At 43.8% G+C, this 144,179-nt stretch overlaps 1 pseudogene across 1 annotated transcript; it reads right to left on the reverse strand.

Annotated features, from left to right (window-relative positions):
- Nucleotides 1-8,145: 8,145 nt before the first annotated feature.
- LOC147684744 (uncharacterized) lies at nt 8,146-87,669 on the reverse strand (annotated as a pseudogene). The gene is made up of 10 exons (XR_015300657.1): nt 87,634-87,669; nt 69,355-69,477; nt 64,374-64,518; nt 58,321-58,490; nt 56,998-57,149; nt 54,838-54,997; nt 43,159-43,261; nt 27,194-27,269; nt 10,420-10,490; nt 8,146-10,325 (listed from the first exon to the last, which is right to left on the reverse strand). The product of XR_015300657.1 is annotated as an uncharacterized LOC147684744 (transcript).
- Between the last annotated feature and the right edge of the window lie 56,510 nt (nt 87,670-144,179).

A 144,179-nucleotide genomic window follows, 5' to 3' on the forward strand; every position in this document is an offset into this window, starting at 1 on the left:
CACACATAAAAGAAGCAGCAGCACTGTGGCACACATCACTCATACACACATCAGAGCAGCAGTGCACATGCTTTACCTACACATAAAAGAAGCAGCAGCACTGTGGCACACATCACTCATACACACATCAGAGCAGCAGCGCACATGCATCACCCACACATAAAAGAAGCAGCAGCACTGCGGCACACACCCCTCATACACACATCAGAGCAGCAGTGCACATGCTTTACCCACACATAAAAGAAGCAGCAGCACTGTGGCACACATCACTCATACACACATCAGAGCAGCAGCGCACATGCATCCTACACATAAAAGAAGAAGCAGCACCGTGGCACACATCCCTCATACACACATCAGAGCAGCAGCACACATGCATCACCCACACATAAAAGAAGCAGTAGCACTGTGGCACACACCCCTCATACACACATCAGAGCAGCAGTGCACATGCATCACCCACACATAAAAGAAGCAGCAGCAGTGTGGCACACATCCCTCCTACACACGACAGACTGCAGAACACCCCCCATCTCTTTACGTGAGAACAACCATATTCAGCACACATCCCTCAACCACATCAGAGCAGCAGTGCACATGCTTTACAAACACATAAAAGAAGCAGCAGCACTGTGGCACACATCACTCATACACACATCAGAGCAGCAGTGCACATGCTTTACCCACACATAAAAGAAGCAGCAGCACTGTGGCACACATCACTCATACACACATCAGAGCAGCAGCGCACATGTATCACCCACACATAAAAGAAGCAGCAACACTGCCGCACACACCCCTCATACACACATCAGAGCAGCAGTGCACATGCTTTACCCACACATAAAAGAAGCAGCAGCACTGTGGCACACACCACTCATACACACATCAGAGCAGCAGTGCACATGATTTACCCACACATAAAAGAAGCAGCAGCACTGTGGCACACACCCCTCATACACACATAAGAGCAGCAGTGCACATGCATCACTCACACATAAAAGAAGCAGCAGCACTGTGGCACACATCACTCATACACACATCAGAGCAGCAGTGCACATGCTTTACCCACACATAAAAGAAGCAGCAGCACTGTGGCACACATCACTCATACACACATCAGAGCAGCAGCGCACATGCATCACCCACACATAAAAGAAGAAGCAGCACTGTGGCACTCACCCCCTCATACACACATCAGAGCAGCAGTGCACATGCATCGCCCACACATATAAGAAGCAGCAGCACTGTGGCACACATCCCTCATACACACAACAGACTGCAGAACACACCCCTTCTCTTTACGTGAGAACAACCATATTCAGCACACATCCCTCAACCACATCAGAGCAGCAGTGCACATGCTTTACCCACTCATAAAATGAAGCAGCAGCACTGTGGCACACATCACTCATACACACATCAGAGCAGTAGCGCACATGCATCACCCACACATAAAAGAAGCAGCAGCACTGTGGCACACAACCCTCATACACACAACAGACTGCAGAACACACCCCTCCTCTTTACGTGAGAACAACCATATTCAGCACACATCCGTCAACCACATCAGAGCAGCAGTGCACATGCTTTACTCACACATAAAAGAAGCAGCAGCACTGTGGCACACATCACTCAAACACATCAGAGCAGCAGTGCACATGCATCACCAACACATAAAAGAAGCAGCAGCACCGTGGCACACACACCCCTCATACACACATCAGAGCAGCAGTGCACATGCATCACCCACACATAAAAGAAACAGCAGCACTGTGGCACACATCCCTCATACACAACTTCAGAGTAGCCGCAACCCAGGGTTAAAAAAATTTCAGATGTGCAATTTTGGGTGACAAGATATTTGTGGCAATTAGTAATTTTAATGATGCGTATGACAATTACGTGTGAAATTATGTTTGATTAGTAAAGTAGTATAGTTCTGCCACATTTAAATACAAGACGCCCTTTAATTAAAATGAATGCAGTTTTCCCGTGTGCTGCTTATCTTGCTCCTGATCGCCCCCCCCCCCCCCCCCCCCCACCAGCATTCAGCAATCTGCTGCAGGTTTTCTCTCCCCACAGTCTCAGTTGAACATGGAGAGCAGTGACGTCAATAGGTTGAAGTAATAGAAAGCATGTATTGTGAATTTAACATTTCAATGTATTTTATATGTATACTTTTGAAGGATTTCGGTTTAAAGGTCCGATGTAGGCAGGCAAATGAAAGTGGTTTTGTGGGACATTGTTAAAAATGTTTCATATTGCATTTTATATCTCTGCAGTGCAGTTGCTGAGGAAGCAAGCAGAAGATTTCTCCTACTTTAGGAAACGATTTAGTGTGAATAATCTTTGTATCCGGCAGCCAGAGGAGGCAGTACCAGCACTATTGGGTGTATTGCATTCCTTTGGGTATCGTCGGGCGTTCGTGTATATCATTGTAAGTCTGTTATCTTCCCACTAGCCCCTATAACATAAGTGGCTTTCCAGGATATCCCTCCCACGGAGTTTAGCTTGGAAATTTATCACTTTAGATATTTGGGTATTCAAGTGGCACATGGACACGAGGCTCAATATGCTCTGAATATGGGGACGGTAGTTAAGAATTTGATAGAGTCAATCCAGTTCTGGAACAAGCTCCCTCTCTCCATCATGGAGCGAGTGACGTTGGCTAGAATGGTCATGTTACCTAGGTGCTTGTATGCACTACAGAATACTCTCTGCCCTATTTTGGATACTACGATTGTCACATTGAACAAGTTGCTGGTCTCGCTGGTATGGGCTGGGGGTCGCACAAGGGTGATATACTCAAATTGAATGTTGAGCTAGGTGGGCTGGGCCTCACTGACCTTAGATTATACTATTTTGCTGGGATGCTTCAGTATGCTGCACAATGGTGCATGGAGGGACATAACATGGAAAAAGCACTACTAGCGAGTCGTAATAATAGTTCTGACTTGCTCAAATACTTGATGATGGGCACTCGAGTCCCCAGCTTGTGCCCGTACACAATCCGGCAGGTAACGATAGCCTGGGAAAAGGCAGTCAGCCAGGTAATCCATAAGGCGCCCTACACGCCCTCACTCCCCTTGCAAAGGCACCAGGGGTTCAGTCGAATTCAGGCGGTTATGGATATCTCTAAATGGTATGAAGGAGGGTGCTTGTCAGTTGGGGATCTATTTGCCAATGGGACCTTTTTTAACATATGGGGAAGCTATGGAATGGTATCAAATACTGGAAGGGCACTTTCTACACTACACTAAGATAGTCCACGCAGTCAGAGAAATGTGGCCCTCTTTTCCAGAAGAGCCGCTGGAGTCCCATACGCTAGCTCTCCTGCTAAACCTGGGCTCCACCAGAGGTCAAATATCCTGTATATATAAGGCCCTTAAAGAAGAACGTGTTATTGAGACGACGCAGATAAAGGAAAGGTGGGCGGTAGATTTGACAGACTCCCTTATGGAAAGGGAATGGAAAAGGGCGTTTGCACAAGTCCAAGAGATGGCAAGCAATGCTCGGTTCAAACTCACCCAGTTCCACTACCTACATCGCATGTATATGACCCCTAAGAGAACGCGCTTTGACCCAGTGCGCCCCTCACACTGCCCCAGGTGCGGCACAGACCCTGCCACTTTCCTGCACATGACTTGGTCATTCATCAGGCTACAGAGGTCTTGGCAGCAAGTTGTCCAGATATTACGGACCACCACAGCAATCTGGATAGGGCAGTCACTTAAACATTGCCTACTGGGAGTACTCTCTACGCCAAAACGGGGAACACGCACCAGCCACAATTTTGCACTTCTAGGATTGGTATTGGCCAAACGGCGCATAGCCATACACTGGACCCAAGCACCCCCTCCAAAAATTGCTAAATGGCTATCCGATATAAGGGAATGGGGGGTGGGGGAAGAAAGTCGCCTAAAAATTGTACGAAGAGATGAGCACGCAGAGCATGATTTAGAGTACTGGAGACACATGTTGCAAAGGTTGAAATGCCAGAATTGTTGCAGGACCCGGAATCAGGTGGTACCCAGGGGGAACAACCAAACGCATCTCTGCCACACACAGAGGCATAGGATAGCCCGGATCCCCAAATGCAAAGACAATAGATATAATTAAGTAGCAGGGCCCCCTCCCGCACTGCTCACACAGTCTCTAAAATGATAAGTGGCCGACCAGCCCCATACTAGGGATATCTAACGAGATTGAATCCTCAACCCTTGTGATTGTGGCATACGGACTGTAAAGATATATGAAGGGTGGGTTTGAGATCCTGGAGTAACATACACATTGTAATGCAATTTGAGTTATTAGCACCGGAGTAAACTATGTAAAAAATAAAAATAAAAAAAGGAAAACATTGGAATGCAATTATGTTTGTGATTAACAATGCAGCATTATAATAAAAATAAGTTACAAAAAATAAGAATATCTTCAACTGGGTCATACAGGTGTGGCAACTAAAACACAAACATACACTCTAACAGTACTCACAATTGTCACTGATTTGTGTATATATATATGACTGTACACACACAAACACAAACACACAACTCTACATTGGTACACACACAAACACTGGCAAGTACATCTGAAATCTCAGACGCATTCAGTCAGAAACACACTGGCACACACACACTCTATCTCTCTCTCTATATCTCAAGGAAAACACATGGAACCAATGCTTATTTTCTTTTTATTTTGAATTCCTAAATTTCATGAAGTCACACCGCATAACTCAGTGAAAGTAGTCATTAAAATGAAATCTTCAGAAATTTGTGACAAAAACGAAAAAACACAAATAACAAAAACTGTACATAATATATACAAAAACAAAAGAGGAAAAATATTAACATTACATTTTTTCTAATTTAAAAATGCCACTAGTTTGGTAAATGCTGTTTCCCGTTTAACACACATAAACCATAGTTACAGAGTTGAACAAAATGAGAGAACACATTATCAATCAAAGTCAGTATCTACACTTTATGAGTACTTACATAGCTTAGAAAATAAATAGGCATGTTAAAAATGTAAACTTAGTTATAAGGATGACATCTCAACTTGATGTCTTAAAGTGGTTAAAAAGTGCATGGCGAAATGTCTTCATGAAATATTTAACCTAGTGACTAAAGGAAAAACATACATATGTGCAGTTTATGTAAAAACCTGACTATCAAAAGTACCATAACTGACAAAAAGATAAAACACAATATTGTTAGGAATGCGACCCCCCAGTTTCAATGTGGTGGGATCTTTACCAGCCCTTCAATTATTCATTCATCATTAGTAAAATATTCAAGGTCGAAAAATAATAGCAGTGTCTCAATAACTTCATTACACAGAACCAAATCGATATTGGAAAAGTGCTCTTAAGTTATTTGCCTATCCTATTTATTGGCAGAGGGTTCAAATGAGTGCTTGCCACATATCAGTGTAACAGCTGTAATAGAAAAGTCTTGTATAATTTTTCCACACATCACTGGTGCCTACATTGACGGACCTAATATACTCTATAAAAGATCATGAAGATGTAGTAAATTTGTTAATCCGATTGGGATTGCAGAGAATCAAAAACAAAATCTGAGTGAATCCAGCTCAGTGGTGATGGTACAAGATGACTAATGTTATTCAGCTGTTTTCTTGATTTTGAAGCAACATGCAACATCCTAGTAAATTTCATATTCCACGAAATCACAGAAAGCAATAGAAAAATGTATGTGCTACTTGTACTGAACTCGAGCCAACACTGCCATGGGATCATTGTAGCCACAACAGTAATAATATGCTAAAGTCCCCACGGTCATATACATGGTAGAAAATGGGTCAGGGAACCACATTGCACACAAATACCTAAAAAGCTTACAAATCTTATGAGTCAACAAAAATACTTAAATAGCTTAAAACGCTTATGAGTCTGCAAATGTTTGTGTAAACTGGTAAAAAAGCTCCCAAAGGTTTAGAGTAAAATATCAATATATCAAAGTTTAATAGCACAAATGTAGAATTTCTAAGGGCCATACAAAGGTACTTGTGGAAAAGAAGTTCCTCAGATTTTTTCTTTTTTTTAAATTCAGGGATAAATGCATCAATAGAAATGCAAGTGTCCTAGTACAGTGCAAGCCATAGGAGGACATAATGGTATGCAATGATGTTAGAGAATTAAATCTTCAGATCCCTTGTGGTCTAAGGTTTTTCCTCTCTTGAAGGGAAATATGGGATGCTCCAGCCTTGGGCCGCTACCAGAATAGAAATAACATTTATCAGGGATTAGTGTTTGTTATTTTTACATTTAAATGGGATTTTAGACAAACTACAAGAATGTGGTAACACATAGCTTTTGAGGGCACTGTACATTTAAAAATATGTAGAGTTGCCTCTGGTTGGGGCAATGCCACTCCAATAATATACAGACAGGAAAGGCAAGCCTCAACATGTGATGACGTCACTAGCATGGACATGACTGATACACTAGAGTGTATTCGCACATACAGACACACACAAACAATTTAAGAATAGTATTTGGTTATTACATGAGCCTGTTTTCTAAAAAAAAGAACAAGCTATTTTTTGTATTAAATCACTGCATATCAGAAAATATTAAACTGATATTTGCGTATTATTTGTGTATATGGTACATTTCACGGAAACAAGCTGTTTGGCTCACAAACAGTTTATTTGTTGAAAACCGAGAGTTTATATTTTTTGTGAAAAATGAATGCTGTTCTGAAATACTTCGAGATAATATTTGGATTACTATTCAAACTTATTTGGGGATATGTACTGCTAATGGTTTTTGATGGTTTACTTCATAATAAAGGCCAATTTCTTTCTGATGTGGTGGTTATTTCAACATCGACATGGAGGTATCGCTTGATGTGTACCGATAGCTATTTATAAAGTTAAAATCATTGGGCCTAATTCACATAGGGCCTTGTCACTCGTGATGGGACACCCGCAGTCATGGGGAAGTCTTTGCTCTCTGCGCAGAACATCCACATTGAGAATTCTCATTGTGGAGATTCCGCCCAGAGTGCGGAGACTCACCCCACAGATGCGGGGTCTCCGCCACAGGTGCAAAGTTCTTTAGTGAATCAGGTCCACAGTTTATACATTTCTACACATTCTGCCCATTCCAAGTAGATTCTCAGTCATAACATGACTGGGAATCTTCTTTAAAGTGGCAAACTAAGGATAAAAAAGAAAGTAAAAGAGGTAGTGAACAGCAATGCTATAAAAGTTCAGAAAAATAACAGGATGCCATGTCAATGTTCTATTTATTTGAACTGTCTGTAAAATCTACAGCTCTTCAGTTCATTGATTTGGATAATTTTGCTGTAAAAGTCCCCATCTGGTCCTGTTATTTTTCAAACTTGTCTTGTGGATACAAGCCCCAAGCATCAAAAGCCTCCTCAGTAGACTATGCAGTATTACAATATTAATTACTGAATTTTGAAAATTGTATGGTAAAATCTAATATTTCTCTCTATTTTTCCTTTGGTATGTGGTCAGCTTCACTCTCTTCAATTGCTTTGAGTAATTCAGGCAGGGTACTTACAACTTACTTGATTAAAGTTCACCAGACTCCACAAACTTGGCTGGAACAGGGACAACCTAACATTGTGTTAAAACAGGAGCACATGATTTGCCCCAGTTTTGAGGCTGAGAAAATATATTCAAGGGTGGCTTCTTTCTGGGTAAAAAGGTCATTTGCATTGCCTGCCCTAAGACTATCTAGATGCAAGAACAATTTGACTTATTAAAATGTGTTATCTTACAGTTGCATCTTTGTCTCAACCACTTTGTATCTAGTCACATTTACTGCATATGGCACACATGTATAAAAACTTACATGTGCCCTTCTTGTTATTTTTTGTCAAGCATATGGTTTCTGCACATTAAACTTTGTTAATCAACCACTCTTGTTTATACCCCAGTTTCTTTAAGAACTTTGATATCTGAGCTTTTCTGATGAATACACAAGTTGGAATGTAGGGTTTTACCATCCTCTGCTAATCTTCCTTTAAAAACTTTCAAACTTCGGCTGTATATCTATCCTGAAGGAATATGTATTGTAAGAAAAAACTCATAATTAATTCAATCAAAAAATTACATTACACAATACGAGAGGGGAACGGAAAGTGCAAAACAATTTTGAACTGTATTTCTTTTCAAGATTTGTCCATGTTCAAATTTGCGTAATGAATTTCCCACAAGGGAATAGGACAGAGTCTAATATTTACACATTTTCAAGAATCTTTCTCCATTTTATTCACTGTGGGTTTTATACACGGTCTTCTTGAGTGTTCAATTCAGTGACAGTCATGTATGAATTTCCATCAACATCTAAAGCTTCATTCAATTTCACAATTTTATTTTTTATTTCTTTCTTTTCAGCTGGTGTAATGAGGTGGTTTTTCTTTCAGGAAAGGCATTGTTTTGGGATCTTTGACTTTTATGAAAGACGTTGGATTTTTATATTTTAACAGTGTACCTTTCAATGAAGCAGAGGCAAAAGAGAAATTATCTTCTGCTGGCTTGTGGCACGTTGATATTTCCTGAATGAATGCTGGTGTTATTGATCTCTTTACACTTTCTTTCGGAAGAATTCTGACAAAATCAACGTTTTGAGGTAGCACATCTTCAGTGTCCTTACTCAAATTGTTTATGAAACTGATTTGACCATTGGATGGGCATTCAAGCAAATATGCCTTGCTTGTAATGCCTGAAGAATTGGAATGTTCACCTGTGTTATTTTCTGTCAAAGTATCACAAGTACCGTTACTGTTCAAATTCATTATTCTCTGATCTGAATTGCTTGTTGTGCCTGTGTCGAAACTCTGACAGAACACATTATTGGGCCTAATCCTGTTTTTTGGTCTCGCGCGTTAGCTAAACACTGCTCCTTAATGGATGTTTTGTCAAAGATGAAGGGAAACACACAGTCAGAAAGCTCACCATCCTTTTCTTTTCCTGGATCTTGGCTGTAGCAATCACTCCCATGGACTGTGTTGTCACCGACCTCTATATTCAAATGCACTAAACTAGTTTGCAAACTGTGGCCGAAGGGTTCTTCTGCTTGTAATTCTTTGTCCCAAAACAGCATCTCTTTGGGTATTTTCTCTTTGTTTTCTCCTACAGTGTGGTCATTTGAGGAATAATCCAAAGGAAAATGGTTTTCGTTTCTTCCCTCAGGTACCTTCTCATGTCTAATGGCGTTCTCAAAACTCTGATAACCAGGGATGTTAAATGAAGCAGTTGAATCGATGCCTGCTGTGCTAATGTCCATCTCTGTCAGGCAGCTGTCACAGTTTGCCATGAAAAATGAATCCTCAGCAAATTTAAGAGATGGAAATACATGATGGTTGTCATTTTGATGAGACAGGCAACTGAAATCTAATCCTACTTCATTGCAAAAAAATTGCTGACTTGTGCTTGATCCTTGAGTCTGCACTGTATCACAGATAAGTGGACAATTGACTGATGATGGCGAGTCATGATATGCAAAATCGTCTTCAAGATTATTTGCACTTTGTAATATGGCGCTATTGAAGCTGCGATATTGGTGGTCAAAATTCAGCTCAGACGTATCCACACATTCTTCCAGTAGCGCACTGCTGAACTCACTGGCACCTTTGTTTTGAACATTTTCATTCGATGTTAAGAAATTCGCCTGGGTTTCTGAACAGCCAGAAGAACAGAGGAGATGATCCAACTGAGGATGTGGGTCTGGATCAAAATTACCAACTTCAATTTCAAAACTACGATATCCAGAATCACTCGATGTTGGTGTTTGTGCCATTGTGAGTAATTTTCTTTCACAGCTTCCCTCATCACTTGTCTCAGTGAAAAAAGAGAAACTGCCAATACAATCTGAGGATGTTTTGCTCTGCAGTGAATTTTCAGTTCTCAAATTATCACATGGTTTATACTCATCAACAACAATTACTGAGTTTTCTAGCGGACACATGGGTATGTTGAGCATGTCAAAAAACATTGCATTCAACGAGGGATCTAGAAATACGTTGTTGCTGTCTGTAATTTCTTTTCTGTCCTCATCGTGCAGATTCATTTCTTCGGCTGTAATTTTGTCGATATCAGTTGGTCTACTTAGTATTACACAAGTCTCCAAAAGGACCTTTTCTGGTACTAAGATGGTTGGTGGTATTAAGGCAGCTGATTCAGTTAGAGTGTTTACATAAATGGGTTTAGACTCTCTGAGAGAGTTATCTGAAGATGGTTTTCTTGTAGTTTGCGATGCCGGGGTTTGCACAACATCTTGGTTAACGAGTCTAGGTGCAAATCTGCCAAGCCAACTCCAGCTGTTTAGGACAAAGAGGAGATAACATTTGAGTCTGTTTGAAGGCGGACAACCTTAACTTTGCAAAGCAGCATTGACAAAACAGCCATACTTACCAGGTAACCTTGAGATGACACCATTTTTGCCTGTCTGAAGAGCTATTATACTCAAGTGGGGTTTCTGAAACCTAAAAGTGCAGAACATTCTTTTTTAATGTAGGCAATAAATATTTCGATCAAACATAAGAATTAATCATCATTTTTATCACAAAAAAGACACTTAAAGTGCCAACTCCTTGCTTTTCATGTAGTATTGCTTACTCTTTAATGATTCTCAAAATATTCACTTTAGCCAGCAATGAAGAGCAACTTTTTTCATCTCAGGCTAGCGATGAGGAATACAAACATGGATCCCATCCCAATTTACAAAATTAGTTGTACAAAAATAGTTGCATCTGCATTTCTTTGTGTGTGTGTGTATATATATATATATATATATATATATATATATATATATTGCACACATCTCTTCCAGCTAGAAGAATTAAATACGCACTCACAAAGTTCCTTGCGTATTCCCTCGGTTTATTTTATGTTAGCATCCAGTATTTCAGCACATAAAACCGACGCGTTTCGCTGTACACACACAGCTTGCTCACGGTTAATACGTATTAACCGAGGGAATACGCAAGGAACTTTGTGAGTGCGTATTTTATTCTTCTTGCTGGAAGAGATGTGTGCAATAAATTAAGGCTGGGCTCGGCTGAGAAATATCGCACAGGAGAAAGAAGCGCCAGGGGTCTCGCTAAACTTGGAGCCAGACTGGATAATATATATATATATATATATATATATATATATATATATATATATATATATATATATATATACACACACACACACATATATATATATATATACATACATATATATGTGATCAAGGCTCAGGTGAGCCGAAACGTTATGGCAGTAGCGGAATAAAGAAATCTGCATCCCATAAGCTCTGGTCCGTTTCTGCTTCCTGAGCTTGGCGTGGGAGGACGAGCGAGCGAGGAGGGCAGAGGTGGCTTCATATATATATATATACACAAATATACACACACACACACACATATACATATATATATATATATATATATATATATATATATATATTACCTACTAGCGGTCGCCAGTAGGTAGTTAAAGTTATGACCTAGTTTCCATAGGAAAAGCGTTTTCCCAATAGATATATATATATATATATATATATAAAATATATATCTGTTGGAGTTATTCACAAAGCGTACTGAGGCCATAACAGTATTAAGTTGAAATTACCATAGAAATAGTTATGCCACATTGGTATTCACAAATAAAAACACACCCATTTCCTTATCCGTATTTCAGCACTGGTTAGATTGGAAAACTGCCTTTCCAGAATAAGTGTTGCAAGCTGTGACTGACTACACCCCATCCTAAATAAACAGATAGACTAACTGAGGCAAACAAGCTTCAAAGAACACCAGCCTGGTTTGGCCTGAGCAGCACCTCACCATTCAGAGAAATAAACTGCAAAAGGTGTTCATAACAATCAATTAAACAACTGAACAGTGGAAGAAACAAATCACTTACAATGTCCATACAAAATGCAAGTGACAAATACAATTCATAGGAAAAATAAACGAAGAATGAAGATAAATGAAAAATGCTGCATTAGAATTAAGTGGAGCTGTAAAAATAATGCCAAACTATAGGTGTCTACCTATGCATTAAAAACAAAATGGGCAGGAAGCTGGTAAGCAGGACCACCCTGGAGGTTGAACTCAAAGCAGGGCTTCAGGAGGTCATGTGTGTATTGCAAGAATCTACACTGAAGTCCAGGCATCTGGGTAAAAAAACAGAGTGTGTGCCAATTGGCAAGTATCCAGCACGTGCTCCACAAGACCTTCACAATAGACCTCAGTCAACATGTGTGTGGACTTAAAAGCCCTGGTAGGGCAGGCCAGTGTGGCTACCTTCTAAAACGGTGTGGCCATTGCCTGATAGGCTACCTCCGGTAGATTATCTTGGTTTACTCAGTCCTCAAGAACACACAAATATAAAGCCTCTGTCATACGAAATAGGTAGAATATCCATCAGAACAATCAGAACAATGTTTAAGGCAAATTAATTATTCCCATATAGTTCTTGGGATGGTGTCGGCATGGAATTAGCTGAACGGCTCCACTGGAGTAAAGGCTTCCTGCATTTCTGGGACATCTCGATTTCCAGGCATTGAGATATTACAGACCTTAGGACATTGGTAACGCAACAGACTACATGACCCCATAACACAGGGAAAAAAACACTCAGAAATTCCCAGTACACCTAGTCAACTGAAAATTCCACACTGCCTTACAGCACCCTTTAAAGCGAGCATTCCCAGGCTGTCCAGTGAAGGCGCACGCCCATGGCCCGACTGACTTGAGTCTGTATCTCTCTTAAATCAGAAGGTTGATTAATTACAACACTGCATCCATGTCTTTTCAGCTGGAGAATTTAGTGGAACCTTTGGCCATCTTCCCTGATTTGCCCCCATTTAGCCAACAGGGTTGTCGCTCATCTCCACTTCTTCGCCCCCCGCCCCTAACAAAGCAGGCAGTGGCATTTTACTCCCCTCACCTTGAAATCCAACATGTAAGAACTCCCTCTGATCACTGGATATAGTCTGGTTTTGATTGCTACCCTATGGAAGGAAACAGGGCAAAGCACTCTTTAACATATTCCTAGCAGCGACAGAGGAGTCCCTCACCACAATAGGCCTTCATCCTGTTCTCAATGCAAAGAATCCTTTGAGCATTGTCACTTGCAAATATCACAGGGGCTCTCGCCCTGAGCTTCTTTGGTTTATTCCAGCCCATGAGATATATTTGTCCCAGAATTATATCCCGGGCTGAATAGAATATTTAAACTTCACAATTCCATATTACATGAAGTAAAGCAGGTATTAAAGAGCCATGTTTTATCTATATTGCTCAGGTAAAACTACCAAAATGTTGCAAATGTCTTATTATTATTCATTGCCAATCAAAACTAGGTATGAATGTAGCCTGCATACATGGAGGAACACTGTTGCTGGATGACAGTCTGTAGTCTCAAAGAAACATATTTTGGAATGTAGAGATTACAATCTCGTTCACAAACACCGCAGCCTGCATTTCAATAGGCACATTGTAGTAGGTTAGGTATCAATAAATTACATATGCGAAGGGTGTTACTGTAGTAGGTGGCTGCTCTGTAAACTAAGAAAAATGTCATATTAGGCGTAACAGAGAGGCGGATTCCCTTTTAGCCAAAGTGTAAGGCCTCAGGGTACAAGAGAAAAACAAAATTCTCAAGTCAATATATTTTCCTAGTTTTTTTTCTTCGTACACTGTATGTATGAACTCTGACATTAATGCTGCTCTTTACAATTGGATCTTTCATGTTTCATATACACGTGCCAACATGCATTTGCAAATGTTTGTGAATAGCCCTTAGTTACACCTGTTACCTGATGTTTGCACAGGTGTTCTCCGATCATCAATTCCAAACGGGAAACATCCTTAACAATGCGGTCAGTACACCGCAATGCTGTTACATCGCGGTCGTTACAACGACCACATGTAACAACGCTATGCCATTACAACACAAGTCTTTACATCGACTTGCGCTAGATGGCGTGCTAACATTAAAAATGGTGTAGTTTACTATCCCAACACCTTCCCTACTGATAAGTGGACTGGAGTTGGAATAGTAAATTACACTTTTTTAATGTTAGCACGCCACCTAGCGCAAGTCGATGTAAAGAATTGCGTTGTAAAGGCATAGCGTGGTAACATGCAGTCGTTGTAACAACTGCGATGTAACAGCACACGTTGTAATAACACACGTTGTTACATCGTACATCCATTTCAAACATCCTTCGGAAGGCCACAAGTGAAAGTTACATATGTGGCTATTTCAAAGATTAACTATCATAATCCACAGCAAATCAGAATCAGCCTACACACACATACTTCATTGTAGATTAACACCAAAATTATCTTGAATGACAGGTAGTAGTTAGGTTTATGCTACCACTATCAAAAACTTGAGGACGAAGTATGTCTATAAACTGAATGACAACAAAGGCACAGAACCTGCTAGTGAAAATAGATGTCAGCAGCCTACAATTAAAAGAATTCAGCCAATTAAATGACATGAATTCCGTGTTTCAACTATCATAGAGGTACCAGCAATCACTACCTTTTGGTTACACCGAGATAATGCCTCTAATGGCATGGATGGCCACTTTTCTAATAAAAATATGTAAACACACTTTAACTGGATGTACGACGTTACGACGCGTACTATAACAACGCGTGCTTTCACAACGCGTCCCTTACACCGCAAGTCGTTACCACGACTTGCGTTGGGGGCGCGGATTGAGAATAGTATGATTTACTATTCTAACACCAGTCCCCGTGGACACTAGGGAAGGTGTTGGAATAGTAAATATACTATTCTTAATCCTCTAGCGCCCTCCAGCGCAAGTCGTGGTTACGACTTGCGTTGTAACGGACGCGTTGTGAAAGCCTTGCGGAGTAAAATCCGCGTTGTAAAGGATGTTCCCCCTTTAACTAAAGCAGTAAATAAACATGTGATTGGCTGGCTCACAATGAATAGCAGTGCACTAATCCAATGGTTAAATGCTTTTGCACAAGACAGACACTTTTGGTAGCCAAAGCAAAGTGTCAAAGGTGGACTGGTGCATATCAAAGCAGTACACCCACCATGTGTCCTTCAGAGCTCATTTTGTGGACTGCATACGTTACGTGTCATTGTAAGTTTGCCAATGTAATTCTGCTAGGTGCCTCAATGGTTCAGGTGGGACTGGGTGGTGTTTTACTAATTTAAAAGATGTAAAACCTCACATGAAACTGAAGACATTTACATCGATTTGTTGCCTAACATGATTGTGTTGTACTAAGCCAACGCTTAATGACCAGGCCACAATACAGAGATGTGATTGGGCGAAACAGAGCTGCTGCCTTGTGAAACATCACTTGGAATCATTCTTCTTCAAAAGTCAACAGGTGGATCGCTTTTCCCTCTTTCACAGTTTCTACCAGTTGTCTCACCAAACCTGCAGTTCCCACCTCATCCGGGCTGAGTTCCTTCAGAGATATTCCTAGATCTCATATCTGAAGAATTAATTTTTTGTTATGTACTAGGTAGTTCATGGTGCTGGCGTTTACGCACTTTCAGACTGGTTTGAAACACCAGATACTCTAGACAGTGGCGCAGCTCCCAGCAGTGCAGCAGGTGCAGTGGCACGGACGCACTAGGTTTTAGGGACCCAAATTATGGCGGTTTCTACTGTCCCGCCATTGGGTTAGGGTTTGGGGGAAATTTAATTTGCTTGCACCAGGGCCCACTGCACGATTGTCATGGACCTCAGCCAAGGTTCAACACCGCAAACCCCAATGGAGGGCCCATTCCCCGGGTCTTGCAGACGTGTATTATGGCTGTGAGGCCCATGGGAAGTAGCCCTTCTCAGGGACTTAGTTATCAATACTGCTGGACGTGTAATGGTGCTAGGATCCAAGGGATCTAGGGGCTTTATTATACCTTCAAACCAGTGTGTGTGTGGGGGGGGGGGGGATGTGGCACTTTCCCTTTCTTCCAGCAGGTCTATGGCGCTACTGCACCATTGTTATGTCTTGGCCTCTTTGCCTGGCTTGCACCAGGAACATGGCTTTATTTTCACTCGACCAGACTTAGGGCTAGATTTAGGGGCTGGCGGACAGTGTACTCGATTGCAACGTCGTTGATGGAGTTCCCTCTCTACCAAACTCTCAGTCCACCCACTCAATTTCAAGTCAGTAAAATTTACTCTGTCGACATAAACCTTCCTCCGATGGCTCAATAGGGCACCGGCTGTTGGATTTAAGCCACCTGACCGTCCGTCCTCTTTAGAGTCAGTGGTCGGATGGCTTTTTTTTCTTAGGGACAGTAAAAATGGCTCCCACACTATGGAAGAAAACTACTATGGTGTTGTGGCCATTAGTTCTCACTTTCTAAAAAAACAACTCTTGCTTTGGGATTTTGGTTTGAAACAGAAAATCTTTTAAACCTTTGGTGTAAGCGTCGGTTTCCAAGAACTGACACACACCAACCTTTAAAGGGTTTTGTATGAACCTCTGTTACTGTGGTTCATACAAACCCAGAGAGTTCACCAGAGGGCCAGCGGTGAAGTGTAAATCCGGGAGGTGGATTAAAATCAGTGTGGCAGACAAAGTCCTCCAACACCCCGGCGGCCTTTAAGCCGTCCACCAAACTCTAAATTAAGCCCTTAGGGCCATATGTATCATCATGCCAATTTGCGATTTCTAAATAGCGATTTTTAAGGAATCGCTATTTAGAAATCGCAAAATGGTATGTATGTAGGAAATCGCTTCTTTTTAGCGATTCCTTAGCATTCCTAAATTGCGATTAGCAAATTGCTAATCGCAAATTTCCCATTCATTTCTATGGGCCAGGAGGCCCATAGGAATGAAGGGGAAATTTGCGATTAGCAATTTGCTAATCGCAATTTAGGAATATTTTCAAGGGTGCAGGGGTGTCACAAGAACACCTTGTTGCACCCCTGAAAATGACATGTGTGGGCATATGGTGCACATACATGCCCTAAGGGCATGTATGAGCGTCATATGGCACCTTTGGATTTTTAATAAATTGTTTTTTTAAAAGAATTCGCAACTTACCACCAACTAGAAGTTGGTGGTAATTTGCGTATCCTTATGGGCATTTTTGAATTAATTTTCCTTTGATACACTGCATTTAAGGAATAGCACAATTTGCGATTCCTTAAGTGCAATCGCAAAATAAGGAATGGCAAATTTTGCGATTCCTTATTTTGCTGCCAAAATGTTTCATACATTCCATTTAGCAAATTAGCATTCGCAAAGGCCGAAATTCTGCGAATTTCGGCCTTTGCGAATGCTAATTTGCTTGATACATATGGCCCTTAGTCTGGGAGGCAGGACCTTCTCGCACAGACATCGCTTTTGAAGAATCCATCCCGGAGTGGAAATTTGCAAGGCTAAAGGGGTGTAGCTGCACTCATAGAAAGAAGAAACAGACTCTATCCAGCTCCAGAACGTAATGGGCAAATGCTCTGTGCATTACAAAGTGAGCATAAAATCATACTGAACAAGCAAAGAGGCTATAACTAGGCATCATTAATCAGGAAGACGGCTGGGCCATCATTCTAGTACGATATGAAGCCCTGAATAACGGGATTGTCAAAGAAGAGCGTGGCCGGACTGGCAGTAGCAGGCACAGGGCGTTTCCCCGGAGGTTGGAAGGGTGGGAGCCGGTTTCCAGTAGTGGGGGACGGTTTCCTGATGAGGGCCGGTTTTGTTACCGGGGGCCGGTTTTGCAGTGGCATTGCAATATCTGCCCCAAGCAGCAGGGCTACCCCTATCACCCCCCCCCCCCCAACCCCCCACTGGGCCCTGGGGGGCAGGGCCAGCAAAATTGCCAGGGCTGCTTTGGGTTCCCAGTCCGGCCCTGAAGAGGAGGAGGAGGAGGATGATGCTGAGCCTCATTTAGCAGACTGAGATGGCGGGCTGCCGGATATGTAAAGAGCGCATGTGTCACAGGAAACCTGCCTCACACCCGTTTCTGAGCGTCATTGTCCATCAGGCAGTCAGCAACAGTGTGATTGAAGACGAGAGAAGGCGCTGGTGCAAGGCATCCACATTTCTTTTAGAATGCTAAGTATCGCCACTGGCGCCAATGCAGGTAATTGCGGTTTACAAATACCATCTACACACATAAAAAGAGGATGGGCGGTTATTTTTGACATTTCTTTAATTTCAAATGCTAGGGATAGCAATCTTAGATCTTCCAGACCTGGACTTTTGGCAAGGGAGCAAAGAACTGAGTGATCAGAGCCACTCACCCTCTGAATCCTATACATTAATGCTATATGCAATGGTGACATCATGGCCTATACTGCACTGATGACCCCCCTGTTTTTAAAGGTCCTAAAATTAAAATAGAACACTCCAATTGAAATGCCTGTCTACCACTGCTTGTTGGAAGCTACCCTAGAGCACAATCACTGAAGGAGTCCTTTCCCTAATGTCAAAACATATACCACAGGTATATAGTTGGAAAGTTGTTACACAACACAACAACCCAACAAAAATTTGGAAACATACCAAAATATAGGTAAGGGTTTCAGTGAATGAGAACTGAATTCAAAGTATGGAACTATTATTTGCATTCAGAAACAAAACTTGGTGGCTGTGACCATTTGTCAGTCTATTTGGAGCTAATATAATAAACAATGCAACTGAAAATCCAGTTTAACTTTCTGTTAATAATAAAAAGTGTGTGCCCATATACATACGAATAACTGAACACCCTAATCAATTTGTGCAGGTTATGCATTTATATTGGGTAAAAGTACGTAAGCTGAGAAAACACATACACTTTACTTCTATCACAAGTAAAACAGGCAACCAACGTTGCAAACTGAGTTATAATACTTAATGCAATAAAGAGACCCAAGCAATGAGATAACAATGTTGAAAGGGTTTATTACTAGACTATCAAAATGTTAATATTTTACTGCCAAAGTATCATAACAAATACATGGACTACCAGAATAGTGTATCTGTATATCTAGGCGTGCAATGCCCAACTCATAACGTAACTTGACAATACATACATTGTCAAGGAATGTAGATTAGTTAAGTAGAGTAAACATCTACTTAACTATATATGCTAGTAGTCAATATTAAGGCCACAATATTTTGGGATGGTGCTATTTAAAAAAAATAAACATTCTCACACACAACTGTTTAAAGTGAAGAAAGTACTGTTTGATAGAGTAAGATACAGAAACACATACATAATAAACTTGCAAATTCCTAACTGAGAAACAAGTTACTTACCTGTAACAATGATTTTGCAGTCTGAAGTTCTTCTAGGGGCACATGCTGTGCATTTTCCGCCATCTAGTGGTTGGGGGCTTTTTTTCTACTCTTGGAGATGGGTGTGTTTGGTGAAACCAGATCCCTGGAGAGTAGGCTATTAAACCCACTCCCCTTCAGACAGGCATAACTCTAGATCGTAAAGTTAGAAAGAATGAGGAAATTCCACGCCCAAGCTCTAAATTCTGTGAGTCAAAGTATGCACTATCCATTAAAGATGTAGGTAAACTGGTAAAACTGGTTGAGGGTGTCACAGCGGATTTTTAACAGTTTTCAACTAAGTTAATATTCCACCTGCCTCCATAAATCTCTTACTGGAGGCACTGGAAATCTGTTGGAGAAAAGCTAAAGAAACCTATATGTGGTATTTATAGTCATACCAGTTCTGCCTTTTTACTAGAAATTGCTCCTAATTAAGAAACTAGACTGTCAAATATCACCTACATCTTTTTATGTTTCTGTACCTATTTATATTTTTGGCTTTTACTGTTATATTGCACAGTGTAAAAGGATCCCATGTGTTTATGGTGTGATGATGTGTTGTTTTTGGTGCTACAGAAAATGGTATAATCAATTAGTTTATAAATAAAAGTAGAACGCTCAATATAAAATGTATGACATTTACTTCTTTTTCGAGAGCCTTCACAGGGTGGAGTGGCAAGAAAATACCATGGTGACATTTACGAAGGAATGTGATAAGAAAACTGTCATGTAAATACATTTGGTAACAGCCACGTTTCTGGCTTTGAAACATTTAGGGCCCGATTATGACTTTGGGGGACTTTCAGCAGTGGAATCAAAGCGCCTATCCGCTGTAGGACCGCCGAAGCCGTGGTGCGCCCGCCTGCTAGATTAGGTGTTAAATCCTGGTCTGGCGGGTGGCGCTGCAGCGGTCTGACAGCGGTGGTCTGTTAGGCTCATTGAAGACCCTAACATGCAGACCGCCATTGTCAGAGCACCAACTGCACCTTCCTGCATGGTGTGGCATATAAGCCACACCATGCAGGAACTGTGGGTGCAAATCCAGGGGTCAGTACATGTGCCTCCCCACATGCACCTCCAGACCCAGAGGCCCCCTCAGTTGCCTCACTGCCACTCTTTTCATGGCAGGTCCACTTCCATGGAAAGGCTGGTGATTAGGCAACTCTGGATATGTTCTGTGGTGCACCTGCGGCACCACTAGCATATTCCTGCCTCAGACTACCATGCCGCAGGATCCTGGCGGACGCGGGTGTCCTGTGGCTGTCTGACTGCCATACTCGTGATTTAACCCCTTGCACGCTGATGACGGAACCGCTCCGTCATCAGCTGCGGGTGGGCTGTGCTGATGACGGAGCGGTTCCGTCATGACCCGCTCGCCGCTCATGCACGGCGCGAATTTCGCGCCTGCGCTGAACGTTCTATTGAGCGGGGCGGGCCATGACGGAACCGCTCCGTCATCAGCACAGCTCAACTGAGGCTGGTGACGGAGCGGCTCCGTCACCAGCATGCGGCCGCCCCGCCCACTTAGCGCTGCGGCGGAATAGCCGCCGCAGCGAAGGGGTTAAAAATGGAGTTCCAAAGAAAATCCACTTCAACAGAGAAGGCTTTGCCCACAACTCTGGTGAGCATGCATTTCAGAAATAACTGTTTGAGTTCATCTTGAGAGAGCCAATGGTGACTGGGCTCATTCTTAAGTAGTCTTTGGATATAAACAGTAGCCCACAGGAATAGGTCATATAAAGGACTGAACACAGAACTTGATCATATTCTTGCCGGGTGACCAAAGCCAATGGAGTGACCAAAAAGCTGAAGAAACATGATAACGTTTTCTGAATCCACTAGGAGTCTGAGTGATGCTTTCTGGAGTCTGGCCTAAGAGTTCTCCAGGAGCCTTGTAAGATTCTCTTTTAAAAGTTGGCACAGGGACATGAGACTAGGGACCAAACTGACCTCATGAGCAGGAAAACAAAATTGATAATTGTCTTCAAAGGTCTTGAAGAACTCAAGATTGAAAGCTAGAAATTTGCATGCCAGGATACAAGGAGGAAAGTTCCCAAAGAGACACAAAATGGGAAAACTTTCTAGTTTTGGATTGTGCCGAAGGTGGAAAGAATGTCTGCTGATAAGTCCAGAGTCTCCTCTTTAAGACTGGCCAACATTTGGGCTTCATCGCATGCAAATATAACCTTGCCTGTAGGCATGAAAAGGGACCACTGGAGGTTGCGGCGACAATGCCGAGCCTTGGGGATCCCTATATTTCACTGTTTTGGATCAACTGATATGGGGGTTAGGCCACCACTTAGAAATGCACAAACAGCAAGGTGACAGGATGAATGCCTGAATTAATCTCAGCCACTTGCAATAACTAGGGCCGCATTCCAGACCATCCTTTTTTATCCACTGTGTCTCTCTAGACAGAGAACCATTTTATGCAAATCAGTCTTGGTCCTGCACCAATAGGAAAAAATACAGCCCGAACGGACACTGTAATGAAGCTGCACCTGACTGAAGAGGCCCAACGAGGCTGAAACCAGTCTTGGATTCCTTGTGTTTCGGTTCAGACAGAACCTACCTTGGCAGTTGGTGCTGGACTGTACCTATTGGTGCAAGGCCAAGGCTTATTTTGATATAGCTGCTTCAGACCTGAGATGTTATGGAGGGCAAAAAAAGTGGAATGGCCATAGTAATTACCAGAGGCTGAGGGAGAGGATGTGGCCTAATGGGTAAAGCAGTCGACTTTGGAGCTGCGGAACTGGGTTAGAGTCTCGGCAAGGACGCTCACATCCTGTGATTCTGGGTAAATCACGTAATCTCCCCATGCCTATCAAAATAAATGTGTCCGTCTGTAACGCAACTGGTGTTCATGTAAAGCGCTCTGATACCTTTGGTGGAGTTCGCGCTATGTAAAAATCCCTAAAAAACAAAACATAAAAATAAAAAATTCAACTGTTCCAGCCATCACTTTTTTGAATCCTTCATTACCACTTGAAAAGGTGGAACAGTGGGGAAGGGTTCGACACAAGTGATTACAGCTACTCCCATTCTACTTTCTAAGACAAAGCTGACAGTGTTAAATGCATCTGAAAGATACAGGAAGACGATTGAAACCCTGCTGCAATCAAAACCTCACCCCAGTACATCTAAAATGGATAAGGCCACTGTCAAAGTGAACCAGCTTGGGAAAAAGCTGGCCTGAAGTTTATCGAAATATTTAGCTCAGAGAAGGACTGTAACAGTTTCCACCCACCCTACCATCCTAGCTAGAAATGGACTTTAATAGGGGACCTGAAATTTGCTGGGTCAAGAGAACCAAGTGACTCCAAGTGATTCATTAAAGGTGTTATTATGACAAATGTTAGTTACAGAGGGGCAATTCCTGAAATTACAGAACATTTTACTGTATTTTGTAGATGAGGGATACAATTAAAGTCCTTAGATAGTCTTTCATAAACATCGACTGAAAATCACCCTTAGGGGAGCAAGAGTAAAGACGAGCTAAGTAATACTTCAATAATCTGAGTAATCGTTTTTTCCAGACAATTAACAAAATGCAATATCTACCATACCTGGGAGAGGCATTTAGGTTTAGTATCTGCCAGGTTCTTCATTCTTTTAAATGAGTTCCTGAACTTAGTTAGATAGCTCCTCCAAATAATTTATTGACCAAAGATTTGTTCTATCATGTTAGCTTTCTTCCGGATGAATCATCTTTGTATAGATACAGCCCATAAGCCTATACTGAGCCCTGCCTTTGGAAGGGAGTACATTCTCTAAGCTTTCTATAGTTGCCATAGCTTAAATTTGGCCTTTTACAACTCTGAGGGGTGTGATTAGTTGTTGTGTTTATGACTGCCAGAAGAGCACTTCAATTTTGGCCAGATTGATTACTTTCAGATCACACTGAGACAGAAGAATGGAATTTGAATTTGAATTTTAAAATATTTGTAGAGCGCTCTTATACCGAAATCGGTTTCATGGCGCTAGAGGCAGAAGACCAGTGGGTACAGAGGAAAGGGTTATACGACTACAGATCTGGAGAACAAGAGGGTTTTCAAATGTCTGCGAAATTCCAGGTAGGAGGATGACGACCTAAGAGAAAAAGGAAGTGAGTTCCAGAAGGAAGGAGCCAGCACTGCAAATCTGGCCCCACCAGACTTCTGTTTCCTAAAACGAGGGACTGACAAAAGGGCCAAGTGAGTGGAACGGAGTTCTCGGGAAGGAAGGTAAGGGGAAATGGCTTCACACAGGAAAAGTGGGGCGGTCCCCGATCTAGCTTGGTAGGTGATACATCCAAGCTTAAAAAGGGCCCTCTCCCTCACTGGGAGCCAATGGAGTGACTGCAACAGAGGGGTCGTGTGGTTGAACCTGGGGAGTCCGTAGATCAGGCGAGCCGCCTGATTCTGAATTTGTTGGAGCCGGCGGAGCAGATAAGCCGGCGCACCATTGTAGATGACGTTCCCATAGTCAAGGCGCGAAAGCACCATGGCCATGATGATGAGCTTGAGTGCAGCAGTTGAGAAGAAGCGGGCGACCTTTCGGATGATCCGCAGGGAAAGAAAACAGGCAGATACAACTGCATTGATCTGCGTATGAAGGGTAAGCATGGAATTGATGAAAATACCCAAGGTTTTAACCTTGGGAACAGGAATAGGGGGAGGGCCAAGGGCAGAGGGCCAGAAGGAAGGGGACCAGGGACTGCAACCACCCCCCGTCAGGACCAATTCGGTCTTGTCCGGATTCAGTTTGAGGTGGTTGCAGTTCATCCACCCTTGGATAAAAAGCATAACCTTCTGGAAATTAGAAGCTGAGGAAGGAGAAGAGGAAAGATTGAAAACAAGTTGGAGGTCGTCGGCGTAGTTAAACACCGAGACCTCCATCTGCTGTAAAGTAAAAATGAGGGGTGAAATGTATAGATTGAAAAGCAAGGGGGACAGGGAAGAGCCTTGGGGGACTCCACAAGTCACCCTCCTAGGAGGAGCAGTGAAGTTGGCAAGATGGACAGCCTGTTCCCTGTCCGTCAAAAAGGAACGGAGCCAAGCATAGGCCGAGCCCCCAATGCCTGCCGCTTCGACACGGGTCAACAAGATGTCATGGTCCACCGTGTCGAACGCGGCGGACAGATCTAACAGGACTAGGGCCTGTGGCCGGCCAATGTCGATGCCCTCTCTTAATTGATCCATCACCGACACAACTACCTTCTCGGTAGAGTGCAGCGGGCGAAAGCCCGCTTGGCGGGCGGCCAAGCAGCCTGTGGATTCCACAAAGGTACTCAGGGACCTGGTGATATGAGCCTCTGAGACCTTAGCGAGGTAGGGGAGAAGAGAGATCGGGCGGTAATTGGCGGGCGCAGAGGGGTCGATGCCAGGCTTTTTCAAAATGGGGATGATGACTGCTGATTTGTGGGCAAGGGGGACAATACCAGAGTTAAGGGAGTGATTGATAAAAGTAAGTGGTGGGGAATAGCAGTTAGAAAAAAACTCTTTTAGAGCAAAAGCAGGACCAATGTCCCGAGGGGAGCCTGATTTGATCCGAGCTAAAAGAGGGAGCAGAGAGTCTCGGGTGAGGGGAGGGAACTCAGTAAAGGAGGGGGGCGGGGGGGGTGGAGGAACAGCAGAAGGTACCATGGGTGGGGGAGGGATGTTGGCCCTAATGAGGGAAATCTTCTCAAAGAAAAAAGAATTAAGGGAGTTACAGAGTGTCTGGGACGGAGGGATTTTTGAGACCACCCTGTCAGAGGCCGCCAATTCATGAATAGTATTGAATATCTCCTTCGGTTGGTTTTCTGCTGCCAAGATTCTGCCAGAGAAGTACTCCGTTTTTGCTTTTAGAATGTCTCGTTTGTACTCTTTTAGGGACAGGCAGTAACTAGCCTTAAGGAGGGGGCAGTAGGTGCGCCGCCAGGCGCGTTCCGCTCTACGGGTCGCAATTTTTTTCCCCCTGAGGGCGGGAGTAAACCATCGGTTGGCCCCGTGGGCGCGTTTAACAGTCACTCTCTTAAGGGGGACGGTGGAATTACATGCCTTTAGCAGCCAGTTGTTAATGGCTGAGAGCTGGGAGGAAGGGGATAAATCGTTAAGCTCCGGGCTGGTAGCCTCCAAGGAGGAGCAAACCGCCGGGAGGGCCGCCTTATCCCACTTTCTGGCCCAGATGTTTTTGGGCAGAGGAGGTTTAGGTGGCCGTCCGAGGCTAGCTGTGAAAGAGATGAGGGAATGGTCAGACCAGGAACAAGGGGAAATGGTTGAAGGGCCCATGGGGATGTTAAGGGACCAAATTTGGTCAAGTTGATGACCTTTGATGTGGGTGGCCGAACTCAGCTGAGGGGAGAAGTTAAGGCTGGTGAGCAGAGCCGTAAACTCCTTAGATCTTATATCTTCAGCTGGGTCATTCGGCCAGTAGTTTAAGTAGTAAATGGAGCGGTCTTGTTTGACTCAGCCAATCGTCGATTCCTCGTGGAGCACATTAACATTGGTTTCCACTTTATTTTAAGGGCAGACGTGGCGCACGATCTTAAATTTGATTTCCCCATGGGTCACTTCCAAATGGAAATTAAGTATTTAAATCCCCAAAATGGTTTAGCCATGATTATTGGAATTGATTACTATCAATAAAGGGGTGTTTGGAGGTGGATATTAAATTAAATGTTCAGCAGATGCATTGATGTTCCAGACTGAGCGCTAACAACTCATTTAAAATATTTAGTTTTGACCTCCTCAGCCCTTGAGTCAAAAAGAAAATCCTGCTCCTCATTTTCGAGGGAGATCCCCAGGCTTGGAACCTTCTGAAGCTTCACGTTGTCGGAAGCAAAGCCATACACTTCATGCCTGCTCTGGGGCAGGTCTCTATCTTATCTCTTTGCAGCAAACTAAGGTGCCTATTAGGATTACGGGTAACCTAGTGGTGCTGGGACCGGCCGGCAGTGGTGCGGCGGTCCTGCACCGGCAATTAGAATGACACTGCCATGGTGGTGGTGGCATCACGCATACATTGCATTGTGGAGGGCGGTGCTGGAAGCAGTACCCACCACAATGCAATATATGCATGTCTCGCATTTGCATGCACAACGTGGCAGGCACCGTGCGGTGCCTGCCACCTTGTGCATGCAAATGCAGGGTGCACCCCCATCCCCCAACACCCTGGGGGCCCGCAACGGTCCCCCAAAGAAAAAAACGCATGCCTTTCCATGGCGGAGTCATCGCAATAGAAAGACACTAGTCCGCCATCATAGTAATATGGGTGGCGGTGCGTGCAAGGCACCACCATCATATTGCTGTGCTTTTCCGGCTGGTAGGAAATCGGGAGGATTGCCTACCGGCGGTAACCCGGCGGCCGGTCTTTCTGTCCATCGTAATGTGGTGTGGGAAAAGTCATGTGGGCGGTGACATTTGGAGGGCGGATCGCCACCGCCATACGGGCGGTGGTGATCCACCCGCTATACTAATCACCCCCTTAGTGAGCATCAACTCTGGGTCATGCACACAGTCTCAACACCTGCAGATGCCCCATAGTAATTTGGCACCCAACTTGAGCTCTGAATCACTCCAGACCAAGTCTACACAAGCGGCTAAGAGCAGAGTTTTCCTGTCGGCACATACACCACTCAGTCCCTTTGGTCAGTCTCCCTAAAAGGTATGCCAGCATGGAAAGGGTCCCTGCATATGCTTAGGCACTCCCTCACACAGGGCTATACACAGCAACCTATTTGTGGAAGAAAAGTGATCTGATTCTGTAAGGCATTACCAAGCCTCACCTACAATTGGTGGGGATTCATCCTATAAAGAATGTATTCCACACACTGTGCAAAAGGCTTTCACTTAACAAGAGGTCTATCTTCTCCTAAAACCACAGACAATCGAAAAAGATTGGCCAACCATACTGCAAGCAAAACTCTTTTATTTATCATATTGTCAAAAATAATTTACCTGTGACTTTTCAATGAATGCAAAGTGTAAGCTGCTCTTGGATGGATCCGGAATCATGTCACAATTTTGCTTGATGCTGTAAAGAAATTGACACTTTGATTTGAAATGTAAGCACTGCAGGAATTAAAATGGTGTATATATTTCTAGCTTCTAGACAAGCCATAAAAACGATTTCAGTACATACCGCTATGAAGATCTATATATTAATAATCATGATGTACAGTTTCATGTCCAAAAGGCTGTGAAACTAACCTCCACTCAACAGCCAAAAGAATTTACTGAAAAAAATCTCTATAGATTCATGGGTTCAAACATTCAGCACTTCAAAAATTGTCTCTGTTGAAACTATATGAGCATTAGACAGCCTCCTAATAAGTAGTTCATGTTCACAGAGGATGTAACAAACACAATGATTATTAGTGCATTGACAGCAAGTGAATGCAGATACTCAGTCATTGGGATTGGAATAAGAAGAGTGCTCAATTTGCTCTTTTTCTTCTCTTAACCACATATAGTACTTGTAGTACGTCTACACAGTCTTTTAAAACACACACGTTTTGCTGCCTAACAGCTTGGAAATAAAATGTATTAAATAGTTTGTTAATTTAACTACACTTCCTAACTCGCGTCTTCAAGTTTGAAAACTATTTCGGAAATCTTTAGAAAATGAATTAAAAATAAAAACAGCTGGGTTAGATAAGTGTAATAGTGATCCCAAAACAGCTACCAGAAAACCAATTTCACTGGGCTCTACTAAAGTTAACTTGAAGAGATTCACATGATTGAGAATACATTTGGAAGGTCATGGAATTTACCTCTGGTGGTGAGGGCAATTCAAAGCAGAGACTCTACCAATGAGCACAGCACCAAAGAGCTTATGAAAACCAACTAAGGGATACAGCTGTGCAGAGGATAGGTAAGAAAGAATTTGAAAGTCTTTCTCCTAGGAGCACAGCCCAAAACCTGGACGGAGCATTGCACTACCAAGGTGCACGAAAGACCAAACATATGGAACCCAGAGTGCAATGGGAACTTGGGAGAAGCTACCGGCTTTTACGGCCAACACTGCTAGAAGTACGACAACAATATCCCAATCATTCCACAAATCGACCCATGCTGCAGCATGGTACAAAGCACGAAAAAAGGCTCTAGACGTTCTCATTCTCTTCCATGGGGCAAAAAGGTTTTGTGTTCCGACAAAAATAAAATGGAAATGTTGGCCTGACTGTAGAGTCTAGAGTATTTGAAGAAATCCTGCTGCCCTCTTCAAGAAAGCAGACATTGAAAAAGAGGTTGATATTTCAGCACATCAATATCCTTCTGTAAAGAAGCCTCTGACTATAACCTACCCCCAGTCACTACCTGCTGAATTGAGGATCTAAGAAGGGAATGACTGATGACATTATTTATGTGCAAACAGCTCATGATATAGACAGGCAATTTATCTCAAAGGTCAAAAGTCTTCTTTGCTATGTGGCGCTAAAAAGGGCTGGGTTTGTTGTTTTCAGTTGGTGGAGAGACATAAGTGAATCCCAATGTAAACATGGATTTTCAGTATCTTCTGCTTACCACACACTGAAAAGGACAAGTAGCAGGATTTATGCTAAAAGATACACAGGCCACTGTGAAAATGTCAGCTAACATGTGAGAAGCAGGCTTTCCAAGCCACATCTTTTCTGACAGGCAGCCAATCACAATGGTACTAATGCACAACTAATTTCTGAATAAATGAGTAAGTTCCCTGTGGGATTGTTGAAACAATATGCTGTTCAGCAATTTTGATTTGGCAACCTTTCAAACAAGAAGAATAACACTTATCTGTGCCCTATGTGTCTGACCCTCTTTGTGCCTGTTATTGTATTCTCATGTCACAATTTTGGCGCTTGATCAATGTTGTATAAATAACCAAAAAATAAAGAATGGTGATGAAGAAACATAAATAAAGTGAGGACAATAAATCTTAATTAATTGATACTTCTACAATGGAACTTAGATTAAGACTAAGTAAGGTTTATAGTTCAATAAAGATTGTATATGGGATAGTCACATCTGTCGTTATTTCCTTTACACACTTATTTAGTGTGTATTTTTCAGTTGACAACATACAAATCCTGCTAATATTTGAAGAGGGTCAATACAACCTTAAAAAGTATTCACCAATAATTTAATATTTAAAATGTTTGAAACAAATCCATAAATAGAATTTTATTTTGACAAAAATATCCGAAAAAGGCATACTTGAAATTGAACAAACAAGTGACTGACCTTTCTCCCCAATCTTCAGGCAAAATATAAACGCCGATGATTTTATTTGTATTTGGGTTTTTTCTGTTTTGGATTTGTTTGTTTACTTTCAACATTCTTAGATGTTCTTTTGCACTTTAGTTTTAACCGAATTTTCCTGCTCGTACTTTGTTTTTGAGTCTATACTTGGTAATGAAAACTTAAGGTATGCAGCATATGTATATGTTTCTGAACACAATTTTGTCCATTCTTTTAAGATTTGATAACATCTGGCTTGAAACCAATGGAAAGCAAACCATTTTCAAATTCCCGCCAATATAATGCAAATATATTTTGAAAGTCAATTTTACTTTTTTCGCAAATATGTTGATCTAATGACATTTGTTTTTGAGTCTATACTTGGTAATGAAAACTTAAGGTATGCAGCATATGTATATGTTTCTGAACACAATTTTGTCCATTCTTTTAAGATTTGATAACATCTGGCTTGACACCAATGGAAAGCAAACCATTTTCAAATTCCCGCCAATATAATGCAAATATATTTTGAAAGTCAATTTTACTTTTTTCGCAAATATGTTGATCTAATGACTTAGATATACCACTAATTTACACACTTTCACTTTGAGGTTTGTGCGTGTACCAGTGAAAATAATTAAATATATTCACATGCAGTGTCCACAAGTAATGCAAGCAAACACAAAGAGATGATGGGTCCAATGCTCTCTTTCCCACTGGATTCAAGCTAGCCTGGCTGATGAGGGGTGTTAACCCGAAACCGGTCCCAGGATGCTTGTTTCCGGTTCAGGAAAAAGGTGGCTTGGCAGTTCGAGCTGGACTGTTCCCATGAGACACAGGGTCAGGACTGATTTGCATATAGCTGGGTCTGAACTGAGGTGGTGAAGTGAAAGAAAGAACGATGATGGATTCAACCCAGATCTGTGACTGGGGGTGAGTGTCTGATAGGTTTCAGCGCTCCGCACTGGGACTAAAAAGAAATAAGCAGCCTGTATGAGATTATGATTAATACAATTAATATCCAGATTAAAAACGATTCATGGTAGAGAATAGAAGCACTTCTAAGTAGACATGTATCCTGCAAGAGTGGATCCTGTCCTTATTCTGAACTGCAGCACATGTCCACCAATGTATTGTGTCTTGTCCACACTCAGCTTCTGTGGTGGCGGGACATGCTTCACAGTTTAGAGTGCAGGATGGACACTTCTCAAGCATATCTCATCCTTGCACCATTCTGTGGGTTTCAAGTTCTGATGCACTTCAGCACTGCAGGAGCATATTCAATGCTCCATCTGTGTGCAGTAAGCCAATACTGCCAAGTACCAGGCATCAGGAGTTTGACTAACACATTTCATTGTGGTGCTCTGCATCACCACACTAAAAAGCACTATGAGGATTATAGGCATAGCTCCTCAGCTGTCAAGCTGTTAGCACTGCCTACTATGCTAAACTAAAGCTGGAGTGGCAGGCAAGGAGCCATGGCGTGCACACGCCGCTCCCACAGGCTTGGGGGCTCTGATGGCTGCTACAATATATTAATAAGGTACCCTCCCTAGTGCAGCTCTGACTGACGTCACATCAAGGAAGTGCCCAATGGCTACTACCGGGACATCAGTCATCGTTTCAAATTGTGTGATACAGTCTGTCAGAGACTTTAGGCGCCGCAAGGAATGTCACGTCCTGCGAGTGTGAACACTGGCTGCTGCAGTTTGTGGGTGGCTGGCTTGGTGGTTGGTTGTGGCGAATCATGGCTGCGATGCCCTCGCACCGGCACATGCCTGCGGTACAAATTAAAATGATGACCGTCACCCCGCCACGAATTGCAGAGGGAGTGACTTTTCAGTGGCAGGACTGGACTCTGAAGAGGCGAGTGGCCTGGCCAGCCCGCCGCCATTTTAAACATTACCAACCCCCCATGACTTGTGACCTTGCGAGTAACTGAGAGAATGCTCTGAAACCAGCAGGCCCAAGTGTGTTAATTACTCTGCTTTTCAGCACATGATCAACTGCCTACAGTGCTAGTTGTGATTTCTACCCTGAGCATGGCTGTGTGTTATTTTAAATACCGCTTTGAGACAGTTTGTGTCACTTTTGGATGCAAGCCAGATGGAAGTGTTGATTAATTTACCCAAAAATGTCTTCAACCACCCTGCAAACACATTCCCACTAGTTCTTTTGCCCTTGTCAGTACATCTTGCTCCTCCCCCTACGAGCCCTACTGCACTAGAAACTGCTGTGTTACAAATATAACACACCGTAATACAGCAGTGAAACAACTGCACTCCTGCACCCTCCCTGCTAATGGAGTAAATTACTTACACTGGAAGCATCTATTTGCACCGTATAGTGCTGCAGATACAAATGCTAGGCATACTCCTGCCATTTAGTGTTGGGCGCAGACTATGAAAGTTATTTTTCCTCAAGGATGTTTTATGGTTGGCGATGTGCGTCGTCTCTCCTCTCCCTCGAGGTATTGCACATTTTAAACGGCTCCTTTGTTAGATAATGTTCTTTTCCCTTTGCCATCTAGGGAGTGAGGATATAGTCTGCTAAGTTAGCTTTGTTGTTGAACATGCTGCATTTGTGTGTATATTTGTCACCATCTAATAAAAGCCAGGGAGGCGGGAGGGTGCATGTGAATCTGCAGCACTACACGCTACGAATAGATGCTTAGATGCTTACAGGGTAAGTAACATACTCTAGTCGTAGCATGTTTTGGCTGCAGATACACACGCTATGCATACTCTGTAAAGCAGTACCCCTCTTTCGGGGCTTTAGGCATGAGATGGCGCGTTTGTTTGAAATAATGTTCGAAGGACCGTTTGTCCAACTAGAGCCCGTTGTCTGGCTTGTACATCCACAAAATAGTGTTTTGTAAAAGAGTGTGGGTCTATCTATAATGCTGCTATGCAAATGTCAATGAGAGGGATATTGCCAACAAAAGACATTGTTGCTCCTGCTTTCCTTATTGAATTAATAGTGTTTGTTAGCTTTGACAGAGCAAACTTGCATACAATTGACTATCTATCGTGATAGTCCATATTTTGAGACAACGCTACCTTTCCGTAGATTTGAGAAGGATACAGACAGTTGTGTTTTTCTGAATGGTGTTGTCCATTCCAATAGTACAGAAATGCACGTTTAACATCCAGTGTATGTAATGCACGTTCTGCCACAGTTTCTGGTTTTGGGTAGAAAACTGTTATCTCTTAAATTTGATTTAAATGGAATGCTGATATAACTTTTGGTAAGAACTTTGGGTTTGTGCATAAAAAGTACTTTATCTTGGAAAACTGGAAAATAAGATTCTTGAATTGTGAGCGTATGTATTTTGCTGACTTTTTGTAGGGAGGTTATTGGTACTAGGAAAGCTACCTTCCCCATTAAGAATTTATTTCCCAGTTATGAAGTGATTCAAATGGTGACCCGATGAGTCTTGTTAGCACAATGTTTAAGTTCCATGAAGGTACATGTTGTGTACAAGGTGGAATTACTCTTTTCAATACTTCCATGAAGATTTTGAAGACAGGAAGGCTGAAAAGGGATTGATGCTACCTATTTTGCAGATTTTCTGCAATGGCTTCTAAATGTAGACGTATGGAGGTATATGGTAACTTAACCTTTTGGGAATGTAAGAAGTAATAAAGTAGTTGTTGTCCTGTTGCAGAGGATGGATTAATGTTTTATGACACATAATAGTGAACACAACGTTTCCATTTAGCAACATAGCATGCTCTTGTGGTTGGTCTTCTGGCATCTTTTAAAATCGACATGCATTGTGGAGATCGATTTAAGTATCCAAACTCTATGACTTCAGGAGCCAGATTGCAAGATTGAGCTGTTGAGTGTTTGGCTTTCTCACCCTGCCCTCGCTGTGAGTGAGGAGGTTTGGATAGTTGGGTAGCTTCTTGTGAGGTATTAGGGATACCTCTAGAAGTGTTGTGTACCTTGGTTGTCGAGCCCATGTGGGAGCTATGAGAATCAAGGTGAATGAAGTTGGTCTCATTTTCCTGATCACGAATGGAATGAGTGGGAGAGGCAGAAAAGCGCAGGCAAATATCCCTGACCAGTTCATTTATAGTGCATTCACCTTGGATTGAGGGTGTGGGTATCTGGATGCGAAGCTTTGGCCTTTTGAGTTTGACGGTGAGGAAGAGTACAATTGTTGGAGTTCCCAACCTTTGGAAGTATTGTTGTAGCAATTGATTGTGTATTTCTCACTCGTGAACTTGTTGCTGGTTCCTGTTTATCAGGTCTGCAATAGAGTTTTCCTGTCCTGGTAGGCATTACAGCAGGAGGTGGACTTTGGGACTGTTTTCCCATTTCGATATGCTCTGTGATGGGTGTGACAGTTGAATGGAATGGGCCCCTCCCTGTTTTTGAATGCAATACATTGCTGTTAAATTGTCTGTTCGAAGAAGGATATTTTTCCTGTAATATTTGGTAGGAATGCTTTGAGATCCATGTAAATAGCTAATAGTTCCAAAATGTTGATGTGTAATGTCTGTTGTTGTGTGGTCCAGTGTCCCTGAACCACAATTCCCATCATATCAGCACCACAACCCATGAGTGATGCATCTGCTGCGATTGTCACTTGCAGGACTGGGTTCTTGAAGGCTGTTCCTTTCAGTATGTTTGAGGTGCCTGATGGACCTTGGGTGAAACTAACACTAGATCGTCCATGTTGCCCCCGCTTGTGACCATTGGGATGCTAAGCACTCTTGTAGGGGTTTTTGTGTAGTCTTGCATGAGGCACTATTGCTATGCATGAAGACATCATCCCTTGAAGGCGCATCACTATTCTGACTGGCAGGTGTGATGATGTGGCTGAAAAAATTCCAGGTGTTTCTGGAGATTTAGAACCCTTTGTGGATTGGGGTATGCTGCTCCCCAATACTGAATTGAGTATCGCTCCAAGACAGGGTTGTGTTTGGAGCAGGAGATGGGATTTTGTTGCATTAATTTTGAAGCCCAATTTGTGTAAGAGATGTATTATGCTTTGAGTGTCTGAGACATTTGGCTTTGGTTGGACACTTGATCAGCCAACCGTCTGAATATGGAAATACTTGTGTGGTTTCCTTTTGTAATTTTGCAGCTACTACAGCTAGGCATTTTGTGAACACCCTTTGTGCTGGTGTCATGTTCACTTACCACATACCATAGGTACTTGTGATTGACTGGGTGGACTGGGATGTGGAAGTATGCGTCTTTCAGTTCTAACGCAGTCATGAAGTCGCCCCACTGTAGTAGTGGTATTACGTCCTGCATTGTCACCATATGGAAGTATTCGGACAGTATGTATCGATTGAGGGGATGGTCTAGGGTGGGTCATAGTGAGCCATTCTTTTTTGGTATGAGGAAATAAAGGGAGTAGTCTCCCTTGTTGAGATGTTTCCTTGGGACAGGTTCCTATTTTTTAATAATGCCTTTACTTCTTCCTTCCGCAGATGTAGATGCTGTGGATTTAGTATGTGTCTCTTTGGTGGGATATTTGGTGGTTGTTGAGTTAGTTCTAGGCAATATCCCTGGCTGATTATTTGTAGTACCCATTGGTCTGATGTTATGTCTGGCCACAACTGGTGAAATTGTTGCAGCCTTCCCCGACTAGTGTTTTGTGTTCGAGGGTGAAGTGTGGGAAAGTCACTGTTTAGGTGTAGAGGCCCCCTTACTGGTGTGCCTCTACCTCTACGTCTGTCTCTGTTTTTGTATCCGCCTCTATAGTAGTCATGGTTTTGCTGGTGGTACTGTTGTTGCTGGCAAGGATATGAGTGTTGTCACTGGTAGAAGGCTTTGCAGCCTTTCTACCTTGGTAACACTGATAGGGCTGCAGCTTTTGAGGTGTATTTAAGGCAACGATTGATTTGGCTGTATCCGTGTCTTTTTTTATTTTTTCAAGCTGGTATCCACAGTGGGCCCAAAAGGTTTTAACACATCGGAGGTGACGTTCAGAATGTGTTGATGCACTTCTAGTTTGAAGCAAGAAATGGGTAACTACTTATGTCTACGCAGCATGATGGAGGTATTGATGCCCCTCACAGCTGTGTCCGTCCTCGTCTAATGCACGCTGGATTGTGGCATTAGATATTTGCCTGCCCTCATTTACCAAGCCTTCTCCTCACGTTTTATATTTGTCTGAAAGATGCTGCATCAGTTCCTGCATCTCTTCCCAGGTTGCTCTGTTATAGCGGGAGAGTAGCCCCACTGAGTTGAAAACCTTCCAACAGTTGGCATGATGAGTCGCCACCCTTTTGCCTGCAGCATCTATCCACTTGCTTTCTTTATCTGGAGAAGAACTTCTCCAGGTCCCTGTGCTGCAGCCCTTTTTACTGGTAGTTGTGACGAGTAAGGAGTCTGCGGGGGAGGGTGAACTCTGATGTATATAGGGTCAGTTGGTGATGGCCTACATTTCCTCTTAATACGAGGTGTTAAGACCCTGGATTTGACTAGGTCTTTGAAGATGTCTTTGGAGACATTCAGTACGGATCCTATCGTTGGCAGGTATTACACGGTGCACTCAGTGTGCAAATGTGTCTCAACTAAGAAATCAGTTTTCCCCTCAGGGGTGTGCATTGGGAGCTTGTGGTACTCTGCTGCTCTCTGAATGGCAATGATGCCTTTAATGGTTCCATGTCTGGGTCAGGGAGAACCGCTTCGTAGTCATCCCACGGGTCTGTGTGAATCTGTGTCTGGGATCTCCCTCTCTTCCTGTGGAGAGGGTGGTTGTGTTTGTGGGGATCCAGGTGGGCTAAAAGTCATTGGGCTTGTGGCCTTGTGCTTTAGTGCTATCTTTTTTGGTGAAGGCAGGTGCAGATCCTGCTCTTGTGCCTGTGTTTTGGCAGTTTCTTTATGTTTTTGTTGCAGTCCCTCAAAACCTATGCCCTGTTCCTCAGTTGGCATATGTTTGATTGCATCTTTTGTTTCTTTGGAGCCGGTGGAGAGTCCTCAGAAACTGTGTGTGGCTTTGTAACGCCAGATGTATAGATATTCTTCAGTTCCAAATTGTAGCTATGGTGTTTGTCCTCGGAACGAAGGCTGTTTTGATTCCAGGTGCTTGATCCCAATTGTTTCTTCGGACCGGATGCCTTATGTGGGGTTAAAGTCTGTTTGCTAGCTTTCGGTGCCAATGTGCTTGCCGGTGGAGACTTATGCTTCGGTGCCGATGTATTGCGGGGCTCCCAACATGATGTGGCCTTGTCACCTGATTGGGATCGAGAATTTGCTCATTGCTTCTCGGCTCCGAGGCATGCTCGCAGTGTCGAACTGAGCCAGAGGGCTGCGGTGCACTGTGGCGTGGTGGGGAGGTGTGTGCAAGACCGTCTTGGCATGTGGTGGGTCAACAATACTCGTGGTACATGGCATCGCCTTGGTCCTCTATCCCAACATAGGAATTGGCAACTGTGATGTGGACCCCTCGACATGTATTGGAGCTTGTTCATCAACAGAGAATGAATCAGAGGTGGCATAGTGGGGGCTGGCAATGACTACCGCACCTCCTGTTGGTGCACCTCGATTTCTTCCTCAGCATTATGCGATTACTCCGCCACCGCTGCCAGCTCCATAGTGTGTGGCAGGCGATCCCTTTGGAGTGTCTTTTTGTTTTTAAACAATGTGAAGGCTGTGCACTCGTCTTCTTTGTGCTCTGGGGATAAGCACCAATTACACAGTTCGTGAATGTCAGGGTGTGCGCACTTGGCCCCTGCACCGAAGGCACAGTCAGAAAAGGTCTTTTTTTCATCTCTATTTTTTACCGTAGGCCGCATAGGAGCCATTGAACATGCAAAAGACCTTGAGTGGGGGTGAGAGGACGACACATGGTGCCGATCATAAACCTCCCCCCCCCCCCAAGGAAAAACAACTTGCAGAGTCTGGGCCCAACACTAGATGGCAGGAGTATGCATAGCAGGTGCATCTAAAGTCACACATGCAAATGTATTTTCAGCAATGACGCATCCTCGCACTTAGTCATAGAGTAACATTTGTTTTGCGCAGCCCTTCTCCCCTCACTTCAAAGTAATCACAGTAACCTCTGAGCAGCCACTTTCCTTCAGGGCCTGCTTCATATCCTCCTAGACAAAGGTAGCAAATGTATTTTTAGGGCAGCATCTATCAAAATGTACTTGAGTGTTTTTGTTAACAGGATGAATGCCGTGACTGCAAGTTGAGCCAAAGACCAGGACGGGCCTGGGGTCAAATTCCCAAAACAATTTTTTGAAATAACAGAGTGTCACATACGCAACCTGTGTGTAGCTCTGAATAGGGGGTGGTGGTGGAGATGGGTAAGGAGGGGAGTTGTGGGAGAGACTAAGTTGAACAATTAAATCTCACTTAGAAACTCAAGTTACCAGCTTTATCGATATTAAATGCGCGCTCGTAGTGATTATGAAGCTGGCGGATTCACAAAAGAGGGCAAATGATTTGCTGGGGTTTACTCTAGTTGCACACACTTATAAATATTTACTAACAGAAACACTTAGGTTCTGGATGTGCTGCATTTTTTGAAATGCAGAGATAAATTCGGTTTTCTCATGGCTCTTGGCCATGAACATGTGACTGTTACTGTGGAGAAATTCGACTTCACTGTACAGTACAAAAATGCACTTCAATGAACATTTCACCCAAAGTGTAAAACACACAAGGTGTAAATGGAAATGTTGGGAAGTCTCCCACACAAGTGCCTTTAGCAATGAATCACACCTTTGCAAGCGCTTTTTGAATGTGCATCATATTTTGTATTAAAATCCATAGTGTGTCCAAGCCAGCAAAAAAGTGTATGCCAGAAAAAGAGGTTTAAACCCGTGGCAAATCTACCATTGGGCAGATATTACAGGTACCCAAGTACCTCCAAATGTTTTTACACGAAGAGCTTTATTAAATACCACACTCATTGTAGGAAATAAGAACCTGATTACTAGTCACATTTCTAGGACAAAACAGTTACTTGCCTGTAACAGTGGTCAGATTTTCACATTCTTTGCATATCATACAATCTAGGTGGGTCAGAAACTACACTTCTGCTTATTAAAGTATTCCATTGAGGGCATAATGGCGCCCCCGCCAGGCTGGCGGTAGCCACCGCCAGCCTGGCGGGGGCAATCCGCCCGACATCCACACTCGTTTTCCCCCCGTCATATTAGTATGGCGGGGGGACCTCGGCGGACGGAAAGACCGGTCGCCGCTTTTCCGCCCCGGTCGCAAGGCGACCGGAGCGGAAAAAAGTTTCTATGGTGGCGGTGTCTGTCAGACACCACCTGCCATATTAGGATGCCTTTTTAATAATGCCCGCCACGGAAAGGCATGCAGTCTGTGAAGACTGCATGAGTGAAGGAGGGGTGGGGGTTGCACCGGGGGGTACCTGTGGTACCCCCCTTCATTTGCCTGCTGCTTTGTTTATGCAAATGCATTAATAGCATTGTGGCGGGCGGTGCAGAGAGCACCGCCCGCCACAATGCTATAAATGCAGGATGTGCCCGCAACTGTGGCGGGCACATCCTAATACCCTCACGGGACCCCCGCCCTAATGGCGGGCAGTCCCAAATTCCGACAGGATGGCGGGCATGCAAAGTCCGCCCGTCATACTAATGAGCCCCATAGTATTTTTCTGCAACTGAATGTGTTGCAGTGAAAAAAAGTTGAATGGTGCCAGTAAAACAACAGAAAGCACAGTCAGTAAGAAACCAATGGGGCGAGAGTATCCATGAATGCACTGGGCGCAGAAGTAAACAAATCAACTGCCCAACGCTCATTCATTCATTGACAGCGGAGTATTATGTGCAGAGTTTCTGTAACCTACCCTTCCACAACCCAAGCGTTAAATGACAGTCCATCATAAAATGCCTATTGCAGCACATCCAGACAGCATATGTGTTCTATATGTGCCACCAGCCAGAGATCAGGCAATGGAAATTGTGAAGAAAAGTTCAGCAGTCTTGCAACAGGCTCTGACTCAAGGTCACAATCGCACCTTGTGAAATATTCTACACAGAAAGAGAAGTGCACGAGATGGGCCAAGGGATGTGCACAGAGATTAAAACACATACCAGGAGACACGATTCACAAAAGCGCTAAGAAATGCTCTTTCACAGTGAGAAAAAGCATTTGTGACGTTTTAAGGCGAGCACAAAGTGTTAGCACTGTTGAAGAGTAGAGAAAGAACAGAGGGTAGGAATCGTAGTTCAGGATGAAGTTAAGGGTGCAGAGGTGCACTATGGGGCAATGTGTGTGCATCACTGACACGAAGATGTGAAACAAGTGAAGGCACTGTTTGCATGTACAGAAAAAGCAGGAATTTTTGCATTCAGTGAAGGTATCTTGGAATGCAAAAAGTAACATGCATAACTGCTACATTGTTAATACAAGTTGTTGGGCCGGCCCTGTCAACATGGTCCTCCACAAGCTTTTAGCCTTCCTCCTCTTTTTATGCTGAATTTGCCTTGTTGGCCTCAGGACTCTGTGCACTTTACCACTGCTAACCAGTGCTAAAGTGCCTACACTCTCTGCCCTAAAGATGGTAACACTGGCTTATACCCAGAGAGGGAGTACAGGCTGGAGATGGCTACGGTCAAGATCAAATAAAAGAGGCTGGCCATGGAAGAAGACCAGAGGAAACTGGCCATTGAGGAGAGAATTACCTTGAGCGTTTGGCTCATGAAAGGAGCCTTAGGGAGCTGGACGTCGAAACCAGACAGGCAGAGTCCAGCAGTGATGGAGGCAGCATTTCTTCAGTACACTCTGGAGACAAGTGGGTCCATATTCCTAAAGGTCCAGTGCCTGACTTTGTTGTGGGAGACGATATTCACAATTTAGGTATCTCCCCCCCATTTAAAGGAAGCCCTTGTCAGGAAATATCGCCTTACCTTAGAAAAGCACAGGCAGAAGTTCATGGACAGCCAGAAGCTATCCAGCAGTCCTGGGTGGATTTTGTGGATTCCTTGTGCAAGGCACTGGATGGTTGGGGGAAGAGCAGTGAGGAGAATGATTACAAAGGGCTGTGTGATCTGGTTGCAAGAGAGCACATGTTCAGTAATTGTTTTCCAGAGCTGCACCAGCAGCTGATTGACAGTAAGCTCACTGGTCCCACAAAGCTTTCTAATGATGAGGACCACTGGCTCAGCACCAGGGTCCAAAAGAAGGCACCTGGGAGAGTACCCAAGAAGGGTGGTTTAGATTCCTCCCAGCAAAGCTAGAGGAGGTCAAGGGAGACAAAGACAGGTCCCAGAGTAAGGGGGAGGAAATGGTTTCCATGCCCCTTCTGAGAAACAGGTTCTGGTGGGCGGTGGCACAGGGCCCTCCATTTCCAACCCATTTCCAACCCTGCTGCTTTGATTGTTCCCAGCTTGGAAACACGCAGGGGGGCTCCGTCTGCCTAAGAATCCTACTACTGGTGAGAGCTCTACAGGGTTGGCCAATGTGGCTTTAGGGGTAAGTAGTCCCCACAGGAAGGCCATAGACAATGCCATGATCTCCTTTCGATGGGAGGTGGACTCAGAGGGCGAGCTGGTGATCCCTAGGGGCGGGAGTCACCACCAGGTGAAAGTGAATGGGTTGGTCTGTGGAACACAGGTGCAAGCCAGACCATGGTAGTGGAAAGGCTAGTTTCCCCAGAGCAGTACACAGGCCAGGTGTGTAGGGTAACTTAGGCCAGTGAGCAGGACTTCTTCCGCCCTATGACCCAGGTATCCTCCAGTGTAGTGGGGAGATGACCCAGAGGAGGGTCATAGTTAGTCTCCAGATGCCCAAAAACTATATTCTCTGGAATGAGTTGCCCCCAGTGTCAGGAGAAGTGAAAGGGGTGACTTCAGAGGGCACCCTAACAGTACAGTTTTCTGGGGGTACCACTCACAAGGGGAGGGTACAGGATCACAGATGGAGGGATGGGGTGACAGAGGACTCACCCCGTCCCCAGTTTAGCCTCAGGGTAAAGACCCTAACTTGGATGATAAGTCTCAGAATACCTCCCTTGAACCGGTAGAAGGTAGATTGAAAGTAGGGTGCAATACACCTGGGGTTACTGCCCCCCTCTGAGAAACCTCAGAGGTCAGAGAACACTGGAAGGCCTGGGGCGTGGCTCTTGACACTGACTGACAGCTGTCAGAGGCCCCTATTGGTTACTGTCCTTCTGGGCAGAGTTTTCCTTGGATTGGGGACAGACGTCTGATCCAAGGGGTGGAATGGGCCACATCACTTTGTTAGCTACGGTGGTACTGTCTGTCGACTGGGATGCATCTGTGAGCGAATTAAGGTTAGGTGTTGCACAGATGGAGTTCACAGATGAGAAGAAGGGTTACCCATGGGTCAGTTCAGTGGCTTGGGAACGCATAGACAGGGGGATTCGACTGAAGTCAGAAGGAGCTAACAATGAAAAGTGATGCTGCAGTAGAGGGCTGTTGTCCACTTTATATTACCTAAGCAGGGTAGTCCATCAAGGTATTGATTAGTTTACCCTAGCTTTAGGCTGGAGGGGGTTGTGTTGGACCTGCCCCTTCTGGCAGGGTCATCCCCAGCTTTTTGCCTTCCTCCTCCTATTTGTTTGTTTAATTTGTTTTTGTTGGGCTTAGGACCCTGTGCACTTTACCACAGCTAACCAGTGCTAAAGTGCCCGTAACCTCTCCTCTAAACATGATAAATGAAATGCTATTAGCGGACCTGCAGCACTGGTTGTGCCCCCAACCAAAGTAGCACTTTAAACATGTCTCTGGCCTGCCATTGCAGAGCCTGTGTGTGCCATTTAAACTGCTGGTTTGATCTGGCAAAGTAAACCTTTTGCCAAGCCTAAATCTTCCTTTTTAATACATGTAAAACACTCCTAAGGTAGGCCCTGGACAGCTCAAAGCGCAGGGTGCAGTGTATTTAAAAGGTTGGGCATGAAGCTTTACGTTTTACATGTCATGTCACTACTGCAAGGTTAATCTCTTCCATACGATAACATTGGAGTTGCCTTATTATAAATTATAAGTGTAATTTCCAAATGGGAAGAGATAACTGCTTCATGTTTGGTGTCTCTGGAATCCTAATTTAAAATCCTAATTTATGGTTAAGCCAGATTGAAATTAAATTCTGAAAAATTCACTTTTAGAAAATTGGCATTTTCCTGCCTTAGCCAATTGATGCCTGCAGCCTGTCTCTGATCATATGACTGGGTGTAGTTGGCAGTTGGGCTTTCAATTGGCACCACAATGTTTTTGCGTTGCTTCCATGGTTGTCACTTGACCCATCAAGATTTGGCTCTACTGATTTTTGAACATATCATGTGTAATGAGCTTGCATGTGATGTGAAAATCTGTTTTCTTCTTAGTTAGAACCCACCTATGGCAGCATTGTATCAGGAACTGAGTTCAGCAGCACTTGGTGTGACAGAAAGCAGTGCTATTTACAGCCATTGTGATTCCGGGAACTGAGTACCAATAAATTGGGCTTTGGATTGCTGCTATTTTACCACCAGCACAAAAATCAAGTGACACCACTAATAACACTTATACTCTTTTCTGAATGGGCGAAACGTGCATTTTTAGTGAATTTGCTTGGTCTTTACCGACACTGCTTCTGGAATTTGAGAATTCGAAATATTTATTCTTCTCTAGATAACAATAAACCTATGATGTCTTAAAAAGAAACACCACTTAAACCAAGAACATTTCCATCACTCCTGTCCTTGCACTGCACATTCTAATAAATCTTCCACTAAAAAGAGCATGTGTGATACTTACATGCAAATGCAGAAATAGAGTACGACAATCAGCACAACAATGAAAATGCAGGTTAGGGCTCCGATCAGTGGAATTGACTCATATACAAAATTGTTTGTTCGATCTAAAGAATGGAAAAATGTGAAATGTAAAGTTGAAAATATGATATTTTAGTCATTAAATCTAACAACTGTGTTCAGTCTATAGTTTTGAGATTTACATAACTCACAATCCACAAGATTCAAATATACAAAAGGTTTTAATCAAGAAACGTTGTGGGAATGTTCATGTTGGCAGCACATTGCTCGGTGAAAGATTTGCAGCATTTCTCAAAAACTACTCCACCTTGATTGGTCTGTGAATTGTGCCATTTTGACTGATTTTTAAGTTGCACATTAGGCAAAGGCAGACTGATTACACACCAACTTCACAAAATTTGTTATTGACTATGTGAAAATGGAAGGATCAAATTGTAGACCCTATATTCCTAGCACAATTCAATAGGACCATAGGCAAGGTCTTCCGAAAAATCCAGTCCCTTTAATTTTAAAAGGCAGGATTTACTCTGTCAACCCATGTAAATCATTGCAAATGAAAAGATTTGACAGCAGACCTCAATCACTAGATTTGAAGAATGCAGTCATTGCAGTCCATGTCGCTAAAGGGTTTCTGGACTATAATAAGAAAAATATTGTGCAGCATATGAAATGCCTTTACCAAAGCATGCGGCGGTCCATGGGACCACTGTCGGCTTCATAAGATATCCGCAGCTGCCATTCATAAAATGGAAGATGGCTCTCAAGGACAGCTACCGTTTTGTTAGGTGATACTGATTCTTCTTGACAACTGGTCATATTTCAATAGTTTGCGACAACAGGAGTGATGTCAAATCATCGTTGAATATCCGTTTCAGTTCAGTGCACACTTTCCTTGCGATTCAAAAGCAACGTTGACATTGCAACTCAAAGCTATTTGAGACTCCAAATTTCACATTAGTACATTGTAAACTGTTTTTTGAATCACAAAGAATGGCAATTTCGAAAGTTCAGTTTATGTCATTGCAAAAAACCTTTATATAGAGGATCATAAATCATTTTTTGCTTTAAAAAAATAGAGAAACTCAATCATATGGAATTCTGGTTTCAGAATTAAAACAAAGTAAATTAAAAGTTGCAATTACAAATGGCAATCTTTGGGAGGAAGAGCTTTAAGGACTGGGGAAGGAAGTAGTAAAAGGAAAAGTGGCAAAAGAAGAAGAGGAGAAGGGAGAAATAGATTAGGCATAAGGGGAAATGGAGGAGGTAGCAAAGTAATTTGAGGATAAGGTAAAAGTCAAGGGTGAACCAGGGGTAAAAGAATTAGACACCCAAAATAAGAAACACAGAGCAAAGATGTGCACAGAGAGGAAGACAGAAGGATAAACAAAATGAAGGAGAAGGCAAGGAACTTGGTGGCGAACATCCCTGCCTCACCCCATTTTAATAACAAAATAACTGAATCAAAACAAGTGGAGTTTGTGGTTGAGAACAAATAAGAAAGGACTGAGGACCCATAAAAAGGGACACTTGAGCGGCCTAAGGGTGTAGTTGTACATGAGGAAAAGAGGCAGCCGTCTTGGTTAGGCCAGGATGTAGCAGGTAGCCCTTTCTGGACAAAAGTGCAGAGCAGACGCAGAAAGGACTGTGATGTCAGTGAACCTTCTGCAAGAAATAAGGTAGAAGAGAGATGATAGCTTGAAAGATAGAGCCCTAAGAAACATGGTCACACTGGACGTGCCACGCAGTAAAAAGGAAAACAGCAAAGAGAAATTCTAGGTGCATGGATTTTCCAGAAAGATGTGTCATTGCAGCAGGGAAAGTGGGATACATCAATACGTTGGAAAATTATCAGATAATAAGTCCCTGAGGGAAGGTGGAGAGGGCCTAAGCAGAATCAAATCCTGTTCCATGTACCAATGATGTTCAACTGTGCAGTGAAGACTGTAGGCCTATTGGTTTCCATACAGAGTCTAGCAACAGGTCAGATCATCTTGAAAGTCCCTAAAGATAAGTCAAGCGAGGAGTTGGAGATGGCCTTAATACCAGATTGTGGGGAAAGCTCTCTAGGACCAAGAGAAGTGGCTTGAAAGCAAAGATAATCTGTTCCAGGCAATAAAGGAACATGTGAGAGCTAATCTGTTGTGATCAGAATCAACTTGTGCTTGATCGCCACACACAGAGCTGAACCCTGGCAAGGGGGCAAAAAGAGATAAAGCTTAAGTGGGAAGACCTGACTAGGCATCTGTAAATCAGACATTTAGATCTGGACACCAGCTCACCAATGTTATCAGTTGGCAATTGAGATATAATGCAAAAGGCACCAAGTCCCGAGAACCCCAGAGACTATTCATCACTTGAAGGTGTAGGGAATTCAGTCTCTAAATGTGCCAAGAGATGTATGGAGTAGCAGCCCGCTGTTAAACTGGATAGTACTGGGGGTGAGAGTCTGAAAAGTTTCAGCTCTCCATCCATCATCTACTTGTGTTTGCTTTGTTCGCACTAAGTTGGCAGGGTATGCCCAGACGTGGGTCCCTTGCTCACTTTGCCACTGGATTCAGGTTAGCCTGGCTGACGAGGGATATTACCCCAAAACCGGTCCCAGGATGCATGTTTCCGGTCCAGGGAAGACCTGGCTTGGCAGTTCAGGCTGGACTGTTCCCTTGAGGAACATGGTCAAGACTGATTTGCATATGGCTGGGTCTGAACTGTGGTGGCGAAGTGAGCTAAAGAATGATGATGGATTTAACCCAAATCTGTGACTGGGGGTGAGTGTCTGAAAAGTTTTGTATCAACAAGGGGGAACAAGGGGTTAGGACAATTTTTAAAGGGGTCCAATGTATATGTCCTGGAAAGACTATCAACAAAAAAGAAATACAGAGTTCCCCGGGTCCAGTCAACTAGAAGACTGTCATTGGCTTCTCTCTAACTAGGTCAAAGAAAGGGGTGAAATAAGTGAGTGTTGTGAACCCTCTCTCGGAATTTATAGGGGTACCTCACACAGGTCGCCGGTTGGACTACATTTGTAATCCCACCCGGTGATCGTCCAGCGTCATCATTGGTACCCTGCCCCTGCGACAGACTGGCAGTGCAATGCCTGTCGGGCAACAATAATTGCTGCTCTTTGGCGGGGATCTTCTATTCCTTAGCCAAAGGGTGTGTGGATGTAAGGGGCCTTACGCGAGGGGGTAAAGTGTGTTAGTGCAAGAGTGAGCGTGGGTGAGATAAAAAAAGTCAGTAGAGTCCAAAATTGAGTTTTTTTATTGGTATGGCTCACTGCTTTATTAAAAAATTAATCAGGGGAATGGAGGCAGAACGCTCAAGGTAGTTAGCCTCATTCGACCCTAAGTGAGTGAATGGTCAACATGTTTCTTGCCACGGGGGCAATTCGTCAGGACCAAAAAGTGCTCATCTAATTGCAAAGGACCCCCAGTGATCAGGGGGCCCAGTATACGACCTGGTAGGTGGCGTATGGCAATCCTTTCTCAAAGCCCTTCCCAGAACTGCATGGGAGAAAGGGGAGAGAAAAGATAATATCAGAGAGAGGCCACAAACTGTTGTGAAGAACGTGGAAAAACTCGCGTTTTTTTCGTGACTGTTTAAATTTATACAGTGGGTGGGCATGCCTCTGGTCTGCCTTAGGTGATCGCATGTTTAGTGATGGCCAAACGGTTTTGCTGAAAAATATTCATGCAATAAAAACCCATGAACTATCAGGGGCTATCACTGTGCCAATTTGCATGCGTGGTTACGAATAGTAGTTGAGACAGCATTCGTGGAGAGAAAAACAACATCAAAACATTACTTTGAAACATTCAAAGGAGGACACTAGATGGCGTAGGTGTCTTGCCGATGATTAACCCTTAACAATAACCATAACAAGACAAGAGACCGGTTTACTCTGGTGTCGGTGGAAAAGGCAGCTTTCTTACCCGTGTTTTTGACTCGGGAGGCTTCCTCGCGCTGACCTGGTGGGGCCAGGATTTGGTGAGAACCACCTGCAAGGAGGAAGCGTTACCGCCGGATTAGGGATAGGCGGTCAGCTAGTATTGCCAAACAGCCGCTTGGAGCTCGGTCCCTTTGCAGCGCTCAGAGTGGAACGCACGCGGTGGTTTCAAACGGAGCATTCGCGCCTTACCTTAGGATTCCTGGCGGAGGGCGTCTAGTCTGTCTGAAAAGTTTCCCTGCTCCATCCATCATTTCCTTGTGTTTGCTTTAGACCTGGAATGTAGTCTGTGTTGACCACTAGGTTGTTCCCAAGTCACTGCTTGATAGTTTCTTTGAAAGCTTTGTCAGTGCTTTCAAACATGCACCTTTCAGTTTGTTAACATACACCACTAGCAAAACACTGTCCATTCTGAGAAGGCCAATAGCTATGGAATCCTCTGCTTGGCTGGACTCTTGGTGGAAGATCTGCCTGCAAGCAGCTATGGAGTACTGAAGTGGATGTCCCATTCGGCTGAGAATATCAGCCTCTGCGGACTAGGCGTTCAAACTGGCTCTCCACTTCATTTCAGAAAGAGAATTCTCATTTACAGAATTGTGGTTTGAGCGGGAGAGCCAATGGCAAAGGTGACTGGAATTCCAGCACGGATTGCTTGGTTACTCAGAAAACTGCTTGACAACATCAGCCATGAAATCAATGTCATTGTTAATCATTAACATAGTTAAAAGTATTTGAGACTCTCGTAGGTGAACTGGGCTTGTTTGCCCACCTGTATGTCACTGCGGGCTCACTGCGACTACCATGGCTAGGCACTTGAGTAACTTGTAGTTTTCCATTGATTTATTTATTCTGTACTTCTCATGATTTGTACTTATTGTTATCATCATTATTACTATTATTATTATCACGATTTGTCAATATTTCTCATTTTCGCTCTTATGTTTCCTTTATTTTATTGTATTTTTATTAGTTATTTGTTTATTTCATGAAACTCAAAAAAAATGATTTGAAATTTAAAAAAAGTATTTGATACTCATTTTCATTTCAAATAACTTTATTCGATTCAAAGAAAAGAATCATAAAAGTATACTATTAAAATAACAGATATCATACATTCAATCACAAACGGTATTTCACAGATCATATACAAGATTCCAAAATTAACGTACAATAGACACTAAAGAAATATACATTAATGGGGTGGGACATTGAATGGTACTAGTTATAATCTTTCACGTAGACCTCCCGTGGTCACTTAAAGTGCAGTGCATTCACAGTATTTGATACTCAGTCTACTGCTTGGTCTATATGAACAGCTGCAACTCCCCAGTGCCAAGAAGAACTATGTCAAAAACCATATACAAATAAATTATCTGACCTAGGGTACCTGAGGTTAAACGTGTGGCAGAGGCCATTATCGAAATCCTGACCAAACGCTAGCAGGGGATGACAGATTTATTAAAGTTGAACACATTATCCCAGTGATAGAGAGATGGGTACTAGTAGAGTGAAGACAGTTATATGCAGATTTCTCAAATCGAGAAGAAAACAAGCAAAGGTTAGATTCACTGATCTGGCAGAAGGACCATTTGCAGGAGTTAGGTGGTTGCTCTGACAGCAAGAACATCCACTCTCCCTCAAAGCCTAAGTCAGGCAAACAAAATTGAGAAGAGAACCTGATTCAAACTGCACTCAAGCAGAAGAAAGTGCCAGCATGGGAGAAAAGACAACAGGAAAAGGAGAGGAATCATCACTGATTATAGGCGGACTGGAAGATAGGAGATCTTCAGCATTTTGATTAAGCTCCCAGGGATGTAGCTAAGTCAGGAAGATCGGGAGAGGGGGTAAGAGCTTTATATTTACAACAATCATACTGGCATATAATGTTATGTTAAAATACATTATAAGTAGGGCTCCAGGTTCTATGGTATTTATTTTTTCAACATTTACGTCTGTATTTATCCATATTTATTTTTTGCCTATTTTATCTGCATTTATCCATATTAATTTTGTGTTTTGCATATAAATGAAGTTGTAAAACTGTACATTTCCATATTTATTTAACTGATAGGCGCGCACTCATACTTTGATGTCTGTCGTGTTTTAGCTATTTAAGCTGTCAAATATTACATAACAATACATCCATTGGTAAATACTAGCATGTACATATGCTGTTATTTAAATACATGTTGTCCAGTTTTTTTATTTACCATGCTGTCCATAGGCTCAGCTGCTGGCCTATAATTCATCAAAGACAGCATGGAGAGTCTCTTTAAAGAAGCACGATTTTCTGTATTTATCCACTTTAAAAAAATAAATGGAGAAAGAAAACCCATTGTTTTCTGTCTGTATTTATATGTAAAGAATATGTAAAAGCGGAAAACAGGGAGCCTTAATTATAGGACAAGCAGGGTGCAAGAGAGGAGCTAAAGAGGCGGTGGAAAGGGAGATGAATGTGGACTGGTAGAGGTACTAAGTGATAGAAAATACAATATTTCAGAAAATAACCAACATTTTTGAAGACTTACAAAACAGAGAGGTACAGAACATGCATGCTTTTTTGTCTGTAAAGATTCCTGTTGAAATCAGACAGACACTTCACCGTACCCAACTATTTACCTGAAATTGCAATTATTGGGGGGCGGGGTGTAACACCCCAAACACCCTCCTGAAACTACTCCCTTGCAGGTTCCACAAGGAAAGACTTGAGCAGAGAGGTTCATGCATCAGGGACTTGTATGGTATGTCAGGCCTTCTCACTACATTAGCTCCTTTTTACCCTGGGTAAGGACTACGGACATGGTTGTATCGGTGGGACACCTTGTCTACTTAAGCGGAGTTAGTGACCAGAACATCCTTGTGGCGATAAGAGAAAAAACAAATGAATGGGCAGGGAGGGAGTGGGGGAGCATAGAGATGTATGTTTGAGAATGGTTGAGAGTAGTGATGTTTGGAAGCCACCGTTGAACTATTCAGTCACATAATGTAGTTGTGCCAGGAAAACAAAGCAAGAACTGAACGAGGATGAGCCAATGATCTCTTCGCCAAAGCCGAAACTTAACACTTCTGTATCTTAGTACAGTACACTAACTACAAAAATATGCATACATGTTTATACTTGCTGCACAACTTTCAGCGGTCAGCCGCTTGGCACAAAGAGATTAGTAGAAAAAATGTTTAACATAAACTCTTTTTCTTAGTGTCTGCTTCATGCCTCAGTTAGAATGCTGAACAGAAATAGGGTTAAGGCTGTGAATGGTAGGATTTAGATCAACATTTCTTCAATTTACATAACTAAATATTAAAAAAAGGATAAAGGCACAATTGTGTCATCTTTTTGCAGCAGCCAACAGTTTGGCAAGCAATACGGTGCTTACCCACTGCTAAGAACAAAGAACGGGGGCATCTAAAAATAGAATTAAAGGACCAGGAGCAGGCTTTTTGTAATTACTGGTCTTTTAAATGGTTTGCTAAACATATTGATACACCTATTTCACCCAAGTATTTAGCATAAGAAATCACATTATGCCTTTTCAGGAGATTTAATAAACACATTTTCCTTCACTGCACTGTCTAAATAATTGTTCTATGCTTACACTGTAAGAATTGTTTTCGTTATTTTTTTCCTCTTTGAAAAATTGTGGTTACGGTTTTTGGCTCGGTTGTTTATTCGAGATATGTTTTTTTTTGTTTAATAATTAAAGATGGCAACAAATTTACACCTGTAGTCTTAACCTATGTTTTGAATAAGTGTACAATTTTTCAAAGAATTTGAAAACAACTCATGGGAATCTCTTAACTTGCTCAAATTCCCAGACGAACTGATACGCATATATATATTAACACACCTATAAATGTACACATATGAATTTCCATGTGTGGAAACTGAACAGGAAAGAGAATTTGCACTATGTAACTTTTTGTTCCACAGAACGAAAATATTAATGCATTGCCATGGAGAAACTTCTTTCCGTAAAGACTTATCATTTTTAGTTGTGTGCTTGCCCCATGCTGTCACTGAATAAAAATGTTGTCCTGCAGATGACAGCACGACGACCCTGGTATATGAAGGGTTGGGTTGAATGGAAAACTAATTTTTACACATTGTCAAACTAGTTTAAGATGTTTAGATGCAGTTGCTTTCAATAGAGAAAGTTTTATTGCAGGTGGAGTTAGTCGATGGGAGGCTCATAACCGAGGATGTGATGAAAAAAATGAGCAAAGATCACCAGAGTGTGCCAATTGTGTGAACCTTTAAATAGCCTAATCTAGGAAAATTGATTTAGTATCAGTAGGGTGAAAAGACATCCCGGATTTGCCTCAACAATCCCAGCGTCCTGACACTTTTTCCTGTGACACATCTATGTCCCGGTTTTTGGAAAGAGAGTCGGATGAGTGTGTACATTAACCCCTTGCATGCTGCCGCGATTCTGCGCCTGTGTGGCAAAATCGCGAGTGGGCGGGTTTATGACAGCCCACAGCCGTCGTCAGCACATGAGCGCCGTAGTGCATGACGGATGGGGGCCGTCATCAGCATGCAAGGGGTTAATCACAGCCTGGTGCAGGCTCGCGTTTCCTCCAACCCTCTCTTCACACCAGGGACGGAAGGTGAACTGTTTAAAGAGCTGCCTGCTCTGCTGCCTCCCCTCACTCATGCGGTACAGCAGGCTTTAATATGGGGTGAATCAACGTCTCATCACCCAATACTGGGATCACTTGCAGCATGCTCCTGGCGCACATCACGGAAGAAGGAATACATAACAACGCCGCTGGAGAACTGACATGGCATGTTGACGGACATTAGAGTTATTACGATGGAACTTATCATGCCTCCTTGAACACTGACAATACGGAGGATCAGGCGATATACGTCTCACATATTTGAAAACTTTGGATCTTATTGTTGATGAATCTTATATTAAGAACGACACATGTTGCGAAAGCCGTGCCTGTAAGAGAATAGTGCGCAACACGCTAGAAAGAAGCCTTGAGAAAGCCCGAATAGGGCGAAACGCGTTTTCGGCTGTGGAGCATTGTCTTTTAAGAAATAAAATTTGAACTGTCGATACAACATGGCTCTCTGGGAATGATAAAGATTATTCCAGCAAAGAACATTGATGGAGAAAGAGTGCTAAACTGCACAGAGGATAAAAGTGATTACATGTGATGTGCGCTGGTGTTTTGTTTTTGAAGGAATGTATATAATATATATCTATAGATATATATCTATAGGTATCTATCTATATCTATCTATATATATATATATAGAGAGAGCGAGAGAGAGAGAGAGAGAGATATGCACATACATATTTTAAAGTATTTTTAGTGTAGACCTTTTGTGACCATGATCCGGTCCTATTAAAAACATAGTCCTTTTCCTATGTCTATGTTTATGGTATGTCTTATGTCTATGGTTTTTCATTCGGAATATCTGGTCACCCTATCAGCCAATCAAGAATTAGTAAGTCAAACAGAGTTTCTGGGAGCTTGCAGTAAGTGGTAAACCACTAAAAGATGTCAGGTGTATGTGGCTGAGAAAGTAGTTTTTGTCATAAGCAAATTCTAAAGGGAGAGTGGAACGAAGCAAGGGTCTTATCTATAACAAATTAGCACAAGACCTCCACCTTCCATCCAAGTTCGCCTGAGTGAGGAAACCTTGCGGCCATTAGAGGCCAAATTTATAAGACCTGGTCTAAGGTGCATGGGCAGCAGATACTCATACACAATAAATCAAGATTTCTATCACTAATTAGAGCACGTATCATTACAGTTTGCTTAACTGCTAATGCTTCCTTAGTTAACATTACTTTTTTTAATAGAATCCCATATTAGCAAGAGATGATCAGCGTGCTTCACACATGGCAAGGTTTTCAGATAAATATGAAATGGTGTAAAGCAATTGGCAAATGAACCAAATCCATATCTAAGAAATGGGAGTGAACGGAAAACCTGGGACATGGTCAGTACAGTAGCAAAGGGAAATAAAAATAATAATCCACATTTGTAAAGCGCGGACAATCACCCGCAAGGGTCTCTAGGCGCTGGGGGCCGTCGGGAAAATTAAGCAAGCTATTGCCCAGAGTCACATGGTGCTGGGCTAATCTGCCACCGATGACGGGGATCGGACCGTGATCCCCAGATTCCGGAGTCAGTCACCCTGGCCGCGGCGCCACACCTCTCCCTAGGAGGGGTGGGAAGAGAAAAGAAAAGCAGCAACTGAAGAGAGAGATTATGAAAAGCAGAAAGGGTGAGGGCAGAACAGTGGGAAATAGAAGTAAGAGACAAGAGGAAGGTAAAGTAATCTGAGAGCAGGGTAATACTGAAAGAAGAAAATTTAGTAACCAGAAGAGAAGGACTAACAAAGTGCAAGAAATAGTATGGGATAAAGGTGGGAAGAAGAGCAAAGTTGTACCCACTAAAGATGGAGGAAGATGGCAGTGAATGAAAAAACCTAAAAGAAACTCAGTCCATAGCATAGTCAGTCTTTGAAATGAACTGGTCAGCTTTTGTGTTTTTTTATGATACTGCACAAGTAGCATTTAGCACACGCCTTTTCGTGATGAAAGGTAGCCATATGCCCGCTGCCTTTTCTCAAGATATCGCACATAAATGCAGACTTGTAAGAGGCACACATGAAATGTTATTCCCTCTTCTTATTCTCCAATTTCTTTGGGCAGTCTAGAGAGGCAGAGTGCTGCAAAATCCTTTAAATTTGACATGCTTGATCATGCTGCTAAGTTTCTGTGATGATACTGCCACTTGACAATCTATGGGTCACTCTCTCTCTCCCATTGCTGATGAGAAAACCAGTCTGGGGTTTGTGGTATGTCCGCATGATGAACTCACCACCACACCCACAGGGCCGGATTTAAAGTTAGGTGAACTGTTTATTTCATTGCACATGTGAAAAATATTCCGTCCGCCTTAATACAAGTCCATTGCATCCTGTTGCACTTGTTAGAAGGTGGACTAGATATCAGTCACTTTTTTGACAGAGTAACCCATCCACCAATCTCTAAACCTGGCCAATTTTTTTTAAAGTACTGGGCTTCTCAGTACACTGCCAAAGCTGCCTTCTTGGTTTTTGAGTATGTGAACTCTGCCACTGCAGAGCTCTTGATGCAAATGCTATAATTTCTTCATCACCTCTGCGCCTCTTTTGTAATGCATCCACTCCAAACCCAAAGCTGCTAGCATCAGTCATAATTATGCTCACATTGCTGTCTTCACCTAGTTTCCAAGGTGGGGTGGAAACAATGCCCTGTTTGATCTGCCCAAAGGCTGCATTACACTCTTCACACCAAACACATTTCTAGTAATTTTACGCAACACCGCAGTTTTGCTGCCAAACTGTGGAAGAATCCTGGTGCAGTAATCAACAAGCCCCAAACATAACTTTAGTTGGTACTTGTCCTTGGGCAAAGTAGCATTTCCTATGGCACTTGAGTTTTCATCTTTAGGTTCAATCACTTTGGCTGAAACTTTATGCCTAAGGTGATCCACACCCTCCTAGGCCTATTTACACTTTCTAGCAATAACCCATTCTCCTTAGGAATATCCAACGCTTTTCTCGCCCTATCTGTCCACTTTCCTCATATGAAAACATATGCCAGGAATGTAAGGAGGCTTGAGGAAAAGTAAGCAGAAGAACCCCCTAGAAAGAGTATACTTACCTCAACAAAAGGAAGCAAAAAAGGATTCTTACATGAAACTACTTACCATTATGAAATTCAATTTCAGAGCTGTAGTCACTCCAAATGCCTCCGTAGTATCCTTGGGGTTTTACTCGAATTTTAGCAACATAGGAACCGCCCAGCGTTAGCTGACTTCTACTTATTTCAAATCGCGATTCCATTCGGTCATGGAGAACAATGTATTTCTAAAAAGTTAAAAAAGATTGTTTATGAGCTGGTTCATTTCTTCGTGCACCATCTTACCTGTGCCATGTTTACAGATACAGGTACTTTTCAGCATGCCAACTGCCCACAAATCAGAATTACAGCATTACCACACACACAAATGTAGCCACTACACAATTTTGACCAGGTAAAAGCTAGAGTTCAGTGTGTGAAAAAAAAATCAGCATTTTGTGATTTTACCCACCAATGTCAGGGAGAAAACGTGGGATTACCACATAATCCGCCATGTGGAGCAATAGAACTCAGCGTAACGTGGGAACACCAAACCCACAAAATGCCTGAGCCTACAATATCTGTATCTGAGCAGGTGTGGCACTATCATACCAAAAATACCACCCTTTCTTTTGTAACCCGTTTCAAGTTTCTCGCCCATCAGTTCCGTGAAGTATTAGTATCATATGGTATTCTGAAGTTTCAGGATTTACTTACAATTAAATCAACACATGGCAAGCACATCAGTGTGGCTTTCATGCACATCATAACTAAATGTTTCTGCTTCTTCAGTCAAGCTGCTTGTATGATTCCTACAGCACAGCAAAGAGTTGATCAAAAGACCACTGTGAACCCATGGCAACACTTCTTTCCTTCAGGATTATGGGGCATATGTAGGAAGGCTTTTGCGATTCGCAAACGCTGGAATTCGCAGAATTCCGGCGTTTGCGGATCGCAAACGGCCATTTGGTATGTAGGTGCCACATAGCAAAATAAGGAATCGAAAAAATTGCAATTCCTTATTTTGCTCAAGCATTTAATGAATCGCAATTTTGTGTTTCCTTAAATGCTATGTAGGGGTGACTTTTAAAATGCGATTTGGGCTTTTTTTTTTGTTAAATTCAAAGTGCCGTGTGGCGCACAGACATGCCCTTAGGGCATGTATGTGCGCCACATGTACTTACAGGCACATTCCAGGAGTGCAACAGGTCGCCTTTGGACACCCTGGCACCCTTGGAATTGTGATTCTCAAACTGCGATTTTCTCATAGAAAATCGCAATTTGAGAATGTATCCCCATTCATTCCTATGGGTCTCTTGGCCCATAGGAATGAATGGGACACTCATTCCTTAATTGCGATTCACAATTTGCTAATCGCAATTAAGGAATTTTAGCAATTCGCAAAAAAAAATCGATTTTTTACCTACATTCCATTTTGCAATTCTCAAATAGCGATTCCTTAAAAAATTTGAGAATCGCAAAATGGAAATTACCTACATATGCCCCTATAACATTTGTTTACAATATATTTGGTATTTAAAATAAAATTCGAGCAGTGTTATTCTGCTTCCCCCCACAGTTTTGTTATTTCACTAGAAATTATGGTGTAAATCACTAATAACTTTGGTACAGTTTGAAGAACCTGCCCACAAATCTCTGAAGCAAACATATACACTCCTCAGTTGAGTCTACTACCTTCTAAATCAATGTTTTGTAGCTGTTTGACTGCTGTGGACTCCCACCTAATCATTACTCGAACCTGGGACCCTTGATGAATCATTACTGGAAACCAGAGACCCCCACTGAGTTATTACTGGAAGCCGGGGACCCTGGCCTAAAAGTTTTCGATAATATGTACCGTCAAACAAAACACAAACAAAATACAGAAACAAACAATTATCAAACTAATACACAAATGATGGAATATTTTACCTAATTCACAAACACATATAAAGAAATGTAATGGGAAGGTTGGAACGTGTCTAGATTGTATTAAGACCACTCTTTGTCTACACCATATTCTGTTTAATGCATTTGCACTGCTCCCACGAATCACTCCGAGGAGATTTCCTTTTAGCCACCAATTTCAAATTCCTTCACATTACAGAACATTTACAAAATATAAATTTTACATTTGCTTCTTTATTTATATACACATTATTACTTAGGTTTGTAGCAGGACAATGACTGAAAAAGCATACGGCAAATCATGTTATTTAGGGCAGTTCTAAGTAGAAGAATAATTTACCTCACTAGGGTCCTCTTTGTTGTAATAGAAAATTTCAAATTTCAGGTAATGGCCGATAACTTCTTCCTTTCTGTATTTCTTATCCCAGTGCAAAATGGGGTCACCATTTTTATTATATTCAACTGTAAGATTTCCAGGTGTTTTTGGCTTAACTGTTTTGGAAAAATAGATTAAGTTGACAGATGAACTCTATGAAACCATAAATCCAGCATCTCAAGACACATGACAGCTTTGATAAATGCTCACTCCTTTCTTTTACAAACTGAGAAATAATTAAATTGGAGATTTTCTAAAAACTGTGGTTTGAAAAACAGGTAATTAAGGTAACCACATCACCTGCAATGTGAATACTGGCCCACTATTCACCCAAGGTGAGAAGCACATAATAAACTAGCATGGGAGACCTGGATACATTGATTGGGTCACAACTATAGCCCTTACAGTTTGTGTTTAACATGCTAAAGCATCCTTTTGAACTAGTTAATGTGTTGGCCATACATGTTTCTTACATGAAGTAAGGTAAAATCTTTAGACACATTTTTCTTATAAGCTCGCTATTCATAAATCTAGTTTCTCAATACCTTCTCCATCCAGGTTCTCTCGAAACACACAAGAGCAGGGCAAGTGACAGAATTAAACAAGGATAAATGTTAGGCACTCAACAGATGTTTGTCCAGCATTCTTTTCTACATCTGCACTGTCTTCTCTGGGCTGACACCTGAAACCTCCATGACAACCTGTGACTGTGTAGCAGTTCACATCTGCCTCAAAGCATCTCACTGTGGTCAACAGGAGGCTTTGCAAGAAATGCAAATGAAAACAAATAACTGGTTCTAGTCTCCTGTACTCTAATGTTGTCCAGTGTGTATTCAGAGTGGACGGCCATTTTCCATAACTACACATGAAACAAACTTACATAGTTTAAATGTAGCTCACTCAATAGTGGTTTCGCTGAAAATGGTGTGCGCCTGGGGAACTAATTGTACACCCTTGAGTTAATTCTTTACTGCGTAAAAAACAGTCATGTTCCAGGTTAAAGAAGACTTTCAGAGGCTGGAAGATGCCCTACAGAATTCTGCCTGCAGCTCTGTTCAAGCCTCTGTCTACCCTGTAGCATTTATTTTTATATTTGATTTGGTATAATCAATTAAAAGCAAAGCTCAGAGGTGACCTCCTGTGACATCTCCTTTGAATGAAATAAGACATTACTGCTCAGTCCCAGATGTTCCATACTTTAAAAAAACAACTGTTAGCAATGTGTACAAACATAAAAACACAACAGGAACAGGCTAGCTGAAGTGGATTTACGTTTGAATGACTTACTCGTAATATAGGGATAGATGGTTTCATTTGCTAGTATTTTTCCAAAAGACTGTATCTGTATCAGATACACATCTCCCGCATTAAACTGGGTGACCGGGGCTGTGCAGACACACTTGTCCGCCACAATGAAGCCATCAATTTTGACATTTTCTGGAATACAGGTGTTATATCTGGAAAAGCAAAGGAGACCATAATAAACATTCAATATATTTCAGAAAGAAAAAGCTGTCAGAGTGCAATGTCTTTAAATCCTGACTTTGAACTATAATATAGAGACAACCAAGACAAAATACTAGGATAAAAACATTTAAAAAAATGGAAGTTGATACAGTTTTCATTTAAATGATGTGCACTTTATTGGATTCATATTAAACTGATGAAATGTATGTATGCTTTACATTGAAAGTGAGAATCACCCCAAGTCATTATAAATGTGGATCCCTTGTACATTAATCAGGTATGTTTCGCTGCCCTCCTATGTTCAAATCTGTACTAGTCCATCAGTAACCATTCACTACAGATGTAAATCAATCTTTGACGAACTCTAGTTGAGGACACAATACATTTTTTTTAAACTTATATTTCAGTAATTTTCAACATTTCCATATCAGTTCATCAGCAAAGATCGAATACAATTTTCCATAACAGGGAAGGAAAATGCTACTTACCAGTTTGCATCTGTTCTTGGCATGTAGAGCTGCAGAGTTATCAAAGAAACAGTGTTCCCTGGGTAGTGTCTTTTCTATTCAAATTCTTACAACCAATCACATCATTCGGTTCTGGTTTTTGTTCTCTATACCACAGTCAGTCTTACTCCCCCTGTATCACCCTTATATATGTTAGTAGAACCACAAATACAATCTCAAGTTTAAGAATAGTTATCCACAGTATTTATAAAAAAGATATTTAAAAAAAGATTTTCAATTTAAAACACATCAGTTCATTGGCATAGGTAAGTTCTTCTTAATACAGTGCCTAATGCTCATCAACAATTCATTGCACAGATTTTATCACAAAAACACTGTATAAAAACAATTTAATTAAAAGGTTATATTTATCCCAACAAGGTTGTCAACGCGTTTCGGTGGATTCGGCGGTGAGCCCCACCTTCTTCAGGACAATTTAAAAAAAACATTCATCTTCCTTTAGTATGCTCAGTATCCTTTTATACATATATATATATACATATATATAGTATCATTTTATTAATCTGTTATTACTTTTCAATGCTGGTTATGTTCAGTCCCAGTCAATAATGTAGGATGGTCCTACACGAGAGGAAAGGCACAGCGGTTACGTGTGACACGGAAGTACTCCAGGCCTACGTGAAAGATATGGACAATTCATAAAGTCCAATAAAAGAGGAAGAGACACCTAGGAGATGTGACTCCAGCGTTCTTGATTAAGAGACAAGAAAAAACGGCTCACAGGGCACACAATTTTAGCTGCATCAGACTGAAGGCAGAGCCACCAGGAAGCAAAAGGCTGCTGATCTTTTAAATAAAAAAAACGACCACAGCATTTTCAGACTATATAAGCAGATCACACCAAGAAGTACTCTCGTAAAGGAACAAAGGAAAAAAGACTGGCATAATGGATTGGGTACAATTCTAGTTGATGCTTTGTCTAAAATGGGTGCAATAACAGTGAAAACTGTGGCAGTCAATGTTTTATGTTGGGAATATTTCAGGTGCTGCAACTTGCAAACCAGGCTTCACAAACCAGCAGAATATTTTAGAAGGGTCAACATTCAGGAATACAAGAGCAGGAAAATCAGATAACAAAGGAATAATATATGATCTTGAAACCTTAACATATACAGTCCAGGGAAGGGTTGGGTAGAGATTCGCTGATCAAGAATGAACAGGAGGGAACCACAATTGGTCAGTGTGACAACTCGGATAGCAGCTTTTAGATTTCTGTTGCAGATCTTTAGTTGAGTAGGAGATGGTGCTGAGGCAATCGTGTCCTTTTAATTATTGAAGTGAAACCTTTGATGCAGTCGGAAGCCATTCCATAGGCAATGAAAGTCATTAAAGTTTTGTTTTACGTCACTTTTTGATTTCAAACTGCACTGCCGTGCAGCTCAAAGATTTCAACATTGGATTCATCCATAATCAGATACCCACCTATTAATGGATATTGGGAATACTAATAATGAGCTGTTTTTTTAAAGTTTGCAACTCCGATATGAAAGGAGGAGCACAGAGCGGTCTCATCACAAGCTCTCCTACTTTTCAATGCAGCTAAAGAACATGATATAATGGAGGCCCAGTGGAAAAGAACACCATCAAGCACAAGCATTACAACATGAACAAATTAACAATACTAAGCTGTAGGGAGAGGACAAAGTACATTAAAGAGGTAAGAGGGCTGGAAACGTACGGCCAGCAGTTTGCAAAAAAACCTATGTTGTAATACCCATTTCTATAACACAAACTTCAGCCCACATTACTTCTTTTGTGTTCTGGGTCACACATATTTTGCAAAGTCAGTCAATGGCTTACATGCTGAATATGGAAGGAAAGGAGGAGTTTCTTATCCTCAAATATTTTAGCTTTAGAACACTCAGCATGCAGTCTAGTTGCTGCTTAAGCAGGGAGAAATTTGAGAAAATGTGGTAGTGCTGTTGAGGGCCCCAGAGAGACAATAGTGAATCAGTTTTTCTGATTTCTAAGGTGTTCCTCTGAGGAAATGAAAGGCTGGTGTTGCAGTCATAAGTTGGGGAAATAATTTTCAATATGTCAACCACCGACACTTTGATGAATTCAAATAGGAAAAAGCAATATTATATAAGAACAAGTGGAGAAGCATGTGTAAGGCTTCTGCATAATATAAATCATAGGTACATTGATACAGTGAACTTCATCTTGCCAAACCTTCCTTCAAAATCCCTCCCAGGAGGTCACGCTGTAAACATGATTACAGTAACTTTTCCTCTCTTGTCAGTGCCCCTCTGGTACAGTTTATTACTACTCTGCTATGACCACTCTCAGCTGTCATTCATCTGCTAGTGGGAAACCCCACTGTTGGTAAACAAATATTTCTAGGGATAAAAACTGACCATAGTAAAGAATATTGTCTGCTAAGAGGGTTGTGAAAATTGAAAGGGGAGGGATAATGCCACTTCTGTAAAAACTAGACAGGTGTCATTACCTGTGAGTCTGAAAACAAATACATCATAATCTATCCACATCACCCTTTCATTAATGAGGACCAGAGATATTCAGCATGACAAATGTTACAGTATTTAGTACACGGTATTCATACTTTGATGTAGGGGTTGGCTGGCATAATCTCCATCCAGTAGAGTAATAGATCCAGATTACCTGCATCACTAATGGTGAAATCTCTACTGTATTTTAGTTTCCCCATGCTTTATAGGAGGTTTCTCTAACAAAGTGATTATTTCCACCACAGCAGGAGGCACTTTGGGTGGGGTGGACAGGGGGGAGGGAGAAATGGCTGCCACAGAAATACTGCCATGGTGGAGGGGAGTGGTCACTGCAGCTAGTCAGAACCAATTGCTGAGGTAGAGGTGCATCTGCTGGCAGTGCAGGAACATCTAAACAGAGTGACTTGACCTCTGAATGGAGGGATGAAATATCTCCTCTATTGTTGGTAGATTTTCTATTACTACTCGCCAAATTAAGCCATTGGTCTTGAAAACTGTGTGATTGTCCATACATCCCCATAGACTTAGGTGTAACATAGGAAGATATTATTCACTGCTATGGTGACTATGGAATCACCTCCAAGGAATTGCACGGAGGTAATGTAGTTCAATAACTGCATTGTGAAAGGACTGGCTAACACAAACAGAGGAGTCACAGTAGTGGGGAGAGGTGTGGTGCCACAGCCAGGGCGACTGACGTTGGAATCTGGGGATCACGGTTCAATCCCCGCTCCAGCGGCAGGTTAGCCCAGCACCATGTGACTCTGGGCAATAGCTTGCTTAATCTTCCCGACGGCCCCCAGTGCCTAGGACCCTTACGGGGGAGTGTTTGCGCTTTACAAATGTGGATTATTATTATTATTAGTAGTAGTAGTGGGTCCAAAACTGATCTATAGTTGAAGTACTGCATTTTGCAGTTAGCACTAAATCTGGTGGCAAGAATCATAGTGACAATCCTGATTGAACTGGGGTTACCTAATGATTTGCTCCTCGATTACTAGTCGGCCATAGAATTCCAATCCTCATGCAAAGGTTTCAGCACAGGAATCGGAATTACAATTAATGCTGACATTAGTGCATTCAACTAATTATCAGATGCGATGAACTACACTCTGCTGCAATTTCCCAGAGTTTCATTTTCCCTGGTCAAACTAGTAAAAATGTACTGGGGGGGTGAGGGAGGGGATACTTGGCAATTACCAGGGCATGCAGAAATCATTGTCAAATTTGCACATTATGCCACATTTCTAAGTGTGAACTTGGAAAAGGAGGTATTTACCTGTGTTACTGTGTCAGTGTTTGCTGCATCCCATAATTATCTCATGTCCCTCAAAACACCTTTCTCATTGGGACCTCAGTGTTTAAGACTGGGTAATAAATCCTACTGGTCCATAACGTGGTCACTTCCCACTTTTCTTTTTACTAGTACCATTTTAATTAGATTTACCCTTCAGCTATGACGTTTCGCTGCACCACTAATGTGGTAAAACTTTATCAAACAAGCGGTTTTGCTGCTAAATGCTGGATAGTGATGCACAGAATTAACACTCAAGCTCTAAACTGCATAGGCATCAAGGGGTGGTCTAAGGATGACATCAAAACAATAAACTGGTCACATTGACCTGGCAGGGTCTTTCTATATTCTCGATGCATCTCTATTTTTCACAAGAGCCTTTTCATATTAACTGCTACATCTGCCCAAGACATATAAGGAATAAATATGACCTGAAGACTATTTAATATAGTTCCAATTTGTATTCATCAAAATACATACGGCTTGGAAAATAGATTCTACAGGGAAAAAGCACAGAAAAATAGAATAAAGAGAACAATAATAGTACTAGTGTTATTTCTGGATGCCTCAGCAAGTCAATACAAATACAAATATGACTTCTGCAAAGCAAGGGTGTTCTTTGTTATATAAACATTGCATATTGTCAGAGCTTCATAAGCACACTTGGTTGCAGTCCACTTTGTGCATAAATGTCAATTTCATACTGGTCCCTGCCAGAAGCTGTCATCCACATCTTACAAGACAGCCAGAATGAGTACGAAGGGGTACAGGTTGCTCTTGTGGAATGTGTCAATTACAAAAGCATTTATGAGTAAGGAAGCAATACTACAGGAGTACACTTTTATGTACTCTTACATGCTTTGGTGAATCCACCTGGGAGGGTCCCCTCCCTCTTTTCAAAAGCGTAAAGAGGGCAAATAAGTTTCTATTTGTACTAACTGTATATGAATATTCTCTGAAAATTACCATTTTATTCCCACTTTAGATGTTTTAGGACCAATTCGCAAAGGCTTGTAACAGTAAACAAAGTACTACCAAAAATTGACATTTTAGATAAAAAAAAGAAAATGTTGTTTATGTGCCCTTTTGTGGTTTCAATGTTGTTTATTTATTTATCATTTATTGAAGTATTTTGTTACTTTTCTCGCTATTTTTGACTTGCAGGATGTTCCTTTAGCGTACCAGCTGAGTTTTCAAATGAGTAAGGAAGGGAGCATTCGTCGTACAACCTTAAAAACAGGGAGGACGAGTGAAGGTTTATCAGCTCTAGTGTTTAGATCAAGTCAATACTAAGTGGCTGCATATGGCTCCACCAGCAGAAGACACAAGGCTGCCTTTAGGACCAACAAATAAACCCCAACGGCACAGGTCTTGGTGGCAACAATCATCTCACCTTGGATGTCAATGATATTTGCCTTGGCTCTCTCTACTGTGGTTCAGAAATGAAAGTGAGTACTTGTCTTATATTACTCAAAATATGTGGGATCTCTAGGGACAAAAGTCTGGGAGCACTCACTGTAGTCCCTGAGTCTGTATGTCAACAGTCTACGAACAACATTGCCCAAAGTTACGACTGAAACTTACTTCAATGCAATGATCTCTCGTTCATAGATCATGCGGTACCGATTCGCACAGGTGGTGTCCAAATCCGTCGCCTTCCAAGTACATTCCATCTTTTTGTCATAGTCATTGAAACACTGCAAATTTCTTATCTGACCATCTGTTTTACCTAGAGAGAAACAACAAACAATGAAACAATCATGCACCAGAGTCCAGATGAAGCAATGGTTAGATACTTTGCATTCTCCAGAACAGCAATAACATTTTATCTTATTTTCACTTCCTCTTTTGTACTACTCTTTTACATAAGACCACCCCTAGCGCTCCATGTCAACAATCCCAGAAGCATGTCTGAACTGGGCAGGACATTTAACTCCAAAGGGTCAGTGTTAACAAAAATGTGGAGCTTGCACACATATTCTTTTAGAAATTTGCCCGGCATTGGCAGCCATTTGGGGGCCACAAGCCTCTTCTATAATACTGCATGTGCCTTTGGTGTTAGCACGTGGGAAATTTCAAGGGAGCGCATAAGGGCAAGCAGGGGAATTCTCCTGGCTTGTGCACATACAAAAGCCAGTGCAAATGCAATTTGTTTCTGCGAGGATGCCTTTGACGTGTATCACTGTACCTTGGGAGTAAAACTGCACCAAACAGGCCGACACCGATCTGGTGTTGCTTGTGTGCCCACTCAGAGGTGCCTGACCCGGTAGTTAGGGCTGAGCTGTTCCTACATAAGCAGGACTAGGGCTGATTTGCATATGGCTGATTTCTGTCTGAGATGCCAAGGTGGGCTAAAAAGAAAACACAAAAAAACCCACCACAGACTGGAATGCAGCTATAAAGTAATTATCAGAGGCTAAAATCAATTCAAGATATCCAACCATTACTTTGTTTTACTTTTATCCAGCCACAAGGTGGCAGACATTTTTATAGACCTCCAGGGGTTTACCTGGATCTCTGGGAATCTATCATTTTAAACTAAAAAGCTTTGGCTGAGTAACAGAGAATCAAGATTATATCTTGTCAAGGTCTGTGCAAGATGGCGGAGTGAAAATATCAAACATCAGCTTTGCTAAATATTCTTTCTTTTAGTAAGCCTCGTTTTACAGACCTTTTAGTCACATTACGTCCTATAAAATGTTCTGCACACCAGTTTCCCAGTCAGGCAAACTCTCGGTCCATCCATTCTATTAAAGTCGGGCAAACTGCCATGCCTCAGCCTACAGGAAAAACCATAAACCGACGGCTCACGGCTATTGGTCCATGTACCCCAAACCGTTTTATATTGAGCTGACGTTCATCACACTGTTTTTCCTGTTCAGGACCACCAGAATAAGCCTAGAGGTCCCGGACAGAATTTTTTAAAATGCCCTGCACAAGCTGGGAGAAATTTTCCAGGGTGTCTGTGTAATTAGTTTTTTTTTTTATAAACTCCAACTTTGGAAGATTGTTTATGGAAAACAAAAAGCTCTACTGCGCAGCCACATAAAACATGCCGGCTACTAATCATCAGGGGATCCAGCATGATGGTATCTCCTCTGAAGGCAGATATCTCTACATAGGGCAGGCGGTCATCCATCATGGTGGCAGAGGTTTAAACCTTTGTGACCCTGGCGGCACGCCGGAGCGTCCAACAATCCGTAATAAGGTTATTAGTTGGTTACTCCATGTCCCACTGAACTCAAAATTAATGTGCACACCTCAGTTGTTTCAAAATGAGAAGAAAATGCGAATGAGAATCTAAAACCCTACAGTGTAAAAGGCACACAAAGTTGTGCTTAAACATCAGGTGTTCCATGCTTCAGGCATCCTTATTATTACAAGTGATGCACATTGCCCAACTTATTGTAAGTAACAAGGACCCCCGGATTGTAATAGAAATACAATTCCTAGGACAGAGCAATACACAATGAAAAATAACTTCCTAGGCAATGATTATATATGAAACATTTCTTAGTGCATGTGTCTAGTTAAAGTAACTGAATGTAACAACAGAGTAATTAAAAAATACAAAAATGTATTCATCACATATCAAATCTCACAAAGTATAAAATCCGTATTATTCTGTAAAAACATACAGTGATGATATTATTTCGCTTCTTTCATTTTTCCTAGTTGCAAATCAACTCGTATTTTATGTTTTAGATTTCTTTGTCTAAAAGGAACATAAAATGAAGGCATACCAGGTCAATTAATGTGTTCATTACTGTTTATTTGTCAGTTAAATGATGTAACTTAAAGTATAAGTTAGACTATAAAATTGAGGAATGATGATATAAAAGAATGTTTAGTATGTTTTTTATTATTTCAGGATTTGTGGCTTTTCCTGAGGAAGGCGTACTTTACGCCGAAACGCGCGTCGAAGATTAAATATTTTGCCACAGGATTGTCCCCTTTTTAAAAGTGTTTTATAATGAGATTTCTGTAATAAATAATATCATCACTGTATGTTTGTAAAGAATAATACGGTTTTTATACTTTGTGAGATTTGATATGTGATGAATACATTTTTGTATTTTTAAATTACTCTCTTGTTACATTCAATTACTTTAACTAGACGCATAAACTAAGAAACTTTTTATATATAATCATTGCTTAGGTAGTTATTTTTCATTGTACATTGCCCAACTTACACATACAGTTCTTTTGCTCCCACAGGCTTTAGTCCCTTTACTGCAAACAACACTTATTGTCCTTACAGATATTTTTTCACCATGGTCTTGTGAAAAACATGCTAAGGTGGTAGCGTCCTTGTACTGTAAAGTACTGCAAGTAGTGTACGGAAGGTCATCACAGCTACGAGTTGTTATATGTTCCAGTAGGACAAAAGTACACCAGCTGAAGTTTCAAAAGGTATACACTTTTCTTTTTATAATTCTACTAGAATTGGTTCCACTCCAAAAGACTGGAACCAGTCTGCATCTCCAGAACACTGAGCACCAAGAAAAGGATTTGCTCATACGAGTGAACGATTTTTGTGGTAAAAGCTCACAAGAAACCACTTCCAGAACAAAACATGTGAACATGAATGTTGTGTACTTACATGGATCATAAGAGTCCTGTCTAAATACTATTTGTTTTGGTTTTGCTTGCACACAATTCAATAAAACATGAATGGAAACCTACACAAACAGGAATGAACTGTGTATTTTTCGTTGCAGAAACTTGACATAATTTTTTGTTCCAGCGTTTTCTTGCTTTCTCGGCCAAGAAATAAACAAAACAAAGGGTCTTATTTAGAGTTTGGTGAACTGGTTACTCGATCAGAAATGTCACAGAACTTCTGTCTGCTTTATTAGGAGTCCCTTAGGATACTATGCACTTGTAACAAGGCACATGGGATACCCGTCACATGTGTGACAGAGTAACATGTCTGCCAAACTCTAAACCAGGCACAACATGCCTGGATTCTGAAAGCCTTAGAAGAAAGCATGATTAATTCCCTCAAGGGAGTAAAAGTTATTAATGATAAACTCAAAACATGAATGATGTGTCCCTTTTCCTCAAAGGTGTAGAGAATTTACGTAACAGTTAAAATCAGCACAAGAACCTTATCGATGTAGGTTAACAGGTAAACGGTACAAGAGCATAACAGCAAATTGGAATATTCCATTTAACTAACGACACAGTGGGACATAGTATATCTTAATATGTATACTAAATGAAAACCCGCTACACATACTATGCTGTCTACCCAACCGGTCTTACTCGTAGAGATGGGTAAAGACAATGGTTGTCTGAGGAGACAAGTAAAAAGCAATAAAGCAAGGCAGTCTGAAAACCCAAGTATTTATTAAAAAAAGATAGGATGATGGAATCTTTGCGTCGTTCAAGAGTTAATGGAATACGTTCAGGACATTTCAGGACACACCAACAATGAGATTCTACTAATATTACAGGTTGTGTATGGATGTAGGTAAAGAAGCGTGGCATATGAATATATAGCACACAGGATAATTCTTTCTTGAGACAAAATGGGTATTTGCTTAAGTTCACATCACAATAGCAGCTATATTCTGAATAATGAAACTACAATGGCTACACTTAAAGAATTCCACGTTCATCATGATCCTCCACTAGACGAATACCTCCCGGATGAACACTTTGTTGGAATAGTCATGTTTTTCTGGTTTCCAATATTTACGAATATCTTACTGTGGCAAAATGGTACTTGGACAAAAAAAACACACAAGGTGTTCATTCCAAAGATGTCTGAGAGAAAGTTTTGGACAAATGTCAGAGATGGGGAAAGAAATCATCTTTCTGAAAGAATGCTACACATTGCTTTTAATATATATCATGAACAACGTGATATACATTTCAACACTATGAGGGCATTTGGAAGAACCTGTAAACTGTAAAAATGTGGAGAATCTTCAAATTACCAGTTCTATAGTTTCAGAGAATAGTAGTAAAACCCGGTGTTGGAATGGCCTTTTGGACAGTCTGACACTACCACATAGGACAGATTGAAACGGCCAGTGTTTACGGTGCTTTTTTGGTCCAGTCACGGCCCACTGCGCCAAAACACAGCATGCACACTGGCCCTTTCAAACTGGCCCATCTTACAGTGCCAGACTGCCTAAAAGACAAAGGTTGACACCATAAAACCACAGCTCCAGGGAAGCGATATACTCACATTAATTAACCAAGAGAACACGCCTCTGTCGTTGCCACCTCCACCACCAGGCTATTACCACAAATGATGCCAAACGTTTACCCACAAATCACTACTGTGGTAACACTCAGCTGATATCAAATCCTACTATAGCATTTTACCTCCCAACAGAGCCAGTGATTCCACTTCTTAGGTTATTCTAATCAATTTATTTTTGAGGAGTCATGTTTCCTGGAAGCTTCGGCCTAGATGCGAGAAATTTTATCAAGAATTGTTTTGCAAGATTATTTCTTGGAAATGAAGTTTGCAGAACTTTATCTACCAACCCCCACAGGCGGTTTACAACAGGGCCTGTGAAACCAGAACTGCAACATTTTAACTACTTACCACTAGAGCATCCAGAGAGCATGAGGAGAAGGCAAAGCAGCTTCTTGATGACCAGCCGTCCATCACTCAGCTGGTATTCAGTTGAGCACGACATTCTTTTCAAACATAATTTTCAGTCAATGGCTGAAAGATATAAAAAGAATTTATAGGTCAGGCAGACATTTTCTAAGTTGTCAGTTCACATTGTGTAATAAATAACACCAAGTTAAAGATAAAAATTTCAGGTCATGAATTTGCAGATCAGAACTGACCTACCGGTCTATTGTGCACAACGATGTGTTGGGAAGCAGAGCACGCGTGACATAGTAAGTGCAGCAAGTGGCAGCCTGGGCAAGAAGCATGCATGACACAGAACTAAACCCAATAATCCTGTGCTGCCCATGGGTAATGCAGAAACCTTTTCAACACTTAGGAGTGAACCTTGGAAAACTAAGGTAAGGTGTTATCTACTGCCAAACCTCCACTCAAGCCCCACATTCACAACACAACACACATTTTCCAATTTGCTGCAACACTGCAAATTTGTGTAAATTTCATCTATGTCTTTGCTTGTTTTATCCTTGACAGTGACATTGTGTAGCGCCCTGGAGTCAAACAGATAAATGAGTATATGTTGGGCTAAGAGAGCTGTACATTATATCTATTTATGCAGAAGTGCACAATGTCTGATGCACATGGACTTCACATGATGTTTATGTTGCCTGATTGGCGCACTGAAAAGCCTGTTGCATAACAAGAGATGCATGCACGTGACATGGATTATGTCAGACATCCTCTGGTTGCATGTGGTTTCTGGATCATATGCTGGTTGCATGGGTAGACAGTCTTGGTCTTAGGTAAGACTAGATATGCAGGTTGAATGCCGTCCACGTGCATGGATTGGTCATGAGAAGACTGTGAGGGAAGTATCTTGGAGCAGCCTTGATCTCAGAGGTGCTTCACGTTATTGCTCCTGGTTGTTTACTGAAGCATGCTAAGTGGAATAAAAGCAGGTAAAATATAGTGATAGTTAAGCTCCTCCAGTGCTTCACTTACCATTAGGTAAGTGGAGAAGTGTGGCTCACTGGTTAGAGGAGGCAGACCTGGAAGCAGAGGTCAGCCCGGGACCAGGGTTCAATTCCCGGCTCGGCGGGGTCTTGAGTCCTAAAATGTCCATGGACTCGACAATTCTCGCTCCGGTGCCTACTCAATTCACGGGTTCACACTCTGCGACTCTGGGCAATAGCTTGCTTAATCTCCACAACGGCCCCTCGCGGCGGGATGCCTGGCTTTCACCTTGTGGATACCCTGCCGGGGTCATCTCACAGGGGAATACCAGGACGGGTTCCCTAAGCAAGCGCTTAGAAACCGCTTGGTGATTTGCGCTATATAAATTCCTGTACATTTACATTTACATTTAGGTGCTACTGCCAAAAAAACAGAATAAACCATTATACATAATACCATTATACATGATTGCCTTCCATTTAAGGGGGTAACTGCCCAGATATTCAGGTACAAGATAAATACATATATGGAAATCACTTTTAGCTATGGGCTGATTTCTGAATAAATCATTTGATCTTACTATTAATATGCATAATGACAGATGTGGGAGGAGGCCTGCTCAACTCCTTACTCTGGATTTGGATATGGAGTTGAATTGTAGGGTTCCAGTCAGCATTGGACAAATTTCTCAGAGCCTGACATAGCTCAGCTATCATGGATGCTAGTGAAGACTCAGTGTGAATGGAAATGCACAGATAAAGGTACAGTGTCATACAAGATGTGGTAAGTACACAGCCTAACTATCTACACCACCGCTACCTGTACTACAACTATTAATCCCTTTGAATACATGATTAATGAACCTCTACTATAAATTAACCACCAGGAAACAGAGTAAGTACAATATGCACTTGTGCTGACACGCTACACCAGCGGTTCTTAACCTTTTTACTTCTGGAGAGCCCTACTAAGTCATTATTGGAAGTTGGGGACCCAGTCCTAAACATATTCTATGATTTGAACCTGAAATCTGCCCTTTATTTGAATTCACTTTATTAATTTTATGTATTAATTGTAATATTATTTGATTATTTTAAGCTAGTTGCACCCCCCCCCCCCGAGTAGGCCTTACAGACACCCAGGAGTCCTAGAACCACAGGTTAAGAGCCACTGTGCTGCACCATTGATCAAGGCAGTGGTGTGCCCAAACAGACATTTATGTGTTACCTTCAAGACATCTATTGCAAACAAATTCATACGATGAATGCAGGTGATTTGCAGCTGGCACGCCTCATGCTCCACAATGTGGTCTTCAACAGATGGTTACCATAGGCAGGGCTAAGCACACACACCTGCTCAACGTCAAGATACCCGCGTAGGTGACTGCGCTTTACGGATACACATACAATTAATGCAAATTCCTTACTGTTATTGTGAGCGCTCCAAGGGAGTATAGTGAGCTGTAAACTTAGCTTGTATAAGTTAAAGGGGTTCCAATAAAAAATACACACAGGTATTAGTTTTATAGAGAGTCATGAAAGTGGGCACACAGTTCAATGACCTTGCATTGTTGCAGATAAACTACTTTCAAAAATTCACATGAATTTACAGCAGTAGAGGTAAAACCCTCCAACAGCTCCAGATTTCCAGGCATACTCCTGGAAAATGTTTGTAAATTCCATTTCCACATAAGCAAATATAAATGCCTAATGTGGCTAGCAATTACAAATGACTTGATACAAATTTAATTTTGTTTCTTTCTGGGGGGAGGGGGGAGAATACATTCAGCCATGCAGAAATTCCCTTTCCACCCTGGAAAAAAAGTTTTACTCCTGCCCTTATCAGGAATAGGTTTTCAAACTTTTTCAGTATGGGAGAGATTCGGAAAGGACCTAGCTTATAACACTAAAAATGCAAATTCTTGTGGTGCACGCATTCCAGTCCTGTAGCGATCACTTCCTTCATACTTCCAACCATTTTGAGTATATTTGCTCACCAAAAAAAATAATTCTATTGGGCGTCGGGCTCAAAAGCCGCTGAGGAAGTTTCATGTTGGTCGTGAATGACAGATCAGACTTTTCTTTAAAAACATATTGGCTCATAGTCAGGTAGTAGTTACAGGCACCAAGGAGCTACTTTCAGCTTCTTCTACATAATTCAATAGGTTGATTTGTGTTGCAAATCTACTGTTAAGTGCTGTGGTGCACTCTCCATGCCCCTCTTAAATTTGAAAGAAATTTTAAATACAAATATTAAAGTGATTAGATGTGAACCATGGAAGGAACTTTACTAGGCATGGATAAAACAAGTATTTGCAATGCAATAGGTCTCGCTTTTGCTAGAGTTAGAGCTATTGGCATTGTAAGCTAAAAGTACAAAGTGCTTGTTTACACACAGCTTGCAGGTTTTCAAACGCATAAATAAAAGCATTGAAATCAATGTCCAGTGTTTTTATTTCAAAAAGAAAAAGAACATAAATTTACACACAACAAAATGTAAAATTACAAATGTACACAATAAAACTAAGATCTCTCGAGCATCACCTGAACTAGAGATCTTTGTCAGATTGTGTTTGTGTTAAAACAACTTATAGTCCCTCCCTATGGTGTTCGTCAAGGGGTTCAAAATGGGCTCTCAATGCAAATTCCCTTACTAGTGTGTTTGCAAAGAGTTCAGAAAGTAAAACCTGACTCTCAGGGTATTGAGGCACAGCAGTCCAGGACTGACTCAAGGAGGTGTATTGGGATGATAGCATTGCACAGTAAATCAATGCCCAGCCAATGCTTCTTTGAGATACAAGGACTCCACAACTACATACTATGGGCCAAATGACACATATGTATAGGATTTCAGCTAATAATAAAAACTGAAACCCCTCTGAAAGGGGACAGAGTTGCAGGGTGAAATCATGTACCATAAATAAAGATCACAAAGGCAAAAAAAACACTACACTCTATTCCTGTGATCTGGAAGGTACCAGGTGCCAATGTGTGCACCAGCAGGTTCTAACCCTAAAATCCAGCCATGGCCCTTGATGGGTCCATTGCAACACAAGTATTTACACGATCCACACGGTTATGCCTGCAGACTTCGTGTAGTATTCACAAAGTAAAATAAGAGGCATTTTGCCATTGTCACTACATTTACAAATCAGTAAAGTAAACATACAGGCTTAAACATTCACATAAACATGACCATGTGGTCTCTGTCCATAAAGATCCATCAAACATTTTAGGCAAACCTAAAGTATACATTGATATGAACATTATCCATCCTTCAGAAGACACCAAGCATTTACTGTGGTTGGACCCAAGAAGGGATATATGAACTAAATGAACTATACATAATCCAGACCTACTGTTTGTAGCATATCTTTTCATAATAAACAAAGCATACCTATGGTATCTGACATAACTTTTCCAAATCAACCAATCGGCACTGCAGCTGTGATCATTGGCTTGCCATGATAACTAACCCAAGTCTCCTGCAAAAAGCTCAGTCCATACAATAAAACTACTCTCAAATCAATATTGTAGTCTTATAGCGGAATAGAAATTGTGTTGCGGAGCCCACAGAGATGTCTGCCTGCTTGTATCAGAACAGCAGCGTGTTTCATTGTTCTGTATTTTGTAATTTGTCTGTTTTTCTCTAGTCATTCGGGGGAGGTGGATTGCCAAAAGCTTGTGTCCTCAAGAAAGATTAGGTCCTTGTTGAGCTAAACTATTTTGTAGAACTCCATCAGGCGGGCATAGGTTCTGTCAAATGTTTCCAATCAGGAAATAGCCATCCGGGCAGATTTAGGTCAACCTTTGAACAACAGTTACTAATTTCTGCTTTTCTTAGTAATTGGGAGATAGTTTACTTTAGATATGAGGTCTATGGTGCAGGACTAGCTCCAAGATGCAGGGAAGAGAAAACTTTTACTTAATCTATATCATCCCAAATATGTAGTAATGTGCATTTTACAGTGCAGAGAATGGTGTCTGTATGAGTCATGAGTTTTAAAAAAATGCGACATTTAAGAAAAATGCTGATAGACAGAACAGTATACAGAAGTTTTTATAGATTTATACAGCACCTATTCACAAGTTGAGTACATGTGGGGAACATCCTTTACCACAAAACTTTTACAACGCGGTACCATTACCACGCAGGTTTTACAACGAAAGTCGTTACAACGACTTTTGCTGAAGGGCGCTCTAGGATAGGGTATAGTTTAATTTACTATCCAACACCTTCCCTACTATCCACGGGGACTGGAGTTGGAATAGTAAATTAAACTATTCACTATCCAGTGCCCCCCAACGCAAGTCGTTGTAACGACTTGCGTTGTAAAACCTGCGTCATAACGGTACGCGTTGTAAAAGCACGCGTTGTACCGTCATACATCCGTACATGTAGACAAAGTAATTTGCCAAGAATCAAATGATTTTTGATCAAGTGTTAACACTGGGATTCAAACCCATATCTCCAGGCTCCAAGGTTTGCTATTGGACCACATCACATCTCTTCAGTTTTATTCTTAATATTTATAAACTCTGCTGTCACTGCTATGATGCCACTCAGCCATCTTATTCGAGGAGTCTTGAGATGCAAATTTCATAGTTGGCAAGAGGCGATTGGTAGGTGGCGATGTTTGATAGATCTGCTGTTCATGCTATGATTATCTGAAAGAATATGTTGCCGTGTTAGCGTTCAAATACTCATCAGAATCCCCAAGTTGTACACTATCCGCTGCAAGCAGCATGAGTTTCCAACTGGATACAAAACGGTGATGATTCTGTTGCAAGGAGTGACTTTCCTTGCAACAGAATCATCACCGTTAACTTAACCGTTGACTTAAGTCTAGCCATTTATTAGATTATTGTGCTGGAAATAATCAATGCTCCTGTTTTCAGCTCCGGCCTTAGTCAAGACTTTTTGATTTTTCTAAAACAATATGTATAATATACTTACTTAAAAGGGCTTTCAGCCACCTCTCTTCATCCATTGGTCTGTTGTTATGTCATTCATATGTTGCTTCTTCCCTCTACATCATACAGCATGGGGTAATGGGTCTGCATACTTCAGTCAATAGTTAACTTTACTTTGAGTGCCTGCATTTTGTTCTTTCGCAAGAAGTACATCAACGCACAAGATAGTTGCCTTCAGTGATAATGGTTGTGTTTTTACTTTGTCATGTTTCCTGATGTGATAGCAGCACAAGGCACATTCCAGCGGTATGAGTTCTTGGCTCCTGTAGTTGCCGTTGTAAATTCCTTTTAGAATGACCTTTGTTTATCTGACCACTGCAATTTCACTATATCATACTGTGTTCCAGAACTCAGTATTATAAATGGTTCCTTAATAAACTTTGCCCAAGAAGAAACCCAAACTTTGTGTTTAATGTGTAGCACACTTGTAGCACTTTTATTTAAACATAGATAAGGTGTAATTTGGGTTTTATTATCCAATTTTTATACTGTGTACCCTCTTTCCTTGCTTCTTTCCATCTTCTTTCTTTCATTTTACTTTCCCTTTCCTTCTGTCCTTTGTCTTTATTGCCATTTTCCTTCTTTCATTCCATCTTTCATTTTTGTCGGCCTTCTTTGCCTTTCTGCCTTCTTTCCTTTTATTCTTCCGGTCATTTGTTTTTGCCATTTTATTTTTTCGTTCCTTCTTGCTTTCCTTCTTCTTGTTGCTTTCCCGCTTTCTCTTTTTTGTTTTGTTTTCTCCTTTCTTTTAGCCTTTTCATTTTTAACTTCCTTCCTTTTGCCTTCTTTCCTTTCTTTGCTTCTTACTTTCTTGCCTTCTCTTTTTCCTTCATTGTATTTTTTTTCCTTCTTTGTTCCTTTCTTTTTTTGCCCTTTCCATCTGTTTTCCTTCTTCCTCCCTTTCTTTTTTTGCCCTTTCCTTTTTTCTTTTCTTTCCATCTTTCCTTCCTGTTTTTTTTTGCCTTCTTGCATTTCTTTTTGTCTTCTTTTTCTTTATTGTCCCTTTCCTTTTTAGGTTTTGACTAGCCAATGCGTACGAAGTACGCATGGCTAGAAAAAACTTAATGATGTGTGTGTGTGAGGACTGGACCGTCCCCACTCTCACATTGGCTAGCTCCATAAATGGAGGCTAGCCATTGGGAGAAGGCTGTGTCCGTCAATCTCGGACCAGATTTGGGGGCGTTCCCGAGAATTTTTGGCTTTTGGCTACGTCAGCCGAAAGCCTCTTCTCGTCAACGACCCCGAATCTGGTCCGGGATTGAGGGCACCCACGTTCCTGCTCCTGTCTCCTGTCTCCTGTTTGTGGGAAGCAGCGGTCTGCCTCCAGCCAGGGCCGCGCCGGGATTGGCCCAGCCGGCCGAGCCTCCGCCGCGTCATCGGGAGGAGGAGGAGGAGTAGAGAGCAGGAAGCAGCCTGCATCGTCTGTCCCGAGGCTCCCCCCCCCAATCAATAACCCAATGTATTAAAAATCTGACCAAGAAGCATTCGGATAGTGTAGTAATAATGCTGAAATGTGTTGGTCACAGTTATAATGAAAACATAGCCCTACTAAGAGGTTTTGTTGCTAGGAAGGTCACGGCATAATGGTATCTGAAAGTACTTTTCAAAAGAGGCAGCCTAACAATTTGCGTTATTTAAGGCCAGAAGGCACCATTCAGGTATGGCCGCCACGTTAACCTACTTGGACGAATCTAGCGGACGCGACGAAAAATGAACTCTCCTCTCGGAAGTGACACGCCCGCCCCATCCTCACGAGCCACCGAAGCCAATCGGGAAACGCTACGGAAGCCGGCAAGCCGGCGGCCCGCAACGCCAGCCTACAGTCGGGCCAATAATGTCCGCAATGATGGCGGAGCAGGAGGGCTCAAAGAACAGCGCTAGGAACCGGGGAGGGGTACAACGCGTGGAGGGCAAACTCCGTGCTAGCGTGGAGAAGGGGGACCACTATGAAGCGCACCAGATGTACCGCACCCTGTTCTTCAGGTAAGGCAGCTGGCATCCTGCATCCAAAGCCTGGTCTTCCAGGGCTTTCTTTGCTCTTTAGTGAAGCTCAGGGCTAAATTGGATGATCTGGATTGAGATGCCTTCATTTAACTGCACAATATTTGCTGCTTCCAGGAAACTGGGTCTGTCAGCGAGGTGGTCTTTGATGGTTATTTGACTTTCTGCACAACCGTCACAAGAGAAGGCAAAGAAAGGCCGAATGGTGGTTTAGCAATCTGGGTTTATACAAATACTTGTTCTAACAGATTAAAACATCACAAAGGTAATTAAAACATCCTGCTTGTAAGAATAGATAGTGAACTGCGTACAACTGATATTATTAACGACTATTGTCCCCCTGATACTATCAAGAACTACTGCACTATCATCAATGACCTGGAGTGATGTATCTCCAAATTAAAGGTTGAGCTTCGAGATGTTATTCCCCCTTGTAGCAAAAACCTCAGACCTCACACCTTGTGTCTGTGGTGACTTAAATACTAGCTCTGACTCAACTATGCTGCATGTGGAGCTGCGCAAGCAAAAGTCCATATGGTGTCTCTCCCCCCCCCCCCCCCCTCCCCCATATGAACGTCCACAAAACAGGATCTTCCAAGCGCAGCAGAATTTTAAGAGTCCTCCTAAATAGGCCCTAATTATGGTCCCTGAATGGTCGCACTATATAAGACTGTCCTGGTCATACATTCAGAGCATGCATTCAAGCTACCTTGATTGATTACATATTTATGTACAGTGAATCCTGGCATATCATCGCTGACATGACCATCATGAGGTGGCTAGAAAGTGACAATGACCTTTAATGGCTACTTTAAATGTGCGCTTGGAGCTCGGCTTGGGAACAGAAGTGGCTAGAATCTACAGCTCAACTAATTTAATCGTGTCAACAAGTAGGAAAAACATCACGTGGCATGCCAGTCGCTCTGCCAACAAATGTAGTCCTGATTAATTGCTGGAAGCAAGAGCGCGACGACCTCATACTGCAAGAAGACCAAATTGATCCAACTGCTCCAGTCAAACTTGCTACATTCCGGAGACGAGCATCAAAGCTAGTATCAGTTAGTAGTCCGCTCTTGCATTGCCTGCTGGATCCTATAGGCAGTATGTATATAGCTTGGTTTGACGAAGAGTGTCTCTAACTAAAATCTGCACTGGTACCAGCCCTACACTTAAGAAAAAACTCTATTATGCAAATCTCGCCTGTCCTCTTCCAGCCTGCCCTCTCCCAGCCTGTCCCCTCCATGACCTTTCCCAGCCTGTCCTCTCCCAGCTTGTCCACTTCCAGCCTGCCCTCTCCCAACCGGCCCTCTCCCAGCCTGTCCCCTCCCTGCCCTCTCCCAGCCTGCTCTCTCCCAGCCTGTCCCCTCCCTTCCCTCTCCCAGCCTGTCCTCTCCCTGCCTGTTGTCGTGTCCCGGCGTCAGCAGGCAAGAGCGTGCACTGCGTCCCTGAAGTAACAGCCCTAAAGCAAGCAAGAAGTACGCCCCCCTCCCACCAATCCCTGTTAGGTAGTGGAAACTGTCCAAACTGGGGTGCAGACAGCCCCTCTCACCTTTCGGCCTGGTACCACTGCACCAGCCGCACTACTTCCCTACTGACCGTTCCCCACTTCAGCCCCGTCTAAATTACAATTCCTGCTTGTGACCCTTTTGCCTGCTTGTGCTTGTTTTCGTGACCCTGTTGCCTGCTTGTGCCTCCGTGTGCCCCTGTTGCCTGCTTGTACCTCCGTGTGCCCCTGTTGCCTGCTTGTGCCTCCGTGTGCCCCTGTTGCCTGCTTGTGCCTCCGTGTGCCCCTGTTGCCTGCTTGTGCTGTGTGGGTGTGTGGAAGGCTCTGTGTGGGTGTGTGGAGGGCGCTGTGTGGCTGTGTGTGTGGGGGCTGTGTGTGGCTGTGTGTGGGGGGCTCTGTGTGGCTGTGTGTGTGGGGGGCTCTGTGTGGCTGTGTGTGTGGGGGGCTCTGTGTGGCTGTGTGTGTGGGGGGCTCTGTGTGGCTGTGTGTGGGGGGCTCTGTGTGTGTGGGGGGGCTCTGTGTGTGTTTGTGTGTGTCATTTGCGAGAGATAAAGCTAGTGGCATTGTAAATGACAATGCCATTTATTTATGTTAAAAAAATCATAAATAAAAATAATGTCAAGAGCAATGCCAATAGCTCTAACTTTAACAAAGGCAAAACCATTGCATTGTAAATGCTTGTTCTTTCCTGATTTCTTTCCTACTCATATTCTTTCTTTCCTGAATTCATTTTTCCTTTCCTGTTTTCTTTCTTTCTTTTTGCATTATTTCCTTTTTTCTTACTTTCTTTCCTTCTTTCCTAAATCAATTCAGTATTCTTTAGGTCGAAGTACCATAACCACCAACTACTTAGGAAAAAAAAATGTATTCAAAACCAATAAGGGGTGCACTTTTCATAGAGCAAGACTGGGGATGAGGTAAGAATATAGTTAGAAGGAGGTGCTGAATTACTCCTGTAAAAAGCAAAGACTGTTCGAGTAACTGGGTGTGAGCAGCAAATATGAATTTGCTTTGGATGATACAAATCTTTGCCTTAGTCCTGGTTACACCTGACTGCCACCAGCAGTCCAACCACCCTGTTCCCGAATGTCAAAAGAATGCGAGAATGCTGCAGAGGTCATTTAAGCTTATCTCTGGTGAGAACTTCTGCAAACAGCAGTGAAACAGCTCAAATATTTGTGGATCAAATACAAGGTTTGAACTAAGTGGTTTTAAGTTTGCTTCATCAAATTCACCCATCCCTCTCTTTTAAACAAACATGGAGCAGTTCCAACTCAGGTGAGAGCGTGGGGCGGAAGTGGGGCAGAAGTGTTTCTGGTGTGTACCACTGTGGTGTATTCCTGCGGGCCTTTATGAGCAGATGCAGGAGGAAGAGACCAGGCTAAGACTTCAGTCATGAGGAGCAGTCCAGAGAATCACCAAAGGTTACTGAATTTGTAGAAGCCTCCACCACAGGGAGAATCAGCGTGCCAAGATGGTGCCACCCATTGTAGTGAGAAGTCAGGTCTAGTAGCGGAATTGGCCAGAAGGGGCCCTCTTTGGTGCCATAAGTAGGTGAGATGGAGGAGGGGACAAGCACAAATGAGGAAGCAACGCAGAGCTCTCAATGGTGACTTGATCAGTGATGGAGGCTGCTGAAGAGAGAAACACCTGAACGAAGAGGCGAGTTGGGCTGTCGTGCTTGGGTATGCCCAAGTTAATGGCACCTGAAAAGGACTTCACACTGGCAGACCACAGAGATTGTGTGAAGTGACTATTAACCTGATTAGGCCTACTATGATGTTCTTTTCCTTTAAGGGTAAGCCAACAGCAAGATACATCCCAAGGAGGATAAGGGTAAGGGCAGACAACCTGGCCCGAAGGTGCGCCGTAGGCTAGCCCGCCTGCCCCTGTCAATGCCAGGACTGCATCCAGCGTCAGGAACTCTGATTAACCCCCTACCCACAACTTCCCTGCTGTGCTCCTCCGTGCTCTCAGTCAACAAATCACGAAAGGAGTGTTCACATGGCCCTCCAGCATGTTCTTAGGCACTCTCCCACACCCTTCATCCACCACTCCCGCATGAACACCACCTAGCACCCCACTCGCCCACACTCACACAAACCAGCTACCCACTCACACAGGCCAAACACCACACACACAAAAACGCCACACTTGCATGCATGCATGCTCTACAACACCAGCTCGCTCATCAAACATGCCATGGAGATATGGGACCTACTGCATGATCACGCTCCCGGACCTACTCTTTCTCATGAAAACATGGCTAAACCCAACCTCTGCAATGGACATTGTTACAACCATCCCCGCCAGCGATAAGATTGCCAGGCAAGACCCTCAGCACAAGCCCAGAGGTGGAATTGCCATCATATTCCAAGATATCATCAGCTACACCACCTACATAAACACCACCACCAGCTACATGGAACACCTCACACCCAAGAAAGATATCACAGCACACTTCTACCTGGACAGAACCCTCGTATACAGACTGCCAGGACCCTGCACCAATTTCGCCAGTGACCAGACATACTTTATCGCACCCCTCATCATCAACATCAACACTAGCACCTTGATCCTCCTCGAAGACCTTATCTTTCACCAGGAAGACCACATCAACCCTAACTCTACAGCCCTTCCTGGAAACCTCGCAAACCTTGGCCCTTGGCATCACCCAGCATGTTAACGAACCCACCCCCACTGCTGAACACCCACTGGACCCAATTTTCTCCATAGTCAGAACCATCACAGTGGACAAGCCAGGCACTAAGACCTGGACAGGCGACGCCTTTGTCAGTTTCAGCATACCCATCAAACCGTCCTACCACCACCAGAACTACTTCATGCAACTGGAAAAGCTTCAAAGAAGAGGGCTTCTGTGATTTCTGCGCACAGGCCGAAATACACCAATAACCTACCGATAGCCATCAAGAACCTCCATAAATATGTAAGGACATTCTGGCTCACTCAATAGCAACCCAATAGCAACCCAACAGCAACCCAACAGCAACCCAACAGCAGAATGGCAATAGGCTGACCATAGGCCAGATGGAACATAAAGAAAATCAGGCTGACGAAATGCCACTTCAAGCAACTAGAGCACAAGTCAAGACACCACAGATAAATACATCTTTAAATCAACCCTAAGATGCACCACCAGCAGACAAAGAGCACCAAGTGCACAACTCTTGCACATTATATCAACACTGGCACTAACAGTGACAAGGAATTATTTGCCATCATCAAATATTTCACCATGCCTCCTGCTGCCTTAAACAAAATCACCCCCTTGCAATTCTTCTGCAACAAAATCACCTCCATATATGCCAACTTTGACCCTCAACCAGACCCAGTCACCACTGCAACTCAACTTCCCATCACAGCCGAAGAATGAACCCTGATTTTGTGGCCCATCATCGAAATCGCTGCTATCATGAACATCATCCAACCAAGGGCCCCATCTGACCATTGCCCTGATCACGTCTTAACCAAAGGACTCCTACCTACCAGGGAAGCACAAACACGTTCAACATCTTCATTGACTCAGCCAAATTCTCAGAAACTGGAAACTTGTCTTCATCACGCCCCTGCTCAAGAAACCATCAGCTGACCCAGCCATGAATTCCAACTACAGACTAATCACTTTCCTACCATAGGCGGCATAGGTCCTAGAGAAACTAATCAACCAATGCCTCATTGACCACCTTAGCAACCACCAGCTCCTCCGTGCCTTGCAGTCTGGATTCAGCCCCAACCACAGTAAAGAAACAGCACTCATCAATGCCACAGACAACAGCAGCATGATCCATGACAGAGGAGACACGGCAGCACTCTTCTGGACCTCTCTGCAGCATGGGATACAGTCTTACACCCCCCTCATCAGGTGCTTGCACAAGAATGGCATTCAAGGACCAGCTCTACACTGGATGTGTTCCTTCTTTATGGATAGAACATAAGATGTAAACCTTTGACTATCTTGAAGCCCGCAAACTCATCTGTGGAGCACTTCATGGTTCATCGCTCAGCCCCACACTTTTCAACGCATACATGATTCCCTTGGCCAACATCATCCATGCACACACCATCAATATCTGTTCTACAACAACGACACGCAACTCATACTCTCCCTACTCTGACAAGACCCCCAATACAAGAAACAAGTTTACCTCCTGTATGACCAAAATCACTTACCGGATAAAAGCCAACTGTCTCAAGATCAACACCAACAAGACAGAAGTAGAGATCATCTGGAAGAACACCTCATCATGGGACTGAATTCGGACTCACACCCAGCACCCACGCCAGGAACCTCAGAATAAATCACAGACAGAAACCTGGATATGACTGCTCGAGTCAATGTTGTCACTGCATCCTGCTTCCAGACCCTGAAGATGCTAAGGAAGTTCTTCAAATGGCCCCAAGCAATACTAAAAAAGCCTCCAGCAGGTTGGAATACAGAAACCCCCTCTTCTCCAGAATCACAAAGCAACTCACTAGAAGACTACAAACCATCCAGAACTTGGCAGCAAGACCCATCCTCAACCTCCAACACAGAACTCACATCCCAGCACCCCTAATGGAGCTTTACTAGCTCCAGTGTGTGCATTTGCAACTCTTCACAGACACATTCAAGGAACTACAAAATGTAGGCCCCACCTTTCTGAACAGTTGCAGCTTCTTCCACCATCTTCCCAGTCATATCTGCTCTGCAGGACTTGTCTACTTGCACACATTCTACGCATAAACACAACCAGATCAGGAGGATGGCTATACTCTTACATCGTTCCGAAAGCATGGAACAACCTCCACACCACATCCGAGCCTGCTCCGCTCTTCTTAAATTCCGCAAGAGCTGAAAATTTGGATTTTCAACCAACCAACCTAGCTTAGGCAGGGCTAGACACAAACACCTGTTCAGTGCACATGATGGTGCACTTTACAAATACACATAACATTACAAGGGCACAACAGATTATGTGCACTGTACCACACTCCAAACTAAGACCATAATGGAACTTCGGAGCGTCAGTTAAGAGAAGGGCCATTTAAGAGGAAGCCCTGGTTTTAGATGGACTTCCAGAGATGCAACGGAAGACAGACAATTCATTGAGGCCTCAGCAGTGACATGAACTGTCAGAAAAAGAGGAGAACCTTCAAGAGGTCAAAACCACAACATGTGGCCTGGAGAGGTCTGTTGTGAGCCTTCAGGCGTCCGCAAAGTCTTTTCAAGACTTGAAATTGTGTGCTGTATCGGCCATAAGAGCTGGAATCACAGCTTCAAATTTTGGAAGATACTGGAGGGGCTACCAACATACACATATTGGGATTTCCATTTCATGGGTGGGGAGTGGAAGTGAAGTGTCCCTGTATGCAGAAATACAGCCATTTATAGATAAAAGGGCTCTGTTGGCTCTTCCCTTACTGTCTGTGAGAGTGAGGAGAACATTCAGATGCAAAAGATGACAAGGGGAGCCAGAGCTACCATCACTGACAAGACAGTACAGTGACACCTGCAGAAGCTGGTTGGAAGAGGTTGGCCTTCTCAAATGGAGGGGAACTCTTGCTCCTAAAGGATCCGCTACTGCTCGAACAGCCAGGTCTTGAGCTTCTTCCTGAAGGAGAGGTGGTCTTGGGTCAGGCGCAGGTCGGAGTTCCAGTTCTTGGCGGCCAGGTAGGAGAAGGATCTTCCTCCTGTTGTCGCTCTTCGGATGCAGGGGACGACGGCGAGGGCGTGGTTGGTCGATCGGAGGTGGCGTTTGGGAGCGTAGAAGTTGAGGCGGTTGTTGAGGTAACTCGGGCCTTGGTCGTGTAGGGCTTTGTGTGCGTGGGTGAGGAGGCGGAAGGTGATTCTCTTGTTGACGGGGAGCCAGTGCAGGTCTCTCAGATGTCCGGAGATGTGGCTGCGTCGGGGGATGTCGAGGATGAGTCTGGCTGAGGCGTTCTGGGTCCGCTGGAGTCTCTTCTGGAGCTTGGCGGTGGTTCCGGCGTAGAGGGCGTTGCCGTAGTCCAGTCGGCTGGTGACGAGGGCCTGGGTGACCGTCTTCCTGGTCTTGGTGGGGATCCACCGGAAGATCTTCCGTAGCATGCGCAGGGTATTGAAGCAGGACGAGGAGACGGCGTTGACTTGTCTGGTCATGGAGAGGGAGGAGTCCAGGATGAAGCCCAGGTTGCGTGCGTGGTCTGTCGTTTTGGGTGCGGTGCCCAGGGCGGGGGGCCACCAGGAGTCGTCCCAGGCGGAGGGCGAGGAGCCCAGGATGAGGACTTCCATCTTGTCTGAGTTCAGTTTCAGGCGGCTGGTCGTCATCCACTCGGCTACGTCTTTCATCCCTTCGTGTAGGTTGTCTCTGGCGGTGGCGGGGTCGTTGGTCAGGGAGAGGATCAGCTGGGTGTCGTCGGCGTAGGAGATGATGTTGAGGCCGTGTTGGCGTGCGATGGCCGCCAGGGGGCTCATGTAGACGTTGAAGAGGGTGGGGCTGAGCGAGGACCCTTGAGGGACGCCGCAGATGACTTCGGTGGCCTCTGACTTGTACGGTGGCAGGCAGACTCTCTGTGTCCTTCCGTCGAGGAAGGAGATGATCCATTCCAGTGCCTTCTCTTGGATTCCGACGTTGCTGAGGCGCTGCACTAGGGTGCGGTGGCAGACAGTGTCGAATGCTGCAGAGAGGTCTAGGAGGATGAGGGCCGCTGTTTCTCCGTTGTCCAGCAGGGCTCGGATGTCGTCGGTGGCAGCGATGAGGGCGGTCTCGGTGCTGTGGTTGGCTCGGAAGCCAGACTGTGAGGGGTCGAGGGATCTATTCGTCTCGAGGAAGGCGGCCAGCTGTTTGTTGACTGTCTTCTCGATGACTTTGGCTGGAAACGGGAGGAGCGAGATGGGGCGGTAATTCTTGAGTTCGGTGAGGCACCATGCCTTTACAAAGCAGGAGGCGGCCTCACGAGCACAAGTCATTAGAGAGGACGATGTTCGAGAGAACTCAGTCTGTTGTAGAGCCTAGATGACTGATGGTGTCACCAGAAAGGCTATAGTAGCAAGAGACGGCTACCAGGTATCAGGGTTTTATAGTACGAGTTTAATGGCTCGACAAATGTCTAGAATTTGATGGCGTGTGTAATGCTGTGTGATATGAAAGATGTGTGTATTTTGCAAAGTGTAAAAAATTAAAACAAATAAAGACATTACAAAGCATTTAATTTTCCATCTGTGTTTTCATTAGGGGGGGGGGGTCTTAGTTTTTCTGTAGTAACTTTATCGAAAGTAAAGAGCACATTTTGCAACTTTGAAATAAGACCGCAGGGTTTCGCTTTGATAATTCCATGTGGCAATTGCGACCTTTGTATCTATTTACTTAACACATACACCTAATTAGCATTAACAAAATGGCTCTGCATGTGTCATACTATGTAGAAAAATGTTAGTATTCTACTGTGCAAAACCACTGTGCATAGAAAAACTTAGCAAAAACTGAGTTTGCCAATAAAAAGTCTGCGGACGTCTTCAAGCTTCGATTGGAGGGAAAACTATCTCTGTGTGCAAAAAAAACTGCACTGGGAATAAGCTCCGTCACATAATAATAAACATTTTAGGGCACCTGCGAGAGTACTTCGCAGTTTTCTCCCCCACTTCACCTGTGCTGCCCCCTTGAATGCCCTCACAGTTGCAAGTACAAAACCTCAGTTGAAAAGCCCTATGCTGGTGTAGGCGAGCCTTCACTACTTTATTTTTAGCAACTGAAAGACAAATGAATATAATATATTACTGTAAATGTTTTACCGCTGTTTGGACTTCGAGCTGGGTTTGTACAATGGCATTTTCTTAATTAAACACCCAGGTTGTTGCTTGCGCTGAAACCTGTCAACTAGGAAAAAAGATGGCTTTGTCCATTAGGACTAGTAGATTTTTGTCAGCCAATGTTATCAAGAGAAAAAACAAAAAAAATCAAGATTGCAGAATACATTTGCATTGAAGCCTTACGTCAAGCACGCGGAACAAAGAGTCATTCTTTAGGCAGTCATTGTAAAATGTGTTGTAAAATGTGTTTTTTACCTAGAGCCAACACCTTGTTCAGCCTTGTGGTTGAAGTGCCCGTAAAAAATAAACTTCTCTTTGAAAGCATGTACGTCAACGACAGCGCCTCTGGCCCCACCTTTGCCAGGGTTCAAAAAGGCAACATCAGGAACAGAAAGTAATCCGGGTTTTAAGAGCCATGTTTACTTTCTTGGCGTTTCCCTAGCCCATGCCAAGCAAATACCAGAATGTTGAGGAAACAAGGGTGTGGCCAAGAGTCAACCCCGTGACGTCGCTGACAGTCAAATGCTGTATAAGGTCACCTCCTGTGATGTCAATGAGGGTCAAAGGTTAAGTGATGCACTTCTGCTACCTTTGTAAATGTATTGCGACTTATATAGCGCACGTATCACCCGAAGGCATCAAGGCGCTTGCCTTGGGAACCCGTCCTGCCTTTTTCCCTGTGAGATAACCCCTACTGGGCATCCCCAAGCTGAAAGCCAGGCATCCCGCAGTGGGTGGGCCGCTGTAGTGGAGATTAAACAAGCTATTGCCCAGAGTTGCAGTGTGGGACCCCATGATTAGAGTAGGCACCGAGGCGAGAATTATCGAGTCCGTGGACATTTTTTTTGGGCTCAGGACCCTGCCGCGTCGGGAATTGAACCCTGGTCCCGGGCCAGACCTCTGCATCAGGGTCTGCCGCTCTAATCCGTGAGCCACACTCCTTTGGTATTGTTGAAGACTGCTAACAATGGAGGAATTTCAAACAGCCTTGAAAATGTTCTATGCAGTTGGATACACAAATACCTCACCTTTGAAGCAGGTCTGCCAAAAAATGGTATGGATGTAGGCTAATCTTAACGTTTTAGAACTCTGCTACGTCATAGAGGAAGCCATTCTTTAGAAACATGCCGAGGCCTATTAACATAAAAGCGGTGGAAAACATCAGTATGGGCCCCCGCGTGTCAAACGTTTTTAATTGTTTCAAGAAAGTCCCAGAAAATACATTAAAACATACGGTTACCCATCGAATTATGCTGCAGCGATCAGTTTAAAAAAACTAAAATAAGTGATATTTTGTTGACAGGCCAACTAGCTTGTGGTCACAACAGTTCATCTGGAATAGATATAGTGTATTTTTCGGGCAATTTGATTCAAGTAAATAAATTTAAATATTTTTACTAAAAGTGCCAATTCACAAGCCTACCCCGCGATGTCAATATGTGACAAAGGAATTCAGAGCAACTGCACAGAAACTGGCCTGCTGTCCTGCTGAATTTAGAAAGGAACAAACACTCTCAGGGGGACAGCCACCAAACTCCTCAGGTTTCTGCCCTTTGTATACCTTCCCTGGGATAATAAATGTATGCTAATGCTTTGCATTGGTACTTGGGTTGGCAAGAGGCCAGCAATGCCATTTCTTTTAGTGCTAACCTACTACTGCTATGAAAAATTCAAGAAGTTTTTTTTAAAAAAAAGATTTTTTTAAAGATTTTTAGCACTTTACACGAGCGCCAGTTTTGCTACAGATGGACACAATCATTTTTGTTCTGCACGGGGAGATTAAGTGATTTGCCCCGAATCACAGGATGTTGAGCGTCGTTGCCGAGACTCAAACTGGGTTCCCCAGCTTCGAGTTCGACCGCTCTAGAAGTAAGGCTACATCTTCTCCCCATTTCGATTACAGTCAGTATTAAACAGATAAGAATGGTTATGGCTGCACTTAGAAATACTGGGATTATAGAGCCCAGCCTATACTTTAGAAATTAAGGAAAATGTTGCAAACCCTGCTCCATCTGTTAGTCTCTCACCCACTACACTCCTAAATGTAAAATAATCTGATATAGCCCTTCTAATAACAAAAGTGAAAAGTCACTCCCTGAGTGTCCTGGTAAAATAATATGCAAGTTGCCTGAATATTATAAGACTTTATTGTTTTAATGCAGTGCTTTCCAGAATGGGCTGTTAATTTAGGATTCTGGGTCCCCAGTTCAGAACTTCTCTTTCTTAGAGGGACCTTCAGAGAGGTTCTGAACTGTCCATGTGAAGGAAGACACCATTTCTTCAAGGAACCTTACACTCATGCAAATTTATCAAGCGATGTAAAGATGGTCCATTCAGACTCCTCTGGTCCTTGCCGGCTCCCCGATATAAAAAATCATGAAGGTGCTGCTTTTAGAAGGTATAAGCAACCTTTTGACTGCAAATTAAAGGCATCAATTGACCAAGACAATAGGTTTGACTTTAATATGGTGCATGTTCACACTATATTTCCATGTACACAATTATATAAAGCCAACCTTCATGCAGACAGAGCAATAGAGGCATCCATGCACTGACATGTACTGGCACAAACACACAGACCACAGGCAGTAATAATAATAATAATAATAAAATTAATAATAATTACATTTGTAAAGCGCCTGGTTACACTGAGGCCAGTGTGTCCCCGCGCAACGGTAGCAGTTAAAAAAAAAAAACACAACAACAATCAGCTAAACAAATCAAATTAGGAGGCAGGAAACAGGTGAGTTTTTAGACCCTTCTGGAAGGTAGATTCAGAACACTTCAGCCGGAGTGCCTGAGAGAGCGAGTTCCACAGCTGGGCTGCCAAATAACAAAACGAACGACCGCCCATTCTGGCTCTCTTGATTTTAGGAACATGCACCTTCCCTTTCCCGCTTGACCATAACACCTTAGCTGCTTTGGAACGTCCAGCTCCAGTGCTGAACGTTCCATTGCGCAGGTGCAGTTGGAACGTCCAACGGCAGCACTCCCGAGGTAGTGGTGCCGTCGGCCGCTGGTATAGGCGCAGCGCTTAAGAGGTTAATAGTCTAGTCGGCAGATAGGGAGTTAAGAAGTCATGCAGGTAACTGGGCCCCTTTCTCTGTAAGATCCGGTGACTCACGCACAAGGCCTTGAACTTTACTCTCTCCCTAATGGGGAGCCAGTGTAGAGAGGCCAGCGCACCAGGGGCAGAGGCCCTCTTCGGGAGCATAAGAACTAGCCTTGCAGCTGCATTTTGGATGCACTGCAAGAGTTGCAAACATCTGACAGTTGCACCCAGATACAGCAGGTTACCGTAATCTAGGCGTGAGGTTACCAGAGCATGAACAAGGATTTTTCTGGATGACGTGGGTAGGGTGTCCAGGGTTTTCCGTAGTCCCCTCAAAATACCAAAACAGGCGCCTGCCACCCGCCTGGTGTGGTAATCGAAGGACAACTTGTTGTCCACCCAAACCCCAAGATTCCTAGCTTGCTCGCTGGGAGTAGGAGTGGGGCCCAGTGACTGCGGTCACCATGCTGAGGACCATACTGATGGAGCCTTGCCTATTACCAATACCTCGGTCTGGCTGCCATTCAATTTTAGGCAATTGTTTGCCATCCATATAGCCAGTTCTTGGAGGCAGGATACAAAGTTGGAGGCAGCTCCCGACCGGGCTTGGGTCAGAGAGACCACCAGCTGGGTGTCATCAGCATAGGACAGGGCATTAATCTCAAATTTATCTGAGATCTTAGCCAAGGGGGCAACGTAAAAATTGAACAATGTAGGGCTCAAAATAGAGCACTGCGGCACCCCCTGAGTCATCTTGATGCTCCTAGAGTAGTAACTACCCTGCATGACCTGGAAACTGCGCCCAGATAAGAAGGGTTCCATCCACTTTAATGCTCTACCACCTACACCACCGCTCTCTAAATCATGCAGCAAGGTATGGTGGGCGACAGTGTCGGAAGCGGCACTTAAAAGTATTAAGACATTAGCTCCAGGATTTAAGAAACCCCAACAGCCTTTAGTAGTAATAAACCACAATAGAACTCCATATATCAATGGACCCAGGAAGTACATACATCAAAAGGTCCAGGGCAGTAATGACAAACAATAGCCTCAATCAGAAAGGAGCATCAGTGGTTCAGTAATGGCCCCAGGTAAAGTATAGGCATTTATGACCCTAGGCAACAGTTGGCCTCTATGGCAGAGGCTAAGCGTGGCAGGTGTCTGTCTCCAGGATGCCACTTAGGCATGCCGGCAGAGGCATCAGGCTTTGCATCAGCAGCCTCTGCAATATTGACTTTTGCTATGGCCACATGGGTTGTTGTTGTGCTGCTTCCAACTGATCCAGGAGGTGTATGTCTACTGCATGTATGGGTGCTCCCATACATGTAATAGACATGGTACAGTAGGTCTATGAAGTTCAAGGGTAAGGACGAGAGCAGCCACACTTCACATGTTATTGCCACTCTTTCCCTCACACCGAAATTCTGTAAGGTGTTTTCGGGAGACTCCAGGCTGCCGTACTCCTTTTTAGGTCTCGCCTGTCGATGCGCATGCGCATCGAGCAAGCGAGACTATTGCGAGTTATCCACTCTTTATCCACACTGCAAGGAATCGTGGCGATTCCTTGCAGTGCCCGTGACTTTTAAGGTCAATGCGCATGCGCATTGAGCTTATGCGCATGCGCATTGACCTTAAAAGCGCGTGCGCGTGCACGTCCGTCTCCTAACAACACACACACACCCTCTCCCCCGCTCCGCCCCCTCCCGCCGTGTCGCATTTCTCTTTCTCCTCCCCCTCCCCTCTCTTCCTTCCGTCTAACGCCGTGTCGCACCTCTCCCCTCTCCGCCCCCTCCCCGCTCCGCCCCCTCCCCTTCCCTCCGTGTCGCATTTCTCCTCTCCCCTCTCTGCCCCCTCCCCTGCCCGCCGTGTTATTTGTTTATTTTTATAATCATCTAATGTATTCCTTTAATTTCATTGCCTCTACACCATTTTTATATTTTTTACAATGTGTGCTGTCTTCACATGGCAATGATTGCTGGCATCAACTTGCTTCTAATGCCACCTGATCTGAATCGTTAATTTGGCATAGCATTACAGGGTCCTCGAGCCCCGCCCCTCGCACTCACCCCGCTCCTTTCCCGATGTATACAGGGGAGAGCCACTACAATCCGGCACTGCCAGGTTCCCGGGAGAGTTCTTCGAAGACCGGCCCCACATCATGAGGCCATCTGTCGGCTCCTCTCGACACTGGGGTCCCCTGCCCTCCCCGATGATGCGGCAATACTATCTTTTCCATTGGGCAGGTAGGCAAGGGGCCTGCACCATTATGTCGTTGGCATTCCGCTTCTCTGGACACTTTAGCGCGCATGCACAATTACACCTACTCGAACCTGCGATCCGATTCCCTGACCCTGCCCGGCGCCAGAAAAACCTCCTAGGATAGCCTCATTATATCCCGCACTTTGCCCGGATTCCCACGGGTTCAGGTATTACGAGTAACAATGTTTTCACACCCCTGATGCTGCCAAGATGACTCCTACACTTTCTTCGTTATGTTCCCGTCTAGTGCTTGGCTACAGGGAGACCACAAGCACCTTTGAGTAATTGATCAAGGAGCACTTATACGCCGCCTTTCCCCTTCTCCTCCTCTCTCGAGGTGGTAGAGATTGGGTAGGACATCCTTTGTATCTGCTTCTACGACTCTGTGAGTACCAAAGAAATGCTTTTTACAGGTCTTGCATTACTTAATAGAAGTTTTACTCTGGGATAATTCTATCACATTCTTCAATTGTAATTTTTAGCACTCTAAATGAGCGTTCACTCTGCCCTAACTCTTGGAGGCTTAAGTGCCACCCACACTACTTCGGTGAGTTGCTTTATCCCCATGTTACATTGTGTGAAATCTTGTTGCTTGTCATTACCCTCAAGTGTGTCATGTGTCACTGCGGTGCTAATCACGGGGTGACGAAGGGAGGGGGTGCAGCGCATCCCCCCACACCCGCAGCTCCCCCGCTTCTTGCAACTGGTCTTTCCCATGTAAGGAGTTCGGCTGGTCCTGCCAGCATGTATATATCAGGTAAGTGGCAACTGTGTGACAGTGAGAGTGTGTCAGCTGTGTGTCAGATAGGTGAGGGGCGGCCGGGCAGTGCTCACCTGTGTATTGAGCTCCGCATCTGCTTCGCTGGGGCTTCTGGGCCTTGGCATTCCGCATCCAGGGGTAATACTATAAAGTTATCTGCTGTTGGCGTCTGCTGTCTGGATGTGCAGGACCTCCATCATGAAGGACTTCCAGTTTTACCTCTCTCAATCCACTACTACATACACTAAATTATTGCAGGAACTTTGCACAAGCATCTTCACAAGATTGAGTTCAAAGCGTGAAGATGTCTATAGGCCACGCACTTAAAATCCATTTAAAAAAAGATTGTTTATCTAGGGAGCTGATCATTTCAGTTCTTGCAGCTGCAGGATTTGTTTGGGACATGGAGAACTTTAAAAGGCATACAGTGTATGTTTAGATGGCTGTCTTGGGCACTGGACATCCTTGTGCCACGAGGAGGTACCTGCTCGAAACTGCCAACACTAACAAAGGCACGACATGAATGAAATAAGAAGTTCTGTACAAACTATCACTATATACTATTCAGAGACACTCAGTAAAAAACTGTATTTCCAAAAGGGTGCAAATACTATACTTCCAATGAGCAAACAATCACACTCTGACAAAGAGGCTAACTAACTGGTGTTGTGGATATATATATATATATATATAGTTTCGCACTTGAAAAAAGGCTCTGGCCGAAACGCATCCGTGCTTTTTTGAAAAATTAAAGCTTCTTGGATCGCTTCCTGGAGTGCCTGCTGTCAGTATGGTTTTATGACCGAAGCTTTTAGTATGTGTGTTTGTGTATATATTTCTATGTTTGTTTTTGTACTGGTATTTATAAAAATGTATTGTTGGTGGAGATGCTGTGTCCTCACAAGTCTTTTAAAAAAATTTACTAAAAGTAATGTTTTTTTTAAATAAAGCACTCATTGCCATAGTAGTGCCTGGCAATGTCAGGAACTACTTTGTGTATGGATGTGCTCCATGCGATAGAGCAGAATGCAGCCCCTTACAGGGAAATGGGCTCACAGCCCCTTGCCTCATGGTATATTGGGTGAAACAAAATGTGAATGACAATGACACAAAACTAGACCAGTGGATATAGCGGGCCATCTGAAAGCCTCTACAATGAGGAATATGATTTTATTCAAATCAAAAGGCCTTGGGTAACACCAAACTCAAAACAAGCATTTGCAATGCAATAGGTCTCGAATTTACTCTAGTTTGCGCTATTGGCATTGTAAATAACAATGCCTTTTATTTATGTTTTGGTTTTTAAAACATAAATAAAAGGATTGTCATTTACAATGTCAACAGCTTAGACTTGCGAAAAAGCGAGACCTATTGCATTTTAAATGCTTGTTATATCTTTATGATTCTGCCACGGACCATCGCAGCACCCTGACCGGTCACACCTACCCCAACCACTAAATACTATTGTATTGTAACGTATTGTATTGCAGAATTTCTACAGCACCTTCCTGCCTCTTGCTGATGGTTATCTTTCGCCACCAGTGCATGAATGAGGAAAGGTGTTGGTTGCAGTGTCATCTAGTAAGTGTGAAGTAAGATGTGCGCCATACTTACAGAGGCAGCATGTAGCACCAGCTTACACATGGAGCGGAGTGCGTAGAGCGTGAGGGAGAGTTTCGCAGGCAGCGTATACAAACCGCTATCACTTTCGCCATCTGTGCCAAATATGAACCCAGTGATCAATTCTAGGTGCAAGGCTAACAGTTCTTCATCTCCATGTATTGTTACTTCTTTGTGTGCAATAGTCCCTGAATGTCAGACACACATTACGCTTGTTCACGTCCTCGCCAATAGAGCCATGGAGGTAGTGCTGTAGTGTAAAATGTGTAATACTTGCCCCTGATTCGAGTCAGCCCGGCTTCACATCTCTCCTATAGTAGTCTATAGAAGGCGGCACTTTACTGTATTTAGTGTGAAGTATATTTCCGTATGAGTGGCCTCTCAACCTAACTCACTATTCAGTCAGTATGGACTTGAGGATCTCTGCATAAACCATTTGTTCGTTTACACTGCGTCACTACCTGTACTCACGTCACTGCCACAATATCCGGTATGTAAAGGGTGAAAAAATGTTTGCATGAATTCAAACACATTGCATGTAGTTTGCTGGTTCTTGGTGGAATACTTTATTAGAGACGCTCGGGCTTTGTAATCAGATCCTTGCATTTAGAAAGGCTTTAAAACCATCTAATATTTTAAAGTCTGACCTAAATTATATCTTGTTGTCTTGGGCTTTTACTTCATTTGCTGTGGCGCTGCGTTGCTCCCATGGGATTTTAGCGCTTTAAAAAAATTGTTGATCAATTAAAAGTATGCCCCTTGCATCTGTCACATAGAGGACAAATGCCATTGTTTTTCATCAACAACTGCTACAAATCGTAAGAGCTCACACAAGGCGAGTAGACATGTGATTACAATTGAGAGGACTTGAAGCTATTATAAACTGCTAGTGCGCAAATCGTTTGGGATGAAAAACCAAGCATCTTGCCTCTATTCTGATGACCCTTCTGGTAAGTCTACCCCCCATACACTTGCAAACCGAAAAACAGGCACACATTCAGTAGAACAGCGACCTTAAAAACGTTTGTCGACGCAGCTGCGTTGTGCACATGCACTGGAGCTGTGCATCCTCATTGTACACGACGTGTCTTAGTACCTCCTCATAAAGCGAGAAAATAAAGTTAACAGGAAATGAAAGGGTCAAGGAAGAAGAAAGCAGCAATGGACAACGGGAGGGGGGTGGGAGCATTGTGAACACGGACAACTGGTGGTGGGGCAGGAACAAAGCAACCGGAAATTAAACAAGCGCGGCCCCGAAATTGAAAGCGACGTGCTGTGTTTAATTATTAACCTGATCCACGACGAGGGAGAAATGCAGCTGCCGCCCTGCTCGCTCCTGAGACCAAAACGTCGTGGGAGTGAACCTTTGGATAAGAGGTGGGACATGCACCGGCCTTTGGCCATTTGCATGCTTTTATTATTGAAAGTCACACGCAAAGGCCAATCCAGTGCGAGGAAGGAGTCAGACCCACACAGAGAAGTTTCGGGGAAGTTTGGGGTGCTCACAAGAAGCTTCCCATAGAGCAACGCATGCGCGCTGCGCTAGGCTCGACTTAAAGAATATGTTAAATGATAAACGCATTGGACGGCATCCATGTTAATAAAAAACATTTAAACGTGTAATGTGCCTTTCAAGTGATTCATATATACTGAAAAATGTACGATTTCTCAACTCAATTATCACCTGCACACATAAGGGAAACAAACAAGATTTCCACTCCCTGTGGACTCATCTTTCTCCTGCACAAATGAAATGGCCATAAGCATTAGAAAAACTCTATATCTCATGAACTACGAGCTGATCAAAGTGATGAATGGCACTTATAACAGCCAATGGCTGAAGGGATATGAACGCAATTCCATCTCTATAAGGATTGCGGGGTCTCCAGTTTAACAAGCATTGGCCAAACCAACAGGGCTGGTCTTACTATGCAAACACACTTAATGGCATGAACAACTGATGTGTGCATGTATTTGTTTTAAAGTTCTTCTGTCATGTGGAAAATGCCTTTACAGCAGCCCCTACAGCATGAAGCAAGAAATACTGAACAATAAATAAAATTAAGTAAAAAAAAAAAAAACAACTCACAGAACTCAATGGTCCAGCTCCCTGCTCCAGCTCTTGATTTAAGAGTTGTTGGATAGACAAAATTCGGAAATAGTATATCCGATAGTGCCACAAACACTGATTTGTGCTAAAAAAAAAATCTCAAAAAGGAAAATTACATTAGAAATGTATTGGAACTAATTGGTTTGTGTTAAGAGGGGGCCTGCACATGGTATTATAAACTTGAGCCAACCTTCCCAACTTAAATCTTGACAAAAGCATTCAAAAAATGTCTGCTGCACTTAAAAAAGCACTGGCAAAGCCAACAGGTCTCGTCTACACAATTGTGTTTTAGCCATGTTGTACACCAGTGTGGCTGCTGTTCAGCATGGCTAAAAGTTAGTGGCGAGGAGCAGGGTGGTTTAGATTGGAGTGGAGTAAACTGGTGTAGAGTGAGATAGGGTAGATTGGGGTAGAGTGCAGTGGGGTAGATTGGCGTAGAGTAGAGTGAGGTAGGTTGGAATGCAGGAGTTGGATAGATTAGCATGGTAGATTGAAGTGAGGTAGATTGAATTGGGGTGGAGTGGGGTAGACTGCAGTGGAATGGGATGTTTTGGACTGGTAAATATTGGGTTAGATTGGAGTGGAGTGGTGCACGCTGTGGAAGAGTGGTGCACAATAGATTGGGTTAGATAGGTGGTGGGGTAGATTGGAGTGAAGTAGGTTGGTGGTGGGGAAGACTGGGGTGAGGTAGATTGCAGTGGGGTATATCTGAGTAGAGGGGGTAGATTGGAGTTTAGTGGAATGGGTTAGATTTGGGTTGAGTGAAGTGTGGTGGAGTGGGATAGACTAGGGTAGACTGGAGTGGGGTAGAATAGAGAGGGTAGAGTGGAGCAGATTGGAGTGGAGAGGAGTAGATTGCAGTGGGGTAGATTAGGGTGGAATGGGGTATATTAAGGAGGAGTAGGGTAGAATGGAGTAGGATAGATAGGGTGGATTATGGGGTAGACTGGAGTGAAGTGGAGTAGACTGGAGTGGAGTAGAGTGGGGTAGACTGGAGTATGGCAGGAGTGGGGTAGATTGGAGTGGAGTAGACTGGAGTGGAGTGGGTGATTGGACTGGAGAGGAGTAGTGTGGAGTGAGGTAGATTGGACTGGAGAGGAGTAGATTGGAGTGAGGTATATTAGGGTGGAGTGGGTAGATTGGAGTGGGATACATTGGCTAGATTATGGTGGGGCAGACTGGAGTGAAGTGCTGTAGAATGAAGTGGGGTAGATTGGAGTGAGGGAAATAGGAGTGGGATCATTTGGAGTGAGGTAGATTAGAATGAAATTGGGTAGATTAAAGCAGGGTAGATTAGAGTTGGAGTGGGTTAAGGTTGGGTGGGTTAGATTGGACTGGAGTGGGGCAGGTGTTAGTGGGATATCGGAGTGAAGTGGAGTGGGGTAGATTAGAATGAAGTGGGGTAGTTTGAAGCAGGGTAGATTAGAGTGGGGTGGAATGGAGTGGGCTAGATTATAGAGTTGGAGTGGGTTAGAGTGGGGTGGGTTAGATTGGACTGGAGTGGGGCAGATTTGAGTGGAATATAGGAGTGAAGTGGAGTGGGGTAGATTCGAATGGAGTGTGGTAGATTGGAGTAGAGTGGGCCGGAGTGGAGCTGGACAGACTGGAGTGGAGGGAGATAGATTTGGGAAGAGTGGAGTAGACTGGAGTGGAGTATAGTGGAGTAGATTATGGTGGGGGTAGATTGGGTGGATTTGAGTCGGGTGAATTGGAATGGAGTGTGGTAGAGTGAAGAGGGATGATTGAAGTGAGGTAGTTTGGGGTGGGTTAGATTGGAATGGATAGGGGTATATTTGAGTGGGGTACATTGGGGGAGAGGTAGCCTGGAGTAGGGTAGATTGGAGCAGAGTGGGGTGGGGTAGGTTGAAATGGGATGGAGTATGTTAGATGGGAGTGAAGTGGAGTAGGGTAGATTTGGCTAGAGTGGGGTGTGGAAGAGTGGAGTGGGGTAGAATAGAGTGAAGAGGAGTTGGATAGATTGCAGTGGAGTTTGGAGTGGAATGGGTTAAATTTGAATGGAGTGGAATAGATTGGAGTGGGGTATATTAGAGTATATTTGGGTATACTGGTTTGGATTGGGTTGGACTGAGGTACATTGGAGTGGGTGGATTGGGGATGTTTGGAGTGTGGTAGATTTGAGTGGAGTGCAGTAGATTGGGGTGGAGTGGAGTGGAGTGGGGTTGATTGGGATAGACTGAGTGGAGTGGCATAGAGTAGAGTATGTATGGTGTGATAGCACACTGCCAATACAGAAACACATTTCAATCTAAATGACCATTACATTTGTACCGAAACACGGTTTTACTGCACATAAACGAAAATGTTGTGCAAATGTCATCATCTAGTGTATTGATGCATTTTGATCCTATTCAAATATTTGTTTCCACCACACTTCAGAATTACAAAGAAAATGTGCTTCATGTGCACTAATTACGAGCATCAGCACAGCTAATTTTTTTGTTGTGTGCTAGAGAAAAAAAAAAAAAAGAACATCTCTTCTCCTCTTACATGGGTACTTAGCAGGATTGTCAAATAAATTCTCTCACTTTGAAGTCAGAGAAGAAAAAATGAACACCAAGCTCCCTGGAAGAGAGGGACTGACATTGGACATCTGTCTTTGAATGCACTGCAAATGTAACAAGATAAGAACACAACTTAAAGGCCTGTTTCCAGAAAATGAGTTTGTGGTGGAAATCAGTAAACACGGTTTAGGCAACAAGAGGGACACACTGAACCTAGAGATCCTAAAGTAAATAAAGCCAGCAAATATAAAGCAAGAAAGTCTGAGTTACAAACCACAAAGCCAATGCTAATCAAAGAGCAAAATGCATTCCAAGGTCAACTTTCTTAAAGTCCCCAAGATGTCTTTGGCAAACCAGACAGCAAATCTCAAAAATATTGTTTCTGTACACAATAAAGGTTTGAGATGAGGACTGACCATGACAAAAAGTGGGATGTTTGAGTGTACTTTTTTGTAGAGAAAATTTCAAAATAACGGATCAAGTCTGTCCCAAGGAAGTGCAAAGGTCTAGCCAGAAAATTAAAATACCCCCCACTATGAACCAAAGCTCTGATGTCATCAAGAAAGTGAAGCAGGTGAGCCTGACCCGCCCTAGAAGAGCTTGCTTACCTCTTCCAATCAAAGATCTACCCTTTCATTTCTTCACCCTTCCATCCACCTGCTGATACCCACCAGTTCACCTTTCCAGTCTGTCATCCATTCTTTTTTTCATTCATCTGTTTTCACCATTCCATTCATACATCTTTCCACCCATCCACCATTTCTACCATCTTTCCCCCACCCACGTACTCTTTCACCCATCCTTCCTTTTAATTTTTCATCCTACTTCCCCCTTTTTTTGCCAATCCATCTTTCTTTATCATTATTTGCCTGCGCCACATTTCAGACAGGAGTGGCCATTAAGAACTTTGTGCCCATAGTCGCCATTAGGTAGTTATAGGTAGGCCGGCATTTCTATAGGAAATGCCTTTTTTGTTTTGCTAATAACTTTGTCCCTGTTTAATGAATGTCCACAAAACTTTCCAAAAAAGTGTACTTTTTGCCTAGTTTATGCATGGAAAGTTTCAGGGCCATCCATCAAGAGGGGGGGTGTGGGGCGAGAAAAAAGGTGCGTCCCAAGACGCAATATCCCCATGCATTTTACATAGACTTGTATAGGCAGGGTGACAGTAAACACTGCTTAATGAAATTACATCAATTTTGGCAAGATGCTTAATCTTAGTCCACAGAGATTGTGCTTTGGTGTATATATGTTCAGTAGTTTTTTAAAGAAATTAAGTGTCAAAAATGTTTGTATATCTGGATGGTTGTGTGTGCGAGAGGCACGAGAGACTCGCAGGAGTGACAATTTAAAAATAGAGCGTTCTGATTGGCCTAGAGGGCTTTATTTCCCTTGGGTCAAGTAGCCAGAGCAAGCGCTCTGATTGGCTGCCAGCAACGAGAACAATATTGCTGGCAGCCATTAAGGGACTCAGAAAGAAAAGTGTGGAGTCTTCAAAGATGGGGGTGATAGAGTTGAATATAGACCACTGAAGCTCCTCACCAAAACAAACAGGTAGGGGGCATGATATGAATTGCCCATTCACTACCTATAAAAAAAAATTCAGGGGATATAATAGGGTCATTGACACGGATGACACACCACTGCATATTTCCCTTAAATAAACCTCTAAAGCTGTATGCTGCCAAACAGCAGTCCATTTATTCCATGACGAAGGCAAAGAAACAGGAACTAAAAAGCAGAAGGACATGTGCATTTAAAAGATCAGTATCCGGATAAAAGTGTTGCATAAACCACAGTGACTGCAAGCAGCAATACAGGGGTGTCAACAGCTGTTGACGTCATCGTCTGGCTTTTGTATAGCTCACAAAAGGCTATTAGTCAGGATTAGCAGCACTTGTTGGTTGTCAGGATGACTTCCCAGGCGGTTCAATAGCTACCACTAGGTGGGCCTAAATGTCACACTAGTTGATTACTGGGAAGAGTCAGTTGCTGGATACAAACCAGAATTAATTTCTGTTATTAATCAAAGCGCTGCATTTTGCAAATCTTGTGGCGCCATGGCTTGTGTGATCTGTATTTCTTCTTTTAACTGCATTTAAGAGAAATATATGGTAATTTGGCGCCAGTATTACATAGATTTGGAAGATGAAAGTACAAATGGAGTAAAGAAAATAGAAATTCTAAAGAAATGACAGGTTCAGTTTAGGGCGATAGCTTACTGCTCCCGGAAGTGTGCACTATCATGTTTGCAAAACTGATTGCATAGATAGGCACATTTGGACTTCAGATAAGAGCTGCCAATCCCATATGTTGTCCTCCTGAGAAATGTTTGCTCTTCTAGTTTGAGGTCTCCTTCCTGATTCTATCGCGCACATTGTGGGTCCCACTACAGACAGCTTTATATGTACTATCAGCCTCATATAATCAAAAAAAGTCATAAATAAAAAATATAAAGTTTTACATACATAGAGGAAGCTGTGGGTGAGCTCTTCATCTATTGTTTTTCTGAAATGCCTTTCAAACGTTGATTTCACCCACCACAGCGTACAGACCACTTTAGCAACTACCTCTCCTGCAAGGTCAGTGGTGTCATTTCCCGCACATGTGCATGCCCACATTAAGGAAGAGTGCTTTTGTCCCAGAGCTGGTGAAACAATACTTTATTTTGCCAATTTTTTTTTCCTTCTGATCTTTATCCATGTTTAGGTCTCTCCTAGGCAGCGCTTGCGCGGTCTCTTCGAGACATGCTGTATTGAGGTATGGAATTGAACTCCGCCCACTCTATGCCCATATTTTTCATTGGCTTGCGTCACTGTCTTTTGTAAATGTTGGCTTCTGATTTGTTAATAGGCTTATTAGCCCCGCCTTAGAACCTCCCAGTCTTCTGTTACCTCCCATGAGGAAGGGCCCTTTTACATGTATCGAAACTCTTTAGCTTTCATTATCAGAACTATTTACTTAATTATTGTACACAGGACGCCAGCTTCAGCAATGGCAACCGCTTTCCTTTTTTTTCCTTCTATCCTGCGCTCTGCCCAAGTGAGTCTTCCTTTTCCCCAGCAAGCGCGGTGCTTCATCTGACCCCCACACCAAACCATCGATTTCTTCACATGCCGCACGTCTTTCTGTGCGCAAGGATACTGGTGGACATCGCACCCCTTCCTTCACACCTGTATGAACCTGCCTGAGTCCGCCGGAGTACAGGACGATGACCTGCCTACAACTAAATACATAAATGTGCGTAGAGTTTTTTAAAATCTTTTAAGCTGTACGTCGCATACTTCTTTTAAACCCTTTTCCAGACAGATTATCAGGCTTGGGCTTCTTTTGGGCTTTTTTAGTAGCCCCTGACGATACTTGGGCTTCTTTTTAAAGGGGTTGGGCTTGTTTCAGGCACCCTCACACCACCCTTAAATCCTTCTTCCTTCCTTTTGTTACTTTGAGCACACCCCATGAGTGCATGGGAAGGGCGTTCCCTTGATTGATTGAGTGGAGAAGTGTGGCTCACTGGTTAGAGGAGGCAGACCTGGAAGCAGAGGTCAGCCCGGGACCAGGGTTCAATTCCCGGCTCGGCGGGGCCTTGAGTTCTAAAAATGTCCATGGACTCGACAATTCTCGCTCCGGTGCCTACTCGATTCACGGGTTCACACTCTGGGCAATAGCTTGCTTAATCTCCACAACGGCCCCTCGCGGTGGGATGCCTGGCTTTCACCTTGCGGATACCCTGCCGGGGTTATCTCACAGGGGAATACCAGGACGGGTTCCCTAAGCAAGCGCTTAGAAACCGCTCGGTGATTTGCGCTATATAAATTCCTGTACATTTACACATTACATAGAGGTGTGTTGTGGCGATGTGGATAGTGCTTTTCTCCACGCTAATTACAGTGTAGGAAAAGTGTACTGTTTAATCCACTCCTAAACCATAAGTTTTCAGATTGCACACTGCTTTGAAGCGGAGGTTAGCTCCCTCAGACAGCTGTAAATCTTGTCTCTCTCCATCAGAAGGTGACATTCACAGCGTGCAGTGAAATGGCGACTGCTGCCTGCGATCCGAAACACGTCTGTGCACATTTCTGTGGTGCACCATTAGAAGTGGGCGGTCTTAAGAGTATGACTGCAAGTGGACGCTACTCTAGTAGATTTTGCTTCCCTGGATCTGCGATTGTTTGCTAGTGCAGTTTAGCAGTTCATACAATTAGTTCCCCTAGTGTCATTTTCAGCTATGAAGCCAACTCTGCTTCCGCAGTGTGAACTCCAGAGATTGGCCAGGAAGATGGCCAAGACTCCTTTGCAGACACTTCCCACAGCTGCTTCATAGCTGCACCGGTGCAGACAGACTTGCAAGTCGTTGCATTTTAAATAGTCTGCAAATTATGGGCAATGGATGAATGTTGCGGTGTCCTCAGTGGCGCGGGAAATTGCCGTGGCTGTAGGAACAGATACTCTGATCCTTGATGGCACAAGCGCTGTAAAGCTGTTTGGAAGATGAGATTGGACCAACACTGGGTTATAACACTGAAAGGGCCTCTGAATTGATACCCAGACAATAATGTAAAAATATGAAATAGAAGAATGTGTGCTGCTGAGGATTCTGTGGGTATGGGGTATGGGCCTATCTCAAATGTTTGGTTCCGTGTGGTTAGAAGTTGCCGCCACCCTAAATGTGCTGCCCATTACCACCCACTGGAATGGAGGTGGCTATTCTCCTTAACCAGGTCTTTAAATCGGGATGAAAAAACTGGGGGGGGCAGTCTCCCATAGGGGCGTGGCCAATGAAATTAAGGGCGTGGCTTAAAACACGCTTAAAATCTGTGCTGAGCATAGTGCTCACCTGACTGGTATTTTGCTGCTTCTTTCATTGCATCCAGATATATAATGCAGCAAGTAGCATTACACCTACAAGTTAGCAACAACTATGACTTCGTTGTATATAATAATAAATATGGTGAGTTCTTGTAGGCGAGGTTGCGGCGTAAGGCTAGAGCTATCGACTTGAGCGGAGAAAGCAGGTTCAAGCCTGGCGTCAGCTCCACATCCTGTAATTCCACGAATGAACATGTCCTTGTGTAATGTAGCTAGTGCTCATGTTTGCAATATATGTAACTGAAAAACGAGTCCCTTTGAAGTTGCATCAAAAATCAAAAGCAGTGGAGGGTGCTACTATTACAGAGATAAGTTTTTTCCCCACCAAGAGGGTAAAAATGGAGAGACTGATTGGGACCCGTTTCGGCACCTGCTTTTAAGAACTGCCGGTGCTCAGCACCAGCAAGACCCGGCCCACTTAAAGTCTTGTCCTTGACTACTTTTATTTGAGCAGCAAAATCAATCTCTGCGACCAGCAAAGAGAGGCCCTCACCCATTTGTGCTGCTGTACCTAATTTCCTTGGGGAAGCTTTAATAAATCATAACCATTATTTCAAGGAACAAAATGTTTTCCAAAAAAAACTGTTACTCGTTAGGATCTGGGTTCCACTCTCCACGAGGCATTCTGTAAACCTGGAGAAAACAACATTTAGGATCATTTAACTCTGAGGATTGGGATCTGCGTACTCCTGCATGTGTCGCACAGTATTCTGATGCATCTGGGATGCATCAATGTTACTTCTGTGATCCAGTGCTGAAATGTAGATCAGAGACAACTGGCTACCTTTTCGGTGTGCGCAGTGTACCTGCCATCACCCTGGTTGTTTGACACTCTATTCTTGGGACCGGCAATAATATGGCATCCACTGCATAGCCCTACCACTACGTTTTTGCAAAGATAATCTATATTTGCCATTCTTAACTCTATACATACTTCTGTTTGGTGGCAAATATCAGATGAATTAGGATTAGTAAACATATATAAAAAAAAAAAAACCATCTTTATTAGCTTTTTACAAATTAATTTCCCTATATCCCTCCTCCCCCACCCCCAATCCAAGCCATTATACAAAACCAAAAACCACATCAATTGAGCCGTGCAACAATTGAGCAAAAAAAGACTTGTACAAAACAAACAAGAGCAAGAAATGGAAAGGAAATGGGGAAGCCATAAGCTGAGTGTCTATTGGCCATCTTCTTGGGATTCCAACCATTCCCTGAAAGGTGCCCAAATTTGCAACCTTTTACAGCACCCTTCTGAGCATAAACAGCCCTTTCAATATGGTACACTGAAATTAAACGGCCCAGGCCATGATTAAACGATAGAGGGAAAGGGTCCAAAAAGCTGTCGTTAAGCACAATCTAAACACTGCCATCGCGAGAAACAAAAACAGAGTGTGCAGCCGGGGAGATTTCCTGTTCATGAACTCCTAAGATAATTAATTGTGATGTGTCCGAAACCTTAAATTTTAATTTGACCATAAAAAAATAATTTAGCTCTCGTCTTCGGCTCACTAGCCCTGGACAATCTGCCAACATATGAACTCAATCAACCCCAAACATTGGACTGCGGGGACAATTTAAACCGCCAACCCGCCCTCAATTGCCTATCTTTGCCGGAGTTATATAAAGATTAAACCAAGTCTTATAATGTTGGACTTAAAGGTTTGCGGACAGCAGCGTCGATCGAGTAAGCTCCAAAGAGAGGAGACTGTCTCTCTCCGTAACCTGACTGCTTGCCTGCCACCGGGCCACATGTTTCTGCATATCATCCCCCAGCCTGCCATTTAAAAGTTTAGAAATCTTCCCAATGGGGTGTTTATCTCCCCTCATCAACTCCACCAGTTCTACTTTATTAAACCCTTCACCTCCACCCTTTTTTTTCCCAACAAAGTCTCTAATTTGCAAGAATTTGAAAAATTCATTATTTCCTAAAGAAAATGTTATTTTCTCTTCCTCAAATGTGGCAAAGCCCTCTTCATTAAAAAATTCCCCAAGGATACAGGGGCGCTATTCTTCCCCCACCGCTTGATGTATGAATCGTGAAAGATATCTGATAGGAGGGATTATCTTGGAGGGGAGTGTGAACCCAGATTCCCCCGATCCAGAGCTTTTTCCAAATACTGGTCCATACCGGAGCTACATATATTAGGGTCTTGAATCTTTACTTTTTTTAAATAGCTAAATTCAAGCTGTCGGAACAGAGACCCACGGGCCCCTTCTCCGAGGATTAGTTCAAAACACGTAGGCACAATACTGCCCCCACACCTCTCTGACCTACATCAAATAGTAGGGGAGTAATTTGTTGAAGGGCAGAAGCCCAATAATACAACCTAAAGTTTGGTACAGCCCAACCCCCCCCCCCCCTGTATTTTTGACATACAAAGAAACTTCAATGCCCTCCGTGGTCTACCATAGGCCCAAAGGAACCTTCCCATCATGCTGTCCAGCATCTTAAACCAAGTATTCTTTAGCTCCAACAGGATGGCTCTGAAAAAATATAAGATCTTAGGGAGAAACATCATTTTTATAAGATTGCTCCTATCAATCAAATTTAGTTTAAGGTAAATAGATCAGTTTTAGTTCTGTCTATTAGTGGTCCCAGGTTTCCCTCAATAATTTTATCCATGTCTGCTGAGATCTCAACCCCCAGATAAACAGCATCTGACAAAATTCATGTATCCTTAAAGCAAACATTATCATTAATGAGAATCTGGGTTTTGTCCCGGTTCAGGTTATAAATCGAGATCCGGCAAAATCGACAAGCCTCAACTTCAATCTGCTCAACCGCCGTAGTGGGATCTAGAGTGACAATTGCAAGGTCATCGGCATACGCCAATATTTTAGTCCCCCAGCCCGAAGTAGAAATTGGCCGGATTAGGGATGTGTTCTTAATTCGATAAATCAGAGAATCTATACAAAGGGCAAAAAGCAGGGGGGAGCAGGGGCACCCCTTCCTTGTCCCCCGTTGAATTTTAACAGGCTCTGATTCTCCACCCATTAATCCGATCCTAGCCGTAGGGTTAATGTACAACATTTTAAAACACACGATTAACTCATGCCTCAATCCCTTCTTCTCCAAGATTGACCAGAGATAGGGCCAAGAAACCCAATCAAAGGCTTTCTCGGCATCCAATAACAATAATGCCATGGGCTTCCCTCATATTTTAGCTATATCAAATAAGGTAATCACCCGCCGGGTGTGATGTTTTATTCCAAACCCCGGGATAAAACCATGTTGTACAGGTGACACAATTTTCCTTATGACCCCTGATAACTTTGAGGCCAAAAATGTTGCGAAGGTCTTTGTATTGCAGTTGATTAAAGTAATTGGGCGGTATGAGCCTAGCTCCTGTACTGGTTTGCCCTTGTTCGGAAAAACCACAATCCTTACAGAGGCCCAAGATTCAGGAAGGAGGAAAACCTCTTTAAATATCCAAAAACAACTCCAGCATAAATTTACTAAGAGTGGAAGCAAACACTTTATAAAACTCCCCAGGTAATAAACCTACCCCCGCAGGCTTTACCAGATAAGAGCCCTGAGATTGTAAGTGCCATCTCTTCTGCAGAGATTGGCTGATCCAGATTACTCCTATCATCCTCATCCAAACCTGCCATATTAGAAGGCTCTAGATACCACTTTATTTCCACTAGTTCAGAAGTCTCCTCCTTATAGAGTTGCTGGTAAGACCTCTGAAAAGCCAATCATATCCCTCCTACATCAGAAATGAGACCGAATTCCAGATCGTTGATCTGTTTGAACTCACCAAAAGCCACCTGTTGTCTGGCACAAAATGCTAAGGTGCGCCCCACTTTATCATTAAGTTCAATAGTTTTGTTGTTCCAAACATATATTTATAAAGTATATTTATAGGCCCCCTTCTTGGTAGATTTATCCCCTATTGCTGATTTAGCAAGAATAACCAGAAGCTGGGCCTCCTCAATATCCAACTTCACAGGGACTGCACCCACCAACCTAGCCTACGCACGAGCGAGAGTCTGATAGAGTCCCTGTAGTTTCTGCTTCTCCCTCTTTTGCCTTCGCCAGCTAAACCTTATTGTTTCCCCCCCTTATCCCGGCTTTCAGCATGTCCCATACTATGCTCAAGGGGGCAGTCCCCGCATTCTCGGTTATGAATAGCGGTATCCACTCACACATCTAGCACAGATAGTTTTCATTTAAGAGTAACGCTCGCTTGAACGACCATGCCCTGTTAATCTGTGGGGTTGCTTGAATATCTACCTCCAATACTAACGGGTTATGGTCAGACATTACACAAGGGTATTCAAAAATACTGACACCTGGAGTCATCCACTAGATATAAAAAAGTAATCAAGACGCACATGAACTTTATGTGGAGCAGAATAGTATGTAAAGCTGGGGTTCGAGGGGAATTTTTCTGCCCTTACATCATACAACCCATGACTTTGAACTAGATGTTTTAGTGACCGGAACACCTTAGGCTAGGGTCCATGGTAGGCCACGGTATCTAACCTCAGGGAGTCTCACTTAATATTGATATTAAAGTCCCCACAGATAACTAAAGGGAACGCCCACCCAGTTAGTTCAGTGCAGATCCCATCGAGTAGAGTAGAATCATCGATAACAGGACCATAAATAGAGCACAGAGTAAAAGAGCCTTGTGTATACATAATTTCTGCATCCGCCCATATCCCATGTTTATCTGCCCTGCTTTTATTACAATGAATCTTGCCCTTATGAGCCAGAATTGCTACCCCACCACAGCGGGAACCTTGCAGAGTCCTGGATATAATTTGGTAACCTGAGAATTCTAATAACTGCTTCTGAGAACCTTCCACATGAGGTTCTTGTAAGCAGAGGATATCTGCCTTCAAAAACTGCACATTTTGTCTCTTTTGGAAGTTGTTTAGCCCACAAATGTTAATTGAGGCTTTTCTTAAATTAATCATATTAATTATGATGCAAAACCTTCCCGGATCTCTGCTGCCCACTAAACCAACCCCTACCCCCTGGTCTTGGATCTCTTCCTCATCCCCCTTTCAGCCACCCCTCCCCGCTCCCATCCCTTATCACAAGCATCCTGACCCTCATGATGGTTCTTACTACCCACCAAGCCGCTGCTTCCCCTGTCCCGACCCCAAGCCTAACAACCCCACCAAAAAAACAAAAACAAAGGGAAACCCACCAAAATAGCCCGAATCCAGAGCAGAACCCACAGAAAAAATAAGAAATCCCACCCAAAGAAGCCAAACATCGAATCCTTAAGATAAAGAAAAACAGCATCCCTCCTTAAAGAAGAGGGCCTCGTCTATGTACCAGCGGAACCAGCCAAGCATGACAATCAGCCGATTCCAGTCTCATTAGAAATCTCCTTTAAATAGTCTTGTTCTTTGATCTCAGAGAAAAAAGTCTGCATCTTTCCCTTGAATATAATCTTGAGGCGGGCCAGACTCAATAGATATACTTCACACCCAAGTTGCTTGAATGGAGAAAAAAGCTGACGGAGCTGCCACCTCCGTTCTACCATTGCATAACAGAAATCTGGGCGAACAAAAAAGGTATGGCGCTCTAACGACCTACTTGCCTCAGGTCTTGCCTTGTCAAAGATGGCTTGGCGCAGAAGAAAACTGCCAAAGTATCCCAGCACCGCTCTTGGTTTCTCTTCCTGCTGAGATTGATTTTTTTTGACCATCAGAAGAAAACAATGAACTCTTTGGACCTCAGGTTCCCAATCCAAATGGGCAAAATTGGGGAAGGCTCCCTTAAGTAGCTTCAACATAAAAGACCCTGGTGTTATTTCATTCCACCATCTCCGCTAGACCGAGGAACCAAAGGTTATTTGTACGCTGGCGGTTTTCAAAGTCTTCCTACTTCCACCTCACATCTGCAAGCTGGGTCTCCTGTACATGTTGCCATTGCTCAACCACCGCCGCCACCGTGGCTGCTTCCTTTACATGTTCCTCAACCATAGTAATTCGCTCTACCATCTCTCAACAAATTTTAGATATCTTGCGTACGGCACCTTGAATCTTTTATGTGGCTAGATGAGCTCTTTTGTGTTCTACTCTTGCCTCAGACTGCATCTGCTTCAGGGTGGCGTAGATTACCTTCATTGAGGGTGTAGCAGACAGATCTGGTGTAGGGGCTATCTGGGAGGTGCCCGATTTCTCTCCCTCATTATCGCTATATACCTGGCGAGTCGCTAAGTAGTCCCACTTCAGTTGCCGAGTAATGCCCAGTTCAGGTCCTGATTCCCTCTCAATTCTTTGTGCTCTCTTGCGGCTTCTTTTAGAGAGGGAGAGCAGTTTCTGAGTTGCGGGCTACATTTTCCCATCCTTTGAGTTGTGCCTTGATGATCCTTGAGCGGATTCGTCGTCCGTCAGCACCTTGCTAAGGCCAGACAGGTCTGAATCATCTGTTAAAGAAAAAAAAATTCCGCAGGGGACCCCTCTCTCTGATTTATATCTGTTTGCTCTTGAGATTTTTTATTTACCAGTTGGGCACCTAGTGTGTTACTAGGCCCCGGCGGTTCTACCTCATCTGAAACCACTGTGGTTATCTATGGGCCCCTCTATCCCAGACCCTCCAGTCCCCAGGATCTCTCCAGAGGAGGCAGATTGCTCCCTGCATTCCTTTTCAGGCACTTTTGGTGTAGGACAGTTAAAGGAGCTAAAGCTCCCCTTCTTACACCTTTCCACTGTTTTATCCCCTGTGGCCGAAGGTATAATCAGCTCCTGTGGTGAGGCTGTTGCTACCCACTTACCCTGATCACTCGAGGGTTGACTGCCCAATTTACCTGAAAATATATTTGCCCTAGAGTTCTATCTGTCCTTAGGGCAATCCAGGCATGCTGGAGCCATTTGTCCACCTGGCTGCACTGGATTCAAGACATCCTTCCCCTTGGAACAAATACCATGGCGAACTCTGTGAATCCCCGACGATGGAGCTGTCCATGGCCAGAGTTGGACCTATATGATGAAATGCATGCAAATCTCTTTCTTGATTGTGGTAACCTTGACTCAATTGTGTCGATGTACTTGTAATAAAAAATTATGTTTAAAAAAAAAACATCTTTCCCCATCTGGGACTTGCCATTCCCCGATCCTGTCATTTCCTCAGGTTTACGTACTAGCTTCCTGCCAGTAGGAGCAGGGCATGCAGGGAGCTTCCCTGCCAGCTCTGCCCGCTCCTTCGCTTGTTTGGCTCCCTATGGCGGCATTCCAGGGCTTGGCGTACCCGGATGCTCCAGAGACCAACAGCCGCCACGGAGCCCACCGGACAGACTCGCTCTCCTCCTGACGGCAGTCTGCAGCAGTCGAGAGAGGAAACAGAGCTGTCGCCGGAGAAGCAGACCGGCGTGGCCAAGTAACGAGGTAGCCACAATCATCAGAGTAAGCTCTCTGGGTCGGGAGCAGGGAGCAGCTAACGCAGCGCGTAGGCAGCCATCTTACTCTCAACAGTAATCATATACATTTCAGGGTAGTGGAAGGCTCACGTAGGGAAAGCAATATAATTTGCATATGATATATCGTCTGCAATGTAGTTCCCTTCCAGACAGTGCCTCAGGTACAATACTCAACAATCGTGGTTGTAAAAATAAAATGTATGTGTTTTGAAAACCTGCAAGTAGTTCGTAAACACGCACATTGTAATTGTAGTTGCTTCCAAGAAGGAAGGCTGGCAATAACTGCTCCTCTTTTAGTGCCAACCTTGCTTCTTGTAAGCAAAGACTATCAGAACAAAGTGCGTGTTTATATACTGCTTGCAGGTTTTCAGAACATAAAAGGCATTGTCATTTATTTGCTAATAGCTCAAACTCGCGCAAATGCGAGACCAATTTCATTGCAAATGCTTGTTAAATCATTCAGTTGTGTTTAAACTGTCTTCGGGTTACGGTGATTCAAACCCAACTGTGCTGTCTCTCTGCACGAATAAGAGTCATATCTTTTTGTGATGTGCGTAAACACTTAACATGGTATCTATAGCTGTTCTATGTTCATCTGCCTGCTATGAAGAACCCTTGCTGTTCTATTAAAATGGTTATTTTATAAATGACATTTTTTATTTCAAGCAAATGGCCACCATGTTATGGCAGCAGCATTTTTTCTTCTTTTTAATTTTGTGGCATACGATTACAATATAAAAAGTAACAATAACCATCACACTAGCTTGCCAATGCTAGCCTTAAATGTTTTGTCAATGTTTGGTTAATTCTGTCACTTATTCCCCCAATCCTACCTAGAAGACAGTTCCATACAATTGCTCTATATATGAGAAAACAGATTTCTATATTATTTCGGAGTCCCCCCCAAGTCTCTTCGAAACCCTTGTTCTAGCACTACACATTTAATGAATGTATAACCATAAGTGTATTTGATGGTCCCCATCAGAGGGGGCTGGTGACATTTGAAAGTGGTGAGACGTAAAACAATTACTGTACTGCACTGCAGTGAGTGTAGCAACTGAGCCCAAATGACCTACAGGGGATTCGGGGGATTCTCCACCCGAGAAAATTTTGAAAAAAGAGTGGGCAAATGGTGCATTTTCAAGCAAATTTGTGAGGTCTATTCGTCTTGTAAAGTCCACCAGTATAAACACTTAGCCAGGGCTTAATTTGGTTCCCAGTCCGGCCCAGTATAAAGTAATACATTTGTGAGATCTACCCCACAAAAGGGATCTTTCGTGGATGGAAAATGCCAGTCACTCCTTTCAGTGGTACTGGCTGGAGGTAGGAATATACTTTTGTTTAGACATGGCTTAGGGATGTATGTCGTTACAGCGCATGCTTTTTCCACGCATGCCTTCACAACGCAGGTTTTACAACGCAAGTCTTTACAACGACTTGCGTTGGGGGGCGCTGGATAGTGAATAATTTAATTTACTATTCCAACTCCAGTCCCCGTGGATAGTAGGGAAGGTTTTGGATAGTAAATTAAACTATTCCCTATCCTACAGCGCCCTCCAGCGCAAGTCATTGTAACGACTTGCGTTGTAATTCCTACGTTGTAAAGGTACTGCGTGGAAAAAGTTTTGTTGTAAAGGATGTTTCCCTGGCTTAGTGGAAGCCCTGGCAGGGTTTATCAGGTGAGCCCAGGCCCTTTCAGCACACAGTGGAGCACTCTCTTCAGGGTTAGCTCACCCACAGAGCCAACTGGACAAAGAGGAACAAAGCCACAACGAGGAGGGACACATACTGCGGGAGTGGGTGAGGATGGTGACTCACCTGGACCAGCCCTGGCTGCTGAAAGGACTTCAGTCCCCAGAGCTCTGTAGGGACTGTAGAACAATATCAGGCACGTTGGCGCTCTGATTCAATGGCTTCCTAGGAGCCACCTTCTTACATAGAAGTTACGTTTTATGTGTTTTCCACAAGGCTGCCTCTTATACAGCAGAAGACAACCTCTGTCTCAACCAGCGGCATAAAAAGAAGTGGATGCAGGTTCTGAGCACCCAGATACCCTCTTTTCTGCCATTGTCCAACTCCTGTCATTCACACAGAGCACCCTATCTTTATTGGACTACAAGCGCCACCATCAGCGAGCCAAATGTGGGTCAAAGATAGCTATGATTTGATGAGGACCTGAGATGCAGTGACTCTGTCTTACTCAGTTTTTCCATGTGACGGCTCAGACATTCTCTGACAGATCCAGGTACCCCTGTGTTTTACAGCTCACTTGTACCCCCATAGACTAACAGTGTGCCACCCTGCGAGATACAGCTTATGTCTGAACCTGCAGTGTGCATGTGTTATCACACTGTATGCAGTCCAATACCGGGTGTCTGGGTGTGTCCTGCATAGTAGTAAAACCTGAACATTAATAAATATTTAGACACAATCTATTGAACCTGAGCATCTACACAACACATTCATTTAGCACTGAACTGCATTTCAGCACTGTGACCTGCGAGAGGCACTAGAGAAGCACAAGAGTGATGAACAGATGCCCAATAAATTGCACAAAGAGACAGAGGCAGCATGCCAGAGTCGAACACATGTCCACCAGATTTCAGACGGATCTGCGCATCCCCACTGTGTCGATTTTTATAGATGGTGCAGACAGAAGATGAGCTATTGGTTCCTCACTCTCTCTGACATGCTTGCAGCAGACTGACTTGAAGCATTAATCAACGAGTACCACACACGCAGTCGCGGCTGGCATAACGGGGGGGGGGGTGGTAATGGGGTCGCCGCGGAGGGATGGGGGGGGAGGTGGGAGGGGTATATTAATAAAAATAAAACTCACCGTCCTGTGCCGCCTTAGCTCCTGGCCGGGTACGAATCCTGCGCATCTCCTCAGGAAAGCCAGTCACAGGCAGCCTCCCTCCCCTCAGCCAATCACAACGCTGTCATGACAGCGTTGTGATTGGTGCGATGCAGGCGCACAGCGTCGCAGACGGGTGCCTAATGGGAGTCCCTTTTCTCTATGTAGGCTGTATGCCTTCCCCCCTTGCCCTCAAGAAGAGCGCCCCCCCAGGCATTTCTGCTTCTTCGAACAGGACCGCACACCCACAACCAGGCACTTCTGCTTTCTCACAGTGTGAGAAGCAGAAACATGAAATGGTAGTTTTACCATTTTATGTTTCTGCTTTCGCACTGCGAGAAAGCAGTGGGGTAACACCCCCAGACCCCTATGGAGGAGCCGCTCGTGGTACCCATAAATCTCCTCAGTCACCCATAGGCCTTATAGATCTATGGTCCAGATATACAAAGAATTGATTTGTAAAAAGCAGTTTGACCAACTTTACACATATTGATTCTAATTTTGCAAACCAACCTATGCAACTGACGGGGAATTTTGCTAAATTCTTTCAGTGGATCGCAATCTGATCTACCTCATGATTATTAATAAGGTAGACTGCATATTGAAACTAACTCTAATTAGAGGACATGACATAGATGGTGGCATTCTATGGTCAACAGACAACCATGCCTCTGATCGCCTTTAAAAAAACATACTTTTTTTTTTTTTAATCATGCAGCCCTTTTCCCCTAAAAGCAAACAAGGCTGTGCTGTATTATAATTGAAAGTTTACTTGATGTATATTCAGATGGGAAATTTGAAGAAGCGAATGTAGACGTTTGGAAAATTCAGCAAAGGGAGAGCTTAGGTAAGGCATAAGTTCTACAAAGGTTTCGAAACACCCAGGTGGTGTGTCTTACTCTCTGGTCCTCAGATGCTAAGAGCTGTACCAAGGTGTTACAAAGGACAGCTAATGGAAATCACAAACATCAGTAGTCTATGCCCTGGGGTGTACAAAACTTAGGTCTCGTGGCGATTACAGCGCGAAGCGCTGTCTCGCCAGAGACCTATTGTGAGCGACGCAGCTTTCCAGGAGACAGCACCAGGCCGCGCGCATCGGAGCGGGCCACGCGCACGCGAACACGCTCGCTGTGGCCAGCTCCTGTCTCCTGGGAAGCTCCAACACCACACACGCATGCGCTTACACTGAGACACACACACGAGCGCCCACGCACGCACACATACATACAGACAACACCCCCACCCGTCGCACACATACACACACGCGCACACACGAGTGCACCGAGACTCCCCCTCCCCCCCGCCGTCGCACACATACACACACGCGCACACACACACACACACACACGAGTGCACCAAGACCCCTCCCCCCTCTACAACGAAGGCCCACTTACCGCACTCCGGACTTCAGCCGCCACCGCGGGGCTCTCCCTCGGGCATGGGAGCCCCGCGTCACCACTGCTCCTCTCCTAGCCAGCCACTCCATGGGCGCGAGCTTCCAGCAGGAAACAGAAGTCCCGCCCCATGGTACTTTTCCTCACGCGCACCACAGCACCAGCGGTAAAAGGGCTTCAGTTTCACCAAGTCACTTATTAGATCTACTGATAATGACAGGTGTTTATATAATTGCGAAAAAATGATTATATTGATAGGTGCACATTGGAAAGCTCCGTTGTTCTAAATAAGGTGGTAGAAAAAAGCATTTCATAGCAATTAATGGGCAGAAGGACAACTTTGTCTCGAGTGCTGGCTTTACATGAGACACTTTGAGAAAGCAGTCGTTTTTAAACACCAATGTGGGTTATTTATTGCAATGTTAAGAAAGGTGGAGTGATGGCTATCCCAATTTCTCCTGTCTTTTAGCAAGTGACTGACTAGTGTGGGCATGATTCTGTGGTGTTGCTCACACGCGTATTATTTGTGCACTAACAAGCAAGACTAGCACTCTATATTACTGGCAACTTTGCTTCGCATAAGCAACAGCTAACCATTCACAAACAATGTTTATATACTAATTGCAAATTAAAAAAAATGTATGCAAAGCATTGTCATTTACAATGCCAGTAACTCAAACTTTAATGCTGTGAGACCTATTGCATTGTAAATGCTTGTTATTTTTATTTAACAACTTTTTCCCAGCCATTTGTTCACTGGAATGACAGTAAATACGATAATTTGACTTTAGTATGGCTAAACAACTGGCACAATTGTAGACATGTCTTAATTTTATATTCAGCCACTTCCAGAGTCAAGTATTCAGTGCAGTGTTGAAGACAGTGAATTAGCTACTCGGACAGGGCCGAATGGCTGAAGCAAGTACTAGCCGAAAAGCAATATGGATCAAAACACAGGCAAAACCAGAACAAGAATCAAGAGCTTTGGGCAAAATGTATTTCTACATACAGACAGCTTGGCAAAATATACAGACTAGGACTAATAAATGTCGATTATGGATCAAAGGGGAAATAGTAAGCAATGGACCTCTGGTCTTAGTCACTGACTTCAACAGTTGATTGCAGGGATTTAAATAATGGGTCATATATTTTAAGAAATTAGCTTCCTGGTCCTCTAACTTATTTCTTTATTTATTATGGAGTTTTGAAGAACATGTGTGTCACCTTAAGGACACATTAGAGAACTCAGTTGGAAAAATAAAGCACAAGGAATAGGAAAGGTAGGACAGAGTCCAACGCGATACAGTAAATTACCATGTTTGAAAATCTTCAATTAAGACTCTTGATTTATGATAATAATTACAACACTTATACATCACTCTATTATTTGCATGGCCTCAATAGGCGTTATTTATTACCCACCTCAACAGCACTTATTTCAGCAGCTCCAGAATGAGGAATGGCTGAGTGGTCCCAGCAGGTATAATGAAATAACAACCCATATACAGGAGAACATAGAAAACAGACTTGAATATTTCGCAGATAAACACTTAAAAAAAACACCAGAAAAAAGTCCACAGTACGATGCCGCAGAGAAACAGCACTGGAATAAAACGAGCCGCTAGTCTCTTCGACGGGGACATGGGAATAAACCATACTCTACTGTCACCCAGGTACTCATTGAGGGAAAAACAGTCTCTTATGTCACACTATAGAAAACTATAATTAAATCAAATTCAAAGGTCACTAATTGGGTGCCACAGTACTGCCTGCTCCTAAGACCCCTATGCGAGTACAGGAATAGTACAAACCTCTAACATTACCTATGTGAGCAGAGGAATAAAGTTAAATATCAAAGGTTAAGAGCAGCATTTAATATCCCGACTATGAACATAGGTGTAAAAGCTCAAGTCTGTGAACATGAATTTAGAGCTACATAGTCTGGCACAGAATTTGGCCAATGTTTGGGATTGTCATAGACAAAGTTCTTGTGCTGTGAATCCTCCCCACAAAGTAATACATCTGTATTGGTACGCTTCCGCCATTGGCTGGTTAAGGTAAGGGCCTTCCAGACATTGCTTATTTAGGCTGTCCATCACGGTTTGTTCAAGCCCCAGACATGTTGCATCAAGTTGCAATGACAAAGGAGTACATCTACAGGACTGAAGCCGATGAGTCCTCACCCACACATGTAAAGCTGCCTTTTCGAGCAGCTGCGCCAAGGGCAGTCCCATCGTTTGTGCCAAGTCCTTTATTAGATTACTGCGTGGTTTATAACACTAGCGCGCCCATCATAAAATAGGTAAACGCCATCAGTCTCGAGATACGCTGGCGACTGATGCCGTAGACACGAGACAAACAGCGACAGGTGAGCACATAATAAATTGGGAAGCTGTTCAGCGTTCACACGCGAGCCGGGTGCCCAACCCACATGATAAGAATTGCAAGATATAGCAGTTTTCATGATTAATAGGGGTGGTAAAACTATAAATATATATATATATATATATATATATATATATATATATATATATATATATATTATAGTTTTACCACCCCTATGAATTATAAATATATATATATATATATATATATATATATATATAGATATATATATGTGTGTGTGTGTGTGTGTGTGTGTGTGTGTGTGTGCGTGTGTGTGTGTGTGTGTGTGTGGGGGTGGGGGTGTGTGTGGGTGTGTGTGTGAATAATTGATGTACATTAACTATATGGTACTGCTTTCTCCATGAATTGCATGTTTAGTTTTAATGTTTATACCAGATAGTATCTTTGCACTTTTTTGCACTTAGCGCTTTCACTGTAAACGCTGCCAGCGTTATGCATTTCAACAAGGGCATGTTTAATAATGCCCAATAATGGAACACTCCAATTTGAAATTGTAGCTTTATATATTTTATATGGATAACAGATCTGCTGCTCTATTGAAACATGTATTTGTACTGTCAATATTGCTTTTTTTGCACATATTTTCCAGGTGCTCACAGAATGTTTTTAACATCGATCGATTTTTTTTTACAATTCTGTGGTAATATTTACATGTGTATGTTTTTTTGATTAAATATGCATTTAAGCATTGTGATAACATGACAGACCTTTGGGGTTGATGATAAATCCAATTATATAATTCAATCTATTTGTCTATATCGAATTGGACCTATACATTGCATTATCACTTGTAAATTGGAAATGTTGCACCTGGTTTTAGCATTTGAGCAGCTATGATGTTTTAAGTTTTTTTTCAATTTGGATGTGATACTTGTCACTTATATCATGTGCAGTATGTTTTCCTTTTTTATTACATCAACTGACAGCTGGTCACATGATACTCTGGTACTATTAAAAAATGTCACACACACACACACATAAACACACACACACGCACACACACACACCCCCAAGATTCCCAGGTCTATGTTTGCTGCTATTGTCCATCTTTTTCTTTTTTTATTCTGGATCAAGTAGTCCTGATTTTATAATGAGATATAAAATAAAGAAGACTGGAAGTCCCAGAATACAAAAAAAAAACATAAACTGAAGCAGCTAGTCACTCCTCGACCTGGCAAACTTTGCAGGTTTGACGCTCTGTTTGGCAATGAACACAGAGGATTAAGAGTGCTTACCAGGTTGTGAGTAAACAGCTGTGATGGTTGACATCTTTCCTATAGAAGTTGAACAGCAGGAACAACTGTGGCCGTACTGCACTAAGTGGCCAAGGGGTGCCAACAGGCGTGTGCACTTGCTCTCTGTGCCCCCCACGAAAATGCTTACGCTGCCCCTTCTGTGATACAGATCACGCCACAACACGTACACCGTTTGAGCCAGTGGTTAATTTGTAAAAAAAAAAAAAGTGCCCAGGCTCTGGTCAGGAGGCAGCTTGCACGAGTCCATTTCTCCTGTTAGCGCCGCCTAAAATAGAACCAACTACTAACCATGAAAGTGGTGAGAGGATGTGACATAATGTCCAGAGCTGCCGACTTTGGAGTGGGGGAACCAGGCTTACGTCTTGGCATCGAATCAAGATCCTGTGATTCTGGGCATATTACTTAATCTCTCCGTGCCTACCATAAATTGATGTTTCCTTAACTGGTGCGCATGAAAAGCAACGGTGTTGATGATTAAATGCTGAGCACCGGAAACCACTGGCTCAAATTAAGCACTGGTTTGAGCAATTCAAATTGGGTTATTTCCTCTTTAATATGAGGCTGTGGCCCCATGCTAAACATTGAAAAACGGTGCCTCTGCACCTGTCCCATTATATGAATGCAGACGTAGCGGAAAAGAGACCGCCAGAATCTCTCAAAGATGTGGCGCACAATCAATGAGCCCCGAGGTTGACCCCTGCAATGAGGAAAATGGATTCCTATGTGCCCTCCAGATGTGCCCCAGAAGGAGGATTCAGTGAGTGATTTCTATGCCCCTTTAAAAACCGGGTCGGTTACAGCCTACATTGTGTTGGTCAGATCAGCTGCTTCAAACAGCTGGGCCTCCTTTCACTAATGCGCTGCCCTGAGGGCAGACATGAGTTTGAAACTGCCCTGGGGCACATTATTTGTAGTAGGGCGTATTGGCAATGTCTGCGTCCAGCACACGTATTTAAGTGTGCACTATAACACAGTGGCATAACAAAGGCCCCCGCAGCACGTGTGGGTGGGTTGGGGGGGGGGAGTAGAGCTCCAGGGGAGACCCCTCCGCACATTACCCTGGCCTGAGAGTTCCTGAGTGAGTCCGGAGGGGGGCCCGTCCATGTACTTTGCGGGGGGCACAAGTTTCGTTACGCCACTGCCGTAGCACCGAACAAAGCACTGCTTCTCTGCTGCCCTCCTCTGTAATGTGCTCACCCCCGCCTTCTCCCACGTTACATTCTGTCCCATGTGCTTCTTTCACCCCGGTCCACATTACTCTCTTGCACCTGCGTGCTTTTCTTCTCCTCCCATACTCTGCATTTTTCTCTCTCTGTCGTCGCATCCCCAAATCCCCCACCGGTTGTGTTGCTCCTGCCCCAAACTTTCCATGCCCACCATTGTCTTCCATGTTGCCTCCCTAGTCCATAGTGCTGCAATCAGCTCTCATCCACTTAAAAAAAATGCTTCCATCATTTTGTTGGGACGCACATGTGTGGTCCTTGTGCGTAAACACGGTCGCGGCCAGAAGCATCATGTCCTTTTTTTTCTCCTTTAGCCATGCTGCACAGCATAGCTAAAACCATTGGCAAAGCAAAAAAAGGTCCCACAGGCAAGAGCTATTCGCTTTGCCAAACACTTATTTGAACTAGGACCTACTTAACCTTTTCCTTGCTGATGACGGAACCTCTCCGCCATCAGCCGCGGTGGCGCTGTGCTGATATCGGAGCGGTTCCGTCATGGCCCGCCCGACGCGCCTGCGCTGGATGTTCTATTGAGCGGGCGGAGCCATGACGGAACCGCTCCGTCATCAGCACAGCTCAACCGCGGCTGGTGACGGAGCGGTTCTGTCACCAGCATGGACCCGCCGCGCGGCCGCCCCACCCCCTTAGCGCTGCGGCGGAATAGCCGCTGCAGCGAAGGGGTTAATAGCACCCTTTTAAAAACGTATAATTCAGTCAGCCAAGCTCACGATATAATGTGGAAGAAACACAGTGGATGACTCATTTACATACATGCTAGTGCATTCCATGTAGATGTGACAATGCATTATGTGAGTTGGTAATCATGGCATTGTGAAGTGCTTATCTAACAGTATTGGAAAGCATCTATTTGAAAGATAGCTGGATTTAATGCCATGCATGTGGGTAGGGGCGTATAATTGTGTTTTCGCCAGCTTATGATTTTATGTATATATTAATGATGCCAAGAATGCTTCTTAACTTTTTTTAATAACTCTGAACGAATGTACTTAACCCTTCCCATCCCAAACCCCGCCCCTTATCCTTCCCACCAGCCACCCCGGTTCTTTTTAGTTGGGTTCACCTTGATACTTGTTCGGAAACTTACGGCTCTTACCCCCCTAATGTTACTGACCAAGCTACACCCCTGCAGGTCTCTGGGGTCACAGTGGCAACAGTGAGCATGACGGAGGCCAATGGCCGAGACACATTCGACATTGGTTCTCCACCCTGAAGCCCTGGACCCTGCCTGGAAATCAGAAGCTCGCATTTGACAGGGTTAGCATATACTCTGCTGCAACAAGCTTCGAAAGGTAACACAAACAAACACAGGACCCTACTCTACCAGCACAAGAGAATCAGGATGGAATGTATGACGTTACAACGCATACATTCACAGCGCATATCATTACAACGATACTTTTACAACGCAAGATCCATTACAATGCATGCTATTACAACGCATGCCATTAGAACGCAGGTGCTATTACAACGCATACCATTACAACCTAAGTATGGGTAAGTATTTTTTTATTTTAATTAATGGGAATGTAATATTAGTGTAAATGTTGGATAGTTTAGGGGTTTAAATTACTATTCTAACTCCTGGTGGTGTTGTAGTAGTGTAAATGTTGGATAGCGTAGGGGTTAGAATTACTATTCTAACTCCAGGGGGTTGTAATAGTAGGGTAATTGTTGGATAGTGTAGGGGTTAAAATTACTATTTTAACTCCAGGGGGATGTAATAGTAGGGTAAGTGCAGAATAGTGTAGGAGTATTAATTACTATTCTAACTCCAGGGGGGTGTAATAGTAGGGTAAGTGTTGGATGGTGTAGGGGTTAAAATTACTATTCTAACTCCAGGGGGGTGTAATAGTAGGGTAAGTGTTGGATGGTGTAGGGGTTAAAATTACTATTCTAACTCCAGGGGGGTGTAATAGTAGGGTAAGTGTTGTATAGTGTAGGGGGGTTAAAATTAAATTAAAATATAGTACATTAAAATTAAATTTAATAAAATTAATTTAAAAATGTAAGTAAATTAAAATTAGATTAATATTAATTAAATTAACTACTTACCTATACTTACGTTGTAATGGCATGCTTTGTAATAGCACCTGCGTTGTAATGGCATGCGTTGTAATAGCATGCGTTGTAATGGATCTTGCGCTGTAAAAGTTTTGATGTAATGGTAGTACATTGTTGTGCCCGCGTTGTGATGGTTGTTTCCCATCAGGATGTAACCCAACTTCAAATTTATTGGGTGTGATGTTCCATCCCATACCCCCCTTATAAATACACCCCAAATATAGGGCACTAAAGAGCCTCTGTGTGGACATCAAGACAACTCTCACAAAACTCATGAACGGCTGTCGTTCTGTAAAATAATTGATAGGTGCCATGATTTGCCACAAATGTGTGGAACTGTGTGAATGGGAGAAACACAGACAGGAATTGCCCACTCCATATTGGCGCCCAAGTGAAGTCTTCAGTGCTAGACAGCCAGGTGACAGGGCCTCTGTACTATAGCCTCCCGTTATTAGCACTATCAGTTCTGGGGTTTATCTCGTAACACGTGGCAGGCATGCCAGCCTCTGACTTGTAATCTGTGTCGTAGCTACAGGCAGCAGCAGGTGCAGTGGCACTGGGGTCAAAGGGTGTGAGGGGCCCACTGCACTAAAATTAGTGGCTGGGTTTTTAATACGGACCCAAGGATAGGGTGTCAGTTTTTAGGCTTCGCGTGAACTGCACTTGCCCTGTGCTTGAGAAATCTATTGGTTTTTTTGTATAAACTTAAAAAGGGACATGATTCTAGCCTCCTCTCTTTCCTGGCTTCTCATTGGTTGCTGTGCGTGACACTTACCTTTCTTCCATTTCTACTGACGGTCGCATATTTTCCTGCATTTACCAATGTTTGTTCCTCGTCTGCTTCTCTTATCAGTTTCCCGCCACTGAAATACTGTTTACATCCGCTTTGATGGAACTATATTTTCATAAAGTTTTGCCTTTTACTGTTGCAGCATATTTATACAACAATTTATCACCCGGAGAGATTAAGTGATTTGCATAGTGTCACAGGGTGCTTTGTTCTTTTTGCATTTGTCACCCCGAGTGGGACGGGTATGCACAGACGTGGGCCCTGTGCTTTCCATGCCACTGGAGTCAAGCTAGCCTGGCTGATGTTATGTTATGTTATGTTATGCAGCATGTAAAGCACATAGCTGTCCCAGCAAAGAGATGTCCCAGCGCTGGAGAGAGGGAAAGGAAAAGAGCGAGATAAAAAAATTACTGGAACAGCCAACTATTTACTGCCTTTCTAAACATCAAATGATCAAAAATCCTCCTAATAGCAAGAGGCAATGAGTTCCATAAAGTAGGATCCAATAGCCTAAATGAGCGGCCTCCAAATCTGGCTCTACGGAAGCAAGGCACATGCATCAAATTAAGGTCGGCAGAGCGCAGACCACGAGATGGAACATACTGGTGGCCCAAGTCATCGAGGATCGCAGGGCAGGAGCAGTCAGAACTTTAAGCGTAACACAACGCGCTTTGAACCTAATTCTCTGCTCCACGGGAAGCCAGGGGAGTTGACGCAGTATCCCTGAAACTGAACAGTACTTGGGCAGAGCAAATAGACAGCGAGCTGCCGCATTCATAGTACGTTGAAGCCTATTTATCACAGACTTATTAGCCCCTAACAGGATGCTGTTGCAATAATCTAACCTGGACATGATGGTTGCTTGAACAACTAGCTGGCGCGTCTGAGGATCAAACAAACCCAAAATGGGTTTGAGTCCACGCAGAATACCGAAGCAGGTCCCTGCCACAGACTTAGCATGTTCCTCAAACTTGAGTGTAGATCCATCCTTACACCGAGAGTTTTTTACCGTCATTTTGGGCATGGGGGGACTGCTCTATTTTGGCAGCCACCAGTTATTGCCCCACTGATGTGAATCTCTGCCATGGAATAGAATCTCTGTTTTGGATGAGTTTAATTGGAGACAATTTGTCCCCATCCACCCAGCTATGACTGCCAGACCCTCCTGAAATGTAATCATGTCTTGACTGGAGTCTTTGGTACAAGCAAAAATTAAGATACCATCTGTATGTTACGGGTGTTAGCAACGGACCAGTCAACTTAAGCCACTGGTTAACTTCACTTGCAGTGACTGCATTTTGCTCTTTCACAAGGTGGACAGCGAAAGACTAGGCAGTGCTGTTGAGTCAGTGTTTTTGTTTTTACTTTAACATTTATTTAGTGTTGCCTTATGTGATGGCAGTGCACTTCTGAAGTGAGCAAAGAGCACATGTCAGCTTTATCATTCCTGTCTCTAAACAATGCTGTTGCAAATTTCTTTTGGTGTGGCCTTTGTTTGTCTGGCTCCTGTTATTTCCTGGACTCTGTTTTACCAAATGGTACTTTAATTATCTTTGCTCAGAAAGAAAACCAAACTTTATCCTGTTTAATCTGCAGTACACTTGTAACACTTATTTAGACATGGGTAGGGTATATTTTGGGTTTTAGTATCCAATATTTTACACTGTGAACACTCTTTCCTTCCTTCTTTCCTTCATCCCTTCCTCTTTTTTCTGTCCATCTTACTTCTGTTCTTTCTTTTTGCCTTCTTTCCTTTCTTCTTTCAATTATTTCTTTTTTGCTTTTCCTGCTTTCTTTGTTGCCTTCTTTCCCTTTATCCTTTCCTTCTTTTTGCTCTTTCCTTTTTTACCAACATTCTTTATTTTGTCTTCTTTCTTTCCTTTTTACCTTCATTCATTATTTCCTTTTCTTGTTTGCCTTCTATCCCTCCTTTCCTTATTTCTTTCATTTTTTTCTACTATTCTTTCTTCCTTCTTTTATTAGTTCTTTCATAGCCTTTTTTATTTCCTTCTTTCTTGTATTCTTTATTGCCTTCTTTCCTTTATTCTTTCCTTCTTCCCCTTTCTGTGCCTTCTTTCTTTCTTCTTTTTTCCTTCTGTTTTTACCTCTATCCTTTTTCTTTTGCCTTCTTTCCTTCCTTCTTTTTGCTTTTTCCTTTTGTCTTTCTTGCCTTCTTTTTTCCTTCTTTATTCCTTTCCTCCTGTCTCCTCTGTGCCTGTTTTCATTCCTTCTTCCTTCTTTTTTTTACCGTCTTCAATTCCTACATTTTTTTGCCTTCCATCTTGTTTTGCCCTTCTTTCTTCCTTTATAATTTAATCTGCCATCCCTTCTTTCTTTCGTTCTTTCTTGCCTTTTTAATTTCTTGCCTTCTTTCTCAAAGGCAAGAGGCTGGCAGTCAATGCCACACTGATTGGCTTTTTTAGATCTGTGTTAGATAAAACCTTTCGAGTTTACTAAAAGTATGTATAATAGTTGCTTATAGAGGTTTTCAGCCAGACTTCATCCATTAAGCTGTGATTATGTCACTCACATTTCTCTTCCACCTACTCCAGCATCTATCAGCCCACTTTAGCCATTGACTGATTTAACTATGAGTTGCCATTTCACAAGGAGCTCATCCACACACTAAGTCCCTACATGCCATTGAGTACCATGGTAATGTTTCTTTTTTTTAGACCAAAAAAACATATTTGCATTTAGTCAATTTGTTTTTTTAGATTTTAAGAGGGCCTGGCGGCTCCTCAAACCATAACGTTTTTCAAAAACCATTACAAAACAAGAATTGCCAAGAAGCTGGCAACTAAGGCCAGACTTGTTGGCTTTGACAATGCTTGTTTAGGGGAGCTATGAAGGCTTTGCATTTGTAAGAGAACATGTCTACTTGCCACAGTCAACATCTGGGAGATGGGGGAGCAGCTGAGGAGACTCCCTACAGTTCAGGGAGAATCAGGGGTTCGAGCTGTACCGAGGTGTAAACAGAGAGAGGGTTCAGAGTACAGCAGGGAAACACCCCACATCTTTGGGGAAATAAAGGATGCCTTTTCTGTAAAGATATACAAATTCAGAAAAAAACTGAAATAATCAAAAGAAGCCAGCCTAGGGATGTTATGCGAGAAAAGGTAAAAACTCCTCACAATGTCCGAATAATTAAAACGTTCAGTACTCTAGAAAGCAATATTAATTTAAGTTAATCCCTGCACACACAGCTATCTTTAAATGTAATGACAGTACGCTGCCAGTGAGCAGCATGCATCAGTGCAAGGAAATGTGAACAAAAATCATTGGCAGAGCCAACAGATCTAGCCTTTGGGACTTATTGGCTTTGCAAATGGTTTTTAGCTACGCTGTGCAGCATCCTGATGGTGTGCAGTACTTTTGTTTTCAAAGCTGACGGAGGAGCAACATCAGGGGGCAGAAGCAACATAGAGGCTTGGCTGTAGGAGAGGAAGTAACACGGTGGGCCAGAGGGTAGGGACAGAAGGGTGCAGAATGGGGAAGCACCATTAGGTGGGAAGAGGAGAAAAGCAAACGAAAGCGAGAGAGAAGAAAACTGCGAGAGAGAGACCAAAAGGGAGCTGTGGTGAGAAGCACTTGGACGAGAAACCAACACGGGGAAGAAAAGGGCAAGCGCATCACGGAAGTGGGCAGGCAAGAAATATACGTGAGCAGGCAAGAAGTATTGTGAGAGCAAGAGCAACACGGAAGACAGTGGAGGACCACACTATGGAGACAGCTGGAAAACACATGCATTCTCAAGGAGTGCTTAAGAGAAAAGAGAAAAGTAGTTCCATAAATGTGTGCAGTGGAAGGACACAAGTAAATCAAAAAAGTTGTAGGGACAGGCACTACGATAGCCACTTAATAAGAAGCAACAGAAAACAATAGCCACTGAATAAGTAGGCAAATGAGAGTGAAAGTAAAGCCAACTCCTGATCCGAAAAGGGCAAGCAGCAGGCCATGTATGTCCTTGGTAGGCCCACAGTATCTCTTTCACAACCAGACATCCGTGCAGTCTGTTATGCTCGACCTATAAAGAAAGTGGCACTCTCTCCTACGGCCTCAGGTTGCACCACTGGGTATAGTTTCACACGTATCTTATTAAAGGGATTTTTGTTTTATTTTAATCACAATTAAGTTTCACTCTAAGTGTCACACAAAAGGCCCTGAATGTGACTCATATGCAAACTGAAAAATTGGCAGCTATGAGATACGAATATGAATGAGCACAAACACTCTGCAGTGCACTCTTCATTTACGGTAAAGAAGGTCAGGCCAGTGGAACCCAAAACCAATCACCAAGGGGCATGAGACGGATGGGCCTATAGGAAGGGGCCTGGGATGGACTGGCCTATAGGAAGGGGCCTGGGATGGACTGGCCTATAGGAAGGGGCCTGGGTTGGACTGGCCTATAGGAAGGGGCCTGGGACGGACTGGCCTACAGGGTAATCAGGCATTGTTTGATGGACTTGGCTGGCAGGGGTCAAGGTTGCCCAGTTATATGCCGATTGTGGGACCGTTTTATGGTCTGCTGGGCTGGCTTTTACTTTTGATTTCCCTGATATTAAAACAAACATTGCAGTCTTCCATACTTCGCAAAACACATGCACAGCGTGTTTTTACAAGTTCAAAGCTGTCCCTAATTTGCAAACATGGGCCACTTTTTTTTAGCTATCTAATTCAATATTATGGAGGGGGGGGGCACTTTAATTTTAGATGCCAGGACCTATTTTGTGTTCCAGTCCGACCTTGGAAGTGGCAACAAATTATAAACCAGCTGCAGAGGAGCTATTTAAACTAAAAACTCATTGACAACCTTGGCTCCAATCATAAAGCTGTGGGTACTTCCTATGTCCTCTATAGTTGCTAGGAGGAGATGAAGTGGAGGATGCAGATGTAACTGGTGGGTGAAATTCAATCATTTCAGTCTTTAACCGGATACAATCAATCAATCAATCAGGGGATTTGTAAAGCGCGCTACTTACCCGTGAGAGTCTCAAGCTGCTGGGCGGGGGGGACGCACCATCAATAACATTCGGGGCTTGTTCTATTCCTGTTCTCACCTGGGTGTGATTAGCAACTAGTTACATAGAACTAACCATGACATAGAGGGCGTCGGAGCGCTATATGGTCGAAGATCAACATATTATGAGCAAGCTGATATTTATCTAATGTACAGTGTTAAAAGAAAAAATACAGAAAGTAGGGTGTTGGGGAGGGGGGGGCAATCATGAGAGCTTTGTCTTGGGGAGGGCAGAAAGACAGATAAATTAGTCATATGCCCAGCTCAATGGAGTTAGAATGGACTGCTTTCATTCCTAGGTATGAAATTACAGATTACTTACTTTATCTGCACTTGTGGCTTCGTAGTGTTATTGTAACCTCAAATTTTAATTGAATTGGGTCTCAGGTTGTATCTTGCACATGAACTGGTAGCTACTGAATTGCTCTTTTGCACAGGTCTGGATATGAACTTTGGACTTTGCCGCATATGACCGGGCGTATTTATACTACCCTGTTTTAGGAGATGTTCTGTTACTCCCTTTTTTCCTGCGGCTGATTCTAAATTGATTTTTAGCTGAAATTGAATTTTTGATTTTATTCTGTTTACGAACTGGCAACTTTCCAATGTGCTATGTACATCCCAGGATATGTAATGTTGTAAACCTCAAGTATTTTATGTTCCGTGATTATTGACAATATTGTCTGCTTTTACTTAAAGGAAAATTAAGCCATCCGAATGCAGGTTCCTGATAACTATTTGATACTTTGTGGATTGAGCTTGTAATGTTTTATTACTCGTAATAATAAGCTTGTATTTTTTTTTGTGGACCTCCTAGAAGTTCCGAATCTTAAATAAATTTTGAATTGAATTGAATTATTGATGTTTATCACAGGGACATTGGAGGTTTGTTTTACAACAGTGTCCCCTGTCCAACAATTTAAAACCTGGTCTTGTTATGGAGTCCTCGTTGTACACTCTATATTTGCCCACTGGGACATGGGCGCTGGGAGTAGGGATGCTGGGGGTACCGCAGCACCCTCAGAAATAATCATGTTGGAGTTTAGAAGGTCAATAATGATGCCTTCAAACTGTGTGAAAGTGCCAGTGGTCGCATTTGTTGCACATTGAAAGACAAAGATCAAATGTCAGGTTAGGTCTTCTATCAAATTGCGGCTTATTCAGAAACTGGAGTGTACTTTGGTTTATCTGACTGCAAACTAAGAGGATTTTGTTAAAGGGATCTGGGTGACAATCCTGCCGGGGTACAGCAAATTAAATGGAAAGACTGTAGGATACAGCGCAAAAGAGGCACTTTTTTGTAACTCTGAAGTGTAAATACAGATGATAATAGGATCAAAACAAGTCATGACAATTTACTTGGTGATGCAAAAATTATAAATATTCACTGACACCCAATTTCCACACATTATCATTTTGCGCTGTATAGTTTTACCAGTAAAACTGCATGTCTATGAAAATTGAGTGGCTATTTCAACAGAAAATGCACTGTCTGTAAATGACAGCATGCTCATCAGTGCTCCAAAACCAACCACCAGCTACATACCACTTACCACTCTCCTGCTGGATGGGCATGGCACACTTGATACACTTATTTTTTGTGCAACGCTTGGATTTTTCATAATCCCCAAGACTTCAGTGATGTAACATTAACGGCAGCGCCCCCACTCTGAAAATTGTTCCACCACCTCGGAACAAGATTGCAATTGATTACATTTGTATAGCGCCTCATATATCCACAGAGGCGCCAATGCGCTTTAACAATCAGGCAGATAACCTAGGGTGGCGCTTGGCTTGAAGATGTGAGGTGTACTAGAGCCGGAGAAGTGTGGCTCAATGATTAGAGCTATGAAAAATGAACGAAGAAGGGTCCTGCACTCGGTTTGCACTGTTTTGAATGTTGGTTCGATATGTGTGCTGTGCTAGATTAGTGCCTGCCCACTAGATAAAGGATATATGTGGCCTGGTGTAACAAGTCACCAGGACTCTAACACGCACATGTGTTAGAGTCCTGGTGACTTGTTACACCAGGCCACATATATCAATGGTTAGAGCGGCAGACCCTCATGCAGAGGTCTAGCCCGGGACCAGGGTTCAATTCCCCGCCTTGGCGAGTCTTGGGCTCAAAATTCCACAGACCTGATAATTCTCGCCTCGGTGCCTATTCCAATCATGGAGTCCCACTCTGCAACTCTGGGCAATAGCTTGCTTAATCTCCACAACGGCCCTCACAACGCTAAGGATGCCTGGCCTCCACCTTGGGGGTGCCCAGGAGTGGACACCTCACAGGGAAAGCCAGGATGGGTTCCACAGCGGTATTCGTACAAGCGCCTTGAGACCCTTGCAGGTGAGTAGTGCGCTATACAAGTATCAATTTACAGGTATGGGAGCGCTTTACATGAGCACCAGTTACGTTCCGCAAGAAAACAATCATTTTTTGGTAGGCATAGGGAGATTAAGCGATATGCCCAGAATCACAGGATGTTGAGCCGACACCAAACCTGGCTCCCCACCGCCAAATTCGGCAGCTCAGGCCGTTACGCCACATCCTATTCTGCAACCCTTCGAAAAAGTCACTTTGTACCGTACACACAGTGTCAGCAGTGCGGCTCCCACGTCCCACGGGAGCCCGTGAGAGAACGGAAACACGCGGCAGACGCGACCCGGGGTAAGAGTCGGTCCTGCCCAAGGAAGAAGCACAGACAACACGTGCCTTTCAAAGGAACAGAAATTGACCAAACTGCGATTTTCCGGGAAGACTCGAAACATTCCAAATGAGTGGCGAATCCTCAATGCGGAAAAAAGTTAAACACTTGGTAAAACACTGTATCTGAAAGGTAACTTTCAGATTCATTAGGGAAGGACACAATTCGCAAATAAACTTCACAAAAAAGATTAATCACAAATATAAACAGGTCCCAAAGTCTAAAACACGTCACTTATGTCCAGCAGTCGCTCATCCGGGAACTAAATCTGTACATTCCTCTCCGCAAGTCCCAGAAATACAAAAAAACATCAATTTGACCCCTCTTAGGACAGCACTCCTACCTGCATCAGACACCAGCTTGCCCAGGTCCAGTTTATCAAGTTCCTCTTCCAAGAGCAAATGAAGCCTTTGACCCCACACCTTGGAGCCGAAGGACCCGAAACCTGCCTCCGCTCCTCACCTCTGTGTAACTTGAGACCCAAAGTTTATCTCTAACTAGTCTCTGCCCGTCCCACGCTCTAAGCTCCTCCCCCTCGGGCAGCGCCAGGCCACGCCCACAGCGCGCCCTGGCAAGTCCTGTCATTCCGTCCAGCAAATCTGGTCACGTGGCTTCCCAGAACTCGCGAGCGTGACGTCACGCGAGCCCTTCTGTAAATCATTAGAGGGAAAGTAAAGAAAGTAGAATTTTGATTATTAAACTTCCGTGAGCTGCAGCTGCGAGTATGGGTTCAAAGAGTGAGATTTAAAGAACCTGTCCCACCACTGGGATAAAAACTTCTGGCACAGTAACAGGAATGCCACGGGTTGACGGCTGTGTTTATTCTGATTTCAGCTCCATTTAGCTAAAAGATAAACAGCCTGAAGGAACGCTGTTGCCGTTCCATAATACTGAAATGGACCTGTCCGTGTTTTGTTTTTTTTTGCAGAGAGGAAGCGAGCAAACTCCAACTCAACAATACGATTCAATTCAATTCAATTTTATTAAAATATGTTTTCGGAACTCCGTGGAGATCCACATATTATACAATTACAAAGCACAATGAAAAAAATTTTGACCATATAAAACAATTCATACTGGCAAAAATTATACAAAACAGTTACCGATCTACTAATAAAGTTCTAAGAAACATTTAAAAAAGTTAAAAATTTTGTTGCAGAAAATTCCGTTTGGGGGACTAAGAATAGCATCCAACAAAGCTGTTGCAGAAGAAATACCAAATTGAAAACAAGCAGGTTTTATCCAGACGCGCCGATATGACAATAATGCAGGACAAACTAGCAGGGCGTGTTTAGAGTCTTGAATTGCTAAGTTACAGTGGTTGCATACATTAGATATTCCGTACCATTTGGCCAACAACTTGTTCAGGGGGAGCAAGTCCTGCCTGAGAAGTAGCCAAAAACGGCGTAAACCGTGTGGGATGTTCCATGATAAGTAGGGTTGGATTTGTCTGCATAAATAGGAATCAACAACTTGTGTGGCCCCCTTTTTTTGTAATATTGAATTCTGATCCCTCTCGAAACTTAGTTTCCATGTTACTTGTTTTAGTTGTAATTTCAATTGGTTCATGGAAAGCGCTAAGATGGATGCTTCCTCCAACTCCAGGAGAGAAATAGCTCTCCTATAGTTTTTTAATAGAATCGAGTATGCATTCAAGGGGCCCATCAACTCTTTTGTAATAAGGGATCGGAGAGTAGATGGCTTTCCTTTAATCAGACTAATGACCCAACGAATCACTCCTGCGAGTCCCTGTGCCCAGCTACTCCTAAGGCCGAGTTCTAGGCGCAGGGTTGCAGCACTACAACTATTATTAACTGAGGTTAGATTTCTCAGTAGGGAGCCCTCCACTGTATCTAAAAAGCCCCATTCCGCTATGTCAATTAATTCTACCCCATAGAGCAGAGTCGGAGGGACTTTTGCCCGAAAGGCCTCCAACAAATGAACGAAATGTCTCTGGCCTGTTGATTTATACAGTGTTCTTAGGCCTTTACCCTGTGACTTAGCTTTTCGGGAGCTGCTCTCTATGTGCGATTTATTACCTAAATTACTGGTAACTACCATGCCTAGAAAGACATACGATTTAACTCTTTCTAATTTCTGGCCGCCCAATTCCCAGCTGATATGGTCCAATTTTAATTTATTTCGTCCCTCCAAGCACATGATCTTACTTTTGGAAATATTTATTTTCAAAAAGTGCTCTTCAGAGAAGATATGAAGTGCATGTAGACGATTGTTAAGACCCTTGGGGGAAAGGTCTAATATTAGAATATCGTCTGCATACATTAGGCAGGGGATGGGTCTTTCGCCTAAGCGTGGGGCAATTCCTACACATGTTGATAAGGTGAGGGGAAGATCGCTAACATAAAGGGAGAATAAGAGGGGAGCTAGTAAACAGCCCTGTTTGAGGCCGTTTGCAGATGGAATGAGCCTATAGAGCCCTCTTTCTCCTCCCAACAGAACTTTGCACCAAGTATCGTCATGCAGATCCTGAACTAAGCGTAAGAGGCCATGTGGCATTCCTAAGATGGTTAACTTTCTCCATAATACCTGGCGATCAACCTTATCAAAGGCCGTGGAGAAATCTATGAATGCCACATAGACTCTCCCCTTCCTTGCTCTTATGTACTTATCAACTATTACCTGGAGGGCGGTTAGATTATCCATCGTCCCATGGTTTTTTCTAAAGCCTGTCTGTTCAAGAGGGAGGATATTTGCGGATTCGACCCATGCATTTATCCGTTTGAGCAGGCATCTAGAAAAAACTTTGCCAATTGCATCCAGCAATGCAATCTGGCGATAATTCTGGGGGAGAAGACGATCACCCTTTTTATACAAAGGGACTAGGATGCTTCCCTTCCAGGAAGGTAGGACCTTTCCGCTTAATATACAGGAATTAAAGATCGGGCATAAGAGCTTGCTCCATTTGACCCTATTTTGCTTTAATACGTTAATTGGGACTTCATCGGGGCCCATGGCCCCTGAGCGTCTCATTTCCCCAATGGCGAGTTCTATGTCTTTTTCGGAAAAAGACTCCATCGGCGGGCTGGTGTCAATGAGTCGTACCTGGGGTGAAACAGGGTGATTACTGGCATAAAGGTTTGAGACGAAATCCCTCCATATGTGTTCCTCGATAGGGATGGGAAGCGGAGTGGTTCTCGTTCCGCACCCTTCACCTATGAGGGACCAAAATTGTCTCAATTCTCCATTGGATGCAGCTTCCCGTATTTTTATCCAAATATTATCCTCTTTTTCTTTTCGAAGAGCCCATAGGAGTCGCCTCTTTCTCCTTTTTAATGTTGTTATTTGTCGAGAAATGACCTCCGTTCTATTTAAATATTGGGCCCTTATAAGTTTGTTCAAGTCTACGTTAAGCAATTTCAGGGGACAGTAGATTATTTTAGAGGATTTTTTCTTGTTCTGTTTTTGGGCCCCTGTTCTTATTGAATTCAAAAATAGGGAGAAAAGCTCATTTTCGTGGCCATACCAATAGGGGAGCTCAGAGATTGCTATATCTAGCATATCCTCCAGGTAACGATGGGCTCTTGCATTCCAGTAACATCTTCCAGAACTGTTACCAAAATTTATTTGTTTACTGTTTAGGAACCATTGATCACATTTTGGGGGATGTACGTTCATTGAGATGGAGATAATTTTGTGATCGCTGAAAATGGTATCGATTACTGCGATATCCTTTAGTAGCTCAAATGAGTTAGCCCCTATTATAACATAGTCAAGAATCGATTCCCCTTGGTATGATCTGTGGGTAAAATTTGCTGGAGTGTCCGAGGGGAGACGCCCATTTGCGATTATCCCATCGATTTCTACCAACTCATTTAATAATAGTTTTCCCCGTTTATTTGTTAATATACTTTCAGGGAACGATGCTTGCGGAATATGGAGAGTTTCTTCTCTTATTTTATCAGAAAATAGATTTAGGCTAAAATTAGAGATTTTACAGTTCAAGTCCCCGGTTAACATGATAACCGTTCCGGGATCTTTTTCCTTAATGCTCTGTATATGGAGAAAGATTTTGTTTAAAATTGCATTGAAACTCTTGTCTGGGGGGATATAAGCATTTATCAAAGCCAGGCGGGATCCTGCTAAAAGGTTGCCTGACCCAAACAAGGTAACTATCTGGAAAAGTTTACTCTGGTCCATATAGTGATTGTAATCCCAGTTTATTCTGTTGGATAGTAGGCAGGCTATACCCCCACTGGAGTGACCTTTTTTATTTGCAGTGGCACTGCCTTCTAATACTATATAATCCTTCCCTATTTGGATATTTCCATTGCACCATGTCTCCTGGAGACATATAATATTTGCCTTTAGGGATAGAAGAAATTGTATTTTCTCCGTATTATTTTTTAGGCCTGCTGAGTTCCATGATATTATGAATAAATCTGTGCTAAAGGAACTGATTAGATAGTTTTTCTCCCGAAGATTTGTTAGCTAATACTTTGGGAAGCCAATTCCAACGATCCTCTTCATCTCTAGAAGAAGTTTGATTAATTAAAAGCGAGGAATGAGCGTAGGAGACCACACGAGAGTCATTAGACTTACTTATTTTTAATTCTTTAATTTCACCCAAATTATTTATGTTTCCTGTTGCAGCGAGCAGCAGGGAAGAGGGTGGATTCTGCTGGTTTCGCATTTTGACAGCATTATTCCGACTGGAGGGCATTATTACAGGAATTACATCTATTCCCCTACTCTGAAGGTCTTCGGCCCGTTGGAGGATGAGGTTAGCTACTAATTTAGAGTGAAACTTCACCCTCGTAACTGTCCCCACTTCAGACTTTTGTTGCAAAACTATGTCTAGGTCGGCTGATTGAATAAGTTTCAGATTGGCCGATTCTTGGAAATATTTCAACAAGAGGGATCGGTTCAAAATACAATCTGCCTCAAAAAGGGGAAAGAAATCTACCCATACAGTGTCTATGTTATTTTCCGTGTATTCTTTGCCCAATGGGACCTTTGCAGGAGCTTCCACGGAAGTAATTGCAAAGGGGTTAAATGAAGACATTTTTTGGGAGGGATTATTGCGCTCTTGCCCTGATGTAGTTGGTTTTTCTGATACCCTACCTGGGTTTATAGGGCCTTGGGGCGGAACATCCTGCGCTGTAACACCCTGGAAGATAGAAGCAAAGGGGTTAAGTGCCGAGGTTACTTGGAAGTGTGGCTTTTTGACCTGATCTAGAGAGGGTGATTTATGTGCCACTTTTATATCCCCAGTATTGTTGCTTTGTCGACCAAAGGTGAATACATTGGGGGTTGCTGACAGGAGGGATGTGTGGGAGGGTAAAGAGGGGGATGTTGCCTTTAAGGGCATATTTTCATTAGCTGGCATATTTGCCAGGTTTTTGTTATTACCCATTGCCATCTGTACATGGGATGACACCTCTAGTAGGGGGGAATTTAAGTGTTTCCTGAATAGAATTTTCCTCCGCCTATTTTTATTTATCCGTCTTAGCAGTTTCCTCTTGTGCTTTCCATTCTTTTTTATCGGTTCAATTAGTCCTCTGTTATCGGTTTCCCCCTGAATAGCTTCCTCCCTTACTTCCCCGTCCCCCTTCTGTTTCTTAAAGATTGGGAATATATCATTTCCGGATATTAGCGGGGTTTCCCCTTGAGGTTTTAGTGGAGAATCCGGAATTACTGAGCCGTCTAAATTAGGAAATGACAGGGGAGCACCTAATTTCTCTTGCGCTAGTTTAGAAGTAATTATGGTTACTGGGAAATGTCCATTTATATCCAACCGAACGGGGGCCAAGGGGGGGGAGGAAGGCCCCTTACCATCCACATCCCTCTCTTTTTGGGACCTCAGCAGAACTTTTAAAATTTGGGTCACAGTGTCAAGCACACAATCGGACCCCCCCACAAATTTTTCCAGTAGATGTAAGATAGAAGCCAATAAATGTTCTAAAATGTGTAGGGAGTCAGAGAGTGGTTTGTCAGGTCCCTTACATTGAAAGGAATTTGTTCCGGACATGTTTAGATTTGGGCTGGAGGAAAAATGGGAGTGTGAGGTTTTGGAGGGGGTACTACTGTAAAGTTGTAAACCGGCATGATTTGACATTGGAGGGGTTTTCCCAGGTAACTCAACTGTTGTGGGATCAGATTCTAAGTACCGATGGCATAGGGCTTCATCTAGAATCATGGGGGACAGACCGTTGTAAAATGACGTTTTACTTGGAGAACTGTTTGCTGGCTGACTTGCTTCGTCGTGGGGAATTGCCATGATGTTTAAATTATCCTGCTCTATGTCATTTTTTGTTTTTATAATTACCTCAGGTGCTAGGGCAATGTAATTATTCATGGTAGAAAATAGGGGGGGTGAGAACTCGCTCTTGGGGGGGGAAAGTTGCATCTTAGCTGAACTTGAGTCTGCCTTTACTTTTTTGGTTTCAGAGCTTTCTCGAACATCATTTGGGGCAGAATCAGAGTGGGTAACTCCAGAATCTTTAGGGTTCATTGCTTTATTGTCCACCTCAGAGATTTTATTTTTGCCCTTTTCCCAGAAGTTGAAAAGCTGACACGTGCTTTTCATGTTGGTAGATTGGCTAAGTTTATTTCGGAGGGGATTTGATTTTGTTTTAGTGCTAGATCTTCCTACTATAACTTTACCAGATCTTAGTTTCTTTGTCATCGTGACTGGGGAGCACTATCGTAGATTCGCAATCCAGGAACGTTATCTAAATCGATAGGGGACTCTGAGATTATACTGTTGGAATATGTTTCTACTGGAGGGAGTCTAAATGCCTACCCGGCCGCAGCCTGTCCTAGGGCGCAATCTCGCAGGTAGTTTGAGGGGTGGTGTGGTTTGCCGGGGCTAAGGGAGTGGGCCTAGCCTGGCCTTATCGTGCCTCTGAGGGCCTCAGAGGGCCCGCCCTTGTCCCGGGCTTCTCCCGCGCGCTACCGCGCAGCGGGGTTCTGAGTCTTTATTTATTGAATGCCCTTAGAAGGGGGCGTGGCCTTGAGGGAGAGCGTCACCAGGTGGGATCGGTGAGGCAGCTGCTGGGACTCTTGGGAGTTGGAGTCCAGCAGTCTGCACGCTCGCAGCCCTGAGTGCCTCAAGCCCTTAATCCAAGGTGATTTATCCAGCAAGGTGATGCTCTGGTGAAGCGGGACCCGCGGAGCGGGTCCGGCGAAAAGTAGCGCTTTCCAAATGCGCTATGACAGGAACACAGAGCGCTTTGTCAGTCCTCCAGCGCTTGACCAAGGAACAGTTCAGCAGGCAAAAGGATGCAGAAAGGGATCCACAGGTGAGCAGTATCCGGCGCCTTTTGCTGGAAAAGAGGGGGGCGTGGCCTTGAGGGAGAGCGTCACCAGGTGGGATCGGTGAGGCAGCTGCTGGGACTCTTGGGAGTTGGAGTCCAGCAGTCTGCACGCTCGCAGCCCTGAGTGCCTCAAGCCCTTAATCCAAGGTGATTTATCCAGCAAGGTGATGCTCTGGTGAAGCGGGACCCGCGGAGCGGGTCCGGCGAAAAGTAGCGCTTTCCAAATGCGCTATGACAGGAACACAGAGCGCTTTGTCAGTCCTCCAGCGCTTGACCAAGGAACAGTTCAGCAGGCAAAAGGATGCAGAAAGGGATCCACAGGTGAGCAGTATCCGGCGCCTTTTGCTGGAAAAGAGGGGGGCGTGGCCTTGAGGGAGAGCGTCACCAGGTGGGATCGGTGAGGCAGCTGCTGGGACTCTTGGGAGTTGGAGTCCAGCAGTCTGCACGCTCGCAGCCCTGAGTGCCTCAAGCCCTTAATCCAAGGTGATTTATCCAGCAAGGTGATGCTCTGGTGAAGCGGGACCCGCGGAGCGGGTCCGGCGAAAAGTAGCGCTTTCCAAATGCGCTATGACAGGAACACAGAGCGCTTTGTCAGTCCTCCAGCGCTTGACCAAGGAACAGTTCAGCAGGCAAAAGGATGCAGAAAGGGATCCACAGGTGAGCAGTATCCGGCGCCTTTTGCTGGAAAAGAGGGGGGCGTGGCCTTGAGGGAGAGCGTCACCAGGTGGGATCGGTGAGGCAGCTGCTGGGACTCTTGGGAGTTGGAGTCCAGCAGTCTGCACGCTCGCAGCCCTGAGTGCCTCAAGCCCTTAATCCAAGGTGATTTATCCAGCAAGGTGATGCTCTGGTGAAGCGGGACCCGCGGAGCGGGTCCGGCGAAAAGTAGCGCTTTCCAAATGCGCTATGACAGGAACACAGAGCGCTTTGTCAGTCCTCCAGCGCTTGACCAAGGAACAGTTCAGCAGGCAAAAGGATGCAGAAAGGGATCCACAGGTGAGCAGTATCCGGCGCCTTTTGCTGGAAAAGAGGGGGGCGTGGCCTTGAGGGAGAGCGTCACCAGGTGGGATCGGTGAGGCAGCTGCTGGGACTCTTGGGAGTTGGAGTCCAGCAGTCTGCACGCTCGCAGCCCTGAGTGCCTCAAGCCCTTAATCCAAGGTGATTTATCCAGCAAGGTGATGCTCTGGTGAAGCGGGACCCGCGGAGCGGGTCCGGCGAAAAGTAGCGCTTTCCAAATGCGCTATGACAGGAACACAGAGCGCTTTGTCAGTCCTCCAGCGCTTGACCAAGGAACAGTTCAGCAGGCAAAAGGATGCAGAAAGGGATCCACAGGTGAGCAGTATCCGGCGCCTTTTGCTGGAAAAGAGGGGGGCGTGGCCTTGAGGGAGAGCGTCACCAGGTGGGATCGGTGAGGCAGCTGCTGGGACTCTTGGGAGTTGGAGTCCAGCAGTCTGCACGCTCGCAGCCCTGAGTGCCTCAAGCCCTTAATCCAAGGTGATTTATCCAGCAAGGTGATGCTCTGGTGAAGCGGGACCCGCGGAGCGGGTCCGGCGAAAAGTAGCGCTTTCCAAATGCGCTATGACAGGAACACAGAGCGCTTTGTCAGTCCTCCAGCGCTTGACCAAGGAACAGTTCAGCAGGCAAAAGGATGCAGAAAGGGATCCACAGGTGAGCAGTATCCGGCGCCTTTTGCTGGAAAAGAGGGGGGCGTGGCCTTGAGGGAGAGCGTCACCAGGTGGGATCGGTGAGGCAGCTGCTGGGACTCTTGGGAGTTGGAGTCCAGCAGTCTGCACGCTCGCAGCCCTGAGTGCCTCAAGCCCTTAATCCAAGGTGATTTATCCAGCAAGGTGATGCTCTGGTGAAGCGGGACCCGCGGAGCGGGTCCGGCGAAAAGTAGCGCTTTCCAAATGCGCTATGACAGGAACACAGAGCGCTTTGTCAGTCCTCCAGCGCTTGACCAAGGAACAGTTCAGCAGGCAAAAGGATGCAGAAAGGGATCCACAGGTGAGCAGTATCCGGCGCCTTTTGCTGGAAAAGAGGGGGGCGTGGCCTTGAGGGAGAGCGTCACCAGGTGGGATCGGTGAGGCAGCTGCTGGGACTCTTGGGAGTTGGAGTCCAGCAGTCTGCACGCTCGCAGCCCTGAGTGCCTCAAGCCCTTAATCCAAGGTGATTTATCCAGCAAGGTGATGCTCTGGTGAAGCGGGACCCGCGGAGCGGGTCCGGCGAAAAGTAGCGCTTTCCAAATGCGCTATGACAGGAACACAGAGCGCTTTGTCAGTCCTCCAGCGCTTGACCAAGGAACAGTTCAGCAGGCAAAAGGATGCAGAAAGGGATCCACAGGTGAGCAGTATCCGGCGCCTTTTGCTGGAAAAGAGGGGGGCGTGGCCTTGAGGGAGAGCGTCACCAGGTGGGATCGGTGAGGCAGCTGCTGGGACTCTTGGGAGTTGGAGTCCAGCAGTCTGCACGCTCGCAGCCCTGAGTGCCTCAAGCCCTTAATCCAAGGTGATTTATCCAGCAAGGTGATGCTCTGGTGAAGCGGGACCCGCGGAGCGGGTCCGGCGAAAAGTAGCGCTTTCCAAATGCGCTATGACAGGAACACAGAGCGCTTTGTCAGTCCTCCAGCGCTTGACCAAGGAACAGTTCAGCAGGCAAAAGGATGCAGAAAGGGATCCACAGGTGAGCAGTATCCGGCGCCTTTTGCTGGAAAAGAGGGGGGCGTGGCCTTGAGGGAGAGCGTCACCAGGTGGGATCGGTGAGGCAGCTGCTGGGACTCTTGGGAGTTGGAGTCCAGCAGTCTGCACGCTCGCAGCCCTGAGTGCCTCAAGCCCTTAATCCAAGGTGATTTATCCAGCAAGGTGATGCTCTGGTGAAGCGGGACCCGCGGAGCGGGTCCGGCAAAAAGTAGCGCTTTCCAAATGCGCTATGACAGGAACACAGAGCGCTTTGTCAGTCCTCCAGCGCTTGACCAAGGAACAGTTCAGCAGGCAAAAGGATGCAGAAAGGGATCCACAGGTGAGCAGTATCCGGCGCCTTTTGCTGGAAAAGAGGGGGGCGTGGCCTTGAGGGAGAGCGTCACCAGGTGGGATCGGTGAGGCAGCTGCTGGGACTCTTGGGAGTTGGAGTCCAGCAGTCTGCACGCTCGCAGCCCTGAGTGCCTCAAGCCCTTAATCCAAGGTGATTTATCCAGCAAGGTGATGCTCTGGTGAAGCGGGACCCGCGGAGCGGGTCCGGCGAAAAGTAGCGCTTTCCAAATGCGCTATGACAGGAACACAGAGCGCTTTGTCAGTCCTCCAGCGCTTGACCAAGGAACAGTTCAGCAGGCAAAAGGATGCAGAAAGGGATCCACAGGTGAGCAGTATCCGGCGCCTTTTGCTGGAAAAGAGGGGGGCGTGGCCTTGAGGGAGAGCGTCACCAGGTGGGATCGGTGAGGCAGCTGCTGGGACTCTTGGGAGTTGGAGTCCAGCAGTCTGCACGCTCGCAGCCCTGAGTGCCTCAAGCCCTTAATCCAAGGTGATTTATCCAGCAAGGTGATGCTCTGGTGAAGCGGGACCCGCGGAGCGGGTCCGGCGAAAAGTAGCGCTTTCCAAATGCGCTATGACAGGAACACAGAGCGCTTTGTCAGTCCTCCAGCGCTTGACCAAGGAACAGTTCAGCAGGCAAAAGGATGCAGAAAGGGATCCACAGGTGAGCAGTATCCGGCGCCTTTTGCTGGAAAAGAGGGGGGCGTGGCCTTGAGGGAGAGCGTCACCAGGTGGGATCGGTGAGGCAGCTGCTGGGACTCTTGGGAGTTGGAGTCCAGCAGTCTGCACGCTCGCAGCCCTGAGTGCCTCAAGCCCTTAATCCAAGGTGATTTATCCAGCAAGGTGATGCTCTGGTGAAGCGGGACCCGCGGAGCGGGTCCGGCGAAAAGTAGCGCTTTCCAAATGCGCTATGACAGGAACACAGAGCGCTTTGTCAGTCCTCCAGCGCTTGACCAAGGAACAGTTCAGCAGGCAAAAGGATGCAGAAAGGGATCCACAGGTGAGCAGTATCCGGCGCCTTTTGCTGGAAAAGAGGGGGGCGTGGCCTTGAGGGAGAGCGTCACCAGGTGGGATCGGTGAGGCAGCTGCTGGGACTCTTGGGAGTTGGAGTCCAGCAGTCTGCACGCTCGCAGCCCTGAGTGCCTCAAGCCCTTAATCCAAGGTGATTTATCCAGCAAGGTGATGCTCTGGTGAAGCGGGACCCGCGGAGCGGGTCCGGCGAAAAGTAGCGCTTTCCAAATGCGCTATGACAGGAACACAGAGCGCTTTGTCAGTCCTCCAGCGCTTGACCAAGGAACAGTTCAGCAGGCAAAAGGATGCAGAAAGGGATCCCTCAACAATACGAAGGTTGTGGTATTGGTTATATATGTAGTGTTGTGCGCGTGTATGTCAATAAAGGTCTCGCATTTATGCGAGTTTGAGCATTGGGGAACATGCTTCAAGCTAATTGCCGGTCGTTTGCGACCGGTAAATAGCCCTTTGGGATGCATTAACCCCAAAGCCATTCGCAAAATAGGCAATTTCAATTTTTGTGATGACCTATTTTTTGAATGTGGTTACGGAATAGCAATTTGCAATACCCTAAATGCAAAGCGAGAGGCATTCTGAGAATACGACTGCATTAAGGATTCGCAAATTACCTTCAACTTAAGTTGACAGTAATTTGCAAATCCTTATGTAAAGTATGTGGTTACCCCAAATAATGACAGGACACTGGGTTGGGGAGTTACGCTGTTTATTATATTTCTATGTACCAGAGAGCGCCGAGCCGGTTGCTCTCCGTGCTCCGGCACTCGCGCTACTGCCGCGCTGACTGCACGCGTATCCTAAGATGGCCACCGCACGTCGCGTGGTGACGCAACGTGCGTACACTGAACCGCTAACTCTACATATCTCCCTCTTTTCCAACCAAAAGAAACTTGTGACTTACAGTCCGCCGCTCATATCAAAGTCCTGGAACCTGGCTGGTCTTACCACTTGTAGTGTTCCGACAGTGTGGGCGACGGACAGTAGGGCGCTAGGACCCTGTGGGTCCTCAGGCAGAGTGACCAGGTCACCGGACACCAGATCCGGTGACGAGACAGGAAAGGGGACAGACTATGATGAGGACAGGGACGAGTAAGGACGTGCTGACGAGCAGCTGTACGACATGAAGAAATAAAGGAATATCCGACTAACCTTTGTCCTGTGTTATGATGTGCCGCCCAGCAAGCACCACGACATGACACCACTGTTCTACCCCTGCTGGTCAGTCTTACCGGGGTAGCAATGGCCTCTCTCTCAGGAGTCTCAGTGCTATCTCCCCCATTGTTCAGCGCAGCCAGGCTCTCCCTTGGTCTCCTCATGCTTGTCTCCTTCTCCGCTCTGGGGCTTCCTCTGTTACTTCGCTCCTCGCCAATTTCTTCTCCCCCCATGTTCATCTCTTCATTGAATTGTTCATCTCTTACACTGGCTCCTCCACATTTTCTGATTCTCGTACACCTTGGCTCCACTGTAATACTTTATTGCATCTCGCCATGCGGTCCTGAGACCACACATTCCCATCGCTCAACAGAGCAGCTCTGTTGTACACCTCCTTTACCTGCAACGGTTTACTGTACTTGCTATCTCCTTTTCTTTGCATCGTCGCCAACTTGACTCGCACCCATTCACCTTCCTCTAGTCCTGTGTCCTTCACGTTTCTTCGCTTGTCGTAGTGCTTTGCATAGATGGCTTGTGCTTTCTCCAAGTTGGCCTGGACCACCGCCCGGGACCATTTGCTCATTATGGTCTTCTCCTTCCACACTCGATTGTTCTTCGTGAAGGGGTCACGTCCCCTCAGAATTTGGAAGGGGCTATATCCAGTTCCTGTGGGGGTGATCCTGTACGCCCATATCATTTGCCATATTTCTTTCTCCCAGTCCTTGTTATTGGCTATCGCTGCTTGCACCGATCCCATCACCACACGGTTAAAACGTTCTACTAATCCAT

This window comes from Lissotriton vulgaris, chromosome 10, assembly GCF_964263255.1.
Source record: "Lissotriton vulgaris chromosome 10, aLisVul1.2, whole genome shotgun sequence".
In the NCBI taxonomy this organism is placed as follows: domain Eukaryota; kingdom Metazoa; phylum Chordata; class Amphibia; order Caudata; family Salamandridae; genus Lissotriton; species Lissotriton vulgaris.